Source organism: Tachypleus tridentatus, chromosome 12 (assembly GCF_004210375.1).
Source record: "Tachypleus tridentatus isolate NWPU-2018 chromosome 12, ASM421037v1, whole genome shotgun sequence".
Lineage (NCBI taxonomy): Eukaryota > Metazoa > Arthropoda > Merostomata > Xiphosura > Limulidae > Tachypleus > Tachypleus tridentatus.
In genome coordinates this window covers 66,155,673-66,270,933 of record NC_134836.1, presented here as the reverse complement: position 1 = coordinate 66,270,933, position 115,261 = coordinate 66,155,673, and the positions used below count along the sequence as shown (strand labels likewise).

General features: G+C 30.8%; 1 protein-coding gene and 1 long non-coding RNA gene across 17 annotated transcripts; one reads left to right on the top strand and one right to left on the bottom strand.

The window, feature by feature from the left end:
* Positions 1-6,055: 6,055 nt before the first annotated feature.
* Positions 6,056-61,706, bottom strand: LOC143233453 (exocyst complex component 6-like). 16 transcript variants are annotated; one of them, XR_013018166.1, is made up of 5 exons: positions 60,910-61,407; positions 56,835-56,908; positions 56,306-56,341; positions 49,001-49,150; positions 46,954-47,781 (listed from the first exon to the last, which is right to left on the bottom strand). XR_013018166.1 is itself a non-coding variant. In XM_076469707.1 (4 exons), exons 2-4 carry the CDS (start codon positions 56,856-56,858, stop codon positions 47,662-47,664), a joined length of 180 nt encoding a protein of 59 aa, XP_076325822.1. In that variant the 5' UTR covers positions 56,859-56,908; positions 60,910-61,407; the 3' UTR covers positions 46,954-47,661. The 16 variants fall into 16 exon arrangements, 4 of the variants coding, with proteins under 4 accessions (XP_076325824.1, XP_076325822.1, XP_076325823.1 ...); XR_013018169.1 differs by lacking the exon at positions 60,910-61,407 and adding an exon at positions 58,183-59,491 and having other exon boundaries at positions 46,954-48,727; XR_013018170.1 differs by lacking the exons at positions 46,954-47,781; positions 49,001-49,150 and adding an exon at positions 9,810-9,825.
* Positions 61,707-68,105: 6,399 nt separating this feature from the next.
* LOC143235222 (uncharacterized) lies at positions 68,106-71,352 on the top strand. Its single transcript, XR_013018977.1, has 2 exons — positions 68,106-68,168; positions 70,767-71,352. It is a non-coding gene; the product is annotated as an uncharacterized LOC143235222 (long non-coding RNA).
* Positions 71,353-115,261: the final 43,909 nt, after the last annotated feature.

Sequence of the window (115,261 nt, the reverse complement as noted above, 5' to 3'; positions counted from 1 at the left end):
TACAGGTTTTCCATCATCCATCTAGTGTTTGATCATATTGTTGCTACATCAGTCACGTGACTGGTATGTCTGTGGTACAATAACATGCATATCTATCTAATTACTCAGTGGTTCATCTCGTTTCTAGACTGAGATTTTTTTATTTTTTTATTATTTTTTTTTTGCGTACTGTCGCCTGGCACACTTCGGTGGTTTTGTCTTTGACGTTTGTGTTCGTAATGACTTGTTGCAGGTCTTTTTCCGAATTGTTCTGGCGAACCCAAATTATTTTTTTGATGCTCTTAAGTACAAGAAATATATTTGTTTCGAAAAATTTAAATTCTCATTTGAATATACTTTAATGATTTGAGCATATAAAAATTTACATTGGAAAGGTCTGTTACATATTTTTCCCAAAAGCGACTAATTTTCGGTGATATCACACCATCTACGAAATGTTAAGCTATGTGATAAAGTAGTTCTGATAAGTTCTGTTCTACCGTGACTTTATAACAGATTGAGTCACATTATTTGCCAGGTTACTTATTCAGAAATGTTTTGGTATGGCTTATCCATCCCTATACACTGTAGAGTATCATTACTAAGAACATCAGTAGCAGCCTGTCACTGATAGTGTATGTTTACAATATAAGTACCGTTAAGATTACTAGTCTTCATCACTGCCCTGAAATAGCTCTTTTCAGAGCATCTTTAGCATCACCTGATGGAATGTGATGCATCTTCCAAGAGTATATTATAGCTGTCAATATCAATATCTGCAAATAATATGTCGACCCACTTAGCACCTTTGAGTTGGTCAACATCACCCATTACTGGAGTCCTGATTATTACTTTTTCAGCCATAATTTGGATAAACAATATATTTGACCCCTGTATTGAAATATCAAAATGCATTTGATAGTTTTTTGTGATATAATAATTGTTCTGTTATGAACATTGGCACAGCATTTATGACTTACAAAGATACATTTATAAAAATTTAAACTACATAGAACATAAAGGTGCATTGTGACAGAGCAAATTTTTTTATAATAGTTTTTTGGGATAATAATTAATGTATAATAGTTTTTGGGAATAAAAATTGACATAAGGCCTTGTCATTGAATTGCTGAAAAGTGTTTTTACAGGGTGTCCTTGTCTAAAGACAATGTATTTATATCAAAATACTGAGAATGTTCACCTTAGACTTTTTAAATGTCACAGATGGAGCATATTTTGTTGCCATAATATACAAGATAGAAAAAAAATGTTCTTGCATGAAAAACTTGTAACTTCATGGTCAATTTTTGCCATATTCAAGAAAATTTCAAACTTTATTTGTTATAAATCATTTTTTATCAAACTGTCCATAAGGCAGAATTAAATAATTTGGTCATATCATAATCATCAGAGATAAGTCTTTCTTTAATTAATTTGTTTATCTTGAATATTTAAACATTTTCCACATTTGATCAGTGTCTTCAAACAACTCAGATGCTCAGCTCAGAACTGATAGTTTTTGTCCCATCCTTTCCAAATTAGATTTTTTGCAATTTGTAACCAAAATATCATTTCTAATATTCATATATAAGTTGATAATAAATTAATCATTACACTTTTAAGTGATTATGCAGCAAATATGTCTAAATAATTAAAAGATGGTAAGATAATTTCTGGCTGAAAGTTTTATTTGAGTATTCTTTGCATTAAACTAGTTTTTGGCTACAACGTTCATATCAGTATTTACTTACAAACAACCAGTCGACTCCAAATGAAAGGGCAGTGAAGATAGACTTGAGTAATTAAAAAGACGACCACATGTGATAATGGTTTGTTTGTTAAATGTTGGAGATAAAATATAACCAGGTTTATGTCACGTAAAGTAAAACAAAAGGTATATTGCAAAACTACTTTATGATACTAAGAGTCAACCACAGGAAACAAAATAATGTTGATCACTTAAGTATTTGAAAGGAATACAACATGTTTCTTTTCAATGTTGTTGGGTAAAGAAATAAATGAAAGTAAATCACAATCATCTTTTAAAATAAAACTATTTTCATTGTTGACTTTTGACATGTATATTTGTAATATGCCTTTTGAGTACTTTGGGCATCCTTATATGTGGAGTCTAGAGACTATGATATTGAATATTGTCATGAAAAATTAAATTCAGTTCATTCAGGCATACACTTCTTTTTAAAATGTTATAATCATACTTTGTTTTTTCCAGTGCTTTAGTCATATATAATCATATGGCAAGTTATAAACAACACTCTTGTAAACCAAAAAGTGTCCGCTTGTATATACATTTCCCCATGATAAATTGAAGTACTCCTAATATATTGCTGTTTTGCAAAAATTAAAACTGAACAGAAATAAATAGGGCAAATAACTGCAGAGGAATTAAGCAGTGGTTGTTATATAAAGATTCCACAGTGTTCCTTAATAACAAATCAGAAATAGGGTGTTTAAAATATAATAACAACGAAACAAATTAAAATCCAATGAACAAACATTAAAATGAACATAGCAAAGGGAAAGGTCAAGTAGAAGCTTATAACAAGTTGGCTATTTAATTCATTCCTTTTCTTGTAATAATGCTTATGTTGGTCAAACAAAACAATCTCTTTCAGTTAAAGGAACAAGAACAGGAGCATATCCAGAATGAGAGGGTGGAGTATTTATTTTGTGGTTAACCACAAATCTCTCCAACAGATTATTCAGTTCATGTTCACCAGAGGCATTAAAACTAAAATTTTAGTGTTATAAGCCTTCATACTTACTGCTGAGCCACTGGAGTTAATAAGAGGTCAAATGATCAAGCCAATATGAAAGTTCTTAAAGGTCCTCTGTCTCTCTCTCTCTCTTTTTTTTTTTATAAACACATGATGTTATAAAGTTTTGATTACTTACATTTAACATATTTCAATCTAGGCTAAAGCTAGACTATTTGTATAGAAGAGAAAGTCCACATTTTGGTTTAAATATTCCATGTACACTACACACACAAGGATACATTCTATTGTGCTAGCCAAACTCTTGGAGAAGGCTACTGCCATTCAAATGTGTTTGAAAAATTGGCTTTAGCATTACATGTCTTCACACAAAATTAAATTTGAACAAAATTGACAATCCAAAGAAATATTTAAAAATATACTAAACAAAAGTGAGGGTATTGAAATTGGTTTGCAATGGAACTTTATTTCAGTTTTTTTCTTCTTCTTCTAATCACCATTTGATTTTATACTTCACAACTGTTAGAGAATGTTGACCCTAATGGACCAACTTGAACTTGAAGGTACAAGACACTGGAAACATTTTATTACCTCTGTTGAAAATGAACATCTTGGTTGTCAAAAGGAATCATTTTGTTATGTTTTGTGAATTAATTAGTCATATTTGCATTATTAATCTCATTGGGATATGACTGACTGATACAATGTCAGTGAAATTGCATTAGTTTTTGACTTTTAATTAATGCACAAAGTTACACAATATGCATTCTTTTCCAATTGTAGGTATCAAAACATGTTTTATTATTTCCATTTTATGAGCCATCAACATACCACTGAATTATCAGGGGCTAGTCATTACTTGAACAGTAAACATTTCTGTAGTAAATCAAAGTAACAACTTTGTTCTGAAAGTGGTAAGTTTTGTTTGTTTTAAACTGAGAGTACTTTAAACAATTCACAGATTGAAAGCAGGTTTGAAAGATTCAGGATTGGATTTAAATAGTCTTCATACCTTCTTCCTTGACATTCCAGTGAGAAGAAACAGTTTCACCATAGTTAAAGGAAGTGGACTATATCCAAAAGTCCTTTTGCTGTCATCAGTGGCTTGATAGTGTTGCTGTTGTTGAAAGTGCAAGAGACAAGCTTCCAGCAGTTAACTTTTACATATCTGTAACTGAATCCAGGAGAAAAAGGTAAGCTGGCCTGTTGATATAAACTGCTTCATGCTAAGCTTGCTTGTTTCATTTCTGTTACCAAGTCTTTAGAACACTTAACTATATATTAAACAGAGTTATACTTTTAATTTTAGCACAAGATACAGAGAAGCTTATAATAACAATCTTAAGGAGATTTTACAAACAAAACAGTTTAAAAGATGCAAACAAACACTTATGAATTTGCTTGGTACAGAGAGAGAAAAGAATTGCAATAATTTTGAAGCAAGGAAAATTGACACTGGTTTTGTTGGAGAAACATTGATGAGGGTACTTCATTCTACCAGTACAGTGTATAGTATTAGTGACCATACAGCTTTAGAATTTTAGGCCACAGTGCAAACAGTTTCTGCTATCAGTGGTCAAACACTTGTTAGGTAAAGCTCTTTTAAACACTGGTTCATAACTTGTTTTGCCTTGATCTTAACTTATAAGGTTTAAAGTGGAATTGTGTGCAACAAAATTTAAGTTTATACTACAATCCTTTAAAGGAGCCAACAGAGTGACTATTGAAGATTGTGACGAAATCACGCAGTACCTAAAATCCTATTTTGTCTTGCCACCAGGAATGGCATATTACTAAAACGACTTCATACTGATCAACCAGAATACCTAGATGTGGTTCTTCCATAACACAATTAAGAGTAATCCTGTCACAACTGTAATTATAATTCGAGTTGTGATATCTTGCAGGAATTACTGTACATTTGTTAAAATTAAAAGTCATTTCCCATTTATTTTCTCAACTCATCAAATTCTCCAAATACTTTTATAAGGCAGTAGTACTTTACTCACATCCAGCAACATGGAAAACTGAAGTATCATCAGTTAATTTAATTAATCTGCTAACTTCCTTCATCTTTGTCATTTACAAAAATCCAAAAGAGTGAATGCCATAACCTTAAGCCTTTAAGTATCCCACTTGTTACATTATTCCAATTTGACTGATCTCCATTTGTAACAACCCTCTTCCATCTAGCCAGTTTTCTGTCTAAAGAACCTACCTATCCTGCAGAGATACCTTTTTAACAAACCATTTGTGTGGCTTTTTTGTTTTTAAGAACATACATAAAAATTTTTCTTCATTACATCTTGTTACATTTAGTAAAATCAAAGCAACCTGTCATTTCAATCAGTAGGTCTTGTTACATTTTTGAGTCGTAGTGGCTTTAATTTTATAATTTTACCGAAATTTCATGCATGTGTAATACTGAAGTCAGCATAAATGTAACTACTGTTTTACAAGTAAGCAAATGGAAGTGAATTCATTTATAATGAGTTTTATTTCACCATAAAAATTAGAACAGTTTTACCATTATTTAAACAAAAAGTTAGATTTTATGCATCCTTTTTTTACTGGCTTGTTATTGCAAAATTTATAAGTGAAGATTACTTCCCTAACTCTGGTCTCTCACTTTGGATGGATCATTCCAAATTATGAAAACACTAATGCACCAGAGAGGTTATGGTTATAAGCTGTACCTGCAAAACTGCAAATAGAAATAGATCTGGTTTAGGGACTTCCATTGTACAAAGTGATTAAACTGCAGTGGTTGTTTATGAAACTTGTTTCAGAAAGGGTGAAAATTTTACCTTATATTTTAAAATTGTTGCAACAACATTTGGAAATTTCTCACTTGTTATTTTCTTCTCTTTGAAGCTCAGTTGTTTCCCTTGTAAGTTAGTTGCAAGATATTGACTAGGTAATGAATATAAGAGCTCCATTTACATTTTTTAATTTTTCCTTTGCATAACTGTCAGGCATCTTACTGTCCAAATCTTCAATATTGTATTCATCATTCTGAACCTTATTTAATGTAACAACAATGTGCTTTGATATTTTGAACATATCTTTAATGTAGCATTGTATAATGTTTTTGTCTATTTCTTGCCTTATCTCAAAATACAACTAATAAAGCTTATGAGCTCAAATATGGTTTCAAGTAATCTGCCACTGTAATTCAGTGGACATCTGTGGCATTGCAAATATAGAACCACCACCTTCTTTATATGCAGCAGTTGCTGTGTGGTTATTTATAAATTATTTCAGTGTATGTTCTTTAATATTCTGTTTTTATAGATCTTTAGCCAGGAGATTTAGTGTATTAATTGAACAATCATAGCTAATTTATATATTGTCTTTATTTCTCAATAATTTTTATTTTATGTACCAAAACTATAAATGAGTAGTTTTTAATTAATTTCATTACTATAGTAAAACTTTACAACTGTACAGTATTTGCTCGCAGATAACTAGTTCAATTACATATACTAGCTATATAACGTTCTTGTTTGTAAACTACGTAGTGCTGTATGGAAACAAGTGTAGATGTTAAAATAGGTATATTTATTTACATAAAAATAGTACTATATGAATTGTATTTTGGTCATAAACAGTGAGAAGAATACACTAGTTTGATAAGATATCTTACCTTCACTCACAGAATAGCTTTTCTTAACTAGTATTGCTCTCTATCAGCACAAATGTTTAACATATGCCATTATCCTTTAATATCCTGCTTTTGCATCTACATATTCAAATGATCATGGAGCAACTTTTCACTAATGGAAGCTTGACATAACTCCTATTGTAACCAACACTCTTTCAACATGTGCACCAAATCACTTCTTAATTGGAAGTAGTACTGCACATATGTGCTATTTTTTGCTCACAGATTTGTCTGTATTTTCAGTTATTCTCGCGACTTCATTTTTCTTTATACATTGTTCAAGTTTTGCATTTTGGTATTTTACCAGTTTTTTAAAAATGTGTGACTTTTCAGGGATATTTTTGTTTTTATATTATGGATTTCACTCTGTGGGAAGTGGAGTCTGACCTGTATACTTTATTTTTGGAAAACACTCTCCATCCTGTGACAATACTAGTTGTCAGTTACATTGTAGTCTTTCCTACTGCAGACCTGATTTTGACTTCGAGATGCCTCGAAGTTTTTGTTGATATACCCTATCAACGTGGTAGCTCTGCTTTTCAATATAGAATTTTAAGACCGCTTGTTACACTGTTTCCAGTTACTTGGTCCTCTTGAGTCTCCAATGCTCATTTTTTCAAGCTTTATTATAGTGGAGTATGACAGCTCTTACCAGTTCCTGAGTGTTGTATCATGGAGGCCTGTCCTCCTGCGATGAATCACACCATCTATTTGAGAGTAGAGGGGTGGCATTATGCATGTTTTGATGGCATGTGGAACTTCCTAGTACTGACCTGATGTACAGTTTAAGATTGCTTCTGCTTTTAATTGTTGCACTGTGCTATATTTTTTACCATATATCTATTTTTTTTTTCTGTATCTTGATGTCTTTCCTACTTTGGAACTGATGATCAATCCCAGATGCCACCAGGTTTTAATTGAAGCATTCCACCATGTCATGTATATATCAAACATCTATAATTGCAGTTTGCCTCTTGGACTGAGATGTTTCTCCTAACTATTGCTGGATCTAGGGTTGGAAATGGTACAGCTAAGTAAGTTCTCGTGTGCTGGCTTGTTTCCTTCCTCTTACTGTGGAGTGAATGATGAATGCCAGTAGCCAACAGGTTTTGGATTGAGATGCACCTCACCTTTGTGGTTCCTTTTCCTACCATTAGCTGGATGTCAGTTCCTGGCAGATCTTGTGTTGTTTGTAGCTGGATACTGCATATTTTCTCACTTGTTTACAACCAGTTATCTTCCTTGTACTGCAGACCAAAAGTGCTATGCTTGTTTCTATCAGGTTTATGCCATCTTGCCTGAGCTTTCCACCTTCATGCAATCTGCTGGGTGCCAGTTTTAAATAAACCTGGTGTTGGTTGGGTTGGATATCATGCAAGTGATGATGGATTCTCATGTGGAAGCTCAACTTCTTTACCAATTTCCATTTCAAGGAGAAAAGGTAGGCATTCCTCTACCTACTGCAAATCTGATATAGCATTCCAGGTACTGTCTGGTGTTGCTTGAGATTGAACTACCACTATGGTTGGTTGCATCCTAGTCACTCAACACACAGGAGTCCCATTCATTGATTATACATGTTCTGGGATTCCTTCATGTTTCAAACTTTAAGTTCACAGTAGTGTCATTAAAGAGTATACCTGAATCAGGTGTGGTGTGATCTCCCACTGAGGTGCATTGTTTTTGCTTTTCATTTCATGCCTTCTGGTCTTTTTGAGCACTTTCTTTAGGGGTATCCTGTTTCTGTGTTAGACTTTCACCAGTTCAGTGTGGGAAGTTAGCTATTTTGTGTCAGGAGGTGAGATATCAAATGGGAAGCTAGGATTTCCTACTCTGCCTCCTCACTTCCAATGATATACGGTGTAGGTCTTCTGATCGATCCTGAAGTGATTAATGAGTGCAGATTCAGAGAGCTGCTGTATGATCACATGCATTAAGTATGCACAAGCAGGAGATGCAGGGCTAGTGATATGGTTTGAAAATTGATCCAGTAGAGAGCAGTACTAGTCAGGAAAAGCTAGTTTGTGTAAGGAGGTATCTACCAGAAATACATTTTCAGTGTAGGAAAATACTAACATAAATTTTCACTTTAACAAGATAAAATACATTATGAAAATAACTGAAGAGATGAATATCCGTAATCCTGTTAGCTTGGTACTATAAAAATTAATCACAACAAACATTTATACATCTTTATTTGTATGGTTGGTGAAATTGTTTTTTCATAAAATTTGCTTCCAGTATATTAAAATCTTGATCTTGCTTGGCTTTATTCATATGTATATTGTAATCTCTTTTACACAGCATGGTCTTATGATCTTTCTGAAGACCATGTTTTGAGTGATACTTTTCACATGAACCATTGAGGTTGCTCATAAATGATGTTGATCATGTCACTACAACTTAATAGACTAATGTAGAGAAATTCAATCTTTTAAGAATTTAATATTAGCTCTTGTGCAAATATTATTTTCTGTATTGATATATGTACTCTTATGTATTTTGTATTTAAATTATAAAAATTATTGACTTTACAACTAATCTGGAGCTTATTTTCACTTGATGTGTACTCTTTGTGAGAAACTATCTGGTACATATTTTTTAGTGAATTACTTCAGCAGTAGTGTTATCATGCATTGTGTTTTGTTGACTAGAAACGTAGCAGTTCAAATATATATAACAAGGAACTTGTTACAAGTCATTAGAAATATAGAGAATTTTTTTCATTTTGTTTATCTTGACATTACTCAAATTTTTTTATAATTATGTCAAAAGATCCAGTAGTATGTAGTAAACAACCATAATTAGCTGCATATATAATATTATAGAAGTGTAGTTTCTTTATAGACTTGCAGAATATGCTAAACTTTATAACTGGGAAGATCGTTTTCCATCGAGACTTTTTAAATTTTACTCATAGTATATTTTAATCAAGTTCTGAAGCTTCAAAGGTTAGTTTATAGGGTAGGTTGAATTATTTTCTCCACAACTAACTTTCATAGATACTGTTAGGGTGCAAACAGACTGCATAACATTTAAATTACAATTATAGAAGGGTTGAAGTTGTATATCAAACATTCACACTGTACATGCTTGTTGTTGAAACTGGTTAGCAGATGATGTTCTATATTTAATTATATTGACTTAATACATACTTCAGTTCATTACATTTTCATTCAGATTGTTACAGCATGAAGTGCAATGTTATGCACTTGCAGTATTTCTATATTACCATTAACTTGTTTATGCCAGTTATAAGACAAAATTACATCCCTCTTATGCTGATCAAATCAGAAACTTGTTAAAGATGTAATGTGTTTATGCAGTTTTAACAGTTCTTACAGTTGCCAACTTTATGCTGGAACATTTGGTATAGAAGGACTCCATGATATGCACTGGAGCCTGCTGCTGCCCTCACTTAGATACAGGTTGAAGATTGTTAGCCTGAGGAATTGAAAAGGAACATGTAAGTGATCTGGGAATGAGGGATTTTGTAACAATTATCAGGGAATATGCAAATTTATTGTTTATATTTTATGTTAAAAGAAGAAGGCTTTGAGTTGTAATAGCAATATAAAAATGTAAATATTTATAAATAAGTACTTGAAACTAATTTTATTGTTATTAATTTTTATAATTTTTGTTTTCTAAGAGTTACATTAAGAAAAGTTGCAATCTCTGATCTGTGTTAATGTGAACTTACCTCAGAGTTTTAAGTTTGACTGGAAAACTCAGTATTAAATTGACTGAGACTCTAGGGTTGAAAGTGTCAGAGGGCAAAGAATATTTATCCTTTCCTTATTTGGTAAGTGACTACTTACAGAAACCTCTGTTCTACAGTCACCATCAAAGTCAATTCCTGTAGTTATGTTTCTAAGTTTACATTCCTATACTGTCAAATCCTTAGGGCAAATGTCACATGTTTTTGTCCAGAACAGATTAGAGGGATTTGCTGTCCCTCTCAAGTCAGACAAGAAGTTCTGGAGACATCTTGATTGAAACATTTATGCCATACCTTAGCAAACTCCTTGTGAAGTCAAAATTCCTATTGAGGTTATCCCCCATGCTATTTTGAACTCTTCATGAAGAGTTATTGTTGAGAGAGCTATTAAAAAAACATTTTAAAGTTGTAGATACTCACTGGTTTCTCTAGCAAAGGACTTTCTGCTTTACGACACATCTCCACTTTTGAGGACAGAATTATGTAACTGACCAGTGTTCTAATTTTGACATTTACATCACCACATCTCATGCTTCTATCATGAGAGGATATTTCTACTACTAGAAAATATAGTCATATGTTCCTAACCTTCTCAGATGTTTCCAGTGTCAAAGGTGTGGACATACAAAGTTATAATCTTGTCATAATTCTTTGTTGTGTGCCTGTTGTGGTTGCAAAGACCTTGATACATACAGTTGTCAACTTGACCCTCACTGCATCATGGTGTTTCTTATCCCTCTTCTCCATTCTTGCCTTATGTAGGTGAAAGAGGTAGAACATTTTTGTATTGTAAACAACGTTACTTAACCAGATGCAGAACAATTATTCATTCACACTCTTTGTCACTTGAATCTGCTTCTGCTGACAGAGATATGCATAAATAACTCCAGGTTACAAGGAGGTCAAGAGACCTCCCACTACAAAAAAGCAATGTGGTTGCAAGCAGAAGAGTTCTTCACCCAATACTCCTCCATCTAATTAAAAATGGATAATTTCATACAGTAAAACGTTCAAAGTTTTTGTTCTAATTTGGATGAAATTAAAGCTTTGAGTGATTCCTGTCACCCAAAGTCTCTTTCTTTACAGGAAACATTTCTAAAACCTGCTGATACTGTCACCTTTTGGTTTGATTGATTGATTGATTTAGTGTTTTATGGCACAAAGCAGCGAGGCTATCTGCGCCAGACATTCGGTAAAAATGTAAAAAAAAATAAATGTAGTAATAGACATAAATGGAAATGAAGGTAAAACAAAAAAGTATAAAACCAATGTTGACACCTAGTCTACAATGTTACGATAGAAGGCAGAGTATAAGAGGTTGTAAGGTATTTACTCTAGCAAAAAGGTAATGATCATAACCCGCCAGGAAGACTAATAGGTAAGTTCAAGAACCACCGTCAGTGGTTGAAGACCTGAAGTTGGTCTTTCCAGTCCTGGTTCCGGGTTATGTGTCATAGCAACCAGTATCAAAATGTAAAAGAATAGAAGTTTTAAAAGATACATAGCAAAATTGTAACAATGAGTAGCCAAATGTCCAGTAAAAGATAAAGTCAAGTAAATGGAGTAAAATTTGTAAAAGTAAATGAAGGTAAAAACAAAACAGCAATTAAAACAGAAAATGGTGTAAAACCCAATGGTGACATCCAGTCAACAAAGTTGTAAAGGACTACCTGTAGCAGAATGGTAATGATCATAACCCGCCAGGAAGATTAACAGGTGAGTATAAAAACCACCGTCAGTCACCTGAAGTTGGTCTTAACAGTCCTGGTTCTGGGATATGAGTCAATATGGCCAGTACTAAAAAGTAAAGTAGTAAAAGTGTGAAATGATATGCAGCAAAAGTATAATAACAACTCGCCAGGACGACTAACGAGTAGTTCAAACGGATAGTTCAAACAGTAGCGTTAGTCACCTGAAGTTGGCCTTTCCAGTCCTGGTGTCGAGTTATTTAATGTTCTGGCCATTGTCCAATGTCAAATTGAATGAGAGAGATTAAAACTGTAAAAAAGGAACCACAATTAAAAGGTGTAATGAATAAATATGCAACACTTAAATGAGATTAAACAGATTAATGGCCATTAAAAATTAAAAACATTATCAAGGTGGACAGAGTCACCATCACCAATATCTCTGTCTAATGTTACAGACTGAACCTGGGAATAAAATATCTTTAAAATATTGCCGTCGTTGAGAATTGTAACGATGGCAAGAAAGTAAAATGTGGCTTATTGTGATTTGAGTGTTACACAAACTACACATTGGTGCACCAGTTTCAGATAAAAGAAAATGATGAGTTAAAAAACTGTGACCAATGCGTAGCCTAGTGAGAACAACTTCCTCCTTCCGAACTTTACGGAAGCTAGATGGCCAAAGTCCAATTTTGGGTTTGATTTGAAAAAGTTTGTTGTCGCGTTGCTCACTCTAAGTGGACTGCCAGCTGGCATGGAGCCGAGCCTTGAAGACAACACTATAGTCCATGTACGGAATAGGCATAGGAGTGATGGTGCTGAAGCAGACATATTTAGCTGCCATGCCTGCAAGCTCGTTCCCGCGAATACCAACATGGCCTGGTATCCAGAAAATCTGGATTGAAGTAGCTGCTAATGAGAAATGGGCCAGTCGGTTTCGAATATCAGCGAGAATAGGATGTGAGCTAACGTGTAGCGATTCCAAGGCAAGTATAGAACTAAGCGAATTAGTATAAATAGTGCAGTTGGAGTACTGCTCAGCTGCGATATGATCCAAAGCAAGAGATATGGCATACAGTTCAGCAGTGAACACAGAAGCTGTAGAAGGGATTCTGCGCGCAACTACTGACCCATAGCAAACCATAGCAGAGCCCACTGAATTACCCGATTTGGAACCATCTGTATAAATGGGAACTGAATGATTGTTTGAAAGATATTCATTGAATAAAAGACGGTACTTCCAATCTGGAGTATCTGCCTTTTTTAGGTGACTGAAAGAAAGGTCACATTTGGGGGCTGTAATAAGCCATGGTGGGATGGGCCGACCTGTGGAATCTGCAATGTTATCCAAGGGCAGACCCAATTCATCCAATTGCGCCCGGATGCGAAGGCCAAACGGAGCAATGACAGATTGTCTGTTCTGAAAAAGTACTGCCCACCGAGGAAGGAAAACACATTTCCAGGTGGGATGCTTTGGTAAGGAATGAAGTTTCGAAGTATGTTGTAAATATAGTTGCAAACGGCGAAAGTGTAGAGAAGGTTCATGAGATTCAATGTATATACTTTGAACTGGAGAGGTACGGAAAGCCCTAGTGCAGAGTCGAAGTCCTTGGTGATGAATGGGGTCCAGCATCTTAAAGGCGAGGGGTCTGGCAGAGCCATAGACCGTTGATCCATAATCGAGTTTCGATCTAATAAGAGCACGATATACCTTTAACATTGAACAGCGATCTGCCCCAACTGGTAGAAGAGAGAACATGGAGGATGTTCAGTGCTCTTGTGCATTTGACCCGAAGCTGCTTTAAGTGTGGTATAAAGGTCAGTTTACGATCAAAGATAAGCCCCAAGAACTTGGTCTCCGGGACCACTGGCAGCAAAACTTGACCGATATGAAGTTCAGGATCAGGGTGAATACCCGTCGACGGCAAAAGTGCATGCATACAGTTTTGGAGAGAGAGAAATTAAAGAGGTTCGCCAGAGTCCACTTCCATTACACAATTGAGGGCAATTTGTAGTTGCCGCTCAATATATCTCATGTTTGACGACTGACATGAGATGTGAAAGTAGTCGACATACAATCCATTCGCAACAGTGAGAGGGAGTTGTTCAGTGATGGCATTTATCTTTATACTGAAGAGTGTAACACTTAATACACAGCCTTGAGGGACTCCAAGTTCCTGTACAAAAGAACGGGAAAGTGTCGAACCCACACGAACTTGGAATCTCCTGTCCATTAAAAAATTTTTAATAAACATGGGTAGATGACCACGTAACCCATATGTATGGAGGTCTCATAAACGCCATACCTACATGTTGTGTCGTAAGCCTTCTCTATGTCAAAGAATATTGATACAAGATGTTGGCGGTTGAGAAAGGCTTCTCTGATAGATGTTTCAAGACGAATTAGGTGGTCTGTGGTGGAGTGCTGTCAACGGAACCCACACTGGGTGGGCGAGAGGAGGTTGTTTGATTCAAGGAACCAAACAAGACGAGCATTAACCATCCTTTCTAATGTCTTACAGAGACAGCTCGTCAAAGCAATTGGACGGTAGTTTGAAGGAATCTTGGGATCTTTCCCTGGCTTAGAGAAAGGTAAAATAATAGCCTGGCGCCAGGCACCAGGAAAAACAATCCCAGGGAAGGTTCTGTTCTGTCTGGTTACCTTCTCTGGGATCTAAACATCCACCCACGTGTTTGCCGTGCGTGGCGACCCGTGAAGGGGAGGAGAGGATCCTGGTGGTTGAGGGGCCCAACCCTCACCACGTACAGGAATCCACACCGAGGGGTCACCTTTTGGCAGTTTTCTTTATGTTGAAATAACAGGTTGTGTGATGGATAAGTTCGTTGAGGGATGGCATTGCTGGTTGACCAGCAAGAACCCACCTTGTATGTGCCACTCAGTATACACTTGGAGGCTGTAGCTATCAATATCTTCTTGTGTTGTACCATCACTGGTTGTTCTCTCTACTTATATCATGGAGGAACTTTTAAACTTTGATGCTGTTATAGAACTGTGGCTACCTTTCTTTTTTGTCTTGGGAGACTTGACACAGTCTTCTTTGGGGTGGTGCTGATATTGATGGTAGGAGTTGTTCCATTTAGCATAAACTCGTAGATCATAACTTGTCTCTTAATCAGCGGTGGTTCTTTTATTCGTTTTCATGCATCTAGTCAGTCTTTTACTGCTAATGATCTATCTGTCTGTTCCCTTTCATTTTTTTTGTTTCTCTTTTTTTCTTGGAAGGTTTACAGTGACACTGGACAGTGATAATATTCCTATCATTTTGAGAGAGACTGGGTGTGGTCAGTGTTATCCAACCTGAGTGCCACAATGTTAAATGGCCCAAAACTGGTCCTGCTGTTTTTAATCTTCCAGCTATTAATGATTAGGTGGAGAAAACAGCTAATTGTATCATTTTAGCAGCTGTTTGTTATACACTCAGAACCTCAACTTGTTTTCCATGGTGGTTTCCTGCCTGCTAGCAGACTCTGAAACAGGCCTGGAATATCTTTTGTGGGTATTCCACTCTTTCTAATTGCATTGGTGTTTAGTGGGTCCATGATCATTCTTTGCAGGCCCAAAGTCAAAGCCAAAAGGAAACTTGAACTGAGGGCTGTATCTTGAGTGTCATGCTTTTCAATGTGAAAATCAGTGCTATTACAATCAGTTGTGGCTGTTATTAGATGATGGTGCTGTCAGCTTGTCCCTCTGAGGCTAATTACTATCCTGACCTGTGATTTTTCTTTGTGCCATTTGAAGAAGGTGAATACTCTTTATTAGAAGTAACACCCTTTCTTTGCTAAGCATTTTTCTACTCCTGTTTGTACAGATGGTTTGAACTGTAGTTACTCTGTGGGCTCTCTTAAACTTTGTTGTGGTTCTGTGGTTCTTCATAAAATTTAGTTTTTTTTCTCCTTATTTTCTAGCATATGTGCTTTGAATTTTGCTAAGGAATGTTTTAAACTTGATATTAATGGTTCCATTTTTCATTCAACATTTGTTTTTAATAATTAAAACATAAACAGAAATGTTTAATGAACATGTATAATACTATGTCCAATTTGGATAATTGTACTGAATTTTATGTCTGAAAGAGGAATACACCTTGAAACTTTATTGAAAGAAAACTGAAAGTCATTTCTTAACCACTGATCATTCATTGCCTTAAACTTTATTACTATTTGTATATTTAATGTAGCATTTGTATTAGTTATAAAACTGTTTTTATTTCTCTGTTTATTTTGGAAATTGTACAGTTTACTTAATTGGATGCTTAGTATACACATGTGTTTACATGTATATTTTCTCAAACTTTTCTTGAACAAAGATCAATAGTTGTTTCATTGTGGTTCATAATGTGATAGATGATGCTTTATTGCATTAACTACCTGATTCACAGATAAAATACAATCAGTGTGTTAATTATTTATTCTTGAATTACTGTGTATTTTATTAGTTGTCAGCATTTATAAAGGCTTTTATTCTTTCCACCAATCTACAGTTCCATTTTAAATAACAGTGACACTAAATAATTACACTTTATTATACTACAAACTGTTAAATTACTGTCATACATTAGATAGGTCAGTAAGTTCAGTGCTTAGTAACTCAAATGGTATAAGGGTGTCAGAGAACACATGTATTGAATTTAATAGTTATAATGACATCAGTTGCTGGAACAGCTGGTTGTAAAAGACAGAAGTTATTTTCTGTTAATATTGTTATTCAGTATCTTCACTTAACTGTTTTTGTATTTCTTGTAAAAAACAACAACAACAAACAAAAAAACATGACCTGAATTACCAAAATGGTATATCAAAATTTAGTCAGACTATTAACTGTAAAGACTAGGTGATATTCTGTTCTACTTAAGAGAACTATTCATTAGTTTTTGGAATTCTTTATCTGAAATAAGCTTGTGAATTATGCTTAAATTTGTATGTAGTACATATCCAAAATATATATTCATCAGAGGTTAGTAAAGTTTGGTCTTATTAAAGAAAGTAAATATTATATATTTATCTTAGGTATGCATTTTTGTAAGCTTTCTATCCATCAAACTGCGAACAAGAATGGAAATTTTATGAAGCTAAATTACAATTTTGAATCTTTTTTTTTTTTTTTTGATAATGTCTAATATGAACTGTTTGTTTCTTTCTGTAATGTGAGCAGATTTGATGCTACCTATTTGATTTCAAAAGGTATGAAACCAAACCTGATACAGATCCCTTACAAGGTTTAACAGAGCCTGAGGAAATAGTAGAAGAACAATGTGAGGATAAAAGATGTATGTAGAACTGTAGAAAGATGTTTAGGATGATGAAATGTGGGTTGTGTTGATGTGTGTTTTACTTGTAATAACTTATTTATTATAATTGAATTTTTATTATTAATAACTTTATATTAACAATATTGTAGTCCTCTAATGGTAAGTTTCTTGAAATCTATAATGTAATGTTCTCTACAGTAGTTATTTTATAAATTATAAAGGGATGTTTTAATTAGCACTTGAAAGAAACATACATTGCAAATAAAATAAAGCACCTTCAAACAAATATTTATCTTATTATGAAATGGAAAGATCTCACCCTGTGTTCAAAACATCAGATAATTGGAAAAACATTACACTAATAAACAAAATCATCATTCATTAATGTTCAGATTTTTTAAATGTAACGAACAAAAACATTTAAGTTATGTAGCTAACAATGGTTTACAAGTAGTTTGGTTTGGTTTTTGGAATTTCGCACAAAGCTACTCGAGGGCTATCTGTGCTAGCCGTCCCTAATTTTAGCAGTGTAAGACTAGAGGGAAGGCAGCTAGTCATCACCACCCACCGCCAACTCTTTTACCAACGAGTAGTGGGATTGACCGTCACATTATAACACCCCCACGGCTGGAAGGGAGAGCATGTTTGGCGCGACTCAGGCGCGAACCCGCGACCCTCAGATTACGAAGAGCACACCTTAACGCGCTAGGCCATGCCAGGCCCAGGTTTACAAGTAATATTAACACCTTTTGTGTTTAATGAAAGGAGAGTTGAAAAAGAATCTATATATATATATCATTGTAAAAGAAATAATGGTGTGTGTAACTACTTATTGACAAGTTAGTATTCTTATGTTAGCTTCTCTTGAACTATGTTGAGTCTAACATGTTTCTGACAATTAAACAGGAACTGATACAGAAATACATTACGTTTAATCCTGTTAACAGGTGGTTAATGCCTATTGATGTGTTAAACAGTTTTTACCAATTTTAAATATTTTTTTCATGTTGTGAGATCTTAAGAAGATAAACAGCCACTACCAAGTTAAGCAACAGTTTTTTTAATAAATATGAGACATACTAAACAGCTTGTACAAAATGTAAACATCAGTTTTTGTTTAACAAACTTTACACATACAATTGGTACCACTTCTGAGCAACAGTTCCTGTTGAACAAAAATGACACGTGCTAATCAGCTGTTATCAAACTTGAATAGCAGTTATTATTGAACAAACTTTATGCATATTAAACAGCTGTTTCTATAAAACAATTTTGGGACTTGTTAATGAACAGTGTGTAATCACCTGTTAAATTTGTATTGGCTTAGCTGAGTTTAAATTAATTATTACAGATACCATTCTCGGATCCTTTTACACAGTCAAGACACATGTGCTCAGAGAATATAAATATGGCTATAATTGCTTGGTATAAAAAATTTATGTTTTCTTAAAGTTTTAACATTGTGAATATGGATTAATAAAATAAGTATAAGATTGAGTCATCATGAGTACCTTACCATATTGTCTTACATCTAATGTAAGATATACATACTTTGTCACGTGACAAAATTAAAACCATGTAATTTGTATAATAAAGTTACAAGAAAGAGGCTACATCAACACTGTGAGATAATAAATTATGTTTTTATATTTGGTTACGGTTTTATTAGCATTCATTTATTATTCCTTCTATTGTCCAGCTTATCTCTGAATTTTTAATTGCATTAAAATAACAGCTTACCTTCTAAATGATCATGTTTAATTTGAGTACACATGCATGTAGTATGAACCTGGCATCAGTTTTCCCTGGTGGTGATGTACAGATATCATAAATGTTGTACATTATGAAAATTACAGTTACATGGTTTGTAATCTTGTGATCTAACAAGTGAATGAAAATCTTACATTGAGCTTTCACAAGTTATTGATGAAGATTATTATTACCGAGTATTATTAATTGTTGTTAGTGATTTTGTTGTTGCTTTTTACTCCTGATTCATTTATTAATTGAAATATTTATTATTCTGAATTTATATATTGTATTGTTCATAACATTAATTTCAAGCCCTAGCCTCACACACATTCATTTACTGTGTGGTAAGTTATCAACTTTGTATTTCAATAATTTAAAAGTCACCCTTTGGATTTCTGTGATTGTCAAAGTATTATTTTTTTTTGTTCTATTCTGGTTGTAGTGGCAAATTACTCTAGACCATTGCACCATCTTTTTCTACTGATGTCTTTTTCCAAAACAACATTACTTCCTCTCACCCAGAGCTATATCAGTCCTGGTTTGCCCTTTAAGCATTGCTATAAAAATGTTTGCAATCAGTGCACCAGTCTTTTCTACTCCTTTATTTTCTCACCATTTCAGAACATGTGCTGATCATGTGACCACCCTCCATCAATCATATTGTGTCATTTATTACTAGCATTGCTAACTACTTCTGCCACTCTAGCACTATGCTAACTTTCTCAATTAGCATTCTATTGTATAGACATGTGTTTTTAAATCATTCTTCATGTAACAAACTTTGGACCATGACTGATCACAAATTAATATCACTTTTAACTTGTGCTTGATTTCTGTTGTTTCTACTTGTTTGTTTTCAATAAACTTCTGTTTTATAATTTGTTAATATATGAATTTGAGATTTAACCCTTTTGCCCTGGGTATCCTTTACTGTGCATGAAACAAAGTTTTAGTGTCTTATGTTCAAAATATATTAATGTGCTTTTATGACTACATTAAATGAATTAACACAGTGTAAAGTTTCAACTAATAATCCATATTTTAATTCATTAAGTTTTAAGGTATTAATTCTGCAGGGTAATATTTAAAAAATACTGCATTTCTCCAAGTGTGACACTTTTTCTAGGCATCTTTTCTCATCTGTTTTATCCATCACCCATTCATAAAGTACAAATTTAAAGTTACTCACTGTAAAATTTTGATTGCTCAGACAAAACATAATTTTCAATTTTGTATGGTTACAAAGCTGTCATAGAATATCAGACCCCTCTTGCTGTACCCACCTGTCACATCCTCTTTTTGTTAATAGTTGTCTTTTACATTTAAGTATATTTTACCTGTAACTAATAGAAAATCAAGGTTTGATCTATTAAGTTACATCTGAATAGACAAGTGTCAGTTTCTCTTATAATACAACATTTGTTACGATGGGAATCACAACAGGTAACTTGGATGAATTTGTAACAGCTTTTGTTGCATAGTTAGAAAAGCCAGAAAAATTGTAATTGTTTGAGAAACGTATCTTCCTTTTGCATGTTATTAGTCTATGTTCTTTGGTGTATTAGTTAATTAACAAAATATTTCGTACATTGCTATCATTACTATAAAAATATGCTTAAGTGTTCTCAACATTTGACACCAAGAAACAAAAGAAATTGGGTAAGTACTTTATTTCTTGTTTTTCCTGTTTATTCTTTATTCAATACTCCAAAGGTAATTAAAATGTAAAAATAGGGATTTTGTAAGGTTAGTTAAGATTACATTAGGTGAAATGAATAATAATAATAATGTAATAAAAATGTTTTACAAGACACGAATGCAAGCAACTAGGTAGTAAGTAGTTCATGGGTAGTGTAATTCAATAGCATAATGAGAACTATGTGCATATTGAGTGATGCAACTTATAATGGCACAAATAGTAGTTACAGTTCAAAGGGTAGTCAAACGGGGTGAAAAGTAAAGTTTAATTGTAAATGGATGTATACTGTTATGAGTATAGTTTCATATTACAATTTGAAATCATTTTGGAAAGAAAAGAAGAGTAATTTTGATTTATTTTACATTTTTGGACAAAGTCTCCCACTCTCACCTCTAGAAGCAGAGACAGAACCTTCTGCAACTGTAATTAATGAGAACAGAGTCATCTATTTTACTCCAACATCATGAAAAGATCCCACATGAGATGGACCTGTTCCAACCAATTAGTTTATTATTTTATCTATCAATACCCATCTGGGAAAAGCTGATGATTTTGATATTATGGGTATCACTGAGACTGGATTAAGTTTGAACAATTTTGATGAAGGAAATTTGTTTGAAATACCAATCTACAGATTATTTACTAGATACAGAATATTGAAAAAAAAAAAAGTGGGAGTAGTAGCTTTATGTGTGAGGAGTGAACTACATTCTGTTGAGTTAGAATATATTAAAGATAACAGCAATAAGGTTGAGTCAGCTTGGGTTAGTGTTAATGGATATCAATGAAAAGATGTTATTATGGGATATTTTAATTTTAGGGGTATCGATTGGGATAATTTTGCATCTGACAATGAGAGGGATAGGCTTTTGGAAATTGTTCAGAATTCTTTTGTACACCAATTGGTGACAGAATTTAGAATAAAGGAATCTATATTCTATATTAATTTCCAAAGTCAATAGGATAGAGTTGCAGTTGGTGAGCTTTTCAGTACATGCAGATATGGAACTATTAGATTTGGTATTTTATTACATGTAAAATTGAAGACGAATTGTATCCTAATTCCAAATTTTGGTAAAGATAATTTTGATGGAATGAAACATGATCTAGTTCTGTAGATTTGGTTAAACAGCTGGCAGGTGATCTTGAACAGATGTGGTAATAACTTCAGGTAAAAAATTGATATGTATACATGACATGCATATTGATGTAAAATATATCATTTGAAGTTCTGAAACTGTAAGACTAAAATTGGGAAACATGAAAATTGATAAATCCATGAACCAGACAACTTTTATCACAGAGTTTTAAAGAAACTTAAAGATTATATTTATGAACCACTAGCTAATACTTTTTATGAGTCATTGAGTAATGGAAGAGTATTAGAAAACTGGAAGTTTGATGTTGGTCTAATATTTAAAGAAGGTGATAAACATTTCCCAGGTAATCATAGGCCAGTTATTCTTGATGATGAGAAACCCACTTACAGTAAAAATGTATCTCAGGACAGCTGGTATGATTAACCTGAAAATGACCTAAGAAGGTTGTAACATTCTTCTCTGCTTTATTAATAAAAGTGTTAATATCCATACCAACCATCCTGAGATATATAGGCCAGTTAATCTTAGATCAGTAGTTGGAAAGTGTTTGGAGTGTGTAATTAAAGATGCATTACAAATTTACTTAAAGCAGATTAACATAATATGAAAGAGCCAGCATGCTTTCAGTAAGGGAAAGGATTGGTTAACAAATATTGTGACATTCTTTGTGGATGTTACTGAAAGAGTTAATTAAGGAAATACCATGGATTTGGTTTACCTTGATTTTCAGGAAGCATCTGATGATAAGATGCCTTACAAAACACTCGCTACAAAAACTAAATATGTGGTTCTGGGAGGAATGTTGTTAAATTGGATAGAAAACAGTAATAAATGGAATTAGATCTGACTGGGTCATACAAACAAGTAGTGTGTCTCAGGGCTCTTTACTGAGTTATCTGCTATTTGAGACTTGCATTAATGATATTTATTCTGGAATGAGTAATGAAATTTTGAAGTTTGAAAATGACATCAAGGTTTTTGGGGTTGTTAACGGCATCAGAGATGCTGCAGACTTACTAGGAGATTTCGATCATTTAATGTATTGGGCCAACACATGGCAGATGTTTACATGTCCAAAATGTGATGTGGGTTTTCTCAATTCAAATTATTCTTAAAATTTAAATATGAATATATTAAATACTGCACGTAAAAAAAAATATCATGATGTTGTGACAGAAAAAATCACTTAAGTCACCTAAGCAGTGTATTGTAGCTAGCAATATGGTTAATAGGATTTGTAGTAGTATATATAGAAATACCGAATACAAGACAAGAGGTATTATTATTTTACTGTATAGATCATTTTCAAGGTCAAATTTAGAATACTTTATACAGTTTTGGTGTCTCTTCCTCAACAAAGATATTGAATTGTAAGAGAAGATTCAGAGAAGAGACACTAACATGATACCTGGGATGGCTGGATTGTCCTATGAGGACAGACTAAAAATATCTGAACTTGAATTCTCTAGAGAGGAAAACTTCAGAGGGGGACTTGATTAAGTGCTTGAGTTTATTAAGAGTATTGATAGTATTTATCATTCAAACTTTTTCATGTCTAGCAGTGACAACAGTAGAACAAGGGAGCATAAATTGAAACTTTGGTAGAGTTGGAATTACTTACAATTTAGATAGGATTACTTTTTAAACTGAGTTTAAGAAAAGATTGAATGAATACATGAGTTGTAAGGGGTGACCATATTTGGGAGTTGGAAGGGACATCCTTGATGAAATAATAAGCTCCTTTTGTGCATTTAAAATTTTATAAAATATATAGCTTACCAGCTGACACCCAATGGAGAATAGGATTCTCATAGTATTGGTGAAGATTAAGAATGCTGGAAGGAAAATGAAACAAAGTGAGAAGACTTATCCAGTCAAAGGCAAAAGAATATGTGTATAGTTGTAAAGGTAGGAAGATCATGTGCGAGATCATGAAGATCATGAGTGACAAAAGTACTAGGAGTAGTTACATCCCAGCCTTGACAATCTCCTTTAAAGGACAATGAAGGCATGCAGCAACAGATATAGTAATGGCATGATTGTGATGTGATGTTGTGGATATGGCAATCTATCAGAGATAAGTTCAAACAGAAGTTGATGAACCAAATCAGTAAGCATAAAAGGAAAAGGCCATTGGAAATGGAATGGTTCCAGGGAATGAAAGGTTGGGATTGTGAACCCAAAAGGAGACAGTACATGCCATATATCATCTTAAGGAATGAATTAGACAAAGAAGTTGATCAGGACTGGAATGGGAATATAGGTTTGAAATGGAAGGTTAAGAAAAGGTGAGAGAGTGAAAAACAATTAAAATTTTGGCATAGGTCTCAGAGAAGAAGGACCAGTTTGGATAAAGAATGACATAAGAGGGATGATACAATGTGTGGGTAACATTAATGACATAAGTAACTGAACTATGACTGCAAGGAAGGGTGAGAAGGAAAGAGGTCTTTAGGAAGAGCAGGTAGATAGAACATGAAGACAAAAGAGCATTAAGGCTTGATGAATCAGGAAAGGAAAAATGTAACACATTCAACCAGAGACTGGGCTGAGACAATGGAACTGACTAAAGCCATACATGTAGGTAGGAAGTGTTGACACCCACAAAATGAGGAGCCACTCCATGAGGAGAAACTTGGGAGAATATAATCAATTTAACACCAAATTAAGGGAGCCAGGAAAATGGAAAGCTACAATCATTATATGGTGACCATGAGCACAGAGACCTGGAATTGGTACCACTGGCTCTATGATATGAGTGACCACTTTGAAGATGTTGTAATGCACCATAACAACCACCATCCCAGCAGAAGTGGAGGAAAGTGGGACAAAGCTTAAGAACCTCAGTAAAGGTGGTATGGAGGGAACACTCCATGGTAGACCAGAGATTGGAAGGTGATGGATGTGTGAATTATTCATTCCAAACGTGAAGATGAAGGAGGAAGCTAAACTTTACTGAAGTTGAAAAGAAGAATTCATCATTGAATGAGGTATTGAGAAGGGTAAGAAGAGACTTCTCTCCATCATTAGGAATCCTATTCAATAGTGCATCTTGTTAGAGCAGAGTAGTGTGGTGTGGTCTCTGGACTTCAAATGGATGGAAGCAAGCAGGAGCCAATAATCCACAGAATGAAGTGAGCAAAGACTCAGAGTCAGAAAAAAGTTTGTACCTCCACACAACTTAGAGCCAAGGTTAGTCTGAATGGTAGGGTCTTGAATTTGAGAATTGGATTTAAAGTTGCAAACAGCTATCAATAAAGTGGACACTATGGGGCAGAACAATAAAGAGTAAAAATTCTGGGATTAAATTAGGTTTCTGGTGTCACAGGTTTCTATTACGTTGAAGTAGCCAAAATCAAGTTTAGCCGTGGGAAATAAATGAATACATAACAAGTCAAAAGATTTTAAGTCCCACTGATGAAAATTGGGATAATAAGATATACAGTTAACAATGATGAAAAACAATCAGACAGAATAAATGAAATATTACAAGCAGTAAAGCTGTGTAATGTAGAAACTATTAAAGCATAATCAGTTAACAAAATACTGATAAATATCTTATGGATGAACCATCTAATTGTATCTAGCCCACAAAGTATGGAATAAAAAAGAATGTGCAAGTTGACCAGAATTACTTAAAAAAACACGTGAATAATTAATGTCCAACTTAACAGATATCTGAATTGACAAGGACAATGAAGGACACATAATTAAGTCCTGCACTTCTAAAAATTAGGATTATAATAGCAATAGTAATGAACATCCAAGACAATTAAGTTTACCCAGAAAAAACAAAGTAGCAATCAGTAACTAACTTTCAATTCATCTAAAGTAACTCAGATGACAGAGGACATAAATATCTAACTTACCAAAGTATGAGCACTGATGACAGGAAATATATAATTTCCCCATGTTATGAATTAGGACAAAGCTATTCTTTGGTAAAAGAGCAGCCCAAGAGTTGGCGGTGAGTTGTGATGACTAGTGCTTTCTCTCTATTCTTACAGTGCTGAATTAGGGACGGCTAGCCCAGATAGCCCTCGTGTAGCTTTGCTCAAAATTAAAAAAAACAAAGTAAAACAATAACAAGAAAGGAAGTGAAACTAACAATAAAATCTACAAAAGACAAGACACCAGGAGAGGATGACATACAAGCCATTCTCCTTTTTGAAAAAGCGTTCAAGGACTGTATGAACACATAGCAGCAATCTTTAACTTATCACTCAGTTCTGGGTACATCCCGTTTTTGAAGCAAGCAATAGTCTTTGTGTTCCATAAAAAAGGAAAACCAGCAAGTAAACCAAACAATTACCCCCCATCAGCCTGGCCAGCTGTATAGGAAAAATTCTTGAAAGAATAATTAGTAATAGACTCTCAAACTGTTTAGAAATAACTCGAAAATTACCAGAATTAAAAATGAATTTAGAAAATATAGAGACAGACCACAGATCACCTGGCGATCTTACTTCCTGGAAGATAGAAGTTGGAAAATAAATGTCAGGGGAACCTTATACATGTAAAAATGGCTCGTTTGGGTTGAGAAAATATTTTACGTTGAGAAGCGAACAACATTTCGACCTTCTTCGGTCATCCTTTGTGAACCTGACGATGCCGTTTTTACATATATTTCTCTACAAGTGGGTTTTTTCAACATCACTGATTATTATTTCATCAGGGGAACCTTCTCCTTTATTCCAGAGGTTGGTGTCCCCCAAGGAGGGGTAATTAGCCCTATTCTGTTCATCAATATGCCCTTAAAACACCCAAACTTGGAGTATGCATCACAATTCGCGGACGATGTTGTGGTCTGGAAAAGTGCTCCCACCCCATCAGTAACAGCGACAAATCTACAACTGTTGTTAGATAATATAGAAGAATACTGTGAGAAATATTGTGTTAAACCAAACTTACCAAAAATCAATTAGTAACATTCACAAAAAAAAACATAAAAGAGATCCTTCCAAATTATACACGAGGGAAACACTTCTCCAGACCACAACAAACCTGTTAGATTTAACCTTCAATACGAAACTAACATGGGTGAAACATGCAAATAATGTATTTATAAAAAATTGGAAACGCACAAATTATGCAAATAGTCTAACCAGCAAAAACCAAGGAACCTCACCAGACAACATAATAAAAATCTACAAAACATATATACGACCTACTATCGAATATGCATTTCCAGTATGGTTAAACATAGGACTGAAACACATAAATAAAATACAATCAATACAACTCTTAATAATTACTGCAGCATACAAAGTCTCTTGTAGTACATTGTGAAAATTTATGTACAAATATACAAACCACAGCCAACAGACTCTTGCATAGTTCTCTAAATTACTTTTAAAAAATTTACAAAAAATGATCTACTGTGTGAACTTAATCATTACTCCAAAATGATGAAAGTATTAAAATTAAAATGAATTTTATAATATAAAATTGTCAAATTTCCTTTGTGTAACCTACAAAATCTCTAATTGAACACCACTTGTTTTAAACATTCCAAACCAAAATTGTGAAACAATCACAGCTATATGTATAATACACTTTTGTTCTGCTACTACAATAAGAAAATGTAAGATTGTATGATTATTACACATTTAGTTAATAAACTATAAAAATTCAGAATGGCTATTTCAGTCACATGTAATCTAAAATTATACACGAATAGTTTAAGTTTTTTTTTTTTTTCAAATTCAAGTGCTTCCTTCCCACCAACACTTAATTTAAGCACTTTATGTATACACACACACACACTATTGTTCAGCTTTCTTTACACGCCTTGCAAGTTTATAAGTCTTTAATCGTTTATGAGTTAACGTTCGTTGTTTTTCACGTGTAAATAATATAAATAAGCTATTCTACTTTTAAAATTATTAAAATTTACAGAAAATTTGCAAACAATATGTATGTTAAATATAGTAAAGTAGCAATTTCTAATAAAGAGAAAACTAATTGAAAATATTAGAAAAATAAATAGAATGATACTAGATAACAGTACTACAGGTCTAGGATGAGAAGTTAATTTTTTATTAGTGGAAGCACCTTGAAAAAAGGCATAGAAAAGAGGTGATGAGTTAATAGTGTGAAACTGTCATCGTTTTCTTGTAAGCAAGTTTTTTTATTGGAAGTAAAAAAATGATATATAAAATATTTTTACAGACTCATCTTGTGTTATCCCTATTACTAACAGTAAACCTTCTTGAATTTACAACTGAAGGCAAAGAGAGCTTTGAGAACATGGCTGTATCATACTAAAAATATCCCTGGAAAAATGTTAATTTACTTTATTCAGTGAACTTTCTTCAAAGATAATAACAACTGGGGTAAAATCTTGCTATTTGCCAATCAGCTATTTAAGGGGGAAGATATACATACAAATGTGACCACCAAGAAAGGGAATGACTAGGATTGTAAAATTTGTACAAGGATTATAACATAGGATGAGAAATCAAAAGATGGAATCTCTAACAGAAAAATGTAAAAATGTCTTAACTAAAGATAAATAGCAATGTATAAATAAACTTGTTTAATCCAGATTGTTAAATCCTCATTCTTCATAAAGAACATTATGAAATGATTCAAGCAAATAATTCAAAATATTCAAATATCCTGTATCATGTTAAACATTCAATAAATTGTCTTTTTCCTTCACAATAACTGTATTTAATAACACATTAGGACATATGATTGCATGAACAAAAGAAAGAGGAACACTAAAAAAATTTATCAGACAAGGATACATTGCTACAGCTGTACCAAACTATCCTTAAAACATCTCAAACTGAATGTTATGAAATAAAATCAGAAATATAATGCCACAATAATAATGTATGTTGAATAAAGTTGTAATGTTTACTTCCATAAAAATAATTTTACATCATTATAAGCAGAAGTATCAAATGAGAGGAACATCTTGATAGTGTGTCATAAAAATTGTCTTCTTATTTTAGTTGTTAAAAACAAACAGTAACAAAGACTGTAGATTATATTCATCATGTTTTTATGACCTACAAATGAAATGATGTCTGACAAAAGTACTTGAGGGAGAAGTATATGTATCTAGAGTTGCATAGTAAATGTTACTACAAAGAACTGTGACTATACAGCAATATCTGTAAGTCACACACAGCCTATAATAAAAACAATCTACAAAATATATTTTTTGGAAACTATGTACTAGTCATTCTGTTAACAACTGTATTATTATTTCTTAACTTAAAAACAACAACCAACATCTTATTGAAGTATGCTTGTTTGTTATTGGATAAAACAATATAGTTTCATATAATATAGTACTGGTTAATACAAACAAATTACTGTTTAAAACATTAAAAATAAACACCAGCTAACAAAACAACACTAAGTATACAATTAACTTTTAATGTATTCTATCCATTCATCCATCAATATTTTCAGAAACTAAAACAAATAATAAATATACTGTGTACATAAACATATAAATATAGCTCTATATACAACAAGCAAAAAAATGGTATTATTAAATAGGATCAATTTACCAAAAAATTTATAAACTGATTTTATGGAAATTGTTTGGTTTGCACACAAAAGGCACTTGAAAACTATCTCCCAAAAACTCAGCAACAAAGGTATAAACAGATAAGTTACAATAAACTATTTTGTGGAAAAAAAAATGTACCCCACAAACAAAAAAAACGTACAACGTACTATGCAGATAAATATCTTTCTTAGTTACTAAACAAAAAAACATTCCACAATACTTGATTTCTTCAAACTGAAAAATATCAACATCTAACACAACCAGAAAAATAAGTATGTTATACAGTTTCTTTGCAGCAGTTATAAGTTTATAATGATTAATAAAATATTTTCCAAACACACACACAAAAAAACAGTTCTGACTTGTTTCATTTGAAATCTACTTGTAAATATTATGTTTTAAAGTTAGTTTCTCTGATAAATTTTTATTATTTACACAAAAGCAAAAGCATGACAATATTATCAAATTTTATAACCTTTTAACTAGTGCTAAAATCCCAATTCAGTTAAATGGTTTTAGCTGTTTCCAGAAGTGTAAAACTAAACATAAAGAAGCACTTAATAGTTTAAAACGTCAAAGCAATATACACATATTTACACTAATTATTCATGTCCACAGTAACATACTATTCTGAAAAAAAAATTGCCTATGGTCAAAACAAAGTAATACAAAAGGCTGGGACAAGAAACAACTAAATGTTGAACATTCAAGAGTAAGCAGTTTGAATCATGAAGCGACCACTGAAGTTCAACCTGACAAAATGGATTGTAAACAACTATGAGTTTTTGTGAAAACATTTAAGAAACACAGGGGCTGATACCTTACAGAAATTTCCACCCTTCATGATGGTTATTAGCTTACAAATATTTTGAACCCTTAAGACAACTGATGGTCACAGAAAATTTTAACCCTTATCACTAATCTCTGTAACTGTTGAAGGCCTGTGCAAGGGAACTTGCACTATCATTAACAAATTGTTTTATATTAGTTAAAAGGCCACTCTGACTTTTTTTCACAAAACATGAAAGTTTTTTACTGATAATCTAAACATGGCTATCTTTTACTAGAATTTTTATATTGCTCTGTACCTTTTTTTCATTTGTCTGAATCTCTTGAGTATCTAATATGATACACAATAGGTATTCCATGAATTAAAAAACAACAACAACATGATGTAGTACTATATTTGTACTAACATAAAATAACATCACGAGTACTAAGCCTTCTGTTTACAATCAGTAACAGGAGTAATGTTACAAAATTTCATCATTAACAAATGTTTACTGGTAGTTCTAGTGCTTTAAACATGTACAAGTTTGGGACCTTCAAAATTGGTATTTCTATTTCATGTAACAAACAAATTAAAGAAACAGAAGCAGAAACAGTATAGTGTTAGAGAGAAAAAAAGAACCCCTTAATGTTTAATTACATCTCTCCCATGAGCAGTCAAATTTATAAATGAAAAGCATGAATGATATAAAAAAAAGCAACACTTAATGACTGTAATTATGAAAAAAATTGGATCTTAACATATTTTTCATAAAGTATGTATTATTCACACAAACAAAGTAAATGATATTATCTTATTATTAACTGCAATGGACTATTCCACTAAAACCTCTTTGCAAAGGAAAAGTATTTAACTACACCATCTACCAGATAGTGGGGTTTATTTAATGTAAAGTACAAAAACTGTTGAAAATTATACCCCATAAAAACCTGATGATGTGTCATTCATTATGAGCCTAAAATGTACAGTACAACATAGCTAATAATTATTTTATCTAATTAGTCAATTACAATTCAACCAGTAGCATACTTATATGACAAGTAAAAGGCACAATTTTAAATGTTTCATAAAAGTTAAGCACAACTAACTTCTTCCAGTGTCAAATTATTAGAGAAACATGTCAAACATAATTTCCATTTTAAGATTCTTTAAAAGTTCTTTTCCCATTTGTAGACTATCCTACCAAACATTTCTTACAAGCATGAGATGTGTGAGATTTATTTCAAAATAAACTGAACACTGGCTTTCAGATACGCAGCACATAAATGGATTTAATATTAAGTAAAAACCAGCTGCCAGCTCTAACTGTCTGATGTAAGTAGAGGATGAAAAGTCTGTTTATACAAATTATACTACTGTGTAATATTACTACAGACATATTTGTTTTGTATATGTTACAAACAAACTGAATTATTCTATAGTAGTAACATCATATGCTCTTCTGCATTAGTTTGATAAACAAATTTGTCAAATTATTTAGCACCACAAAACAGTCACCTTATAGCAACATCATGGTACAGCACAGTGACAATCATTTAGCCATTTTTGGATTATTATAACACAATGTATTCTTAGCACCCTTCATTATGTTACAGCATACCAGTCAACTGTACCTAAATTATTGTACATAATACTAACTGTTCTCTCCTGTATTGTCTGCTTACCATTTTACTTCACCACATACCAGGTTGGCAATTTTACTTTGTATCCACATGATGATGTTTCTTCCAGTAATAACTGGGACCACACTTGAAAAACTGTATTAAGTACCATTCTAAAAATCTCATAAAGGCCCTTTGGTGTTTGTTTTGAAAACACATCTTTACAGATATTGTTTATACAGATGACTCTCTTAACACAACTATATCAGTGTGTTGAATCATAAAGAAGACAATTTAGATCTACCATAGCTGCTATTTATTAGACAACAAGGTTTGTTTATATTCTAATATCTGTATGTAACTTTACAATTAGTTGTTAAGTTATATTCAGAAAACACAAGGAATTCAGTTGTGTCACAACAACAGTTTATTAGATGAATGTCTATTGATGTGTTAAACAGTTTTACCAAGTTTAAATATTTTTTTCATGTTGCACAATCTTAAGAAGATAAACAGCCACTACCAAGTTAAGCATCAGTTTTTTTAATAAATATGAGACATACTAAACAGCTAGTACAAAATGTAAACATCAGTTTTTGTTTAACAAACTTTACAACTACAATTGGTACCACTTCTGAGCAACAGTTCCTGTTGAACATAAATGACACGTGCTAATCAGCTGTTATCAAACTTGAATAGCAGTTATTATTGAACAAAATTTATGCATATTATACAGCTGTTTCTATAAAACAATTTTGGGACTTGTTAATGAACAGTGTGTAATCACCTGTTAAATTTGTATTGGCTTATCTGAGTTTAAATTAATTATTACAGATACCATTCTCGGATCCTTTTATACAGTCAAGACACGTGCTCAGAGAATATAAATGTGGCTATAATTGCTTGGTATAAAAAATTTATGTTTTCTTAAAATTTTAACATTGTGAATATGGATTAATAAAATAAGTATAAGATTAAGTCATCATGAGTACCTTACCATAATTGTCTTACATCTAATGTAAGATATACATACTTTGTCACGTGACAAAATTAAAACCATGTAATTTGTATAATAAAGTTACAAGAAAGAGGCTACATCAACACTGTGAGATAATAAATTATGTTTTTATATTTGGTTACTGTTTTGTTAGCATTCATTCATTATTCCTTCTATTGTCCAGCTTATCTCTGAATTTTTAATTGCATTAAAATAACAGCTTACCTTCTAAATGATCATGTTTAATTTGAGTACACATGCATGTAGTGTGAACCTGGCATCAGTTTTCCCTGGTGGTGATGTACAGATATCATAAATGTTGTACATTATGAAAATTACAGTTACATGGTTTGTAATCTTGTGATCTAACAAGTGAATGAAAATCTTACATTGAGTTTTCACAAGTTATTTCACAAGATATTGATGAAGATTATTATTAATTGTTGTTAGTGATTTTGTTGTTGCTTTTACTCCTGATTCATTTATTAATTGAAATATTTATTATTCTGAATTTATATATTGTATTGTTCATAACATTAATTTCAAGCCCTAGCCTCACACACATTCATTTACTGTGTGGTAAGTTATCAACTTTGTATTTCAATAATTTAAAAGTCACCCTTTGGTTTCTGTGATTGTCAAAGTATTATTATTATTTTTTTGTTCTATTCTGGTTGTAGTGGAAAATTACTCTAGACCATTGCAACATCTTTTTCTACTGATGTCTTTTTCCAAAACAACATTACTTCCTCTCACCCAGAGGTATCTCAGTCCTGGTTTGCGCTTCAAGCATTGCTATAAAAATGTTTGCTATCAGTGCACCAGTCTTTTCTACTCCTTTATTTTCTCACCATTTCAGAACATGTGCTGATCATGTGACCACCCTCCATCAATCATATTGTGTCATTTATTACTAGTACTGCTAACTACTTCTGCCACTCTAGCACTATGCTAACTTTCTCAGTTGGTATTCTATTGTATAGACATGTTTTAAATCATTCTTCATGTAACAAACTTTGGACCATGACTGATCACAAATTAATATCACTTTTAACTTGTGTTTGATTTCTGTTGTTTCTACTTGTTTGTTTTCAATAAACTTCTGTTTTCTAATTTGTTAATATATGAATTTGAGATTTAACCCTTTTGCCCTGGGTATCCTTTACTGTGCATGAAACAAAGTTTTAGTGTCTTATGTTCAAAATTTATTAATGTGCTTTTATGACTACATTAAATGAATTAACAGTGTAAAGTTTCAACTAATAATCCATATTTTAATTCTTTAAGTTTAAAGGTATTAATTCTGCAGGGTAATATTTAAAAAATACTGCATTTCTCCGAGTGTGACACTTTTTCTAGGCATCTTTTCTCATCTGTTTTATCCATCACACATTCATAAAGTACAAATTTAAAGTTACTCACTGTAAAATTTTGATTGCTCAGACAAAACATAATTTTCAATTTTGTATGGTTACAAAGCTGTCATAGAATATCAGACCCCTCTTGCTGTACCCACCTGTCACATCCTCTTTTTGTTAATAGTTGTCTTTTACATTTAAGTATATTTTACCTGTAACTAATAGAAAATCAAGGTTTGATCTATTAAGTTACATCTGAATAGACAAGTGTCAGTTTCTCTTATAATACAACATTTGTTACCATGGGAATCACAACAGGTAACTTGGATGAATTTGTAACATCTTTTGTTGCATAGTTAGAAAAGCCAGAAATATTGTAATTGTTTGAGAAACGTTTCTTCCTTTTGCATGTTATTAGTCTATGTTATTTGGTGTATTAGTTAATTAACAAAATATTTCATACATTGTTATCATTACTACAAAAATATGCTTAAGTGTTCTCAACATTTGACACCAAGAAAAAAAAGAAATTGGATAAGTACTTTATTTCTTGTTTTTCCTGTTTATTCTTTATTCAATACTCTAAAGGCAATTAAAATGTAAAAATAGAGATTCTGTAAGGTTAGTTAAGATTAGATTAGGTGAAATGAATAATAATAATAATGTAATAAAAATGTTTTACAAGACTAGAATGCAAGCAACTAGGTAGTAGTTCATGGGAAGTGTAATTCAATAACATAATGAGAGCTATGTGCATATTGAGTGATGCAACTTATAATGGCACAAATAGTAGTTACAGTTCAAAGGGTAGTCAAACGGGGTGAAAAGTAAAGTTTAATTGTAAATAGATGTATACTGTTAGGAGTATAGCTTCATGTTACAATTTGAAATCATTTTGGAAAGAAAAGAAGAGTAATTTTGATTTATTTTACATTTTTTGGACAAAGTCTCTCACTCTCACCTCTAGAAGCAGAGATAGAACCTTCTGCAACTGTAATTAATGAGAACAGAGGCATCTATTTTACTCCAACATCATGAAAAGATCCCACATGAGATGGACCTGTTCCAACCAATTAGTTTATTATTTTATCTATCAATACCCATCTGGGAAAAGCTGATGCTTTTGATATTATGGGCATCACTGAGACTGGGTTAAGTTTGAACGATTTTGATGAAGGAAATTTGTTTGAAATACCAATCTACAGATTATTTACTAGATACAGAATATTGAAAAAAAAAAAAGTGGGAGTAGTAGCTTTATGTGTGAGGAGTGAACTACATTCTGTTGAGTTAGAATATATTAAAGATAACAGCAATAAGGTTGAGTCAGCTTGGGTTAGTGTTAATGGATATCAATGAAAAGATGTTATTATGGGATATTTTAATTTTAGGGGTATCGATTGGGATAATTTTGCATCTGACAATGAGAGGGATAGGCTTTTGGAAATTGTTCAGAATTCTTTTGTACACCAATTGGTGACAGAATTTAGAATAAAGGAATCTATATTCTATATTAATTTCCAAAGTCAATAGGATAGAGTTGCGGTTGGTGAGCTTTTCAGTACATGCAGATATGGAACTATTAGATTTGGTATTTTATTACATGTAAAATTGAAGACGAATTGTATCCTAATTCCAAATTTTGGTAAAGATAATTTTGATGGAATGAAACATGATCTAGTTCTGTAGATTTGGTTAAAGAGCTGGCAGGTGATCTTGAACAGATGTGGTAAGAACTTAAGGTAAAAAATTGATATGTATACATGACATGCGTATTGATGTAAAATATATCATTTGAAGTTCTGAAACTGTAAGACTAAAATTGGGAAACATGAAAATTGATAAATCCATGGATGGACCAGACAACTTTTATCACAGAGTTTTAAAGAAACTTAAAGATTATATTTATGAACCACTAGCTAATACTTTTAATGAGTCATTGAGTAGTGGAAGAGTATTAGAAAACTGGAAGTTGGATGTTGGTCTAATATTTAAAGAAGGTGATAAACATTTCCCAGGCAATCATTGGCCAGTTATTCTTGATGATGAGAAACCCACTTAAAGTAAAATGTATCTCAGGACAGCTGGTATGATTAACCTGAAAATGACCTAAGAAGGTTGTAACATTCTTCTCTGCTTTATTAATAAAAGTGTTAATATCCATACCAGCCATCCTGAGATATGTAGGCCAGTTAATCTTAGATCAGTAGTTGGAAAGTGTTTGGAGTGTGTAATTAAAGATGTATTACAAATTTACTTAAAGCAGATTAACATAATGTGAAAGAGCCAGCATGCTTTCAGTAAGGGAAAGTCTTGTGACATTCTTTGTGGATGTTACTAAAAGAGTTAATTAAGGAAATACCATGGATTTGGTTTACCTTGATTTTCAGGAAGCATCTGATGATAAGATGCCTTACAAAACACTCGCTAGAAAAACTAAATATGTGGTTCTGGGAGGAATGTTGTTAAATTGGATACAAAACAGTAATAAATGGAATTAGATCTGACTGGGTCATACAAACAAGTAGTGTGTCTCAGGGCTCTTTACTGAGTTATCTGCTCTTTGAGACTTGCATTAATGATATTTATTCTGGAATGAGTAATGAAATTTTGAAGTTTGAAAATGACATCAAGGTTTTTGGGGTTGTTAACGGCATCAGAGATGCTGCACACTTACTAGGAGATTTCGATCATTTAATGTATTGGGCCAACACATGCCAGATGTTTACATGTCCAAAATGTGATTTGGGTTTTCTCAATTCAAATTATTCTTAAAATTTAAATATGAATATATTAAATACTGCACGTAAAAAAAATATATCATGATGTTGTGATAGAAAAAATCACTTAAGTCACCTAAGCAGTGTATTGTAGCTAGCAATATGGTTAATAGGATTTGGAGTAGTATATATAGAAATACCAAATACAAGACAAGAGGTATTATTGTTTTACTGTATAGATCATTTTCAAGGTCAAATTTAGAATACTTTATACAGTTTTGGTATCTCTTCCTCAACAAAGATATTGAATTGTTAGAGATTATTCAGAGAAGAGACACTAACATGATACCTGGGATGGCTGGATTGTCCTATGAGGACAAACTAAAAATATCTGAACTTGAATTCTCTAGAGAGGAAAACTTCAGAGGGGACTTAAGTGCTTGAGGTTATTAAGGGTATTGATAGTATTTATCATTCAAACTTTTTCATGTCTAGCAGAGACAACAATAGAACAAGGGAGCATAAATTGAAACTTTGGTAGAGTTGGAATTATTTACAATTCAGATAGGATTACTTTTTAAACTGAGTTTAAGAAAAGATTGAATGAATACATGAATAGTAAGGGGTGACCATATTTGGGAGTTGGAAGGGACATCCTTGATGAAATAATAAGCTCCTTTTGTCCATTTAAAATTTTATAAAATATATAGCTTACCAGCTGACACCCAATGGAGAATAGGATTCTCATAGTATTGGTGAAGATTAAGAATGCTGGAAGGAAAATGAAACAAAGTGAGAAGACTTATCCAGTCAAAGGCAAAAGAATATGTGTATAGTTGTAAAGGTAGGAAGATCATGTGTGAGATCATGAGTGACAAAAGTACTTGGAGTAGTTACATCCCAGCCTTGACAATCTCCTTTAAAGGACAGTGAAGGCATGCAGCAACAGATATAGTAATGGCATGAATGTGATGTGATGTTGTGGATATGGCAACCTATCAGAGATAAGTTCAAACAGAAGTTGATAAACCAAATCAGTAAGCATAAAAGGAAAAGGCCATTGGAAATGGAATGGTTCCATGGAATGAAAGGTTGGGATTGTGAACCCAAAAGGAGACAGTACATGCCATATATCATCTTAAGGAATGAATCGGACAAAGAAGTTGATCAGGACTGGAATGGGAATATAGGTTTGAAATGGAAGGTTAAGAAAAGGTGAGAGAGTGAAAAACAATTAAAATTTTGGCATAGGTCTTAAAGAAGAAGGACCAGTTTGGATGAAGAATGACATAAGAGGGATGATACAATGTGTGGGTAACATTAATGACATAAGTAACTGAACTATGACTGCAAGGAAGGATGAGAAGGAAAGAGGTCTTTAGGAAGAGCAGGTAGATAGAACGTGAAGACAAAAGAGCATTAAGGCTTGATGAATCAGGAAATGAAAAATGTAACACATTCAACCAGAGACTGGGCTGAGACAATGGAACTGACTAAAGCCATACATGTAGGTAGGAAGTGTTGACACCCACAAAATGAGGGGCCACTCCATGAGGAGAAACTTGGGAGAATATAATCAATTTAACACCAAATTAAGGGAGCCAGGAAAATGGAAAGCTACAATCATAATGTGGTGACCATGAGCACAAAGACCTGGATACCACTGATACCACTGGCTCTATGATATAAGTGACCATTTTGAAGATGTTGTAATGCACCATAACAACCACCATCCCATCAGAAGTAGAGGGAAGTGGGACAAAGCTTAAGAACCTCAGTAAAGGTGGTATGGAGGGAACACTCCATGGTAAACCAGAGATTTAAAGGTGATGGATGTGTGAATTATTCATTCCAAATGTGAAGATGAAGGAGGAAGCTAAACTTTACTGAAGTTGAAAAGAAGAATTCATCATTGAATGAGGTATTGAGAAGGGTAAGAAGAGACTTCTCTCCATCATTAGGAATCCTATTCAATAGTGCATCTTGTTAGAGCAGAGTAGTGTGGTGTGGTCTCTGGACTTCAAATGGATGGAAGCAAGCAGGAGCCAATAATCCACAGAATGAAGTGTGCAAAGACTCAGAGTCATAAAAAAGTTTGTACCTCCACACAACTTAGAGTCAAGGTTAGTCTGAATGGTAGGGTCTTGAATTTGAGAATTGGACTTAAAGTTGCAAACAGCTATCAATAAAGTGGACACTATGGGGCAGAACAATAAAGTGTAGATTACTGGGATTAAATTAGGTTTCTGTTATCACAGGTTTCTATCACGTTGAAGTAGCCAAAATCAAGTTTAGCCATGGGAAATAAATGAATACATAACATGTCAAAAGATTTTAAGTCCCACTGATGAAAATTAGGATAATAAGATATACAGTTAACAATGATGAAAAACAATCAGACAGAATAAATGAAATATTACAAGTAGTAAAGCTGTGTAATGTAGAAAGTATTAAAGCATAATCAGTTAATAAAATACTGATAAATATCTTATGGACAAACCATCTAATTGTATCTAGCCCACAAAGTATGGAATAAAAAAGAATGTGCAAATTGACCAGAATTACTTAAAAAAACACGTGAATAATTAATGTCTAACTTGACAGATATCTGAATTAACAAGGACAATGAAGGACACATAATTACGTCCTGCACTTCTAAAAATTAGGATTATAATAGCAATAGTAATGAACATCCAAGACAATTAAGTTTACCCAGAAAAAACAAAGTAGCAATCAGTAACTAACTTTCAATTCATCTAAAGTAACTCAGATGACAGAGGACATAAATATCTAACTTACCAAAGTATGAGCACTGATGACAGGAAATATATAATTTCCCCATGTTTGAATTAGGACAAAGCTATTCTTTGGTTAAAGAGCAGCCCAAGAGTTGGCAGTGAGTTGTGATGACCAGTGCATTCCCTGTAGTCTTAGACTGCTGAATTAGGGACGGCTAGCGCAGATAGCCCTCGTGTAGCTTTGCACAAAATTAAAAAAACAAACTAAAACAATAACAAGAAAGGAAGTGAAACTAACAATAAAATCTACAAAAGACAAGACACCAGGAGAGGATGACATACAAGCCATTCTCCTTTTTGAAAAAGCGTTCAAGGACTGTATGAACACACAGCAGCAATCTTTAACTTATCACTCAGTTCTGGGTACATCCTGGTTTTTTGGAAGCAAGCAATAGTCTTTGTGTTCCATAAAAAAGGAAAACCAGCAAGTAAACCAAACAATTACCCCCCATCAGCCTGGCCAGCTGTATAGGAAAAATTCTTGAAAGAATAATTAGTAATAGACTCTCAAACTGTTTAGAAATAACTCGAAAATTACCAGAATTAAAAATGAATTTAGAAAATATAGAGACAGACCACAGATCACCTGGTGATCTAACTTCCTGGAAGATAGAAGTTGGAAAATAAATGTCAGAAACGGCTCGTTTGGGTTGAGAAAATATTTTACGTTGATGAGCGAACAACATTTCGACCTTCTTCGGTCATCCTTTGTGAACCTGACGATGCCGTATTTACATATATTTCTCTACAAGTGGGTTTTTTCAACATCACTGATTATTATTTCATCAGGGGAACCTTCTCCTTTATTCCAGAGGTTGGTGTCCCCCAAGGAGGGGTAATTAGCCCTATTCTCTTAATCAGTATGCCCTTAAAACACCCAAACTTGGAGTATACATCACAATTCGCGGACGATGTTGTAGTCTGGAAATGTGCTCCCACCCCATCCGTAACAGCGACAAATCTACAACTGTTGTTGGATAATATAGAAGAATACTGTGAGAAATATTGTGTTAAACCAAACTTACCAAAAATCAATTAGTTACATTCACAAACAAAACATAAAAGAGATCCTTCCAAATTATACACGAGGGAAACACTTCTCCAGACCACAACAAACCTGTTAGATTTAACCTTCAATACGAAACTAACATGGGTGAAACATGCAAATAATGTATTTATAAAAAATTGGAAATGCACAAATTATGCAAATAGTCTAACCGGCAAAACCCAAGGAACCTCACCTGACAACATATTAAAAATCTACAAAACATATATACGACCTACTATCGAATATGCATTTCCAGTATGGTTAAACATAGGACTGAAACACATAAATAAAATACAATCAATACAACTCTTAATAATTACTGCAGCATACAAAGTCTCTCGTAGTACATTGTGAAAATTTATGTACAAATATACAAAACACAGCCAACAGACTCTTGCATAGTTCTCTAAATTACTTTTAAAAAATTTACAAAAAAATGATCTACTGTGTGAACTTGATCATTACTCCAAAAATGATGAAAGTATTAAAATTAAAAATGAATTTTATAATATAAAAATTGTCAAATTTCCTTTGTGTAACCTACAAAACCTCCTAATTGAACACCACTAATTAAACATTCCAAACCAAAATTGTGAAACAATCACAGCTATATGTATAATACACTTTTTGTTCTGCTACTACAATAAGAAAATGTGAGATTATTACACATTTAGTTAATAAACTATAAAAATTCAGAATGGCTATTTCAGTCACATGTAATCTAAAATTATACACAAATAGTTTAAGTTTTTTTTTTGTTTTTTTCAAATTCAAGTGCTTCCTTCCCACCAACACTTAATTTAAGCACTTTATGTATACACACACACACTCTATTGTTCAGCTTTCTTTACACGCCTTGCAAGTTTATAAGTCTTTAATTGTTTATGAGTTAACGTTCGTTGTTTTCACGTGTAAATAATATAAATAAGCTATTCTACTTTTAAAATTATTAAAATTTACAGAAAATTTGCAAACAATATGTATGTTAAATATAGTAAAGTAGCAATTTCTAATAAAGAGAAAACTAATTGAAAATAATAGAAAAATAAATAGAATGATACTAGATAACAGTACTACAGGTCTAGGATGAGAAGTTATTTTTTTATTGGTGGAAGCTCCTTGAAAAAAGGCATACAAAAGAGGTGATGAGTTAATAGTGTGAAACTGTCATCGTTTTCTTGTAAGCAAGTTTTTTATTGGAAGTAAAAAAATGATATATAAAATATTTTTACAGACTCATCTTGTGTTATCCCTATTACTAACAGTAAACCTTCTTGAATTTACAACTGAAGGCAAAGAGAGCTTTGAGAACATGGCTGTATCATACTAAAAATATCCCTGGAAAAATGTTAATTTACTTTATTCAGTGAACTTTCTTCAAAGATAATAACAACTGGGGTAAAATCTTGCTATTTGCCAATCAGCTATTTAAGGGGGAAGATATACATACAAACGTGACCACCAAGGAAGGGAATGACTAGGATTGTAAAATTTGTACAAGGATTATAACATAGGATGGGAAATCAAAAGATGGAATCTCAAACAGAAAAATGTAAAAATTTCTTACCTAAAGATAAATAGCAATGTATAAATAAACTTGTTTAATCCAGATTGTTAAATCCTCATTCTTCATAATGAACATTATGAAATGATTCACGCAAATAACTCAAAATATTCAAATATCCTGTATCATGTTAAACATTCAATAAATTGTCTTTTTCCTTCACAATCACTGTACTTAATATCACATTAGGACATATGATTGTATGAACAAAAGAAAGAGGAACACTAAACAATTTATCAGACAAGGATACATTGATACAGCTGTACCAAACTATCCTTAAAACTTCTCAAACTGAATGTTATAAAATAAAATATAATGCCACAATAATAATGTATGTTGAATAAAGTTGTGATGTTTACTTCCATAAAAATAATTTTATATCATTATAAGCAGAAGTATTAAATGAGAGGAACATCTTGATAGTGTGTCATAAAAATTGTCTTCATATTTTAGTTGTTAAAAACAAACAGTGACAAAGGCTGTAGATTATATTCATCACGTTTTTATGACCTACAAATGAAATGATGTCTGACAAAAGTACTTGAGGGAGAAGTGTATGTATCTAGAGTTGCATAGTAAATGTTACTACAAAGAACTGTGACTATACAGCAATATCTGTAAGTCACACATAGTAAATGTTACTATAAAGAACTGTGACTATACAGCAATATCTGTAAGTCACTACAACTATACAGCAATATCTGTAAGTCACACATAGTGACTATACAGCAATATCTGTAAGTCACACATAGTAAATGTTACTACAAAGAACTGTGACTATACAGCAATATCTGTAAGTCACACATAGTAAATGTTACTACAAAGAACTACTAACAGAACTGTAAGTCACACATAGTACTGTGACTATAGCAATATCTGTAAGTCACACAATATGTTACTACAAACACATAGTAACTGTGACTATACAGCAATATCTGTAAGTCACACATAGTAAATGTTACTAGTCACACATAGTAAATGTTACTACAAAGAACTGTGACTATACAGCAATATCTGTAAGTCACACATAGTAAATGTTACTACAAAGAACTGTGACTATACAGCAATATCTGTAAGTCACACATAGTAAATGTTACTACAAAGAACTGTGACTATACAGCAATATCTGTAAGTCACACATAGTAAATGTTACTACAAGAACTGTGACTATACAGCAATATCTGTAAGTCACACATAGTAAATGTTACTACAAAGAACTGTGACTATACAGCAATATCTGTAAGTCACACACAGCCTATAACAAAAACAATCTACAAAACATGTTACTACAAAGAACTGTGACTATACAGCAATATCTGTAAGTCACACACAGCCTATAATAAAAACAATCTACAAAACATGTTACTACAAAGAACTGTGACTATACAGCAATATCTGTAAGTCACACACAGCCTATAATAAAAACAATCTACAAAAAACATTTTTTGGAAACTATGTACTAGTCATTCTGTTAACAACTGTATTATTATTTCTTAACTTAAAAAAAACAACCAACATATCATTGAAGTATGCTTGTTTGTTATTGGATAAAACAATATAGTTTCATATAATATAGTACTGGTTAATACAAACAAATTACTGTTTAAAACATTAAAAATAAACACCAGCTAACAAAACAACACTAAGTATACAATTAACTTTTAATGTATTCTATCCATTCATCCATCAATATTTTCAGAAACTAAAACAAATAATAAATATACTGTGTACATAAACATATAAATATAGCTCTATATACAACTCAAGCAAAAAAATGGTATTATTAAATAGGATCAATTTACCAAAAATTTACAAACTGATTTTATGAAAATTGTTTGGTTTGCACACAAAAGGTACTTGAAAACTATCTCCCAAAAACTCAGCAACAAAGGTATAGACAGATAGTTACAATAAACTATTTTGTCGGAAAAAAAAAGTACCCCACAAACAAACAAAATGTACAATGCAGATAAATATCTTTCTTAGTTACTCAACAAAAAAACATTCCACAATACTTGATTTCTTCAAACTAAAAAATATCAACATCTAACACAACCAGAAAAATAAGTATGTTATACAGTTTTTTGCAGCAATTATAAGTTTATAATGATTAATAAAATATTTTCCAAACACACACACAAAAAAAACAGTTCTGACTTGTTTAATTTCAAATCTACTTATAAATATTATGTTTCAAAGTTAGTTTCTCTGATAAATTTTTATTATTTACACAAAAGCAAAAACATGACAATATTATCAAATTTTATAACCTTTTAACTTGTGTTAAAATCCCAATTCAGTTAAATGGTTTTAGCTGTTTCCAGAAGTGTAAAACTAAACATAAAGAAGCACTTCATAGTTTAAAACATCAAAGCAATATACACATATTTACACTAATTATTCATGTCCACAGTAACATACAATTCTGAAAAAAAATTGCCTATGGTCAAAACAAAGTAATACAAAAGGCTGGGACAAGAAACAACTAAATGTTGAACATTCAAGAGTAAGCAGTTTGAATCATGATGTGACCATTGAAGTCCAACCTGACAAATGGGACAAGAAACAACTAAATGTTGAACATTCAAGAGTAAGCAGTTTGAATCATGAAGCGACCACTGAAGTTTAACCTGACAAAATGGATTGTAAACAACTACGAGTTTTTGTGAAAACATTTAAGAAACACAGAGGCTGATACCTTACAGAAGTTTCCACCCTTCATGATGGTTATTAGCTTACAAAGATTTTGAACCCTTAAGACAACTGATGGTCACAGAAAATTTTAACCCTTATCACTAATCTTTGTAACTGTTGAAGGCCTGTGCAAGGGAACTTGCATTATCATTAACAAATTGTTTTATATCAGTTAAAAGGCCATTCTGACTTTTTTTTCACAAAACATGAAAGTTTTTTACTAATAATCTAAACATGGCTATCTTTTGCTAGAATTTGTATATTGCTCTGTACCTTTTTCATTTGTCTGAATCTCTTGAGTATCTAATATGATACACAATAGGTATTCCATGAATTAAAAAACAACAACAACATGATGTAGTACTGTATTTGTACTGACATAAAATAACATCACGAGTACTAAGCCTTCTCTTTACAATCAGTAACAGGAGTAATGTTACAAAATTTCTTCATTAACAAATGTTTACTGGTAGTTCTAGTGCTTTAAACATGTACAAGTTTGGGACCTTCAAAATTGGTATTTCTATTTCATGTAACAAACAAATTAAAGAAACAGAAGCAGAAACAGTAGTGTTAGAGAGAAAAAAAGAACCCTTAATGTTTAATTACATCTCTCCCATGAGCAGTCAAATTTATAAATGAAAAAGCATGAATGATATAAAAAAAAGCAACACTTAATGACTGTAATTATGAAAAAAATTGGATCTTAATATATTTTTCATGAAGTATGTATTATTCACACAAACAAAGTAAATGATATTATGTTATTATTAACTGCAATGGACTATTCCACTAAAACCTCTTTGCAAAGGAAAAGTATTTAACTACACCATCTACCAGATAGTGGGGTTTATTTAATGTAAAGTACAAAAACTGTTGAAAATTATACCCCATAATAACCTGATGATGTGTCATTCATTATGAGCCTAAAATGTACAGTACAACATAGCTAATAATTATTTTATCTAATTAGTCAATTACAATTCAACCAGTAGCATACTTATATAACAAGTAAAAGGCACAATTTTAAATGTTTCATAAAAGCTAAGCACAACTAACTTCTTTCAGTGTCAAATTATTAGAGAAACATGTCAAACATTATTCCCATTTTTAAAAATCTTTAAAAGTTCTTTTCCCATTTGTAGACTATCCTACCAAACATTTCTTACAAGCATGAGATGTGCGAGATTTATTTCAAAATAAACTGAACACTGACTTTCAGAAACTCAGCACGTAAATGGGTTTAATATTAAGTAACAACTAGCTGCCAGCTATAACTGTCTGATGTAAGTAGAGGATGAAAAGTCTGTTTATACAATGATAAACAAATTATACTACTTTGTAATATTACTACAGAGCTGCCAGCTATAACTGTGTGATGTAAGTAGAGGATGAAAAGTCTGTTTATACAATGACAAACAAATTATTCTACTTTGTAATATTACTACAGACATATTTGTTTTGTATATGTTACAAACAAACTGAATTATTCTATAGTAGTAACATCATATGCTCTTCTGCATTAGTTTGGTAAACAAATTTGTCAAATTATTTAGCACCACAAAACAGTCACCTTATAGCAACATCAACAGTGACAATCATTTAGTCACTTTTTCATGGTTGTAGTACTGTTTGTTTGTTTTTAGCATCTCCCACAATATTACAGTATACCATATTAGCAGGGTAACAATCACATTACACTTGTTTATCCTTGTGATAGTACTGTGTTTTTCTAGTGTCTGCCATTAGGTTGCAGCAGTTGTGGTATAGTAACAATCATTTAGCCATTTTTGGATTATTATAACACAATGTATTATTATGTCACAGCATACCAGTCAACTCTACCTATATTATTGTACATAATACTAACTGTTCTCTCCTGTATTGTCTGCTTACACTTTTAACTTCACCACATACCAGGTTGGCAATTTTACTTTGCATCCACATGATGATGTTTCTTCCAGTAATAACTGGGACCACACTTGAAAAACTGTATTAAGTACCATTCTAAAAATCTCATAAAGGCCCTTGGTGTTTGTTTTGAAAACACATCTTTACAGATATTGTTTATACAGATGACTCTCTTAACACAACTATATCAGTGTGTTGAATCATAAAGAAGACAATTTAGATCTGTCATAGCTGCTATTTATTAGACCACAAGGTTTGTTTATATTCTAATATCTGTAACTTTACAATTAGTTGTTAAGTTATATTCAGAAAACACAAGGAATTCAGATGTGTCACAACAACAGTTTATTAGATGATTCAAGTTCATTTTCTACTATCTATATATTACCTTGAGACCAAACAGTTATGAGCTAGCTATTAAATCAAATGGAAAATTAGAAGAGAACTTTTACACTGACCCATGTTTGATGTCTTTTTTTATTATTTGTGTTATGATCACAATTTAATTATAATATCAAACTTCCCTCAGAATCACACTCTTTCCCTATTCTATAACACAATAAATGGGCCAAACAAAAAGTAATTTAAAACTGAGAAATAAAGCAACATATGGGTCAAATAATTTTAATAATTTAGTGTTATAAACGTTTTTGTCTCTCACGAAATTTTAAAACTATATAGCCAAACAATTAAAAACTGGTCGATACATTTTGTTAGAAATAAGTAGAAAGTGCACTTCTTGGCCAAATTTCGCTTTATGGCAGACATTAATATGGTAAGCTCTGCTGCTAGAACAATCCATTTTTAACAAAACTATGGTAAAGAATGATAAGAATCTTTATATTTTATTAATGTTAACTGAAAGCCTGGTTCAGTCACTTCTCAGAATAATTGATATCAATGTTCTTGACATTGAACAGTCACATTTTACTAATTCATTAAACACACAAAAAACTGAATGGATACTTTCCATCAAGCCAGTAATTATAGGAAACCAAAATATGTAACAAAGAGAAGAATAAAGTACAATTATACTAATCACTGTTTGATGTTAACTGTCTGAGCAGTTTCAGGATGGTTTCTACCAACTTTTTCTTGTCTCGTTGATTCTTTTTTAATGCTGAAAATATATTTTTCTTCTTGTCTGCTTCTCTCACCCTTAAGGGAGTAAAGAACATTAATTCACACTAAAAGTATGGATAGGTCAAATTAATAATATTTTAAAAAATTAGTAAATTATATTATTAAAATTGTACAAATCCTTTTCATTCACAAGCCTGAACAAGACCCACCGAAAAAAAAAAAGACCCGTTAAAAAAATTTTGCATTATTTGAAACTTGTATTTTTAGCAATAATTTTATTTCTAAAACAACTTGAAAGGTAGTTATACACTTTTCATAAATAAATAAACATTGCAATTGGTTCAAAAGCATGCATTATAAAATATAAAGTGTAAACACACCATTGTAAAGTAAAAAAAAAAAAAAAACTTTTTGTCTTTATAACACAAATTCATCAATCAATCAATTCTTTTATAAGACTGCATACACACAAATTTGCCCTAAACAATGTTTTAGGTAACACTACATAACAAATCATTTGCTACTAGAGAAAACTCAAGTGATTCTTAGTAATTAAATAGTTTTGGTTTCAGATATGTAATCAGAATTTGTCCATCACCTATAGATTTTAAGATACTATAGTATCTCACTACTTTAGAAACAATATGTGTAATACCATACAATCAGTTCAGTTCAATAGGTTTATTCTGTGGAATTAAGTTTACATAGAAAGTTTAATGAACAAAAGGAATAAATTTTGATAACTTCAAACAGTAACTGTATTGTATTGGTGTAAAACTCCATATATATTGTTTATATGTGCTACTTGTTCTTGATAAAATTATAATGACTTGCACCAATTCTGCTTCATTCCCATGTTCACCTTTTCTGCCCAGGAACATTTGAGGAGTCCCTCAACTGAGCTTAAAATGGGCAGAGTGATACACATCTCTCTCAACTGCTTTTCACTCACTCACTCAGTTGGTTACTTTGTCTGGCTCTGCCCACACTCAAAACAAAGTCCATCTTCCTCACATCATACCTGTGATATAATCAAATAAAATCAAAATTTTGTTTTTAAAATATTTTAAACTAGTTCTGTAAACATAATTCTTTTATACTTTTTAGAAAATTATTTTATGTACTGACGGCTTTCACTTCACGTAAAGTCCAAAAACCACCTAAACAGTTTATGCTACATTTGTGTTGTACAGTTTCCAAATCTGGCTTCACACAGTGGCTAAATAAAAGAAGAGCAATTGTGTCATTGACAATTTCAATGATACAGTGTGAGCTCAAAGATCATCTAACTTACTCTTATTTTGGCATTAATATTTCTGGATATTCAGACAAATCTAAACAATACACTAAATGTTCAGAGATTGCATCTGTGATGACACCAGTATCTCATTGGGATGATTTTCTTGTGTCACATCCAGCAGCAAAGTGGGAAATAGAAGTTATACTGCAAAAAAGACAATGAATCATCTTTACTTCCTTCATTTAGTAATTTTACCCCTGTGGCATCTCAGCATAAACTGTCTCATCTGATCACACAAGATGAGCTAAATGATCAGATTTGTGACTTGTTTTATACTGAAACAGCATGGGGAACTTTCATTTACGGCAATGGAATTTATCATAAAGTCTTGCTTCTCACTACAGCATGCAAGATACTTTGTGTTTCTGTACAAATGTTGATGCACTAATTGAAGAATCAAGTACTGAATATACTCTCAAGAAAGAAAACATTTTACCAATTCATCTAAAGTTAGTGTGAAAACTGTGCTTTTACATAATGGGAACACTAAGCCATTGGTTCCTGTTATTAATGCTGTGAACATAATAGAACATGAGGCTTATACCTGAAGCAATCAAATATCCACTACTGCTAAGTCTATAAAGTGAGTAAACCAAACACTGTAGCTTTTTGTCTGTCTGGGATAGCCAATATCATAAAATTCATTTCAAAAAGAAGGAATGGCCAGTGAGAGAGAATTATATTGTAGGAAAACAGAAAGTTGAGTTCCAACTTTCAGTGAATCATCAAGTTATGTTTCTTCCCTCATTCCATCTATCTTATAAGTTTCAAAAAGTTAGTGAAGTAAAAACGAATAGAACAAATCCAGATAATTTCCGCCCCATCAGTCTGTTAAGCTGCCTTGGCAAACTGATGGAGAGAATTATCTCCAACCGTCTCCTCCATTTTTGCGAATCAAACAACATCTTACCAGAATCTCAAAATGCCTCCAGAAAAAATAGACAAACAACAGATCACCTCACACGACTCACCGATTTAATCAACAAAGCTTACAACAACAATCAAGTAACCATCGGGCTATTCCTAGATGTCAAAAAAGCATTCGACAGTGTTTGGCACAACGCCATCATATACAAACTAAATCACCTACAAATAAATCCCACGATAGTCAAATGTATTTCAAATTTCTTAACCAATAGAACAGCACAAGTAAAAGTCAATAAAACCATATCCAAATTATTTAATATAACGGCAGGAGTGCCCCAAGGATCAGTCTTCTCTCCGCTTCTATACATAATTTTCGTCAGTGACATACCTTTCCCAAATCTAACATACACACACAATTCACAATACGCAGACGACATCGCAATCTGGAGCACCTCCAGAAACCCAGTAATGGCCATGTCTCGCGTACAAGAATCACTAAACAACGTCTCAACATGGAGCAACAAGTGGAGGGTCGTGTTAAATCCAACAAAAACACAAGCAATCACCTTCTACAGAAAACTAAAGAAGCAAAGAAAAAATCTAGAAAAATAAAACTATCACTTGGAAAAACAATCATTAAATGAGCAAAAACATCACATTCCTTGGCGTCACTTTCGACACAAAACTAACATGGAAAAAACACATAAACAATATACACTCATCAATCAGAAAAAGGATTTCATATCTAAAGACTATAACTGGTAAACAATCGAAATGCGACCAACACCATTATACAAATATACAAGGCTTACATCAGTCCACTAATAGAGTAATGGATGTCAAGTAACATACAATATGTCAAACAACACACTCCAGAAAATCCAAGTGCAACAAAACACAATATTAAAATCCGCATTCAGCCTACCATCATTTACGCCAACAAATTATCTACACCAAATTAGTAATTTACCAACTATAAGAGATAGAATAACAGAACTTTCTCTCAAATATTATCTAAAAGGAGAAAATAGAAACAAACTAACGGCATCACTACACAAATTATCAAGTGCACCAACAAAATATATATCACCTTACAACATATTTCAAGAATCACAATCCACTCAACAAAGAATCTAAATAAATAAAATCCATGTTATTAACATGAATTCCTTTTTTTCAGGTACAGGGCACACGACAGGCAAAACTTTTGGCACCTGTCGTGTGAAAGTGGTTTTCTCGGGGCACTCCGTTTACCCCACATCAAAATCTTTAGGCATTGGATTTCTAGAACCAAGCCCAGGCAACTCTTTTGCCAGACCCTGAATTGTGCCGTTTGATTTGATCTGGATTTGAATGAATTATATTCATGCTCACATCTGCCCAACTTCTTCCTTTCGGGGACAGGTCCCGGCCTTTCTTTCCACTGCTGCCTTTGCCTCCACCCAAAACAACATTTAGAGAGACATCCTCCACCCAAAAAGTCAAGAATAATAACAATAATTAATTTATTAAATAAAATAATAATAAAAAATAAAATAAAAAACACTACCACCTAATCTTAATAAAAATCCACGAAAGGGGACGAAGAGAAACCACAACGTTCCTGAACACCCCGGTTGGAGAGAGAACTCTTCTGATTTCTCTCTCTCTAAACTGAACTCCTGCCACGTTAGTTTAGTTTAGTTTAAGTAAAAACTAAAAGGTGGCATCTTTGTTGGGCCACACATTTGGGAAGTGCTGATGAATGGTGATTTTGAAACACTACTCAGTCAGAAAGAACTTACTGTGAGGAAATCACTCAAACTGGTTGTTAAAATTTTCTTAGGAATTTACAGAGATGAAAACTATGTTGTGACGATTTATGATATCCCTGAGAACTAGAGGAAAACTGGGTCCAAGATGTCACTACAGTTACACTTCTCACACTTTTAATTAAGCTTCTTATCAAGTGATCTAGGTGCAGTGAGCAATAATCTTGGTGAGCACTTCCCTTAAGATATGTCTATAATAGAACAGTAACATCAAGAAAGACAGTGGAATCCTGTGATGATGGAAGATTACTGTTGATTCTAAAAGCATGAAACTAACAACATACATAAAAGATGCAACAAGTCAGTCAGGTATTTTGTAAAAAGAAATAAAAAATAATACCATGATGAAAGTTTTAAACATAGCTTAAGTGTATTTTCAATATATAATTACATGTTGTTTTTGAACATTCTTAAATGCAATTTTCAATAAATAAATAAAGTTATCAGAGAGTGCTATTTTCACAATATATAAGAATATTTAGAATAAACATAAGATAACTCAAAAACTAGAGGTGATCAGTAATATTCAACAATTTTTAGAATCAGGATCAACAAACTACTCATGAACAGTTGTATTTTTATTGTGGTAGAGAAGCTTCTTTTGTGCACAGTAACTTCTAAACATATAATTACTGTGCAAAATTACTCAAACACTTATATGATTTACATATTTCTACAAATTACCTTGATTGAATGACTTAAGGATATTTCAACACATAAACAAAAAACATTAATTTTATCTCATAAGTACAACTCAAAGCTGATAGTTAAAACCATATATAACTTCTATTATAAAGAAGCTCACACATAGAACAACCTTAAATATAAAATTTTCAAAATTACTTACAGATTAACCTATACAAAATATATACTTCATGATATTCCTACAAGTACCTATATTCTTAGTTATGCCAACTAACAAGACATGCTTTAACAGATAGAGGTGTTCTTTCATTATAAAAAGCCTAGACACCTAGTTATCATGAAAAAAAGGTTAAGGAAAACAATCGTATTTATATGCAAGAAAGTATCAATTAATTGTGTAAATTTGTGGTAAGCACTGTTAAATATATGAATAAACAAACTTTCTGAATTTAAGTGGTTTTCTATTAAATGAAACTAATTATGGCTAAATTAATAAATAAACACATTCATGATTATTAACTTCAAAATGTAAAATAGAATTTTAGTTATAAACATTATACCATAAATTTAAGATTTTATTTCTATTTACCTTAGAAAAATAATATATTGATAATATTTATCTACTTTGTATTCAATGTTTTATTACTCTCACATTACACGTGGAGATGAAAATCTAAGAATGTTTATTTAATTTGAAGCATTGGAACCTATCATCTTGTGAATATGTGCAAATTGTATGCATGTATGATTAACTGACTACACAACAGACATTCAACTATTATTAAACTCTTGACAGTTAAAACTGATTCATTAATAATTATGGTATTAATACAGAGAATTCTCAAGTTATGTCTAATATATTACTGTGATAAAAAACATCTACGGAGAGAAACTTTTTGGTAATAAAATCTACAACTGTTTCCAACTTCTGATCATATGACATATGACTAGGTAACTAAACATACAACTTTCATCAATAGCATCAGGTATCTTAAGGACAACATATAACTAGGTAACTAAACATACAACTTTCATCAATAGTATCAGGTTTCTTAAGGGCAACATATGACTAGGTAACTAAACATACAACTTTCATCAATAGTATCAGGTTTCTTAAGGACAACACATAACTAGGAAACTAAACATACAACTTTCATCAATAGTATCAGATATCTTAAGGGCAACATATGAATAGGTAACTAAACATACAACTTTCATCAATAGTATCAGGTATCTTAAGGGCAACATATGACTAGGTAACTAAACATACAACTTTTCAGGTGACTATACGTTTTCTTTTTCCTTTTTTAAAAATCAAAAGATACATAATAATTATTGGAAAGACTAACAATTTATAATAAAGCAGTATATAGTGACATTTAAAATTAACTTTGATTACTTTTATGTTCCACTTAATTTTCAAGCAGAACTACAGCAACTTGTGGGTTTACTTTAAATACTTGCTATTTTCTTGTCCATAGTCATAAAAGTAGGTTGACCAGTCCCATGTCATGAAAAGATCTAGAAGCTATTAGAAAATATAACTACAAAAATTCTGCAAGATAAATTCCAGTGCACCAAAATAAAATAATCTGCTATAATGTATATTAACTAACAAAATTTACAAGAAAAAGGAATTGTACACCATAAGTCAGAAAGTAATAATAAGAAATCAGTTTTAGTGAAAGGAGACTGATGGACTCTTTGACTAAACTAAAATAACTGGAAGATGTGATGTCGAAAAATATATATAACTATTTTACATAGTAGAGTTTCCACAGTTAATACATCTTTAATTATGTTTGTTTGTTTTTGAATTTCATGCAATGCTACACGAGGGCTATCTGCACTAGCCATCCCTAATTTAGAAGTCTAAAACAAGACGGAAGTCAGCTAGCTATCCCTAATTTAACAGTGTAAGACTAGAGGGAATTACGTTACTTTAAATACTACACATTCACACTTAGACACAACTAGCTATCATCTGATCTTAACATTAGTAACAGAAGGAGTATTTAATGGCCTAAATATAAGCATTGGGTGTAAAACATTATTGTAACAAAGGCTTAGTTGAAACACTACTCCATTGAAACCCTTGGTAACTTTTATCTTACTTTTGTCTATACCTCAATGTTAATAAACAACTGAAAAAAATATAAATAAAATTCTATTTAACTTATCGTGGTGCAATAAGTGAGCCTAGGGTATTATTTGTTTTATAATTAAGATTAAAAATGTACTTGCAATAGTTTACTCTAAGCTCAATAAAGACTAAGAAAAGAGGATTCTAAAGTATTCTATAGATGTTTCTCAAGCAAATTAGAATGACCAAACACAAAGTTCACCAAAATAATTATAACAGAAGTAACCAATCTGATTCACAATTACTTTGAAATTCTTTTAAAGCCTGTAGAAAGGTCCAGTTAATTTGTCAACAGAAAAAATATAAAAAAAGAGAATAAAAGCAAATAACTTCATGAAGAAATCACAATTCCAAGAATTACGTGACAAAATAAGTCACTCTCACTTACAGCTGTGATAAGACATATAACTGGATTCCTCGAAGTTCAAGAGAGCGAAGTCAACAAAAAATGTATCAATTACAAACATGTATGCGACATTTATAATCACAAGTACAAATGCCATAAATACATTGAGGGCTGTCACTGACAATGAATGTGAATCTCGTGTATATATTTGGTTCCCAGATATATAAAAAGTGTTCTTGACTGAAGCCAACAAGCAAAAAATTCTACATTAAAATGCACACAGAAGCATTTAAATGACATAGTCTTAAGTACTCACATCAGAAACTCAATGATGAGTAGTGTTGATGAACAAAATAACACTGAAAACCATATCTGTTTATCTGATCAGAACAGATAACATTTTAAAATTAATGTATATGCAAATTACTGAATTATGTGCAAAATTTAATTTAACATCTTTACAATCCATGCATGTGAATGAAATTAACATTATAGTATATAATTTAATGTTTATGTTATCCAAGTTTTAATTCTTTGTTACAACAGAAACATTTAAAATAAATAGTTTGCTCACATAGTTTGCTTGTCACATGATCCAAGTTATATAAAAAAAAAATCTCCAATTTAACAGAAACTGACTAAACACATAAGCTCGCAATGCATACAACTGTCAAGATGCCAATGTGTTTTCACATATCCTTTTGAGACAAAGATATATGCAGTCTTAGAACTGAATCCACTGCAAAACAGAAATAGATTTTACAGCCTTTTATGGATGCTATGCCAATCTTCTATACATTGGAAACAAATTTATGATGTACAAGTAATTAGTTAATACAAGTGTACAAAACTGTTATAAAGAGCTCAGTTTACACTTCACTCCACCAACAGTTATTATGAAATTGGTGAACAGTTTTTGTTCTAAAGTAGAAGTAACAGCCTGCAGTACTATTGTCTACAGCACTTACAGTGGTTTGTTACCTCAAAATGCTATAGTTAGAGACAGTTGAACTATACTTAAATCTAATTTTTATATTTTAGTTGACTATGTATAATTTATGTTTGAAAAATCATATTTGAGTGATTTAATGGTTTTCATAAGCTTAACTTGTTACATGGATTGTGAAAGCTTTATAAACAAGATGGTATCCATAACAGCCATCCTGTTTTTGCAACACACCTATGTGGGGAATTTGTCAAAATAACATCTTCATAAAAGGCCTATTGGTATCAGTTAACATATCAGAATAAATAGTGACAAAGAATTTTAAAGGAGAGTTAAAAATAAACTATAAATGAAAAGATAAAGACGTTAAATTACAAATATGTGAAAAAGATGACTATACTAATAAATTTCTATAAAGATGTAAAAGGTATGTACACATTTTTGTTAATTTGAAAAACATCTCCCTGCACTCTCTGTTGATGATGATAAATAGAGTTAGTAATACAGTGCATAAAAGAGAAAATAAAGTTCAAATATTTACCTTAAAAAACAGCAACTGATGTTCATTTATGAGGTTCTAGAGGTTATGCAAATGAAATATAAAACTGTAAGGTAAAAGTATTCTTTATATAAAATTACTTTGCATGTGAACTACTCAGAGTCCAAGTGTAAATAACTACATTAAATAATGAATTTTATTAGAAAAATCCAAAAAATATTTACAAAATAAAACTTTTGCTGAAACTACTTACTTTAATGAAAGTTTGTTATCACGTTTTAAGGAAATAATTTCATTAACTAGTTTCATTTTGAAAGGCATTTCATGAGAGTTGCATACTTTTCTTCCTATGAGCATATATCATTCTACAAGGTTTAATGTCTTCCATAATGTAACTGTTAATTACATATCTATATACATAATGTATGCCTATGTTACATACCTATACAATATTAATGACTATTCTACAGCAACCACATAAAATGTATTTAGTCCAAAAGCAATGTTTACATTACTTGTAATATCTTTTAATATGAACTTAAATAGTAGAGTTTTGTAAAGGTTTACTAACCTGCCTAAGATCAGCAAAGCACATCTGGAGTGCACCTTCTTCAAACCCTCTAACAGGTTCTGAATTAGCAAACACTATTGAAGACAAAAAAGAACTCAGTTTAGTTTATATCCATTAGTAAATAATTATTATCTGTATTTGTTTTGAAGGCCTTAACATAAAATATTTGGATTGCCAACACAATTCAGTTTTATTGAAGCATAAAATGCTGTTTCGGTTTTGTCTTTGATCTGCTTAAACATAGTCTAGAAAGCCAACCTCCAAATGCAGTGGAGATTGTGTGAAAAGTTTATCAAAATGTGTGGAATAAGATTGACCTCATTTTGTAGAAACTTACTACAATGAAAGAAGTATTTTCATAATAATGCATGATTATGGCCATCAAAACTGAACATGATTTACAATGAAATAGTTCCAAGGGCAGCAGGAAGCGTGAAAATTGTTCTTAAAAGATAAATTAACCCTTAAACAAATAATACTGTGTAAGACTATTAAGTATTCTGATTATTTACATAACTGAAAAATAAATAAGAACAAAACTACAATAAGAATTTCATTAATTAATCAACAACAAAAATAAATCTCTTCACAGAAAACTAAATTTCATTAAAAAAATACAATTCCTAATTGACCTAAAACTTTAAGAAGTTAATTATTCTTGGGTATCTTTGAAATTAGATTTTGATAAAAATGGTTTTATGTTTCAGATGTGGTTTAAATAAACAGTTTCAATTTTAAGGTAATAACATTAAAGTGTGATGGTCCATAAGGTACAAATTTTCCAAACTCTTAAAATTTCTTGATTTGCATATACTGTGTTAACCTTATTTTCCCACATGTTAAAAGCTTTAAAAATAACAACAAAAGCACTTTCAATTTTGTCCATAAATCATCCATAAAAAGATCATAGCATGATGTGTTTGCTAAATGACCAAATTCCATCTTCAGTCATTGTCTAATTCAACAGAAATTCCTTTGTTGTAATATACGGAAAATAGTCAAGTAAGGAAACTGTTATTGTATTAAAGTCTATCTTTATGCTATGCTGTTTGTGTCCCAGGAACCACAGTACTTACATTATACATCCATTGTACCTCACCAGTATAACAACTGAATAACACAAGCAAAACCAGGTTAATATATGTGATTCATCCTCACTATCAAGCTGAATTCAGAAAAAGTACACCTTACTTTAAGAGATGGGACTAAATATTTGTCCACAGAAAACCATCCTTTCCTTTTCACCACTGGCTTACATTATACACAATATCTTATTAGTATGATAAAGATGACTTAAAACTGTAAAATGTTCAAAGTTGCATCACCTACTTCAATCTTTTTTATCTACCTTTGTATTAAACTCACTGACTCTTTAATATTTTGGGATCTTCTAGAAATTTCTCCCTCCATCCAGGATATTTTTGTGGCCTCCAAATTAACAAGTTAGGACTGAGAGATGCCTTGGGTCTCTTTTACAACTGCATGATATATCCATATCGAGGCTTACAATATAAAATTGGATATAAGGAGCCTTGTTAATTTGGAGGCCAAGAAAATATACTGAAGAGAGGGAAAAATTTCTAGATGATCCCAATTTTCATGAAAATATAGGTGATTTTCAACAAAATAAGATATTAACCATGGCAACAGTGAAAGTTATGTTTCCTATACTGAAATGTATTTCATATAACTAGTCTCATTTAGTGCTGCCCTCTATGTGACAAAAAAGGAAGAAAAACATGCCACAAGCCTTTTTCCTCCGATCCTTTGGAAATCACTCATTTTAATGTCTCTCATGCAAATTATCATAGATAATCCTCCTCAAAGGAAAGTGCTATACACTCATTATACTTGCAACTTCCTCTATTCAGTTCTATCAAATTACTGTTTTGAGTTTTAGTGGAGAATTGAAGCACTCATTTTGAGTGGAGAGGAAGTACATTTTATGTATAGAAAAACTAACTTCTAAAATGGTACATCAGCTGTGCTTATATAATCAGATAGAATCACACACTGAATTGGTGCAAGGGAAGAAAAAAAGCACCCTTTGGAAGAGTACAAAGGACACACCTTGAGTCTAAAGAATTAGATATGATGACATTATGTGGGAGACTACACTATTTCTAAACTAGCCATACTCTTCACCAATCTGGGAAATATGTTATACATTCTGGTAGACAAAAACTGAGAAGTAAATCCAATTAATATTGGAGAAAAATGGAAGTGTCTCCAGACACAAAGTGGCTAGGGCATGATAAACTGCACTTGACAAGTCAACTACATCCAAAATCTATGCTGCTGGAAACTGACACAGATAGAGAGGGTGGGTGTAGAATGAGGATCATACCATCTTCACTTAAAATTAATGAGACCAGAGGGGACATCAAACATCTGACTCCTGAAGAGAGCGTATGTTAAGAACAGAAAATGGTATATCAACTTTGAAAACCTGATGTCCTGGACTGAAAAAATGTATATGAAAGAGAAATTGACCAGAACCAACCTAAGACAAATAACATCCTCAGAATAAGCTACACAAAAGACAGTTGAAGGGAAAGAACCAGAACAATCCCAAGTTCCTCCACCATGCTGTATCAAGACGATTGTAGGACGAAGGCACCTACTGTTTGTAGGCCCTACCAGCCATATAAGTTAATCCAAAATTAACTTTAAAGGAAAATTTTCATGGACCTACAGTTTTCACAGGCCCTAGGCACTGTGCCTAATAAATAATTCAGCCCTGCCTCCACAATACAGATAAAGTATAACTGAAGGAGGAAGTCAAACATCCATACTACAATGTGCAAAAACTTATGTATTTTGCTTTTACTCTATATCCAAAATCCAGCCAATAGATTTTCATCTGAGACCAGGATGATGAAACCCAACCAAACGAGTTAACTGCAATTTGAGGTCTCACTCCTTTGGTCTATATATATGATGTCATCTACACCAGCAGAAAACCACTTCCCTACCCTGCACTGAATTGTAGATATTTTATGCCATTAAACAATTCAGGACAATGCCCCACAGTGACTTGGAATTGAAAATTGATAAGGGCACCCAGCTCCACTAGAAAAAAAGGGAGTGTGATACGTAGTGGAAAGTTTGGAAATATGTCAACACCTCAGATAGTGAAATAGGTGACCATGAAACTGTTTTTAAAGTAGACCAAGCTGATTTATTCAATATAAAGCATGGCAGAATAGGCAGCTATCACATTCTGTTTTACTCCTGTAGTCCATGTTTGGTACAGTCTGGAATGGGTGTATTTGTGAAGCACTTTTGTTGCAAAGTTAATCCTCAAGCAACCTTGTTGAATACCCCATCTCAACAGTGTGCACTGAATGGCCATGGAATATATTTAGGTGCATATACATGGCAAAAAAGTGTGGATTTTAAGGTTAAAGAATACTTGATCAGGCAACACTTGCCATGGAGTGTGATCCAAACAGAGAATTACAATGAGAATGGAAATAAGACCTCTGAAAATGTAGAAAAAGATGAAATATAACTTATCCAGGCTTGTTGTCACATGGAAGTCTAAAGAATAGTCACAGGTGGAAGACAACATCCTGAAGAGGAAGTAGAAAGCCTATGCAAATAATGAGAGAGAAACATATCACATGTAGTCCATATGCCTAAGAATTTCCTCTGACAGACAATGAAGATGCGATGCCAGAGAAAAGGTAAAAAACCTCAGGATTTTGGTACACAGTATCTGAAAGTAAATGTATGATAGATAAATACCACAAAAGTAAGGATAAGACAGAGGCATGGGTTAAAAGCACTGGAAATCATGGAGTACTCCCAAATTGGTAAAATTGATTCCAACACCTGTGAGTCTTAAAACGGATAGGCTACTTGATGGTTCGTCAAACAAACTATCCACAGTACATAGGAAGCAAGACATGCTGGAACTCTCAACCAATTATGAAGTAAAATGCTTTGTATGAACCCTAATAACCAAAGAAAGTGGGAAACTGAATAAGGTAAAGAAAATCTAAGAACTATCATACAACAAAAAAGGATGAGGATTGTAGGAAATCATAAAAAAGGATAAAACATCACATACCTGAGGAATCATACCTAAATACGCAATATTAAACCGAGGTGACTCTGCAGGAGGTGTATAGGGAAACATGAGAAAATCCTGTGGTGGGAAAAGGCTGTAAAAATCTTTCTCGGAATGAACAGGTTCAGATTGTTCATGAGGTGAATAACTTCAAGAGAAAGTGGCTGACTCACAAAACGATCAGTCTCTCATTGAATAATTGCAGATAATTCCATTAACAGGGTTGCTTGCAACTCCAGGCAAAGTTACAAAACCAGCACTCTGTGCTCTGTCTACCTCACGAGCTTCATAAGCACTCACGAATTTTTCAAAAACAAACATGTACAATATTATATCAACTATACTTTGCCTTACGATGAAAACGTTTTCTAAACTGATATAGTGTGATCACAATTAATTATACTTGTGAGAAGACATTGGTAGTAGGCCTGTAATGTTATTAACTCTACGATTTTTCTATTCAGCCCCCTAGGTATCTTCATGGGAGAAAATAAATAAATTTCTTTGTCTTGTAATTCTGTTCCAACCAGTATGTAAACAGTTTGTTTATGATGCTTTTATTTTTTAATAATTTAACTCAAATTGGAGAAACTTAAGGGAAGAATAGAAACTTTTTAAATTCCCTATAAAATCCGAGATCTTGAAACATGCATGGAAATAAACCATATTCGAGAGGTAAAAATCATCAAATCTCATAATTTTGATGTTTTATAACTGTCATAACAATATCACTTTAGTAATAATCGGAAAGTACGCGTTGAATGATTTTATTCACTATAATTCAACCCAATGTTTTGCTGTTGAACTGAATGACTGTCGTATATGGGACCTTGTATGATACACTTGTATCAGACGAAGGACTTTGATTATTGATGAGTGTTTTTGATACATTTATCCATGTTACACAAACATATTCTATGACTGGTCATGTATGTTCTGTAAAGTTTACATATGTTTATTGTTGAATATTCTTGTTTTAATCATCTAAATTCCTAAGGTAACTTGCTATTTTACAAATTCTGGTTTTTATGTTATATAGTGTGGTATCCAGTTTAATTTTAAATCAAAGTAACCCCTATGATTTTTTTTTACATTGTTTGTTTGTTTTGGAATTTCGCACAAAGCTACTCGAGAGCTATCTCTGATAGCCGTCCCTAATCTAGCAGTGAAAGACTAGAGGGAAGGCAGCTAGTCATCACCACCCACCGTCAACTCTTGGGGTACTCTTTTACCAACGAAAAGTGGGATTGACCGCACATTATAACGCCACCACGGCTGGGAGTGCGAGCATGTCTGGCGCGACTCGGGCGCGAACCCGAGATCCTCAGATTACGAAGCGCACACCTTACCGCGCTAGGCCATGCCAGGTCCTTTTGTATTGTTACTTGTAAGAGAGTCACGTTTAGATATAACTGTAATATTAATATATTAATTTGTTTTCTTTTTGTACGATTTTGTAAATAATATGACTTGTATTTTGTGCGCATTTATTTTAATTCTCCACTTACTGCAGTTAAAATTCTATACTGTTTAGTAGTGGCCATTTCTTGCTGTTATATGTTTTTCGGCACTCTTCCAGACTGCAACATCACATGTGAATTGCAAGATAAAAGTGTGGTTTGAGTCTTTCAGAGGCTTGTTTTTAAGTTATGTAATTTACCTGCCAGGCGAGTTGTTTGAACTATTTTCACAACAATAACTGTGATTATTTAGCAAGTATTATTGTGAAACAACAATACCTTATTTTGAAATAAAAATAACGTAAACATTAGGTTTTTTCACATATTTTTGAATTTGTATATTTTAAATTCAAATCAAAGCTGTTTAAAAATGGAATTGTGGTTTCTGTAGCCTCATCATAAATTTCACACCTTTTAGTTTCTGTATTTTGTCAGCTTTTGGTGTTTAATCCGTAACTTTTATCAGTTTTAGTGTTTAATCCGCAACTCCGTAACTTTTATGATATATTGTTCGTGGTGTTTCTTTGTTGCCTCTAAGCATGTTGGGAAACAACAATATCTTATTTTGTAATAAAAATAACGTAAACATTAGATGTTTTTTTCACACATTTTTGAATTTGTATATTTTATATTCAAATCAAAGCTGTTTAAAAATGGAATTGTGGTTTCTGTAGCCTCATCATAAATTTCACACCTTTTAGTTTCTTTACTTTGTCAGTTTTTAGCGTTTAATTCGTAACTTTTATCAGCTTTTAGTGTTTAATCTGTAACTCCGTAACTTTTATGATATATTGTTTGTGGTGTTTCTTTGTTGCCTCTAAGCATGTTGTGAAACAACAATATCTTATTTTGTGATAAAAATAACGTAAACATTAGATGTTTTTTTCACATATTTTTGAATTTGCATATTTTAAATTCATATCAAAGCTGTTTAAAAATGGAATTGTGGTTTCTGTAGCCTCATCATAAATTTTACAACTTTTAGTTTCTGTACTTTGTCAGCTTTTAGCGTTTATTCCGTAACTCCGTAACTTTTATCAGCTTTTAGTGGTTAATCGGTAACTCCGTAACTTATATGACATATTGTTTGTGGCTCTTACGTCATTACAATATTTATAATATAACAATGAAACAGTATCTTAGCAACACAGATAATTAGGAGACATTTTGTAAAACGTTTAACATACTACTGCAAGGAAACTTTAAGATTTTGAGATGGTGAAGTTCTTTTTCAAAACATTGCTTTTTATGGCATTATATGCTGTAACAATAGCAGTGCCTGGGCACATAAAACTTAAACCCGAAAATATTATACTTGGCGCCCCACAGGTTATTCAATGTGTCCCTGACAACTATAAGATCAAATGTTATACCTTTGATGTTTTCAGGTATTATTGGTTTGGCCCATACGGTGTAATAGAAACAGATGACGAGAAAATTCGCGTAAACAAAGACACGGGTGATTTGATGATTGATAAATTTGATATTTCTGATGCCGGTACTTATAAGTGCATTATTGAATACTCAAGAAACTGGGAGATAAAAGCACACAAACCAATTTCCATCACTCATTTCTTGGAAGGTAAATGCCTATAAGAATCGATTTTGGTAGTGTTTAGAAGTTAAAAAAAAACACTTTATATCATGAATCGGATTCCATCCATTTTTACTACAATTTATGTAAAGTGTTATAAGTTCGATATATATTTAATGATTGTACATTAATTTTCCAAAATCCATGAAATCACCTTTCCAACTACCCACATACAGCTCACCGCCATTGTTTCCGCGTTAAACCTGAGGTGTTAAAACGTTGAAAATCAAACTTGTCTGGATATAAATTTATCATTACGAAATAATTTTTGGTTTATTATTATTATATACAATAACTAAATACATATATATATATATGAATAAATGTAATCAATAGCATTACACAATTAATGAAATTAGACATTCCGTGAAGTCAGAAAACGAGATAACCTTGTGTTAGAAATTAGAAAGGTTTTGTTGTTTTCTTTACAAGTCATAGAACAAATAATTTAAAAAATAAAAAGTGTTGAATGATTTCTTTAATCGTCTGTGAAAATATTGAAATTATAAAGTGCTACAGTGTTATAGCAGAAAAACGTTTCTTTTGTTACAAACACACAGTAAGTTCTGGTATTCAGAGACATTGTTTAGCCACTTTTCACATCCAAGCGATGAAACAATACATTCTTATCATTTGAAATAAGAAAGTTTGAAGAGCTTATTTGATTAACTATATCTGTTACTGAGCATATCTTTAATTCTGATCTGGGTAGACATCTTCATTTGTTGGAAGTTAATATTAAACACGTCACATATTAATGAAAAAAAATTCAAGAATAAATACAGCACTGCGTGTTGTTTATTCGCTATTCCGTAAAGCAGAAAACACGCATGATTTCGTAAATAATTTTAATTTTTTTAGTTTATGTTCTCTTTCACGCTTCACTTTATTGTTCCGTCAGTCATGTTATATATATTTTTAATTACGATTGTTTGTTTTTGAATTCCGCGCAAAACTTCACAAGGCTATCTGCGCTAGCCGTCCCTAAGTTAGCAGTGTAAGACGAGAGGGAAGGCAGCTAGTCATCACCACACACCGCCAACTCTTGGGCTACTCTTTTAGCAACGAATAGTAGGATTGACCGTCACGTTATAGCACGGCTGAAAGGGCGAGCATGTTTGGTGTGATGGGGATTCGAACATGCGACCCTCAGATTACGAGTCGAATGCCTTTACACATCTGGCCATGCCGGGCCTTTAATTACCAAAATTTGCGTTTTTCATATAGCAAAGCTTCAAAGAGATATCCGCTGTACCTACCGAGGGGAAATCGAACCCTCAACTTTAGCATTGTAAATCCTTATTTATTATTAATTATGAAAATACATTGATTTGAAACTTCCTGTGACTTACGATACAGTAGATAAAGAACAAGATAAGCCATCAACTATATTTGTTAGATTTTGTTTATACCTTACAGGATTTCCAGTGTATGAGCTTTCAAGAAGAAAAGTAGTTAATAATTTGTTATGAGCCTAAAGTGTCATATCAGGTCAAAAATTCCCCTAGTGGCCCAGCAAAATGTCTGCGTGCTTCCAATGCTAGAAACCGGGTTTCGATATCCGTGATGGGCAGAGCATAGATAGCCCATGATGTAGTGTTATGCTAAATTCCAAACAAATAGTGCAAAATATTATTTATTATGTCAACAATACTTGAACTACAAAAAATATTATACTTTATTTTAGCATGCGTACAACCTAATGAAAACCACCAATGTCCTGAAGGATTCACACTGAGAAATAACCTGTGTTGTAAGTTGTGCTTTCCTTTAAAGCGTTTATATGTGTGATCAGTATTTGTGAATTCTAATTTTTTAAATAAATCGAAAAAGGAAAAACTGTTTTGAACAAACTAAGCAGTAAATTAGTTATTATATACTTCATCCATTATTTTAATTTTAATTGTTAACATTGTTTATATTTCAAACTTTTTTCTTAGATCCAAGTCAAACAGAAACGGAGGAAGAAACATACGTTCCTTCTCCAAGGAAAAGTAAGTTATGCTACATATAAGATTACGTAAAACGTACCTTTAACGTGAGACAATATGTGTGGAAAGGTTGGTGACAAAATGTCGTGATGTAAAAATATTAATGTGACGATGTTTGTGTTGACGCGTGTTGTTCTTTCTTCCCATTAAATTTCTTCAATCCCTTATTCATGAAGGTTAAAAATGTAGTAAGGTGTGAAGACCCGATCTCTTATAATATTCCAGTGCATTGTGGACATTATTTTCTATTCTAAATAATAAATCTCTTACCATTTCACCACTCATAGTAACTTAGGTAAAACATGATTCACCAAACCACGTCTATCATTCCCACTAATTCACTGTTCACAGTTTGAGCTTTTCTGTTGTCTGAAGTAAGTTTTTGGACCAGTAATTGTATGTCATAAGTATTTTTCTCCTCCTAGTGTTGTTGTATTATTTAAACCTTGACTATTTTAGAAAAACTGGTTGACTAGAGCAGAGTTTTAGATTTGTTTACAACAAAACGACCGTCCATGCACTTTCGCTTCGAATTGTTACCGATAGTTTTCCAATATATTCTCTTTCGTTTGTAGTTCATTTACACACTAATTACAGATTTCTTTGAATAGAGAAACATATAAACAGTATTCAGTTTACAAATTGCTAGTAAGTCAGTGTCAACAATCATACATCCTTGGAAGTCTGAGAACTCGTCACTTTTGCATTGTTACGAATATATATATATGCTGTAATGGTGGTCAGTCATGTGACGCATCAAATGATTATCCTGATTTGATATGAAAACACAGTCAGTGTATTTGGTTCTCATAAGATATGATAAGTTAATATCTTTACTTGGATTATCAAGGAAGAAAGTAAATCTAAAGTGATACTTTACACTTCTTTACCCTTAATGTTTTATCCATGTGCATTAAACTTATACGTGTTTGAATAAAGAGTGGAACTTCTTCGATTCCAGTAACTTAGAACGCTGTGGTTATCTTGTTATTTTCACTGTAAGTATACCAAATGAAACGTAGCCTCCTCCAATACTATCATATAACAAAAACAAATTGCACAAAACTAACTTTCTTTTTAACTTGTATTTTTCCATTTCAGCACCATCCATGTTAGAATATCCGATTCCATTGGTAACTGCTGCAGTAGGAGTACCACTATTGTTCATTTCTTTAAGGCAAGAACAAAACAGTATTTTTTTATGTTTTGTTGAATAGATCTTAATATAATTTCTATGTTATTAATAGTTGAACCATGTGTGTATATACTTAATAATGAATTTATAGGGGCTGAGAAATAAAAAAAATGTTAGTTACTTTATTTTAATTAGAATGATAAATAATCAAAAGGGTTACAAACGCTTGCATTAATAAGAAATATGTAAGGAGAAATTAGCATCATTAGTTTACAATAAAGTGTATTTTAAGTGTGGAGATTCACTTAAAGCTTAAATTGTGGATCACTTTTTACAATATTACAAGTTCTTCTGATGAAAAACATTCCTTGTAAGTATGTTATTGTTCAACCTGTTTTTTATATGTAAATACCTCAAGGTATTGTGCGTGTCAGTAGAAATACTTGAAATTGAAACGTGAAAATATGGGTAACCTAAACTATTACAATTACTTGAGATAAATATAAAAGGCATTTTCATTCAAAATAGTTCTTTAACTAATTAATGATTTCCAGTTTATTTCAATATGGTCTTAAAATTGAAATTTATCAGCAAGTATAATAATTATTAAATTATCCCTCTTAAGCCATAACATTTTATTCCTGTTTACATTTGTTAACTTTATTTTAAAGAGATGCAGCAGGGGACTACTTGTCATCTCCACCGTGGGGAACTGAACGCCTATTTTAGGTTATATGTTCGACGTTAAAACGTATATTATTATTTCTAGATTATAATTATATTCCATTTTTAATTGACATAACACTAATGTACAAATAACAGTCAAATTAAATCATCTATGTTATTTATTCGCGCTTTTCTTTTGTAGTGTCATTATTTGGAAGTGCAATTCTTGTGGATGTGAAGCAGTAAAATCAGTGAACACAGAAGACCATGCGAATAAAGATGACAGAACAAAAATTAAATATTCACTTGTACCACAAAAGATGAAGATCAGACTGTTATTAGAAACGAGAAGAAAATGTAAAAGTGTAAAAGAGAAGAGGGCCAAAAAAGTTCCGAATTTTCATCTTCCTAAAGTAAGTATTGTGATAACGGGAAATGTCATCAAATTTCATACCGAGTGTCTAGGACTTACAATGCTAGAAACCGGCTGTCGATAGCTGTGGTGGGTAGAGCACAAATAGACGAACATAACAAGAATGTAATATACCTTCAGTCACATATGTTTACTTACTTTCTATACATTTTTATGTTGGTGTTCTGCGTGAAGTTTAGACACCGTTTTAAATATAATATATTAAGGTTATAAACTTTACACTCTAATCTTCCACCTCATAAGAAACGTTTCAATTTAATGGTGCGGTATCGATTTTTAGAAGGAAATTGTAGTCGGTTTAAATGGATACTTGATAACAGCTTCTAGAGACGTTGTGTGTAGATATATACATATAATACAGGTTTCTTCTTTATCATTGCATCCATCTCAATACATTTTCGAAATTGTTGTACTCTATTGACTCTGTTTATGAGTCATGTGTTTTCACAATTATTGCGCTATTGACACAGTTACGGATGAATCTTAACTTGGTATAGGAATACAACAACTTTATGCCATGTCGCTTAGCAACAAAAGTATAACCTGATATTCTTGTTAATCTATGTACTCAAAGTATAAAGTGAAATGTATGAACAACAAAATTGTAAAAATTACATATTTTCTACTGTATTAATATTTGGGAAGATGTATGAAAGATGCTTCTAATATGGCCATTTTAAAACGGCCATTTTAAAAGCTATTTCAAATTATAGTTCTAAGCCCGCTACGGGGAAAGGAAGGCGTTTTATCAGTATTTTATCTCATGGTTTTCATTGATCTGGTCATATATAAGGGAGACAATTCTTCATGTCGTTAGATGACTTTTCATTAATTATGAATTTACGTAAATTCCGTCCAGGGACTAGTACTTGTGCTAGTTTTAATAATATTTTCTTCATTACCATTCAAGCCGTCTCCAAACCTTTAATAAATGTTTATTCTATAGATTTGTACTGTATGACTCTGTTTATGAGTCATTACCTCGTAAAGTTGGGTTGTACTTATTCCATTTAATAGTAGAGAGACATATATACGTATGATGTATAATGTGAGGACTTCCATCCTTCATATACTACAATTGCTAATTTAGTATTGTAAGACTAGAGGGAAGGCAGCTAGTCATCACCTCCACCGCCAACTCTTGAGCTATTCTTTTGCCAACGAATAGTGGGATTGACCGTCACATTATAATGCTCCCAGAGGTGTGACGGACATTCGAACCCACGACCTTCGGATTACGAGCCGAGCGTCTTAACCACCTAGACATTTATATTTGCTTATTTTCTTTTGCTGTTTAACAACCCGGCATTAGCCAAATTTTCTTTGCTTGGATAACTGTAGAACTTTGATGTTTCTTATCTGATGTTCAAACACCCCTTTCGTCATGCCAAAATTTTAAACAGCAGAAATTCTTTAACAAGTTGACATTTATGCTAGCTAGAAACTTTCTAATTAAAAACACTGGACTCATTTACGCACCACATAGAGTTTAAAAATGTATTTTATTTTACTTTTTATGAAGCATCATTATTATCGTGTTTGTATTGTTCTTGTGTTTTAGTTCAAATCGATATTGATGAATTTCGCAGCGCCATCTCGATGTTAAACTGCTTCCAAACAAATATTAAAATATTCGAATTTTAAATACAAAGGCACCTGTAGATTAAGGACATCTGGTGCAGCCCAGTAATACGACCGAATACTTATAACTCTAATATTCTGGTATTAATGCTCTTGGTGAGCAGACACAGATAGTTTTGTTTGTTTGTTTTGGAATTTCGCACAAAGCTACTCGAGGGCTATCTATGTTAGCCGTCCCTAATTTAGCAGTGTAAGACTAGAGGGAAGGCAGCTTGTCACCACCACCCACCGCCAACTCTTGGGCTACTCTTTTACCAACGAATAGTGGGATTGACCGTCACATTATACGCCCCCACGGCTGGGAGGGCGAGCATGTTTAGCGCGACGCGGGCGCGAACCCGCGACCCTCGGATTACGAGTCGCACGCCTTACGCGCTTTGCCATGCCAGGCCCACAGATAGTCCGTTTTGAAGTTTTCTGATAAAAAAACCAACAAAAAACAACGTAGAGTGAAATTCTCGATAATTGCAGCAACTAAATTAAAATATACATCACGCAATTTGTCATTCTCAAAAGTATAGTTGTTAGTACCAACGTTTTTTTATTTCAATTTCTTTTTCAGTTTGATTATTTTTGAAATTCTCAAATTTCTAATAACGCTTGTTAGTAATTGTTTACATTTTATTCTGTTTAGTGCTAGAAAAATATGATACTTTCTACAGAGTGTTTCCCCAAAGTAAAGTTGTAAATATTTCGATATGCATAAGATAAACATTCCCTTCCCTTTTTTACTTATTAGAAATCAATTTATAGAGTCAATTAGTTTGCTCAAAATTTGGATATTTCAATAAAAGTGTTGTTCGGAAACGTATTTTAATTGAGATCCACTAAATTGATATAGCCCAGTTATCGGTAGTTTCATTGTATTAATTTCCAAGAGGTAATTTCTATATAATGATAACTAACATCAACCTATCCTGATTCTTGTTATTTTTAGAGAGAAAGAAAGGCGAATGTTTTTACCAACAGGAAGGACATCCAAAATAGTAATGTCTCAAATGAAATAACAAACATTATCACGAGTCTTGAAGGATCACATACAAAATATTTTATACCAATACAGCCTCATAAATATCAACCAATAATCTCATATATATCAGAAACTCTGTTAACTGAAAGGAAGGAGGTACCTTCACATTGTAGACGTAACAAAAAATTTAAGAAATATAAATCAAAGAGACCTCTTTACTTCAAAGAACTGCGAGATTTGTTTCATGAAAGGAAATCATCAGAGTCAGAGTGTTCAGACGTCTAGAGTAGAAAGAAAAATTGAGAAAAGTAAGCCCCTGAAACATATTTAGATCTACAAGAATTTTTTGACAAGTGTTTAACTGAATTAGAAAGCCAGATGCAAGACAACAACAGAAGAACTTCTATGATCGGACGATTTTCTTCACTAATAAGAGACAGTGGAACTCGATTTATGTTTTCTTGTCCCGAATTTTCACAAACTTCACATCGATAAAAAAATTAAAATAAAATGTATGTAAATAGAAAATAAAAAGTTATAGAGTATTTAAAAATTGTCTGTTTTATCGCGTTAAAATACATGTTTGTTTCAAAGAAAATGATTATTTATTACAGAAGCTTTATAAATTATAACTTCACTGTAGACACACAAGTTGGGGAAAAATGATTTGAAATTAGTAATTAATATTTTTTGGATATACAAAACTGTTTAGTTTAAGAGTTATTATTCAATTTATTTGGTGAGTTAATATTTATTGATTTAAAAAAAAGTGATTATTTAAGTTTGGTTGTATAACGTGGCAAACAAACAAACATTCCACGTTATACACACAAACTTAAATAATCACTTTCAATACTCTTGCTATGATTTTTTGATAGCCCTCGAGTAGCTTTGTGCTAGCCGTCCCTAATTTAGTAGTGTATGACGAGAGGGAAGGCAGCTAGTCATCACCACCCACCGCCAATTTTTAGGCTACTCTTTTACCAACGAATAGTGGGATTGACCGCACATTATAACGCCCCCACGGCTGAAAGGGCGAGCATGTTTGGCGCGACGGGGATTCGAACCCGCGACCCTCAGATTACGAGTCGCACGCCTCAACACGCTTGGCCATGCCGGGCCCAACGTTGTAAGAGTCATACATAGTGTGAGTCAATTATTGACGCCAAGTTACTCGATTCTACTGTATTTTCGATGTTTCCTCAAGTTTGTATTGTTACACTCAAACGTCATTGCGTAGTTTACAGAAAGTTTGAGGCCTCAATGAACAATTTATAAATATATGGGCTACCAACCAACTGTGAGCTAGATTGAGAAAAATTGTTCTTTTCTCAGAAAATTAGTCAATGAGAGAAAACGTGAAGTTAGCTGGTGTGAGAATAATTAACCATATCGAGCGATATGATAAAGTTAGTTTCAAAGTTTAATAAATATAATAATTTGTATTGTAAAAGGAGGATCTATATTAATTGAACCATTCTCTGTGGGTTTTGATGAGAAGTAGACATTTTTTAAAGTTATGATACAACTGTTGTAACCCATGTTGTAACTCAGTAAGTTACTGAGTGAATAATTTACTAATAGTACTGTGAGTAAAAGTAAGTACTGTGAGAAAAATAGTTTATATTGTCAATTATATTCTTAAGTAATTGAATCAGCCGAAATGGATATTTGAAAATAAACATTAATTATTTAGAGTTTTGGATACAACTGTGATATTTCATGGTGTAAATAATTTTTGTACATACGTTTGTCTTGTTTTGAAGAGATTATTATTTAAAACAAAACTGGTAGTTGACTAAAACAGGAGTCTACCAAAGGTTACATGGGGTTAACAGACAAATGGGTAAAGAAATGTTATATTTGTTATAAAATATGTAACGTTGCGAAAGAACGGAAGTCCATTACCAACAAGCAACAGCAGAAATCTCAGTATAAAGCTGCTATAGCAACTTCTATAGATGGTGTTGTTAAGAAACTAGAAAGTTTGACTGTCAGCATAGATGCTTGGATTTAGGTAATGTTTAAAAAATATTTTCTCATAAAAATAACTGTATAAATTTGCAATACAAGTAGAATAGTTAGCGTCCATTGAAACTCCTATTATTGTTTAAATTGTTATTGAAAAACATATAATTATTATAAATACCGAAACTTAATATATCTTTTATGATTTTGGAGTTAAAGTTTCTTTCTTCCGATACTGTGAAACAATAACACAATTGTTCAATTAATGAATTTATAATGGAAATTGAACCTTTTAACAGAATTGTGGAGAACAATGTAGTAACGTCAATTGTTGGTCCACTATTTACTTGTACAACATAACTTGACCATTCTAACCACTTACTGTTGTATATACTTACAAAAAAAAAAATCACTTGACCCTTCCAACCCTTTCCGTTGTTTCAATTAACAATAACGTTTTCTACCTAGAAAATGAGAACCAAACGACAGAAAGATTAAAGGTAAACAAAACCATAACGCTATCTTCAAACCTATTTCTAATAATAGAACAAAAATTTAAGTGGACAAAGTCAAATCCCCTAGTGACCCAGTGTCATGTCTGCTGAATTAAAACGATGGAATCCAGGTTTCAAAAGTCAAATAAAACTTAAATGAACGTCGTAGTTGTAATTGGCATAAAATAATGATACATTAAATATATTTTTATTCATAAATACTTTGAGTTAGTAATTGACCATTGTCGAGAAACTTTGTAGTTAAGCACAAAACTACACAACGTGTTCTGACCATTACATGTATCGAAACCTGATTTTTAGCGTTGTAATGCAGACATACCACTGTGCTGCTAGGGAATGTGTCGAAAAACATGTAACTTTTTTTATATGCACACAGTGAAACTATTAATCACTTTTCCCCATATTTGTTGATGTTTAAAGTATATGATTACTTTTCGATGCTAAATGTATACAATTATTATAGTTTCAATGTTGATGATACAATAGAACTACAGTTCTTTTCAAATCAGACCGTTGATTCCTTGCACCATTCGTTACATTAATTAAACGAGTTAAACTGTATTAAGTTTGGGAGCTTGCAACAATCAAATCAATTAAGGAATCGGCGCATTGAGGTAGCAAGGTAGCTATAGAAGTAATCAAGATAAATGAGACATTTGATTGGTGCGTTAAGGTCTTTGTGAATCATGACAGAATCTTAGAGTTCCACGGTGAGAGTGAATATTTTATACTAGTTATAAAAACACACAAAAATGAAATATTTGTTTTTGCTAGTCAAGGTCTTCGTATTATTTGCACCAATAGCAACACATTAATGACACTTAGTAAAAGGTTTAAATTGCTCACACTCGGTGATGAAGTGAGTAATTATCTGGTCTTGTGGAAACCAGTCTCTCACGTGAGGTTCTAAAAGTAGTAAATGCTTAGAACTGAATCATGTAATAATGCCAACTGGTTTTGTTGCACTTGGTTGAACAAGGTACAAGAATGACCTTTAAGAATAATGTGGCTGCTGCACGTAACACAATCATATTCCTGTTACACCCTTGTGCAAATTAATTGAAAGAAATGGTCATTTTACAATATTTTCAGCATGGCGGCCGGTGTTGGCTCGATGGACCCGCTGATACTTTAATACTTTAATACTCATTTTTTTCACACAGACGGCGTAATTAGCTATGTTTTGCAGTACGGTCGATCTATTTTTGGGATATATGACGAAATTTTGAGGAATATTACGCCATTCGAAATTGCGTTAGACTTTCTTCAAAAATGAGGCTATTTGTTTTACTGCTAATCAGTCGTCTTTTAACCATCATACACAATGGACGTGACTCCTAGAAAGCGTACAAAGATTGTGACACTGCACTAGTACACCGGCATGACTTACAAGGAAATCGCGGACGTTGTTGGTGTTAGCCTATCGACAGTCAGCGCTGTAATCCATGCCAAGGTGAGTACCGGATCTATCAGTCCGAAACATAAAGAAAGATGTGGCTGAAAAAGGAAAACAACGCCAAGAGACGACGCGTACGTGGTAAGGGAGTGTGTGAAAGATTAAGGGAAAATAAGCGACGCCATAAAAAGAGATTTTGAGGTCAAAGGAATAAAAATCAGCTCTTCAACGGTTCGTCGTAGGCTTCTTGATCGAAGGGCACCAGTCAAAAAACAACTTCTTATCAACTCAATGACAAAACAACGGTATCAATGGGGTCTGAAATACAAGAACTGCACGCAAGAAACGTGGAGGAAGGTGTTATTCAGTGACGAGACTCATTTCTTCGTACAGGGTCAAAGAAGTCTGCATGTTCGCAGATCTCCAGATGAGAAACTTCGAGAATCTCACATCAATCAGTTCGTAAAACATCCCTTCTACATATCGTAGAAGGTATAATGCGAGAACCACAGTACGTCGAAGTTTTGCAGAAAATAGTCGTTCCAGAATTGAAAGAGAGATTTCCTGATTGGTTTGGCATTTTTCAGCAAGATCTGGCTCCGTACCACACATCGAAACTTGTGAAGAATTTTATGACTACAACGCGAATAAAGGTGCTGGACTGACCTGGAAACTCTACGGACTTAAATCTTATTGAAGATCTTTGGGCGATTTGTAACGAAAGACTTCGGGCAAAAGACTGTACTACGCAAGATAAGCTAATTGAGACCATAACTGAGGTGTAGTACCGCGATCCAAAAATTAGCAAAGATTGTAGTCAACTTGTGGACTCGATACCAAAGCGGATTAATGATCTGCTGAAATATAAAGGCGGTCAAATCATGTATTAATTTGTAATTTTTGGATTCTCAGAAATAAAACGCAAAAAAATTGAAAAAATCGTAATTTTCCGTCTTGTTTCAATTAATTTGCACAAGAGTGTACATACGTGCAATGTGCAGTCAAGTCCTGGCCTTCTAGATAACCGAAAACCCATACAAAGGTAAGTCATTGTGACTGACGTCAATACAAACATACACGAATGTAATACAAGTATTTTCTTTCGAAGAATGAAATTGTCATGAATATTTGGTTATCTGCTGTCTCTACTGAGGGGAATTTATCCCCTGATTTTAGAAATTTAAACCTAAAGATATACTGCTGTGTCATCGCAGGACATCATGAATATTAATACTAGAACGACAAGAGATTCGAGAACAGGAATAATTTTTTATACAGATCAAACAATCCTACCTAAAACAATAGCCCACAGTTATTATTATATATATTTAGGCTGGTACTGAAATATAGTATTGATATATAAACTTTTGTTAATTTGTGAACAACTTGAAATTTAATAACCGTGTTTGTCCTTATATTTTACCATTTTACTGTAAATCTGGATCAGTAGTTAACTGATATGAAAATAAACTTTTGTTGTAAACTGTGAATGTTGCCTCATTTTAACACATTAATTACATATTTATCATCAACACATATTTCCGAAACTGTAATTATATATAGCAGCCTGTAGCCTATAGTAGTCTGCTTGTTTCATGAAAAGTGTGATTATTTGGACAGAATCATGCATTAAAATATATTTACTGGTATATGATCTATAAAATATAAATGTAAATGTATCGTAAGGCTACAATTCAAGCGTTGCCCCGTTAAACAATTAGATCTAGATTCTAGGCCTAATGGCCCGACATAACATCATAGTTAGAGCGTTCAATTCGTAATATGAGAGGAATGGATTCGAATCCCCGTCACATCAAACATGATCGTTCTTTGAGCCGTGGTGGCGTTATAATGTGACAATTAATCCCAATATTCTTTCGTAAAGACTAGCCTAAGAGTTGGCGATGGGTGGTAAAACCCAGCTGTCTTCTCTCTTGTCTTAAACTATTAAATTAGAGACGGCTAGCGTGGATAGCTCTCGTGTAGCTTTGGACGAAATTTCCCCAAACAAACAATAACACTAATATATCTGATAAACGTTACAAAAAAATTAACAAATAAGTAGTTTTTCTTTGAGTATAGAACAATATCTTCCCACATTAAATATTTCTAACCAAGTAAACATGGTTATATAGAACTCGTGTGTTTAACAGTTTTTGTACCAGTTCTTTAACTTCGACTGGATTATGAAAACTAATGCGTCTGATTACGTGCACCCAGCCTGTTACAAGGCATCTAAACTTTGTGTGCTTTCAAAATTAAACACTGAAATTTAGGTAACTGAAAATATCTGGGTGTTATGTGTCGGGTATATCCATAACTGTTTTATGTAAAAAGACTGACGAAACAGCAGCTAAATCTGTGGACAGAGCTGACATTTATCCTGTACTGACAGTTCATTTAAATCCTCAGTCAAGGCAGTGAACAAAATGTTTTCCTGCACACAAAAAACGTTACAGAATTCCATTTGCTCCAAAATAGAAAGTAACCTCCTGGGGTTTAAACCAATCATTGTATCTGACATTGAAGATAATGAAGGTTATGTTTTCATCCCAGTGTGTTTATCTGTGGGTGTTTCTCAGCACGATTTATCATAAACAGCTGAATGGATATGGCCGAAATTTGATATACTTTGGGTCAAGATTACAGCCATATCCGTTAACATGGGGATAGATTTTTTATACTTCTTTGCTTTATAACTGTATAACTTTATACATGTGTAGTATTATTCCTCATTGTTTTGCCACACTGGTTTAAGTCTGTTGATAACCACGGACATACAAAGGTATTTTCTAATTTTATGAGGGTCGAATTTGATCAATGTGGCAAAACATCTTTCCTAAACTCTCTACAGATGTCGCCACTTGTAACCGGCAAAATTCAAGAGCTATGAAGCTTTTAAAATACGAATATCTGCTAAATCGACGTTAGCTACTAGGGTTGAAAGGTGTACCTTAGTCATCGAAAACTATGTGAAAATCTAAAAGAGTTGACGCAGTTTTCGTTACCCCACTTACAAGACAAATTAAAAAGTTTGGATAACGAAGTGAAGAGGTTAGGGAGCAAGCACCTTTCAACTGATCACACACCCCCTGAAAAACATTCAAACACAATGACATTTAGAAAACCCTTGAAAAAACACGGCTATTCATTGAAACTTCGTAAAATTATCAAGCCATATGTAAGATAGAGTCCTGATTATATAATTTTATATCGCTATCAATTTACCTGTGTAACATTTGAGTTCATTTAACTACTTTAAAAGTAATTATTTAAGGCTGGTAATTTAAGCATGAGTAAACCATTATTAGTACGCATGCGTAAGCTATTATGCAGTTAACCACTACTAAACTATATGGCGCTTTATGTATTTACTTTATAATTAACTCACATAACTCTTCTTAGCCTCCGTCATATACCAGTATTGTTCATAATAATATGGAATGTTTACTTTCCGGTACTCTTTCCTCAAATTTACAAAGAATGGCTAACTAACTTCATTTTAACTTTGTGTGTATTAGAAAATCCTATATGTTATGTAAAAATGCAAAATTCTTTACGATATGGGGCTCACACTGGTCTACTGTTTGTTCGGAATCGAATTGTAAAAATGCAGCAAATAACACACGACAACCTAGTCACAGAAAGACAAAAAAAAGTCACAACGGTAACTTTGTATTTACAAAATGATTCAATTGGCTGATCAGTCGGTTGTTTAGCGTGCAACTGCACAATCGATATTGAAATTCAATTTTTAGCATTGTTGGTCTGGTAACTTCTTGTTAGATAGAGGAGGGACAATATGATTCGAACACCACTTGTAATGATGGCCCGTTTGATGCTGATTTTAGATATTTTGTGGTGACAAACACGCTAAGTTAGCATTGGATCAAAGAACTCTATCCTATTAATGGTCTAAATCTACAATTAACCATCAATCAAATAGTTAGACAGTCCGCTTTCTCTGTGAATCCAAGTTAGAGGCCAGGAATATGTTTATAAATTGAAAACTTAGTAATAGTATATTTAGACTGGTTGTTGTTTTGAATTAAGCACAAAGCTACACCATGGACTATCTGTGCTCTGCCCAAAACGGGTATCGAAACCCGGTTTTTAGCGTTGTAAGTCTGCAGACATACCGCTGAGCCACTGGGGAACATTTAGATTGGAAGAAGATAATAATGTTTGTTCTGTAAATTGGTTTTGATGTAAAACTGAAAAATAAAATTCCTACCGAGGCTCGAAAAAATATAATATTGTTAGAACTGTGATATAGAACTGAGAGAAAATATTGCTACTGAGGCCGTAAAGGGATAATAATGTTGGAATTGTAGTGTAGAACTGGTACACAGAAGATTTTTACTGAAATGGAAAAACATAATATTGTTAAAGCTGAAATGTAAAACTCTTTGGTTTGTTGTGAAATTCGCGCAAAGTAACAAGTGGGCTATCCTTGCTATATAAATATTATCTGTAATATAAGAATTCTTACGTACAACCAAAGTAAAAAGACACTTCACAAAGAAATCTTAAAGTGACAATAGCTTTAGAGACAAAATCCAAACACATGTCATTATCTAGGCTGCAGAGGAGCCATTAAATCAGACAAGTAAATGTTCAACAATTATTTTTAGGATATGCAGGAAGGACTTGAGGGTGTATGAATAAACTAACAATAGTTGCTTGACAGAAATAGAGAATATAATTAAAGCAAGAATCTTTGGGTTCACCGTGTACAACTGCTTTCCATAAGTAACCAGACCTGCTGATGCAGTGCTGGAAAACAATATTGTTATTGTGACTAAATGAGGTTAATTATGTGAGGACTACTGGAAGGTCACGAAGTGTTGCAAAAGCCGCGCAAGATCGTTATGTTTGTTAACTCGTGCCGCTAGAGCTGTTAGAGATGTGCACCGTTGAAATCAATCAATCTTTGGCCCATGTTGCGTTGTTATGGTTGCGCGGCCTTTTATAATTAAATGTTTTAAATATTTCAGATTATGAAAGAACTACGTACTTGATGAAGAAAATTTCTTATTTTGTAACAGAATTCTCCTACCGCGTTTAGGATCTGCCACAGAACCAGTTTCAAACGCAAAACAAATCTAAGCAATCAAAGATCTTATAGCATACCCACAACACGCTATATGCTGTGTCCACTGATTTTTAGCATTGTCAATGTGAAGACTTATCCTGTTTCACTGGGAGAAAGTCAATCCGAAAAAAACATATCTTATTAAAAATGTTTCGTTTTATGAGGAAATTTTATGAAAGAAAAAAGAAATAACAATAGAAAACGAGGACTTATTTTGTCGACCAAATATAAGTAACTGTTTAAAGATGTAATTTTTTTTCATGTTGGTATTCTATTCATGCATTATTTTATTGTATCATGTTGGTATTCTATTCATGCATTATTTTATTGTATCATGTCGAATAAATTGCGTTGAATAAAATCCCTTTGAAACTTCGTGTAGAAACGACAACTGTCAAAAAATGCTCACCTCGGTAGAGGTCTCTTCTTGCGCTCAGTAAAATGACAAGAAACAGTGGAATCCAGCTGGAAAATCTACACAACTACTTAGCAACCTTGGGCGCTCTATATTTTGCTGCATGCATCCATTGCTTAAAAACCAAAACATTTTTGCCAACTGCGCAACAATTGAATTGTTTCAACGAGCACCTGCTAGTTATTACATAAACATTTGTTAGTTAAACATGAACATAATTTTAATATAATCGTAGTAAAGATGGCACTTGACCAACATTTAGCACCTTATGTAGAGGATGACTTGTAGTAATGAGGAGGAATTAGAACAAAATAACTTTAAAACCAACTAATTCAAAATATCACCAATAATTTTAAATATATACAGCAGTTATAACAAATTTGAAAATTTCGGACATTAAACTTGTTGACATCATCATCCCATCTATGTTACGTTCAGTAATGTAAGTTATATCCAAACTAAGTCGTGGCAACTTCTCTGGTCTCCTGTTAAAACAACAAAAAGTATTTTTTATGACAATTTATATGGAAAACATACATAATTTTTACTAAAAGTCTGCTGCGAAAAGTTACATAAGGGATTGAAAATGCTAAATAATAATTACTTATGCAACATGTTATAAATGGTAGAAAATTACAACAAATTCTTACGCTTGTAAAACACGATAAATAATTGTGAATGTGTATTCGGTTCTGATTAATGAACGTTTTTCATAATGAATCTTTCTGCCTGTGAAACATAACACTGATATTTTGTTTAAGTAGATTCAACTTTGGTCATAAATTTGATAGTGCAATGTCGAATGCTTTTTACCGCAATCATTACAAGTAATATTTGTTGACCATATTTGCATGGCATGCGAATTGTTATATTATGATATTTTGTCAAAAAAAAGAAAATAACAGATGAAAAAATTATGAAAAAGTTAAAAAGTATTGTTTCAATGGGCGATTCCTATAAAAATATTCTATGATAAAACAGATTGGCCAAGGGTGAGTTTAAATGTGATATGTACACCAGGAGATTTTTCTACATTTAAAATTTAAAGAAAAGTGTGTTAAAATTCTATATGGTAGACACTGTTTGGTTTGAGATTCTGTATGTGAGTTGTTCAGAAGACGAAAACCAAAGAAAAGTTTTGTGAAAAGTTGTAAAAGAATGATTTTAAATATAAATTTGTACTAAGTAGTAAAATATTATAGATAAAAAGATCATTTCTGGAACAAAACACTTTTTAATAAGCAGGTATTACTTTAAGTATATTACTTCAATAACCAGTTAACTGTTTTTTTGTATGCTGGTATTTTGTTTTACGTTCATTAGTTTCTAAAACTTTTCAACTTAATAAGTATATGACATTAAACTGATCACTTTGAGTGATATACTAAGTAAGTATATGACATTAAACTGATCACTTTGAGTGATATACTAAGTAAGTATATGATATTAAACTGATCACTTTGAGTGATATACTAAGTAAGTATATGACATTAAACTGATCACTTTGAGTGATATACTAAGTAAGTATATGACATTAAACTGATCACTTTGAGTGATATACTAAGTAAGTATATGACATTAAACTGATCACTTTGAGTGATATACTAAGTAAGTATATGACATTAAACTGATCACTTTGAGTGATATACTAAGTAAGTATATGACATTAAACTGATCACTTTGAGTGATATACTAAGTAAGTATATGACATTAAACTGATCACTTTGAGTGATATACTAAGTATCATTAAACTTCACTTTGAGTGATATACTAAGTAAGTATATGATATTAAACTGATCACTTTGAGTGATATACTAAGTAAGTATATGATATTAAACTGATCACTTTGAGTGATATACTAAGTAAGTATATGATATTAAACTGATCACTTTGAGTGATATACTAAGTAAGTATATGACATTAAACTGATCACTTTGAGTGATATACTAAGTAAGTATATGACATTAAACTGATCACTTTGAGTGATATACTAAGTAAGTATATGACATTAAACTGATCACTTTGAGTGATATACTAAGTAAGTATATGACATTAAACTGATCACTTTGAGTGATATACTAAGTAAGTATATGACATTAAACTGATCACTTTGAGTGATATACTAAGTAAGTATATGACATTAAACTGATCACTTTGAGTGATATACTAAGTAAGTATATGACATTAAACTGATCACTTTGAGTGATATACTAAGTAAGTATATGACATTAAACTGATCACTTTGAGTGATATACTAAGTAAGTATATGATATTAAACTGATCACTTTGAGTGATATACTAAGTATATGACATTAAACTGATCACTTTGAGTGATATACTAAGTAAGTATATGACATTAAACTGATCACTTTGAGTGATATACTAAGTAAGTATATGACATTAAACTGATCACTTTGAGTGATATACTAAGTAAGTATATGACATTAAACTGATCACTTTGAGTGATATACTAAGTATATGACATTAAACTGATCACTTTGAGTGATATACTAAGTAAGTATATGATATTAAACTGATCACTTTGAGTGATATACTAAGTATATGACATTAAACTGATCACTTTGAGTGATATACTAAGTAAGTATATGACATTAAACTGATCACTTTGAGTGATATACTAAGTAAGTATATGACATTAAACTGATCACTTTGAGTGATATACTAAGTATATGACATTAAACTGATCACTTTGAGTGATATACTAAGTATATGATATTAAACTGATCACTTTGAGTGATATACTAAGTATATGATATTAAACTGATCACTTTGAGTGATATACTAAGTATATGACATTAAACTGATCACTTTGAGTGATATACTAAGTAAGTATATGACATTAAACTGATCACTTTGAGTGATATACTAAGTAAGTATATGACATTAAACTGATCACTTTGAGTGATATACTAAGTAAGTATATGACATTAAACTGATCACTTTGAGTGATATACTAAGTAAGTATATGACATTAAACTGATCACTTTGAGTGATATACTAAGTAAGTATATGACATTAAACTGATCACTTTGAGTGATATACTAAGTATATGACATTAAACTGATCACTTTGAGTGATATACTAAGTAAGTATATGATATTAAACTGATCACTTTGAGTGATATACTAAGTAAGTATATGACATTAAACTGATCACTTTGAGTGATATACTAAGTATATGACATTAAACTGATCACTTTGAGTGATATACTAAGTAAGTATATGACATTAAACTGATCACTTTGAGTGATATACTAAGTAAGTATATGACATTAAACTGATCACTTTGAGTGATATACTAAGTAAGTATATGACATTAAACTGATCACTTTGAGTGATATACTAAGTAAGTATATGACATTAAACTGATCACTTTGAGTGATATACTAAGTAAGTATATGACATTAAACTGATCACTTTGAGTGATATACTAAGTAAGTATATGATATTAAACTGATCACTTTGAGTGATATACTAAGTAAGTATATGACATTAAACTGATCACTTTGAGTGATATACTAAGTAAGTATATGACATTAAACTGATCACTTTGAGTGATATACTAAGTAAGTATATGACATTAAACTGATCACTTTGAGTGATATACTAAGTATATGACATTAAACTGATCACTTTGAGTGATATACTAAGTAAGTATATGACATTAAACTGATCACTTTGAGTGATATACTAAGTAAGTATATGACATTAAACTGATCACTTTGAGTGATATACTAAGTAAGTATATGACATTAAACTGATCACTTTGAGTGATATACTAAGTAAGTATATGACATTAAACTGATCACTTTGAGTGATATACTAAGTAAGTATATGACATTAAACTGATCACTTTGAGTGATATACTAAGTAAGTATATGACATTAAACTGATCACTTTGAGTGATATACTAAGTAAGTATATGACATTAAACTGATCACTTTGAGTGATATACTAAGTAAGTATATGACATTAAACTGATCACTTTGAGTGATATACTAAGTAAGTATATGACATTAAACTGATCACTTTGAGTGATATACTAAGTAAGTATATGACATTAAACTGATCACTTTGAGTGATATACTAAGTAAGTATATGACATTAAACTGATCACTTTGAGTGATATACTAAGTATATATGACATTAAACTGATCACTTTGAGTGATATACTAAGTAAGTATATGATATTAAACTGATCACTTTGAGTGATATACTAAGTAAGTATATGACATTAAACTGATCACTTTGAGTGATATACTAAGTATATATGACATTAAACTGATCACTTTGAGTGATATACTAAGTAAGTATATGACATTAAACTGATCACTTTGAGTGATATACTAAGTAAGTATATGACATTAAACTGATCACTTTGAGTGATATACTAAGTAAGTATATGACATTAAACTGATCACTTTGAGTGATATACTAAGTAAGTATATGACATTAAACTGATCACTTTGAGTGATATACTAAGTAAGTATATGACATTAAACTGATCACTTTGAGTGATATACTAAGTAAGTATATGATATTAAACTGATCACTTTGAGTGATATACTAAGTATATGATATTAAACTGATCACTTTGAGTGATATACTAAGTAAGTATATGATATTAAACTGATCACTTTGAGTGATATACTAAGTAAGTATATGACATTAAACTGATCACTTTGAGTGATATACTAAGTATATGACATTAAACTGATCACTTTGATATACTAAGTAAGTATATGACATTAAACTGATCACTTTGAGTGATATACTAAGTAAGTATATGACATTAAACTGATCACTTTGAGTGATATACTAAGTAAGTATATGACATTAAACTGATCACTTTGAGTGATATACTAAGTATATGACATTAAACTGATCACTTTGAGTGATATACTAAGTAAGTATATGATATTAAACTGATCACTTTGAGTGATATACTAAGTATATGATATTAAACTGATCACTTTGAGTGATATACTAAGTATATGATATTAAACTGATCACTTTGAGTGATATACTAAAGTATATGACATTAAACTGATCACTTTGAGTGATATACTAAGTAAGTATATGACATTAAACTGATCACTTTGAGTGATATACTAAGTAAGTATATGACATTAAACTGATCACTTTGAGTGATATACTAAGTAAGTATATGACATTAAACTGATCACTTTGAGTGATATACTAAGTAAGTATATGATATTAAACTGATCACTTTGAGTGATATACTAAGTATATGATATTAAACTGATCACTTTGAGTGATATACTAAGTATATGACATTAAACTGATCACTTTGAGTGATATACTAAGTAAGTATATGACATTAAACTGATCACTTTGAGTGATATACTAAGTAAGTATATGACATTAAACTGATCACTTTGAGTGATATACTAAGTAAGTATATGACATTAAACTGATCACTTTGAGTGATATACTAAGTATATGACATTAAACTGATCACTTTGAGTGATATACTAAGTAAGTATATGATATTAAACTGATCACTTTGAGTGATATACTAAGTAAGTATATGACATTAAACTGATCACTTTGAGTGATATACTAAGTAAGTATATGATATTAAACTGATCACTTTGAGTGATATACTAAGTAAGTATATGACATTAAACTGATCACTTTGAGTGATATACTAAGTAAGTATATGACATTAAACTGATCACTTTGAGTGATATACTAAGTAAGTATATGACATTAAACTGATCACTTTGAGTGATATACTAAGTAAGTATATGACATTAAACTGATCACTTTGAGTGATATACTAAGTAAGTATATGACATTAAACTGATCACTTTGAGTGATATACTAAGTAAGTATATGACATTAAACTGATCACTTTGAGTGATATACTAAGTAAGTATATGACATTAAACTGATCACTTTGAGTGATATACTAAGTAAGTATATATACTAAGACATTAAACTGATCACTTTGAGTGATATACTAAGTAAGTATATGACATTAAACTGATCACTTTGAGTGATATACTAAGTAAGTATATGACATTAAACTGATCACTTTGAGTGATATACTAAGTATATGATATTAAACTGATCACTTTGAGTGATATACTAAGTATATGACATATGATCACTTTGAGTGATTAAACTGATCACTTTGAGTGATATACTAAGTAAGTATATGACATTAAACTGATCACTTTGAGTGATATACTAAGTAAGTATATGACATTAAACTGATCACTTTGAGTGATATACTAAGTAAGTATATGACATTAAACTGATCACTTTGAGTGATATACTAAGTAAGTATATGACATTAAACTGATCACTTTGAGTGATATACTAAGTAAGTATATGACATTAAACTGATCACTTTGAGTGATATACTAAGTAAGTATATGACATTAAACTGATCACTTTGAGTGATATACTAAGTAAGTATATGACATTAAACTGATCACTTTGAGTGATATACTAAGTAAGTATATGACATTAAACTGATCACTTTGAGTGATATACTAAGTAAGTATGACATTAAACTGATCACTTTGAGTGATATACTAAGTATATGACATTAAACTGATCACTTTGAGTGATATACTAAGTAAGTATATGACATTAAACTGATCACTTTGAGTGATATACTAAGTAAGTATATGATATTAAACTGATCACTTTGAGTGATATACTAAGTAAGTATATGACATTAAACTGATCACTTTGAGTGATATACTAAGTAAGTATATGACATTAAACTGATCACTTTGAGTGATATACTAAGTAATGACATTAAACTGATCACTTTGAGTGATATACTAAGTAAGTATATGACATTAAACTGATCACTTTGAGTGATATACTAAGTAAGTATATGACATTAAACTGATCACTTTGAGTGATATACTAAGTAAGTATATGACATTAAACTGATCACTTTGAGTGATATACTAAGTAAGTATATGACATTAAACTGATCACTTTGAGTGATATACTAAGTAAGTATATGACATTAAACTGATCACTTTGAGTGATATACTAAGTAAGTATATGACATTAAACTGATCACTTTGAGTGATATACTAAGTAAGTATATGACATTAAACTGATCACTTTGAGTGATATACTAAGTAAGTATATGACATTAAACTGATCACTTTGAGTGATATACTAAGTAAGTATATGACATTAAACTGATCACTTTGAGTGATATACTAAGTAAGTATATGATATTAAACTGATCACTTTGAGTGATATACTAAGTAAGTATATGATATTAAACTGATCACTTTGAGTGATATACTAAGTAAGTATATGATATTAAACTGATCACTTTGAGTGATATACTAAGTAAGTATATGATATTAAACTGATCACTTTGAGTGATATACTAAGTATATGACATTAAACTGATCACTTTGAGTGATATACTAAGTAAGTATATGATATTAAACTGATCACTTTGAGTGATATACTAAGTATATGACATTAAACTGATCACTTTGAGTGATATACTAAGTAAGTATATGACATTAAACTGATCACTTTGAGTGATATACTAAGTATATGACATTAAACTGATCACTTTGAGTGATATACTAAGTAAGTATATGACATTAAACTGATCACTTTGAGTGATATACTAAGTATATGATATTAAACTGATCACTTTGAGTGATATACTAAGTATATGACATTAAACTGATCACTTTGAGTGATATACTAAGTATATGATATTAAACTGATCACTTTGAGTGATATACTAAGTAAGTATATGACATTAAACTGATCACTTTGAGTGATATACTAAGTAAGTATATGACATTAAACTGATCACTTTGAGTGATATACTAAGTAAGTATATGACATTAAACTGATCACTTTGAGTGATATACTAAGTATATGACATTAAACTGATCACTTTGAGTGATATACTAAGTAAGTATATGACATTAAACTGATCACTTTGAGTGATATACTAAGTAAGTATATGACATTAAACTGATCACTTTGAGTGATATACTAAGTATATATGACATTAAACTGATCACTTTGAGTGATATACTAAGTAAGTATATGACATTAAACTGATCACTTTGAGTGATATACTAAGTAAGTATATGACATTAAACTGATCACTTTGAGTGATATACTAAGTAAGTATATGACATTAAACTGATCACTTTGAGTGATATACTAAGTAAGTATATATATTAAACTGATCATTAAACTGATATACTTTGTAGTGATATTAAACTGATCACTTTGAGTGAATACTAAGTATATGACATTAAACTGATCACTTTGAGTGATATACTAAGTAAGTATATGACATTAAACTGATCACTTTGAGTGATATACTAAGTATATGAACTTTGAGTATATACTAAGTATATGACATTAAACTGATCACTTTGAGTGATATACTAAGTAAGTATATGACATTAAACTGATCACTTTGAGTGATATACTAAGTAAGTATATGACATTAAACTGATCACTTTGAGTGATATACTAAGTAAGTATATGACATTAAACTGATCACTTTGAGTGATATACTAAGTAAGTATATGACATTAAACTGATCACTTTGAGTGATATACTAAGTAAGTATATGACATTAAACTGATCACTTTGAGTGATATACTAAGTATATGACATTAAACTGATCACTTTGAGTGATATACTAAGTAAGTATATGACATTAAACTGATCACTTTGAGTGATATACTAAGTAAGTATATGACATTAAACTGATCACTTTGAGTGATATACTAAGTAAGTATATGACATTAAACTGATCACTTTGAGTGATATACTAAGTAAGTATATGACATTAAACTGATCACTTTGAGTGATATACTAAGTAAGTATATGACATTAAACTGATCACTTTGAGTGATATACTAAGTAAGTATATGACATTAAACTGATCACTTTGAGTGATATACTAAGTATATGACATTAAACTGATCACTTTGAGTGATATACTAAGTAAGTATATGACATTAAACTGATCACTTTGAGTGATATACTAAGTAAGTATATGATATTAAACTGATCACTTTGAGTGATATACTAAGTAAGTATATGACATTAAACTGATCACTTTGAGTGATATACTAAGTATATGAGTATGATGATATACTAAACTGATCACTTTGAGTGATATACTAAGTAAGTATATGACATTAAACTGATCACTTTGAGTGATATACTAAGTAAGTATATGACATTAAACTGATCACTTTGAGTGATATACTAAGTATATATGACATTAAACTGATCACTTTGAGTGATATACTAAGTAAGTATATGACATTAAACTGATCACTTTGAGTGATATACTAAGTAAGTATATGACATTAAACTGATCACTTTGAGTGATATACTAAGTAAGTATATGACATTAAACTGATCACTTTGAGTGATATACTAAGTAAGTATATGACATTAAACTGATCACTTTGAGTGATATACTAAGTAAGTATATGACATTAAACTGATCACTTTGAGTGATATACTAAGTATATGATATTAAACTGATCACTTTGAGTGATATACTAAGTATATGATATTAAACTGATCACTTTGAGTGATATACTAAGTATATATGATATTAAACTGATCACTTTGAGTGATATACTAAGTAAGTATATGATATTAAACTGATCACTTTGAGTGATATACTAAGTAAGTATATGACATTAAACTGATCACTTTGATACTAAGTGATATACTAAGTACTTTGAGTATATGATATTAAACTGATCACTTTGAGTGATATACTAAGTAAGTATATGACATTAAACTGATCACTTTGAGTGATATACTAAGTAAGTATATGATATTAAACTGATCACTTTGAGTGATATACTAAGTATATGATATTAAACTGATCACTTTGAGTGATATACTAAGTATATGACATTAAACTGATCACTTTGAGTGATATACTAAGTATATGACATTAAACTGATCACTTTGAGTGATATACTAAGTAAGTATATGACATTAAACTGATCACTTTGAGTGATATACTAAGTAAGTATATGACATTAAACTGATCACTTTGAGTGATATACTAAGTAAGTATATGATATTAAACTGATCACTTTGAGTGATATACTAAGTATATGATATTAAACTGATCACTTTGAGTGATATACTAAGTATATGATATTAAACTGATCACTTTGAGTGATATACTAAGTATATATGACATTAAACTGATCACTTTGAGTGATATACTAAGTAAGTATGACATTAAACTGATCACTTTGAGTGATATACTAAGTAAGTATATGACATTAAACTGATCACTTTGAGTGATATACTAAGTAAGTATATGACATTAAACTGATCACTTTGAGTGATATACTAAGTATATGACATTAAACTGATCACTTTGAGTGATATACTAAGTATATGACATTAAACTGATCACTTTGAGTGATATACTAAGTAAGTATATGATTAAACTGATCACTTTGAGTGATATACTAAGTATATGACATTAAACTGATCACTTTGAGTGATATACTAAGTAAGTATATGACATTAAACTGATCACTTTGAGTGATATACTAAGTAAGTATATGACATTAAACTGATCACTTTGAGTGATATACTAAGTAAGTATATGACATTAAACTGATCACTTTGAGTGATATACTAAGTAAGTATATGACATTAAACTGATCACTTTGAGTGATATACTAAGTAAGTATATGACATTAAACTGATCACTTTGAGTGATATACTAAGTAAGTATATGACATTAAACTGATCACTTTGAGTGATATACTAAGTAAGTATATGACATTAAACTGATCACTTTGAGTGATATACTAAGTAAGTATATGACATTAAACTGATCACTTTGAGTGATATACTAAGTAAGTATATGACATTAAACTGATCACTTTGAGTGATATACTAAGTAAGTATATGACATTAAACTGATCACTTTGAGTGATATACTAAGTAAGTATATGACATTAAACTGATCACTTTGAGTGATATACTAAGTAAGTATATGACATTAAACTGATCACTTTGAGTGATATACTAAGTAAGTATATGACATTAAACTGATCACTTTGAGTGATATACTAAGTAAGTATATGACATTAAACTGATCACTTTGAGTGATATACTAAGTATATATGACATTAAACTGATCACTTTGAGTGATATACTAAGTAAGTATATGACATTAAACTGATCACTTTGAGTGATATACTAAGTAAGTATATGACATTAAACTGATCACTTTGAGTGATATACTAAGTAAGTATATGACATTAAACTGATCACTTTGAGTGATATACTAAGTAAGTATATGACATTAAACTGATCACTTTGAGTGATATACTAAGTAAGTATATGACATTAAACTGATCACTTTGAGTGATATACTAAGTAAGTATATGACATTAAACTGATCACTTTGAGTGATATACTAAGTAAGTATATGATATTAAACTGATCACTTTGAGTGATATACTAAGTATATGATATTAAACTGATCACTTTGAGTGATATACTAAGTAAGTATATGATATTAAACTGATCACTTTGAGTGATATACTAAGTATATGACATTAAACTGATCACTTTGAGTGATATACTAAGTAAGTATATGACATTAAACTGATCACTTTGAGTGATATACTAAGTAAGTATATGACATTAAACTGATCACTTTGAGTGATATACTAAGTATATATGACATTAAACTGATCACTTTGAGTGATATACTAAGTAAGTATATGACATTAAACTGATCACTTTGAGTGATATACTAAGTATATGACATTAAACTGATCACTTTGAGTGATATACTAAGTAAGTATATGACATTAAACTGATCACTTTGAGTGATATACTAAGTAAGTATATGACATTAAACTGATCACTTTGAGTGATATACTAAGTAAGTATATGACATTAAACTGATCACTTTGAGTGATATACTAAGTAAGTATATGATATTAAACTGATCACTTTGAGTGATATACTAAGTATATGATATTAAACTGATCACTTTGAGTGATATACTAAGTAAGTATATGACATTAAACTGATCACTTTGAGTGATATACTAAGTAAGTATATGACATTAAACTGATCACTTTGAGTGATATACTAAGTAAGTATATGACATTAAACTGATCACTTTGAGTGATATACTAAGTATATATGACATTAAACTGATCACTTTGAGTGATATACTAAGTAAGTATATGACATTAAACTGATCACTTTGAGTGATATACTAAGTAAGTATATGACATTAAACTGATCACTTTGAGTGATATACTAAGTAAGTATATGACATTAAACTGATCACTTTGAGTGATATACTAAGTAAGTATATGACATTAAACTGATCACTTTGAGTGATATACTAAGTATATGACATTAAACTGATCACTTTGAGTGATATACTAAGTAAGTATATGACATTAAACTGATCACTTTGAGTGATATACTAAGTAAGTATATGACATTAAACTGATCACTTTGAGTGATATACTAAGTAAGTATATGACATTAAACTGATCACTGATATACTAAGTAAATTAAACTGATCACTTTGAGTGATATACTAAGTAAGTATATGATATTAAACTGATCACTTTGAGTGATATACTAAGTAAGTATATGACATTAAACTGATCACTTTGAGTGATATACTAAGTAAGTATATGACATTAAACTGATCACTTTGAGTGATATACTAAGTAAGTATATGACATTAAACTGATCACTTTGAGTGATATACTAAGTAATATGATATTAAACTGATCATTAAACTGATCACTTTGACATTAAACTATACTAAGTATACTAAGTATATGACATTAAACTGATCACTTTGAGTGATATACTAAGTAAGTATATGACATTAAACTGATCACTTTGAGTGATATACTAAGTAAGTATATGATATTAAACTGATCACTTTGAGTGATATACTAAGTATATGACATTAAACTGATCACTTTGAGTGATATACTAAGTATATATGACATTAAACTGATCACTTTGAGTGATATACTAAGTATATGACATTAAACTGATCACTTTGAGTGATATACTAAGTAAGTATATGACATTAAACTGATCACTTTGAGTGATATACTAATATGACATTAAACTGATACTTTGAGTGATATACATATATGAACTGATCACTTTGAGTGATATACTAAGTAAGTATATGACATTAAACTGATCACTTTGAGTGATATACTAAGTAAGTATATGATATTAAACTGATCACTTTGAGTGATATACTAAGTATATGATATTAAACTGATCACTTTGAGTGATATACTAAGTATATGACATTAAACTGATCACTTTGAGTGATATACTAAGTAAGTATATGACATTAAACTGATCACTTTGAGTGATATACTAAGTATATATGACATTAAACTGATCACTTTGAGTGATATACTAAGTAAGTATATGACATTAAACTGATCACTTTGAGTGATATACTAAGTATATGACATTAAACTGATCACTTTGAGTGATATACTAAGTAAGTATATGACATTAAACTGATCACTTTGAGTGATATACTAAGTATATATGACATTAAACTGATCACTTTGAGTGATATACTAAGTAAGTATATGACATTAAACTGATCACTTTGAGTGATATACTAAGTATATATGACATTAAACTGATCACTTTGAGTGATATACTAAGTAAGTATATGACATTAAACTGATCACTTTGAGTGATATACTAAGTAAGTATATGACATTAAACTGATCACTTTGAGTGATATACTAAGTATATATGACATTAAACTGATCACTTTGAGTGATATACTAAGTAAGTATATGATATTAAACTGATCACTTTGAGTGATATACTAAGTAAACTGATATGATATTAAACTGATCACTTTGAGTGATATACTAAGTAAGTATATGACATTAAACTGATCACTTTGAGTGATATACTAAGTAAGTATATGATATTAAACTGATCACTTTGAGTGATATACTAAGTAAGTATATGACATTAAACTGATCACTTTGAGTGATATACTAAGTAAGTATATGACATTAAACTGATCACTTTGAGTGATATACTAAGTAAGTATATGACATTAAACTGATCACTTTGAGTGATATACTAAGTAAGTATATGACATTAAACTGATCACTTTGAGTGATATACTAAGTAAGTATATGACATTAAACTGATCACTTTGAGTGATATACTAAGTATATGACATTAAACTGATCACTTTGAGTGATATACTAAGTATATATGACATTAAACTGATCACTTTGAGTGATATACTAAGTAAGTATATGACATTAAACTGATCACTTTGAGTGATATACTAAGTAAGTATATGACATTAAACTGATCACTTTGAGTGATATACTAAGTAAGTATATGACATTAAACTGATCACTTTGAGTGATATACTAAGTAAGTATATGACATTAAACTGATCACTTTGAGTGATATACTAAGTATATGACATTAAACTGATCACTTTGAGTGATATACTAAGTAAGTATATGACATTAAACTGATCACTTTGAGTGATATACTAAGTAAGTATATGACATTAAACTGATCACTTTGAGTGATATACTAAGTAAGTATATGACATTAAACTGATCACTTTGAGTGATATACTAAGTAAGTATATGACATTAAACTGATCACTTTGAGTGATATACTAAGTAAGTATATGATATTAAACTGATCACTTTGAGTGATATACTAAGTAAGTATATGATATTAAACTGATCACTTTGAGTGATATACTAAGTAAGTATATGACATTAAACTGATCACTTTGAGTGATATACTAAGTATATGACATTAAACTGATCACTTTGAGTGATATACTAAGTAAGTATATGACATTAAACTGATCACTTTGAGTGATATACTAAGTAAGTATATGACATTAAACTGATCACTTTGAGTGATATACTAAGTAAGTATATGACATTAAACTGATCACTTTGAGTGATATACTAAGTATATATGACATTAAACTGATCACTTTGAGTGATATACTAAGTATAGTATGATCACTTTGAGTGATATACTAAGATATTAAACTGATCACTTTGAGTGATATACTAAGTATATATGACATTAAACTGATCACTTTGAGTGATATACTAAGTAAGTATATGACATTAAACTGATCACTTTGAGTGATATACTAAGTATATGACATAAACTGATCATTAAACTGATCACTTTGAGTGATATACTAAGTAAGTATATGACATTAAACTGATCACTTTGAGTGATATACTAAGTAAGTATATGACATTAAACTGATCACTTTGAGTGATATACTAAGTATATGACATTAAACTGATCACTTTGAGTGATATACTAAGTAAGTATATGACATTAAACTGATCACTTTGAGTGATATACTAAGTAAGTATATGACATTAAACTGATCACTTTGAGTGATATACTAAGTAAGTATATGACATTAAACTGATCACTTTGAGTGATATACTAAGTAAGTATATGACATTAAACTGATCACTTTGAGTGATATACTAAGTAAGTATATGACATTAAACTGATCACTTTGAGTGATATACTAAGTAAGTATATGATATTAAACTGATCACTTTGAGTGATATACTAAGTAAGTATATGACATTAAACTGATCACTTTGAGTGATATACTAAGTAAGTATATGACATTAAACTGATCACTTTGAGTGATATACTAAGTAAGTATATGACATTAAACTGATCACTTTGAGTGATATACTAAGTATATGATATGATTAAACTGATCACTTTGAGTGATATACTAAGTAAGTATATGACATTAAACTGATCACTTTGAGTGATATACTAAGTATATGATATTAAACTGATCACTTTGAGTGATATACTAAGTAGTATATGATCATTAAACTGATCACTTTGAGTGATATACTAAGTAAGTATATGACATTAAACTGATCACTTTGAGTGATATACTAAGTAAGTATATGACATTAAACTGATCACTTTGAGTGATATACTAAGTAAGTATATGATATTAAACTGATCACTTTGAGTGATATACTAAGTAAGTATATGACATTAAACTGATCACTTTGAGTGATATACTAAGTATATATGACATTAAACTGATCACTTTGAGTGATATACTAAGTAAGTATATGACATTAAACTGATCACTTTGAGTGATATACTAAGTAAGTATATGACATTAAACTGATCACTTTGAGTGATATACTAAGTATATATGACATTAAACTGATCACTTTGAGTGATATACTAAGTATATATGACATTAAACTGATCACTTTGAGTGATATACTAAGTAAGTATATGACATTAAACTGATCACTTTGAGTGATATACTAAGTAAGTATATGACATTAAACTGATCACTTTGAGTGATATACTAAGTAAGTATATGACATTAAACTGATCACTTTGAGTGATATACTAAGTAAGTATATGATATTAAACTGATCACTTTGAGTGATATACTAAGTAAGTATATGACATTAAACTGATCACTTTGAGTGATATACTAAGTATATATGATATTAAACTGATCACTTTGAGTGATATACTAAGTAAGTATATGATATTAAACTGATCACTTTGAGTGATATACTAAGTATATATGACATTAAACTGATCACTTTGAGTGATATACTAAGTAAGTATATGACATTGATCACTTTGATCACTATACTAAGTATTTAAACTGATCACTTTGTGATATACTAAGTAAGTATATGACATTAAACTGATCACTTTGAGTGATATACTAAGTAAGTATATGACATTAAACTGATCACTTTGAGTGATATACTAAGTATATGACATTAAACTGATCATTAAACTGATCACTTTGAGTGATATACTAAGTAAGTATATGACATTAAACTGATCACTTTGAGTGATATACTAAGTAAGTATATGACATTAAACTGATCACTTTGAGTGATATACTAAGTAAGTATATGACATTAAACTGATCACTTTGAGTGATATACTAAGTAAGTATATGACATTAAACTGATCACTTTGAGTGATATACTAAGTAAGTATATGACATTAAACTGATCACTTTGAGTGATATACTAAGTAAGTATATGACATTAAACTGATCACTTTGAGTGATATACTAAGTATATATGATATTAAACTGATCACTTTGAGTGATATACTAAGTAAGTATATGATATTAAACTGATCACTTTGAGTGATATACTAAGTATATGACATTAAACTGATCACTTTGAGTGATATACTAAGTAAGTATATGACATTAAACTGATCACTTTGAGTGATATACTAAGTAAGTATATGACATTAAACTGATCACTTTGAGTGATATACTAAGTATATATGACATTAAACTGATCACTTTGAGTGATATACTAAGTAAGTATATGACATTAAACTGATCACTTTGAGTGATATACTAAGTAAGTATATGACATTAAACTGATCACTTTGAGTGATATACTAAGTATATATATGACATTAAACTGATCACTTTGAGTGATATACTAAGTAAGTATATGACATTAAACTGATCACTTTGAGTGATATACTAAGTATATATGACATTAAACTGATCACTTTGAGTGATATACTAAGTAAGTATATGATATTAAACTGATCACTTTGAGTGATATACTAAGTAAGTATATGACATTAAACTGATCACTTTGAGTGATATACTAAGTAAGTATATGATATTAAACTGATCACTTTGAGTGATATACTAAGTAAGTATATGACATTAAACTGATCACTTTGAGTGATATACTAAGTAAGTATATGACATTAAACTGATCACTTTGAGTGATATACTAAGTAAGTATATGACATTAAACTGATCACTTTGAGTGATATACTAAGTAAGTATATGACATTAAACTGATCACTTTGAGTGATATACTAAGTAAGTATATGACATTAAACTGATCACTTTGAGTGATATACTAAGTAAGTATATGACATTAAACTGATCACTTTGAGTGATATACTAAGTAAGTATATGATATTAAACTGATCACTTTGAGTGATATACTAAGTAAGTATATGACATTAAACTGATCACTTTGAGTGATATACTAAGTAAGTATATGATATTAAACTGATCACTTTGAGTGATATACTAAGTAAGTATATGACATTAAACTGATCACTTTGAGTGATATACTAAGTAAGTATATGACATTAAACTGATCACTTTGAGTGATATACTAAGTAAGTATATGACATTAAACTGATCACTTTGAGTGATATACTAAGTAAGTATATGACATTAAACTGATCACTTTGAGTGATATACTAAGTAAGTATGACATTAAACTGATCACTTTGAGTGATATACTAAGTATATGACATTAAACTGATCACTTTGAGTGATATACTAAGTAAGTATGACATTAAACTGATCACTTTGAGTGATATACTAAGTAAGTATGACATTAAACTGATCACTTTGAGTGATATACTAAGTATATGACATTAAACTGATCACTTTGAGTGATATACTAAGTAGTGATATTAAACTGATCACTTTGAGTGATATACTAAGTATATGATATTAAACTGATCACTTTGAGTGATATACTAAGTAAGTATATGACATTAAACTGATCACTTTGAGTGATATACTAAGTATATATGACATTAAACTGATCACTTTGAGTGATATACTAAGTAAGTATATGATATTAAACTGATCACTTTGAGTGATATACTAAGTAAGTATATGACATTAAACTGATCACTTTGAGTGATATACTAAGTAAGTATATGACATTAAACTGATCACTTTGAGTGATATACTAAGTAAGTATGACATTAAACTGATCACTTTGAGTGATATACTAAGTAAGTATATGACATTAAACTGATCACTTTGAGTGATATACTAAGTAAGTATATGACATTAAACTGATCACTTTGAGTGATATACTAAGTAAGTATATGACATTAAACTGATCACTTTGAGTGATATACTAAGTAAGTATATGACATTAAACTGATCACTTTGAGTGATATACTAAGTAAGTATATGATATTAAACTGATCACTTTGAGTGATATACTAAGTATATGACATTAAACTGATCACTTTGAGTGATATACTAAAGTATATGATATTAAACTGATCACTTTGAGTGATATACTAAGTAAGTATATGACATTAAACTGATCACTTTGAGTGATATACTAAGTAAGTATATGATATTAAACTGATCACTTTGAGTGATATACTAAGTAAGTATATGACATTAAACTGATCACTTTGAGTGATATACTAAGTAAGTATATGACATTAAACTGATCACTTTGAGTGATATACTAAGTAAGTATATGACATTAAACTGATCACTTTGAGTGATATACTAAGTAAGTATATGACATTAAACTGATCACTTTGAGTGATATACTAAGTAAGTATATGACATTAAACTGATCACTTTGAGTGATATACTAAGTAAGTATATGACATTAAACTGATCACTTTGAGTGATATACTAAGTATATGACATTAAACTGATCACTTTGAGTGATATACTAAGTAAGTATATGACATTAAACTGATCACTTTGAGTGATATACTAAGTAAGTATATGACATTAAACTGATCACTTTGAGTGATATACTAAGTATATGACATTAAACTGATCACTTTGAGTGATATACTAAGTATATGACATTAAACTGATCACTTTGAGTGATATACTAAGTAAGTATATGACATTAAACTGATCACTTTGAGTGATATACTAAGTAAGTATATGACATTAAACTGATCACTTTGAGTGATATACTAAGTAAGTATATGACATTAAACTGATCACTTTGAGTGATATACTAAGTAAGTATATGATATTAAACTGATCACTTTGAGTGATATACTAAGTAAGTATATGACATTAAACTGATCACTTTGAGTGATATACTAAGTATATGACATTAAACTGATCACTTTGAGTGATATACTAAGTATATATGACATTAAACTGATCACTTTGAGTGATATACTAAGTAAGTATATGATATTAAACTGATCACTTTGAGTGATATACTAAGTAAGTATATGATATTAAACTGATCACTTTGAGTGATATACTAAGTATATGACATTAAACTGATCACTTTGAGTGATATACTAAGTAAGTATATGACATTAAACTGATCACTTTGAGTGATATACTAAGTAAGTATATGACATTAAACTGATCACTTTGAGTGATATACTAAGTAAGTATATGACATTAAACTGATCACTTTGAGTGATATACTAAGTAAGTATATGACATTAAACTGATCACTTTGAGTGATATACTAAGTATATATGACATTAAACTGATCACTTTGAGTGATATACTAAGTAAGTATATGATATTAAACTGATCACTTTGAGTGATATACTAAGTAAGTATATGACATTAAACTGATCACTTTGAGTGATATACTAAGTAAGTATATGACATTAAACTGATCACTTTGAGTGATATACTAAGTAAGTATATGACATTAAACTGATCACTTTGAGTGATATACTAAGTAAGTATATGACATTAAACTGATCACTTTGAGTGATATACTAAGTAAGTATATGACATTAAACTGATCACTTTGAGTGATATACTAAGTAAGTATATGACATTAAACTGATCACTTTGAGTGATATACTAAGTAAGTATATGAATTAAACTGATCACTTTGAGTGATATACTAAGATCACTTTGAGTATATGATATTATTAAACTGATCACTTTGAGTGATATACTAAGTAAGTATATGACATTAAACTGATCACTTTGAGTGATATACTAAGTAAGTATATGACATTAAACTGATCACTTTGAGTGATATACTAAGTAAGTATATGACATTAAACTGATCACTTTGAGTGATATACTAAGTAAGTATATGACATTAAACTGATCACTTTGAGTGATATACTAAGTAAGTATATGACATTAAACTGATCACTTTGAGTGATATACTAAGTAAGTATATGACATTAAACTGATCACTTTGAGTGATATACTAAGTATATATGACATTAAACTGATCACTTTGAGTGATATACTAAGTAAGTATATGACATTAAACTGATCACTTTGAGTGATATACTAAGTATATGACATTAAACTGATCACTTTGAGTGATATACTAAGTAAGTATATGATCACTTAATACTGATCACTTTGAGTGATCACTTTGACTGATATACTAAGTAAGTATATGACATTAAACTGATCACTTTGAGTGATATACTAAGTAAGTATATGATATTAAACTGATCACTTTGAGTGATATACTAAGTATATGATATTAAACTGATCACTTTGAGTGATATACTAAGTAAGTATATGATATTAAACTGATCACTTTGAGTGATATACTAAGTAAGTATATGACATTAAACTGATCACTTTGAGTGATATACTAAGTATATGACATTAAACTGATCACTTTGAGTGATATACTAAGTAAGTATATGACATTAAACTGATCACTTTGAGTGATATACTAAGTAAGTATATGACATTAAACTGATCACTTTGAGTGATATACTAAGTAAGTATATGATATTAAACTGATCACTTTGAGTGATATACTAAGTAAGTATATGACATTAAACTGATCACTTTGAGTGATATACTAAGTATATGATATTAAACTGATCACTTTGAGTGATATACTAAGTATATGATATTAAACTGATCACTTTGAGTGATATACTAAGTAAGTATATGATATTAAACTGATCACTTTGAGTGATATACTAAGTAAGTATATGACATTAAACTGATCACTTTGAGTGATATACTAAGTAAGTATATGACATTAAACTGATCACTTTGAGTGATATACTAAGTATATATGACATTAAACTGATCACTTTGAGTGATATACTAAGTAAGTATATGACATTAAACTGATCACTTTGAGTGATATACTAAGTAAGTATATGACATTAAACTGATCACTTTGAGTGATATACTAAGTAAGTATATGACATTAAACTGATCACTTTGAGTGATATACTAAGTAAGTATATGACATTAAACTGATCACTTTGAGTGATATACTAAGTAAGTATATGACATTAAACTGATCACTTTGAGTGATATACTAAGTAAGTATATGACATTAAACTGATCACTTTGAGTGATATACTAAGTAAGTATATGACATTAAACTGATCACTTTGAGTGATATACTAAGTAAGTATATGACATTAAACTGATCACTTTGAGTGATATACTAAGTAAGTATATGACATTAAACTGATCACTTTGAGTGATATACTAAGTAAGTATATGACATTAAACTGATCACTTTGAGTGATATACTAAGTAAGTATATGACATTAAACTGATCACTTTGAGTGATATACTAAGTAAGTATATGACATTAAACTGATCACTTTGAGTGATATACTAAGTAAGTATATGACATTAAACTGATCACTTTGAGTGATATACTAAGTAAGTATATGACATTAAACTGATCACTTTGAGTGATATACTAAGTAAGTATATGATATTAAACTGATCACTTTGAGTGATATACTAAGTAAGTATATGATATTAAACTGATCACTTTGAGTGATATACTAAGTAAGTATATGATATTAAACTGATCACTTTGAGTGATATACTAAGTAAGTATATGACATTAAACTGATCACTTTGAGTGATATACTAAGTAAGTATATGACATTAAACTGATCACTTTGAGTGATATACTAAGTAAGTATATGACATTAAACTGATCACTTTGAGTGATATACTAAGTAAGTATATGACATTAAACTGATCACTTTGAGTGATATACTAAGTAAGTATATGACATTAAACTGATCACTTTGAGTGATATACTAAGTAAGTATATGACATTAAACTGATCACTTTGAGTGATATACTAAGTAAGTATATGACATTAAACTGATCACTTTGAGTGATATACTAAGTAAGTATATGACATTAAACTGATCACTTTGAGTGATATACTAAGTATATATGACATTAAACTGATCACTTTGAGTGATATACTAAGTATATGACATTAAACTGATCACTTTGAGTGATATACTAAGTAAGTATATGACATTAAACTGATCACTTTGAGTGATATACTAAGTATATGATATTAAACTGATCACTTTGAGTGATATACTAAGTAAGTATATGATATTAAACTGATCACTTTGAGTGATATACTAAGTAAGTATATGACATTAAACTGATCACTTTGAGTGATATACTAAGTAAGTATATGACATTAAACTGATCACTTTGAGTGATATACTAAGTAAGTATGACATTAAACTGATCACTTTGAGTGATATACTAAGTAAGTATATGACATTAAACTGATCACTTTGAGTGATATACTAAGTAAGTATATGACATTAAACTGATCACTTTGAGTGATATACTAAGTATATGACATTAAACTGATCACTTTGAGTGATATACTAAGTAAGTATATGACATTAAACTGATCACTTTGAGTGATATACTAAGTAAGTATATGACATTAAACTGATCACTTTGAGTGATATACTAAGTAAGTATATGACATTAAACTGATCACTTTGAGTGATATACTAAGTAAGTATATGACATTAAACTGATCACTTTGAGTGATATACTAAGTAGTATATGACATTAAACTGATCACTTTGAGTGATATACTAAGTATATGACATTAAACTGATCACTTTGAGTGATATACTAAGTATATGATATTGAACTGATCACTTTGAGTGATATACTAAGTATATGACATTAAACTGATCACTTTGAGTGATATACTAAGTAAGTATATGACATTAAACTGATCACTTTGAGTGATATACTAAGTAAGTATATGACATTAAACTGATCACTTTGAGTGATATACTAAGTAAGTATATGACATTAAACTGATCACTTTGAGTGATATACTAAGTAAGTATATGACATTAAACTGATCACTTTGAGTGATATACTAAGTAAGTATATGACATTAAACTGATCACTTTGAGTGATATACTAAGTAAGTATATGACATTAAACTGATCACTTTGAGTGATATACTAAGTAAGTATATGACATTAAACTGATCACTTTGAGTGATATACTAAGTAAGTATATGATATTAAACTGATCACTTTGAGTGATATACTAAGTATATGATATTAAACTGATCACTTTGAGTGATATACTAAGTAAGTATATGACATTAAACTGATCACTTTGAGTGATATACTAAGTAAGTATATGACATTAAACTGATCACTTTGAGTGATATACTAAGTAAGTATATGACATTAAACTGATCACTTTGAGTGATATACTAAGTAAGTATATGACATTAAACTGATCACTTTGAGTGATATACTAAGTAAGTATATGACATTAAACTGATCACTTTGAGTGATATACTAAGTAAGTATATGACATTAAACTGATCACTTTGAGTGATATACTAAGTAAGTATATGACATTAAACTGATCACTTTGAGTGATATACTAAGTATATATGACATTAAACTGATCACTTTGAGTGATATACTAAGTATATACTGATCACTTTGAGTGATATACTAAGTATATGATATTAAACTGATCACTTTGAGTGATATACTAAGTAAGTATATGATATTAAACTGATCACTTTGAGTGATATACTAAGATATACTTAAACTGATCACTTTGAGTGATATGAAGTATATGACATTAAACTGATCACTTTGAGTGATATACTAAGTAAGTATATGATATTAAACTGATCACTTTGAGTGATATACTAAGTATATGACATTAAACTGATCACTTTGAGTGATATACTAAGTAAGTATATGACATTAAACTGATCACTTTGAGTGATATACTAAGTATATGACATTAAACTGATCACTTTGAGTGATATACTAAGTAAGTATATGACATTAAACTGATCACTTTGAGTGATATACTAAGTAAGTATATGACATTAAACTGATCACTTTGAGTGATATACTAAGTATATATGACATTAAACTGATCACTTTGAGTGATATACTAAGTAAGTATATGACATTAAACTGATCACTTTGAGTGATATACTAAGTAAGTATATGACATTAAACTGATCACTTTGAGTGATATACTAAGTAAGTATATGACATTAAACTGATCACTTTGAGTGATATACTAAGTAAGTATATGACATTAAACTGATCACTTTGAGTGATATACTAAGTATATGACATTAAACTGATCACTTTGAGTGATATACTAAGTAAGTATATGACATTAAACTGATCACTTTGAGTGATATACTAAGTAAGTATATGACATTAAACTGATCACTTTGAGTGATATACTAAGTATATGACATTAAACTGATCACTTTGAGTGATATACTAAGTAAGTATATGACATTAAACTGATCACTTTGAGTGATATACTAAGTAAGTATATGACATTAAACTGATCACTTTGAGTGATATACTAAGTAAGTATATGACATTAAACTGATCACTTTGAGTGATATACTAAGTAAGTATATGACATTAAACTGATCACTTTGAGTGATATACTAAGTAAGTATATGATATTAAACTGATCACTTTGAGTGATATACTAAGTATATATGACATTAAACTGATCACTTTGAGTGATATACTAAGTATATGACATTAAACTGATCACTTTGAGTGATATACTAAGTAAGTATATGACATTAAACTGATCACTTTGAGTGATATACTAAGTAAGTATATGACATTAAACTGATCACTTTGAGTGATATACTAAGTAAGTATATGACATTAAACTGATCACTTTGAGTGATATACTAAGTATATGACATTAAACTGATCACTTTGAGTGATATACTAAGTATATGACACTTTGAAACTGTAAGTATGACATTAAACTGATCACTTTGAGTGATATACTAAGTAAGTATATGATATTAAACTGATCACTTTGAGTGATATACTAAGTAAGTATATGACATTAAACTGATCACTTTGAGTGATATACTAAGTAAGTATATGACATTAAACTGATCACTTTGAGTGATATACTAAGTATATATGACATTAAACTGATCACTTTGAGTGATATACTAAGTAAGTATATGACATTAAACTGATCACTTTGAGTGATATACTAAGTATATATGACATTAAACTGATCACTTTGAGTGATATACTAAGTAAGTATATGACATTAAACTGATCACTTTGAGTGATATACTAAGTAAGTATATGACATTAAACTGATCACTTTGAGTGATATACTAAGTAAGTATATGACATTAAACTGATCACTTTGAGTGATATACTAAGTAAGTATATGACATTAAACTGATCACTTTGAGTGATATACTAAGTATATGATATTAAACTGATCACTTTGAGTGATATACTAAGTAAGTATATGATATTAAACTGATCACTTTGAGTGATATACTAAGTAAGTATATGATATTAAACTGATCACTTTGAGTGATATACTAAGTAAGTATATGACATTAAACTGATCACTTTGAGTGATATACTAAGTAAGTATGACATTAAACTGATCACTTTGAGTGATATACTAAGTAAGTATATGACATTAAACTGATCACTTTGAGTGATATACTAAGTATATGACATTAAACTGATCACTTTGAGTGATATACTAAGTAAGTATATGACATTAAACTGATCACTTTGAGTGATATACTAAGTAAGTATATGACATTAAACTGATCACTTTGAGTGATATACTAAGTAAGTATATGACATTAAACTGATCACTTTGAGTGATATACTAAGTAAGTATATGACATTAAACTGATCACTTTGAGTGATATACTAAGTATATGATATTAAACTGATCACTTTGAGTGATATACTAAGTATATATGACATTAAACTGATCACTTTGAGTGATATACTAAGTAAGTATATGACATTAAACTGATCACTTTGAGTGATATACTAAGTAAGTATATGATATTAAACTGATCACTTTGAGTGATATACTAAGTATATGATATTAAACTGATCACTTTGAGTGATATACTAAGTATATATGACATTAAACTGATCACTTTGAGTGATATACTAAGTAAGTATATGACATTAAACTGATCACTTTGAGTGATATACTAAGTAAGTATATGACATTAAACTGATCACTTTGAGTGATATACTAAGTAAGTATATGACATTAAACTGATCACTTTGAGTGATATACTAAGTAAGTATATGACATTAAACTGATCACTTTGAGTGATATACTAAGTATATGACATTAAACTGATCACTTTGAGTGATATACTAAGTAAGTATATGACATTAAACTGATCACTTTGAGTGATATACTAAGTAAGTATATGACATTAAACTGATCACTTTGAGTGATATACTAAGTAAGTATATGACATTAAACTGATCACTTTGAGTGATATACTAAGTATATATGACATTAAACTGATCACTTTGAGTGATATACTAAGTAAGTATATGATATTAAACTGATCACTTTGAGTGATATACTAAGTAAGTATATGACATTAAACTGATCACTTTGAGTGATATACTAAGTAAGTATATGACATTAAACTGATCACTTTGAGTGATATACTAAGTAAGTATATGACATTAAACTGATCACTTTGAGTGATATACTAAGTAAGTATATGACATTAAACTGATCACTTTGAGTGATATACTAAGTAAGTATATGACATTAAACTGATCACTTTGAGTGATATACTAAGTATATATGACATATTAAACTGATCACTTTGAGTGATATACTAAGTATATGACATTAAACTGATCACTTTGAGTGATATACTAAGTAAGTATATGACATTAAACTGATCACTTTGAGTGATATACTAAGTAAGTATATGACATTAAACTGATCACTTTGAGTGATATACTAAGTAAGTATATGACATTAAACTGATCACTTTGAGTGATATACTAAGATATATGACATTAAACTGATCACTTTGAGTGATATACTAAGTAAGTATATGATATTAAACTGATCACTTTGAGTGATATACTAAGTATATGACATTAAACTGATCACTTTGAGTGATATACTAAGTATATATGATATTAAACTGATCACTTTGAGTGATATACTAAGTAAGTATATGACATTAAACTGATCACTTTGAGTGATATACTAAGTAAGTATATGACATTAAACTGATCACTTTGAGTGATATACTAAGTAAGTATATGACATTAAACTGATCACTTTGAGTGATATACTAAGTAAGTATATGACATTAAACTGATCACTTTGAGTGATATACTAAGTATATGACATTAAACTGATCACTTTGAGTGATATACTAAGTATATGACATTAAACTGATCACTTTGAGTGATATACTAAGTATATGATATTAAACTGATCACTTTGAGTGATATACTAAGTAAGTATATGACATTAAACTGATCACTTTGAGTGATATACTAAGTAAGTATATGACATTAAACTGATCACTTTGAGTGATATACTAAGTAAGTATATGACATTAAACTGATCACTTTGAGTGATATACTAAGTAAGTATATGATATTAAACTGATCACTTTGAGTGATATACTAAGTAAGTATATGATATTAAACTGATCACTTTGAGTGATATACTAAGTAAGTATATGACATTAAACTGATCACTTTGAGTGATATACTAAGTAAGTATATGATATTAAACTGATCACTTTGAGTGATATACTAAGTAAGTATATGACATTAAACTGATCACTTTGAGTGATATACTAAGTAAGTATATGACATTAAACTGATCACTTTGAGTGATATACTAAGTAAGTATATGATATTAAACTGATCACTTTGAGTGATATACTAAGTATATGATATTAAACTATGATATTAAACTGATCACTTTGAGTGATATACTAAGTAAGTATATGATATTAAACTGATCACTTTGAGTGATATACTAAGTAAGTATATGACATTAAACTGATCACTTTGAGTGATATACTAAGTATATGATGACATTAAACTGATCACTTTGAGTGATATACTAAGTAAGTATATGACATTAAACTGATCACTTTGAGTGATATACTAAGTAAGTATATGACATTAAACTGATCACTTTGAGTGATATACTAAGTATATATGACATTAAACTGATCACTTTGAGTGATATACTAAGTATATATGACATTAAACTGATCACTTTGAGTGATATACTAAGTATATGACATTAAACTGATCACTTTGAGTGATATACTGAAGTAAGTATATGACATTAAACTGATCACTTTGAGTGATATACTAAGTAAGTATATGACATTAAACTGATCACTTTGAGTGATATACTAAGTATATGACATTAAACTGATCACTTTGAGTGATATACTAAGTAAGTATATGATATTAAACTGATCACTTTGAGTGATATACTAAGTAAGTATATGATATTAAACTGATCACTTTGAGTGATATACTAAGTAAGTATATGACATTAAACTGATCACTTTGAGTGATATACTAAGTATATGACATTAAACTGATCACTTTGAGTGATATACTAAGTATATGACATTAAACTGATCACTTTGAGTGATATACTAAGTAAGTATATGACATTAAACTGATCACTTTGAGTGATATACTAAGTAAGTATATGACATTAAACTGATCACTTTGAGTGATATACTAAGTAAGTATATGATATTAAACTGATCACTTTGAGTGATATACTAAGTAAGTATATGACATTAAACTGATCACTTTGAGTGATATACTAAGTAAGTATATGATATTAAACTGATCACTTTGAGTGATATACTAAGTAAGTATATGATATTAAACTGATCACTTTGAGTGATATACTAAGTAAGTATGACATTAAACTGATCACTTTGAGTGATATACTAAGTAAGTATATGACATTAAACTGATCACTTTGAGTGATATATACTAAGTATATGACATTAAACTGATCACTTTGAGTGATATACTAAGTATATATGACATTAAACTGATCACTTTGAGTGATATACTAAAGTATATGACATTAAACTGATCACTTTGAGTGATATACTAAGTAGTATATGACATTAAACTGATCACTTTGAGTGATATACTAAGTAAGTATATGACATTAAACTGATCACTTTGAGTGATATACTAAGTATATGATATTAAACTGATCACTTTGAGTGATATACTAAGTATATGATATTAAACTGATCACTTTGAGTGATATACTAAGTAAGTATATGATATTAAACTGATCACTTTGAGTGATATACTAAGTATATGATATTAAACTGATCACTTTGAGTGATATACTAAGTAAGTATATGACATTAAACTGATCACTTTGAGTGATATACTAAGTAAGTATATGACATTAAACTGATCACTTTGAGTGATATACTAAGTAAGTATATGACATTAAACTGATCACTTTGAGTGATATACTAAGTAAGTGATATGACATAAACTGATCACTTTGAGTGATATACTAAGTAAGTATATGACATTAAACTGATCACTTTGAGTGATATACTAAGTAAGTATATGACATTAAACTGATCACTTTGAGTGATATACTAAGTAAGTATATGATATTAAACTGATCACTTTGAGATGATATAAGTAAGTATATGATATTAAACTGATCACTTTGAGTGATATACTAAGTATATGATATTAAACTGATCACTTTGAGTGATATACTAAGTATATATGATATTAAACTGATCACTTTGAGTGATATACTAAGTATATGATATTAAACTGATCACTTTGAGTGATATACTAAGTATATATATGACAAAACTGATCACTTTGAGTGATATACTAAGTAAGTATATGACATTAAACTGATCACTTTGAGTGATATACTAAGTATATGACATTAAACTGATCACTTTGAGTGATATACTAAGTATATATGACATTAAACTGATCACTTTGAGTGATATACTAAGTAAGTATATGACATTAAACTGATCACTTTGAGTGATATACTAAGTAAGTATATGATATTAAACTGATCACTTTGAGTGATATACTAAGTATATGACATTAAACTGATCACTTTGAGTGATATACTAAGTAAGTATGACATTAAACTGATCACTTTGAGTGATATACTAAGTATATGATATTAAACTGATCACTTTGAGTGATATACTAAGTATATGACATTAAACTGATCACTTTGAGTGATATACTAAGTATATGACATTAAACTGATCACTTTGAGTGATATACTAAGTATAGTATATGACATTAAACTGATCACTTTGAGTGATATACTAAGTATATGACATTAAACTGATCACTTTGAGTGATATACTAAGTAAGTATATGACATTAAACTGATCACTTTGAGTGATATACTAAGTAAGTATATGACATTAAACTGATCACTTTGAGTGATATACTAAGTAAGTATATGACATTAAACTGATCACTTTGAGTGATATACTAAGTAAGTATGACATTAAACTGATCACTTTGAGTGATATACTAAGTATATGATATTAAACTGATCACTTTGAGTGATATACTAAGTAAGTATATGACATTAAACTGATCACTTTGAGTGATATACTAAGTAAAATATATGACATTAAACTGATCACTTTGAGTGATATACTAAGTAAGTATATGACATTAAACTGATCACTTTGGTGATATACTAAGTAAGTATATGACATTAAACTGATCACTTTGAGTGATATACTAAGTATATGACATTAAACTGATCACTTTGAGTGATATACTAAGTAAGTATATGACATTAAACTGATCACTTTGAGTGATATACTAAGTATATATGACATTAAACTGATCACTTTGAGTGATATACTAAGTAAGTATATGACATTAAACTGATCACTTTGAGTGATATACTAAGTAAGTATATGACATTAAACTGATCACTTTGAGTGATATACTAGTAAGTATATGATATTAAACTGATCACTTTGAGTGATATACTAAGTAAGTATATGACATTAAACTGATCACTTTGAGTGATATACTAAGTATATATGACATTAAACTGATCACTTTGAGTGATATACTAAGTAAGTATATGACATTAAACTGATCACTTTGAGTGATATACTAAGTAAGTATATGATATTAAACTGATCACTTTGAGTGATATACTAAGTAAGTATATGACATTAAACTGATCACTTTGAGTGATATACTAAGTAAGTATATGACATTAAACTGATCACTTTGAGTGATATACTAAGTAAGTATGATATTAAACTGATCACTTTGAGTGATATACTAAGTAAGTATATGACATTAAACTGATCACTTTGAGTGATATACTAAGTATATATGACATTAAACTGATCACTTTGGTGATATACTAAGTATATATGACATTAAACTGATCACTTTGAGTGATATACTAAGTAAGTATGACATTAAACTGATCACTTTGAGTGATATACTAAGTATATGATATTAAACTGATCACTTTGAGTGATATACTAAGTAAGTATATGACATTAAACTGATCACTTTGAGTGATATACTAAGTAAGTATATGATATTAAACTGATCACTTTGAGTGATATACTAAGTAAGTATATGACATTAAACTGATCACTTTGAGTGATATACTAAGTATATGACATTAAACTGATCACTTTGAGTGATATACCAAGTAAGTATGACATTAAACTGATCACTTTGAGTGATATACTAAGTAAGTATATGACATTAAACTGATCACTTTGAGTGATATACTAAGTAAGTATATGACATTAAACTGATCACTTTGAGTGATATACTAAGTATATGACATTAAACTGATCACTTTGAGTGATATACTAAGTAAGTATATGATATTAAACTGATCACTTTGAGTGATATAAGTAAGTATATGACATTAAACTGATCACTTTGAGTGATATACTAAGTATATGACATTAAACTGATCACTTTGAGTGATATACTAAGTAAGTATATGACATTAAACTGATCACTTTGAGTGATATACTAAGTAAGTATATGACATTAAACTGATCACTTTGAGTGATATACTAAGTAAGTATATGACATTAAACTGATCACTTTGAGTGATATACTAAGTAAGTATATGACATTAAACTGATCACTTTGAGTGATATACTAAGTAAGTATATGACATTAAACTGATCACTTTGAGTGATATACTAAGTAAGTATATGACATTAAACTGATCACTTTGAGTGATATACTAAGTAAGTATATGACATTAAACTGATCACTTTGAGTGATATACTAAGTAAGTATGACATTAAACTGATCACTTTGAGTGATATACTAAGTAAGTATATGATATTAAACTGATCACTTTGGTGATATACTAAGTAAGTATATGACATTAAACTGATCACTTTGAGTGATATACTAAGTATATATGACATTAAACTGATCACTTTGAGTGATATACTAAGTAAGTATATGACATTAAACTGATCACTTTGAGTGATATACTAAGTATATGACATTAAACTGATCACTTTGAGTGATATACTAAGTAAGTATATGACATTAAACTGATCACTTTGAGTGATATACTAAGTATATATGACATTAAACTGATCACTTTGAGTGATATACTAAGTAAGTATATGACATTAAACTGATCACTTTGAGTGATATACTAAGTAAGTATATGACATTAAACTGATCACTTTGAGTGATATACTAAGTAAGTATATGATATTAAACTGATCACTTTGAGTGATATACTAAGTAAGTATATGATATTAAACTGATCACTTTGAGTGATATACTAAGTAAGACATATGACATTAAACTGATCACTTTGAGTGATATACTAAGTAAGTATATGATATTAAACTGATCACTTTGAGTGATATACTAAGTAAGTATATGACATTAAACTGATCACTTTGAGTGATATACTAAGTAAGTATATGACATTAAACTGATCACTTTGAGTGATATACTAAGTATATGACATTAAACTGAGTAAGTATATGACATTAAACTGATCACTTTGAGTGATATACTAAGTAAGTATATGACATTAAACTGATCACTTTGAGTGATATACTAAGTAAGTATATGACATTAAACTGATCACTTTGAGTGATATACTAAGTAAGATATATGACATTAAACTGATCACTTTGAGTGATATACTAAGTATATGACATTAAACTGATCACTTTGAGTGATATACTAAGTATATGACATTAAACTGATCACTTTGAGTGATATACATACTAAGTATATGATATTAAACTGATCACTTTGGGTGATATACTAAGTAAGTATATGACATTAAACTGATCACTTTGAGTGATATACTAAAGTATATGACATTAAACTGATCACTTTGAGTGATATACCTAAGTAAGTATATGATATTAAACTGATCACTTTGAGTGATATACTAAGTATATGACATTAAACTGATCACTTTGAGTGATATACTAAGTATATATGACATTAAACTGATCACTTTGAGTGATACACTAAGTATATGACATTAAACTGATCACTTTGAGTGATATACTAAGTAAGTATATGACATTAAACTGATCACTTTGAGTGATATACTAAGTATATGATATTAAACTGATCACTTTGAGTGATATACTAAGTAAGTATATGACATTAAACTGATCACTTTGAGTGATATATAGTAAGTATATGACATTAAACTGATCACTTTGAGTGATATACTAAGTATATGACATTAAACTGATCACTTTGAGTGATATACTAAGTAAGTATATGACATTAAACTGATCACTTTGAGTGATATACTAAGTAAGTATATGACATTAAACTGATCACTTTGAGTGATATACTAAGTATATGACATTAAACTGATCACTTTGAGGTGATATACTAAGTAAGTATATGACATTAAACTGATCACTTTGAGTGATATACTGGCAAGTATATGACATTAAACTGATCACTTTGAGTGATATACTAAGTAAGTATATGACATTAAACTGATCACTTT

Excerpts from the sequence above, each read along its gene's own strand:
- LOC143233453 (XM_076469706.1), bottom strand. The coding sequence starts at position 60,978 with ATGTTTCCCTATACACCTCCTGCAGAGTCACCTCGGTTTAATATTGCG. Across the intron at positions 56,909-60,909 it reads ATTTAGGTATGATTCCTCAG|TGTTTGCTAATTCAGAACCT; the intron begins GTATGTGATGTT and ends TGTCTTCAATAG. Across the intron at positions 47,782-56,834 it reads GCTTTGCTGATCTTAGGCAG|GGTGAGAGAAGCAGACAAGA; the intron begins GTTAGTAAACCT and ends TACTCCCTTAAG.